Source organism: Dipodomys merriami, unplaced genomic scaffold (assembly GCF_024711535.1).
Source record: "Dipodomys merriami isolate MVZ:Mamm:240054 unplaced genomic scaffold, mDipMer1.0.p SCAF_1, whole genome shotgun sequence".
Lineage (NCBI taxonomy): Eukaryota > Metazoa > Chordata > Mammalia > Rodentia > Heteromyidae > Dipodomys > Dipodomys merriami.
The window spans coordinates 91059042-91198614 of NW_027202270.1; the positions used below are offsets into that span (position 1 = coordinate 91059042).

At 46.4% G+C, this 139573-nt stretch overlaps 6 protein-coding genes across 19 annotated transcripts; 1 reads left to right on the plus strand and 5 right to left on the minus strand.

Annotated features, from left to right (window-relative positions):
• Window positions 1-9367: 9367 nt before the first annotated feature.
• On the minus strand, window positions 9368-15479 carry Psmb5 (proteasome 20S subunit beta 5). Its single transcript, XM_070025018.1, has 3 exons — window positions 15259-15479; window positions 13407-13713; window positions 9368-9856 (listed from the first exon to the last, which is right to left on the minus strand). The coding sequence occupies exons 1-3, from the start codon at window positions 15454-15456 to the stop codon at window positions 9570-9572; spliced, it is 792 nt and encodes a 263-aa protein (XP_069881119.1). The 5' UTR covers window positions 15457-15479; the 3' UTR covers window positions 9368-9569.
• Psmb11 (proteasome subunit beta 11) lies at window positions 15476-22675 on the plus strand. The gene is made up of 2 exons (XM_070025015.1): window positions 15476-15634; window positions 21376-22675. The coding sequence occupies exons 1-2, from the start codon at window positions 15490-15492 to the stop codon at window positions 22239-22241; spliced, it is 1011 nt and encodes a 336-aa protein (XP_069881116.1). The 5' UTR covers window positions 15476-15489; the 3' UTR covers window positions 22242-22675.
• Window positions 22676-26446: 3771 nt separating this feature from the next.
• Window positions 26447-36622, minus strand: Cdh24 (cadherin 24). 2 transcript variants are annotated; one of them, XM_070025041.1, is made up of 13 exons: window positions 36542-36622; window positions 34747-35070; window positions 34263-34443; window positions 33967-34086; window positions 33724-33891; window positions 33379-33566; window positions 32691-32944; window positions 31764-31900; window positions 29083-29204; window positions 28890-29001; window positions 28437-28685; window positions 26756-27749; window positions 26447-26667 (listed from the first exon to the last, which is right to left on the minus strand). In XM_070025041.1, the coding sequence occupies exons 2-12, from the start codon at window positions 34945-34947 to the stop codon at window positions 27250-27252; spliced, it is 2232 nt and encodes a 743-aa protein (XP_069881142.1). In that variant the 5' UTR covers window positions 34948-35070; window positions 36542-36622; the 3' UTR covers window positions 26447-26667; window positions 26756-27249. The 2 variants fall into 2 exon arrangements, with proteins under 2 accessions (XP_069881142.1, XP_069881132.1); XM_070025031.1 differs by having other exon boundaries at window positions 34263-34557.
• Window positions 36623-37543: 921 nt separating this feature from the next.
• Window positions 37544-88087, minus strand: Acin1 (apoptotic chromatin condensation inducer 1). 13 transcript variants are annotated; one of them, XM_070025079.1, is made up of 19 exons: window positions 87710-88087; window positions 86286-86351; window positions 80774-80885; window positions 80246-80365; window positions 64805-64893; window positions 62238-63485; window positions 61581-61796; window positions 60669-60784; window positions 49737-49875; window positions 46317-46359; window positions 44518-44648; window positions 44268-44384; window positions 43674-43815; window positions 43195-43340; window positions 41875-41982; window positions 41641-41748; window positions 41086-41410; window positions 40902-41002; window positions 37544-38491 (listed from the first exon to the last, which is right to left on the minus strand). In XM_070025079.1, exons 1-19 carry the CDS (start codon window positions 87887-87889, stop codon window positions 38159-38161), a joined length of 3840 nt encoding a protein of 1279 aa, XP_069881180.1. In that variant the 5' UTR covers window positions 87890-88087; the 3' UTR covers window positions 37544-38158. The 13 variants fall into 13 exon arrangements, with proteins under 13 accessions (XP_069881180.1, XP_069881164.1, XP_069881171.1 ...); XM_070025063.1 differs by having other exon boundaries at window positions 44268-44420; XM_070025070.1 differs by having other exon boundaries at window positions 44518-44651.
• Window positions 88088-95995: 7908 nt separating this feature from the next.
• On the minus strand, window positions 95996-104914 carry Cirop (ciliated left-right organizer metallopeptidase). The gene is made up of 14 exons (XM_070015409.1): window positions 104617-104914; window positions 103763-103856; window positions 103620-103671; window positions 102404-102547; window positions 100593-100718; window positions 100330-100414; window positions 100045-100190; window positions 99791-99962; window positions 99542-99611; window positions 99361-99457; window positions 98705-98977; window positions 97977-98200; window positions 96729-96908; window positions 95996-96170 (listed from the first exon to the last, which is right to left on the minus strand). Exons 1-14 carry the CDS (start codon window positions 104912-104914, stop codon window positions 95996-95998), a joined length of 2136 nt encoding a protein of 711 aa, XP_069871510.1.
• A 17079-nt stretch (window positions 104915-121993) lies between these two features.
• Cebpe (CCAAT enhancer binding protein epsilon) lies at window positions 121994-123275 on the minus strand. The gene is made up of 2 exons (XM_070042017.1): window positions 122766-123275; window positions 121994-122387 (listed from the first exon to the last, which is right to left on the minus strand). Exons 1-2 carry the CDS (start codon window positions 123273-123275, stop codon window positions 122052-122054), a joined length of 846 nt encoding a protein of 281 aa, XP_069898118.1. The 3' UTR covers window positions 121994-122051.
• Between the last annotated feature and the right edge of the window lie 16298 nt (window positions 123276-139573).

Genomic DNA, 139573 nt, shown 5'->3' on the forward strand with positions numbered 1-139573 from the left:
GAGCAAGGGAAGGGGTGACATTGTTAAAACACACATACACACACAACAACAACAACATACTCTTTACCTGACATATAACTGTAACCCCTGTGTATATCACCTTTATAGTAACAATAAAAACACAAATAAAAAAAATTATAATGGACATTACTAGGATAATTAGGAATTTGAATATGAGGATTTTGCCAGTCCTAGGGTTTGAACTCAGGGTCTGGGTACTGTCCCTAAACTTCTTTTGTTCAAGGCTAGCACTCTATCACTTAAGTCACAGCACCACTTCTCACATCTCCACTTCTGGTTTTCTGGTCGTTAATTGGTTTGTTTTTATTTTTGTTTTTGGGTCTGGTCGTGGGGCCTGAACTCTGGGCCTGGGCTCTGTCCCTCAGCTCTTCAGCTCAAGGATAGCACTCTACCACTTGAGCCACAGCGCCACTTCCGGCTTTTTTCTTTTTGCTTATGTGGTGCTGAGGAATCGAATCCAGGGCCTCAGGCATGCAAGGCAAGCACTCTACCACTAAGCCACCTTCCCAGCCCCTCCTCTTCTTTTTTTTTTTTTTTTGTCGGTCGTGGGGCTTGAACTCTGGGCCTGAGCGCTGTCCCTCAGCTCTTCAGCTCAAGGCGAGCGCTCTACCACTTGAGCTACAGCGCCACTTCCGGTTTTCTGGTGGTTTATTGGAGATAGGAGTCTCACGGTCTCTCCTGCCCGGGCTGGCTTTGAACCGCGATCCTCAGATCTCAGCCTCCTGAGTAGCTAGGATTACAGGCGTGAGCCACCAGCGCCCGGCTTTTTTTTTTTTTTTTTGGTTGGTTGTAAAGCTTGAACTCTACCACTTTGAGCCACATCTCCACTTCTGGTTTTCTGATCGTTAATTGGTTTTTTTTTATTTTTTTTATTTTTTTTATTTTTTTTTTTGTCGGTCGTGGGGCTTGAACTCTGGGCCTGGGCGCTGTCCCTCAGCTCTTCAGCTCAAGGCGAGCGCTCTACCACTTGAGCTACAGCGCCACTTCCGGTTTTCTGGTGGTTTATTGGAGATAGGAGTCTCACGGTCTCTCCTGCCCGGGCTGGCTTTGAACCGCGATCCTCAGATCTCAGCCTCCTGAGTAGCTAGGATTACAGGCGAGAGCCACCAGCGCCCGGCTGGTTTGTTTTTATTTTTGTTTTTGGGTCTGGTCGTGGGGCCTGAACTCTGGGCCTGGGCTCTGTCCCTCAGCTCTTCAGCTCAAGGCTAGCACTCTACCACTTGAGCCACAGCGCCACTTCCGGCTTTTTTCTTTTTGCTTATGTGGTGCTGAGGAATCGAACCCAGGGCCTCTGGCATGCAAGGCAAGCGCTCTACCACTAAGCCACCTTCCCAGCCCTCTGGTCGTTAATTGGAGTTAAGAGTCTCAGGGCATTTCCTGCTCGGCTGGCTTTGAACCATGATCCTCAGATCTGAGCCTCCTGAATAGTGAGGATTATAGGCAGGAGCCACCAGTGCCTGGTTTAATAGATGATTGGATATAGCACATGCCCAGGGCTATTTATTTACTTTTTTTTTTTTTGGTGGTATTGGAGTTTGACTCAGGGCCTTGAGTTTATTTGGCAGGTACTGTGCCTCTGAGTTGCTCCCCCAGCCCCCAAGACTGTTTAAATGAGATGGAGCACACGATTTAGCCTAGTCAAGGACAGTACTTGGGCCATTCACTTGAGGTTGGCCCACCTTTACACACCTGTATACTTTTTCTCTTTCAGAGTTACTTGGAATTGTGGGGCTTCTGTGAGGATCTATGAGTCAGGGTCTAGCTATATTGTCTGGACTTGTCTTGAATTGGTGGACTTGAGCAATTTCTTACTTTAGTGCTCAAATGCGGGTCTACAGGTAGGTGCCATTGCACCTAGCTCATGCTAGTCTAAATGCTTCATTGCTTTTTTTTTTTCAGTGCTGGTATTGGAGCTTGAACTCAGTGCCCAGCACTGTCCCTTAGCCTCTTCCCTTCTAGGCTGGCACTCTACTACTTGTCACAGATGAACTTCCAGCTTCTTCTTCACTGATTTTTTTTTTTTTTTTTTTTTTTTGGTCGTGGGGACTGTCCCTCAGCTCTTCAGCTACTTCCAGATTTTTCTGCTTGTGTGGTGTCGAGGAATCGAACCAAGGGCCTCATGCATGCCAGGCAGCACCGTACCACTGAGCCACCTTCCCAGCCCCTTGTTCATTGATTCGAAATAAAAATCTCTTGGATTTGTCTTCCTGGGCTAGCTTCAAAGCTCCATCTTCAGATCTCTTCAGTAGCTAGGACAATTGTGTGAGCCACCAGTGCCTGGCTTACTGCTATGAGTGCAAACTCAAGACTCAAGGGAGACATGCTGATGATAGTCCTTTCACAAACTGGTACTCAGAGAGGATTTCTTTCTTTTTTCTTTTTTCTTTTTTTCTGCCAGTCCTGAGGCTTGAACTCAGGACCTAGGCACTGTCCCTGAGCTTTTTTTCTTTTTTTCCTCTAGCATAGGGCTCTACCACTTGAGCCATAGTGCATCTGGCTTTTTCTGTTTATGTGGTACTCAGGAATCGAACCCAGGGCTTCGTGCATGCTAGGCAAGCATGCTATCACTAAACCACATTTCCAGCCCAGAGGACTTCTAATCAGACTATGAATCAGTGGGGAGATGTGGCTTGCACAGTGATGATGTTGAAACTAGGTTGGGAAAAGAGCTACCTTACAAAAGGTGTCAGAGGCTCATGTCTGTAATCCTATTCAGTAGGCAAAGGTTAGAAGGCTTTCAGCTCAAAGACAGCCTGGGAAGACAGACCAAAGAGACTATTTTATTTTATTTTGCCAGTCCTGGGCCTTGAACTCAGGGCCTGGGCACTGTCCCTGAGCTTCTTTTTGCTCAGGGCTAGCACTCTACCACTTGAGCCACAGCACCACTTCCAGCCTTTTCTGTGTATATAGTACTGGAAAATTGAACCCAGGCCTTCAAGCATGCTAGGCAAGCACTCTACCACTGAGCCACATTCCTAGTCCTCAGAGAGACTCTTAACTCCTATAAGCCACCAAAAAGCCAGAAGTGGTTTTATGGCTCAAGGGGAGCCATCAGCCTGGAGCATAAAGCTAAGGGACAGTTCTCAGGCTCTGCAGTCAAGTCCCTGTACCAACACTACACACAATCCTATTTAGACCCATTTATTTCCCCTTACCTAAAGTGAAAAGGAGGAAGAGGGCTGGGATGTAGCTCAGGGGCAAAGAACTTGCCTGGGGAGTGCTGGGTTCCATCTCTAGTATCAAAAAAGAAAACAAAAGAAGAAACAAACAAACAAACCAAACCAAAAAGGAGGACTTTGAGTTATATGCCTGTGATTAGCAGGCACATAGGCATGGAGAGAAAAGGCTCTTAGTGACCCTAAAAATCAAGCCATTCAAAGGTACTAGATCTGTGATTTGGACTCATTTACTCTCCTGCTCTGAGAGCAATTTCTGCTCTTCTGCCTTTGGATTAGCTGGGTTGAGAAGGCTAATAGCTCCAACTTTCTTTGCAACCTTGCATAAGTAGTGTAGACACTGGAGAGATCCTTGCAGAGTATAAGTGACTGTGACAGTACGGGGCCAACATACAGGGAGGCACGTGTTCATTATGTATGGCTGGAGAAATTATCTGTCTCCAGGGGGACATGTTTCACTGTGCATTAGCTTTGAGCCGCTTCCTTCCCCTGTCTTTGCCTACTCTTTCTACCACTGTCCTTCCCAGTCTCCTTTCCCACTCCCTGTCCCCCACTCTCCAGTCCAGTTCTGCCTGTCAATGTCTCCATCCATCTTCCTCTGTCACGTCCACATCTCCCTCTGCTGCTGTTGGTGAGCTGCTTTTCTGTTCCTGTCTCTCCTTGTCTCTGGTTCTCTCTAGCACCATTTCTCCCACTCCATCTGTGCTTTCCTCTGTGCTACCAGCTTTCTGGATACCCTGCAGCTAGTGATAACCTTTTCTTGCTACTTAAAGCCTATAAACACTACTTGGTTATTGTTTGGTTGTCATTTAACTTCTGTGGTGGAAAGTAGAAGGGTCTCGAGTTTATTTTTTATTTTTGGACCCCAGGCCTTGTATATGCTAAGCACTCTTTCTCTAACCGAACTACACTGCCAACCTATAAAGATGTTTTTTCTAAAGTTGAGAGAATAAAGGACTCGATGCTGGTGGCTCACGACTATAAACTTCACTACTTAGAAGGCTGAGATCTGAGGATCAAGGTTCAAAGCCAGCCCAGGCAGAAAGCCTTATGATACTTATCTCCAATAAAATAGCAGAAAGACACAAGTGAATTTGTGGCTCAAGTATAGCATGCCAGCCTTGAGTGAAAAAACTAAGGGACTGTGCCCAGGCCTGAGTTTTAAGCTCTATTACTGGCACACATGCATGTATACACACACACACACACACACACACACACACACACACACACACACACACACACATACACACACACGAATTAGAGACAATATGAAATTTGCCTGAAAAGAGGTAAGTAGACAGGGCTGGGAATGTGGCTTAGTGGTAGAGTGCTTACCTAGCATAAATGAAGCCCCGGGTTCAATTCCTCAGTACTACATAAAGAGAAAAAGCTGGAGGTAGAACTCTGGCTCAAGTGGTATAGTGTGCTAGGGTTGAGCAAAAGCAGTCAGAGACAGTGCCCAGGTCCAGAGTTCAAGCCCCAGGATTGGCAAAAAAAAAAAAAGGGGGGGGGATAAGTAGAGATAAACACCAGAAGAGGTGAACCTGTGGTATCTTATTCCCTTTGGAATAAGTCACATCTAGGGACAGCTTAGTCTGGACCATACATGGTTAAGTACCAAGTTAGGCTTGGCACTTCACTGAAAGGCAAACGCTTCTGGGAAAAGGAGTTCAGTTAAATAAACCCAAGTAGCTGACGTGGGTAGAATTTCTTCTGCCTGACCCATTAACAACTATGAAGGGGACATTTTAGGAATGTTTTTATTGAAATGCTTCAGTGGGGCATAGCCTCTGGAAGCCAGCACTTGGCTCTGAGGCCAGGCCTGGGGAGCACAAAGGGATGCAGACAGTTGGCTGACAAGGGAGGGGAGGAGAGGCCTGGGTCAGAAGAGGCAGCAAACACTGTCAGGGCAGTTCTCATTGCCATGTTTGCTCTTGCCTGCTGTAATTAAATCTTCCTCAATATGATTCTGGCTTCCTGAGGAAACTAGAATTTACAAAAACAAGAAATAAACAGAAATAGCAGAGCTGATTGGCTGAAATGTATCCTTGAAATCATAAAGCACTTGTGTGGTTAGATCACTGGTGCCAGTTTCAAAGCACTTAATCTGTTATAATGCAGGCAGGAGAGTTCTTCTAAGAAAACGAATAAGAGAAAATAAAGAAACCTACATTTACTCACAAAAATAGTCATGTGCTCTCCATTTGCCCCCAGCATCCTTGTTTGCTCCTAGCACAAGAAAATGGTCCTCTCAGAATTCCCTCCATTTTTCCAACTACCTTATTTTTAAAAATTCCATCCCTTAATTCCTTCCCACATAGAATCTATGGACCAGAATAAATCAGATGTTTTATTTCCCCTCCAAGGATGTGACCTTCTACTCCCCAAATGGCTTTGACAGTTTTCTCATTTGCCAGCTGAGGAGGATATCAAGAGACACTGACTTTGTGGTTTTGCCTAAAGAGGGAACACTCAGTAACTATTATGCTTCAGTCTTCTGATGTGCTTGAACTACCCTTCCTCCCCTCCACCATGCTCTCGCCTCCCTACCTCTTCACTTTTTTCTTGAACGTTCTGCTCACTCTGCAGGGCTTGGCAGCTCCTCAAGCCTGCTCTTACTCTTGCCTGGTGTAGGGATACTATAAGGCACATCTTTCTGCCTCCCACCCTACACAGTTCCTTGCTAGCAAGAGAGCGTTCTGGGCCTCTAGGAATACTCACTGTTTTTAACCTGATTAGTCCCCTCATCTACCCAGAGCCAGACTTTAGTGTCATTTAGCTATCTGTGGAGGGAAAAGAAATTGTCAGACATCACTTACAAAGCCCTGTCCTTTGGACACTTGGGAACCGCTGAGAGAAATGAATCTTTGAGCTATTTAAGGCAATTCCTTTTCCATCATCCTTTGTCAAGACAACTGTACTGGGAAATGAATCTGAAGGGAGTCTCTGAACTGGTACTCTCCACTCTACAGCATCCTCCCATCGCTACACAGCATCCATCATCCCCACACAAGCAGAGATGGATGACATTGCCAACTCCCTAGCAGTACCCAGCAGCTAGAAATCAAATGCACAGGGTGGATACCACTAGCTTAGATACTAGCAGTTTTTCCTTATCTCTGTTCTTTTTTTGGGGGAGGGGACAGGGCTGGTCCTCGGCTTGAACTCAGGGCTTGGGTGCTGTCCCTGACTCTTTGTGCTCAAGGCTAACTTTCTACCACTTGAGCCACAGTGCCACTTCTGGCTTTTTTGAGTACTTTATTGAAGATAAGGGTATCACAGGAACTTCTCTGCCTGTGCTTGCTTCAAACTGTGATCCTCAGATCTCAGCCTCCTGAGTAGCTAGGATTATAGGCATGGGCCATTGGTGTCCAGCTCATCTCTGTTCTTTCTTTCTAGAATATCTACCAAGAAATGGTCTCCTTCTTTAGAGTCTTGAATCCCAGACCGAGGAGGGCAGAGAACTTAGGACTGTAAGTTACGAATTTTCCTGAAATGATGCTGTTAGTACAGAGTTTAAACAGACCACTGCCCAATGCAAGGTGCTAAGACAGGTTCAGGGGAAGAGGTGGTGCTGTTTGATGCTCATTTCTTCTCCAGACCTAATTTTCTATTTAGGGAGAGACTAGGGAATCTGCTCTCAGGCATCATGTAAGGGAATTACAAGCTTTGACTTTTCTCACCACAAGGTTGTTTCCCAGGACAATGTTGAGGTTCTAAGAGCCAAACTCTGTGTGTGTGTGTGTGTGTGAGAGAGAGAGAGAGAGCGGGGAGGGGGGGAGGAGAGAGAGGAGAACCAAAAGTGTTGTGGAGCATGAAGCTCAATGGCTGATTCTCTGACCTTTAAACTCTAGCCTGGTTTAATTTCTTTCAGGTGTTGGAATTTCATTTTTAAAAAGGGGGAGGTTGTGGAGAGAGGCTGGGAATGTAGTTTATTGGTAGAGTGCTTGCCTAGCATGCATGAAGCCCTGGGTTTGATTTTTCAGTTAAGTTACTCATTAAAAAAAATTAAGCCATGGGCTGGGAAGGTGGCTCAGTGGTAGAGCGCTTGTCTTGCATGCATGAGGCCCTCGGTTCGATTCCTCAGCACTACATAAGCAGAAAGAAAAAAGGCTGGAAGTGGCGCTGTGGCTCAAGTGGTAGAGCGCTAGCCTTGAGCTGAAGAGCTGAGGGACAGCGCCCAGGCCCAGAGTTCAGGCCACACGACCGGACCAAAAAAAAAAAAAAAAATTAAGCCAGGCTTATGCCTGTAATCCTAGCTGCTCAAGAGGCTGAAATCTGAAGATTGTGGTTCAAAGCCAGTCCAGGCAGGAAAGTATGCAAGACTCTTACTTATCTCCAAATAACCACTCAGAAAACTGGAAGTGGCGCTGTGTGTGGCTCAAGTGGTAGAGCGCTCGCCTTGAGCTGAAGAGCTGAGGGACAGCGCCGCCCAGGTCCAGAGTTCAAGCCCCACGATGGACAAAAAAGAAAAAAAATTGTACAAGATAGGAGGATCATGAGTTCAAGCCCAGCCTGGGTGGCATAGCACAACTGTTTCAAAGAAAATACAAGGCCTATTTTTTTTTAAATACCAGTTCAGGGGCTTAAACTCAGGGCCTTGGCACTGTCTGAGCTTCTTTTGCTCAAGGCTAGCACTCCTCCACTTCCACCACTTGAGTCATAGTGCCACTTCCAGCCTTTTCTTATTATGTAGTACTGAGGCCTAATTTTGTTGTTATTGTTGGTTGTGGGGCCTGAATTCTGGGCCTGGGCAGTCCGTCAGCTCTTAGATCAAAGCTAGTGCTCTACCACTTGAGCCACAGCACCACTTCTGTTCTTTTCTGCTTATGTGGTGCTGAGGAATCAACACAGTGCATGCAAGGCAAGCACTCTTAGCACTGAGCCACCTTCCCAGCCCCTGAGGCCTAATTTTTAAAGATCTACAAACCATGTCATAAGTGAGAAGAGGCTGTAACATCTCACATATCGCATATGTTGATGGTAGTCTGTACAGGAGAAAGCTGAGACATAGCTCCTGCCTGTTTTAGCTGTAGAGTATATTTGGGTCCATGCTAGTGGACTCCAGGGGCTCCTGAGATACTTGTCAGCAAAATGAATCTCCTAAGGCACAAGAGTCATTTGTTTTCCAAACTCCTTTCTCCAATCTCACTAATTCCCAATTTCCCCCGAGTTTGACAAATGCAATTAACAAGCCTGGATCAGTTCTTGGTGGACAGCCTCATCAATCAATACAAAACTGCACCAGGATGAAGAGGAAGGAAGGAGGATGCAGCACAGGGGTGAAGAGGCCTTACTCCACCTAGTTGGAATGACTCCTCCTATTCCCTGTCTGAAAAAAATGACATTGTTCTCTCAACTACCACTCTCTTCTATCTAGCCAACTACATAAAAGGTGGTCTTACTTATGTTCTCCCCCATTTTTAGATTTCTCCTGCCAATACCCTGTACCCTGTCTTCTCTTTAACAGTAGCTTTTGCCATCTGCCACCACCACAGCTTGGGAACCCCCTCAAGTGCTGGGTGACAAATTGGCCCTCTTCCCACCCACACATTCCAGTGCCAATTCTGGACTGCTTCTTGCCCAGGATGCTACAAGACCACCTCTCCCAGCTTTGCCACACAGATAACCATGCTGGAAGACCAAAAGGAAAAGACCAAAAGGTCACCAGGGCTTTCACATTCACTATTCTGTTCTTTCCTGAGGTCTAAGCCTTCCCTTCCCCATGGGATTAACACTTCAGACTTATGCTGGCAGTTCAAGGCCAACCTGGGCTACATAGACACTATCTCCAAAAAACAAAATAAATTATGTGTATATTGCTGTCCCCTCTCCTCTGCTGAAGTCTGTCAACTTCCCTTCCCCCACAGCAGGCTGAGCTTTTTCCCCTGTAGCCTTTCTGGTACAGCCCTATGCATCTTTCCACCTCATCAACTTCTCATTTTTTTTTGCAAACGGAATTGGGAAATCTCTCCCTCCTCCCTGCCGTTCTCCTTCTCCTTTGTTACTAGCTTCATGAGTGGGATATTAATGTATTCACTAGACAACGTCTTCCCACTACTGTTTCCTGTAATTACAGTGCCTTTCCTCCCACTGTCCTAGCTTATTTGACTGCAAAGTGCTTGGAGGAGGGACAGCGTGGACAAAAGACACAAGACAGGCTGAGGTCGAGTACTGAGTGCTGTAATGGTAACATCCAAGAAAGTAAACAAACAGCGGCCTCTGTAGCAGCTCATTTATAACGGGTCACACCCAGTGATCAATGTTTCAGGGGTTTTATAAAAAGGTACAGATACAACTGTGGATTACTCTACTCTAGAAGGGATGTTATAACATTACCAATGACAGTCACCCCAAGAAATCCATCCTTCAGGGAGTAGATTTACTATACTTTTCATGTAAATCGGCTACATTGTCACTGGAGACTCGGATCCAGCCATCTTCCCGCACGTGGTAGAGATTGACTGAACCTCCTGAGTAGGCATCTCTGTAGGTGGCTTGGTAGATGGCTCGGCGGGCCAAATCATAGGCTGCTGCCACTTCCAAGTCATAGGAGTAGCCTCGATCCATAACTCCATAGGCGTATACAGAGCCAGAACCTACAGAAAAGGTAGCTCCAGAGATCCGGTTCCCTTCACTGTCCACGTAGTAGAGGCCTGAAAAGCAGGAACAAAAAAAAATCACCACTACACATCTTTTTTTGCTGATTGTGGGGATTGAACTCTGTGCTTGGCTGTTGTCCCTCAGCTCTTCAGCTCAAGGCAAGCACTCTACCACTTGAGCCACAGTGCTACTTCTGGTTTTCTGGTGGTTAACTGGAGATAAGTCTCACGGACTTTTCTGCCTGGGCTGGCTTTGAACCATAATTCTCAAATCTCAGCCTCCTGAGTAGCTAGAACTACTGGCGTGAACCCCTGGTGCCTGACTCACTACTCATCTTTCTTTTTTGGTCAGTCATTGGGCTTTAACTCTGGGCCCAGGTGCCACTTCCAGTTTTCTGGTGGTTTATTGGAGATAAGAGTCTCACAGACTTTCCTGCCTGGGCTGGCTTTGAACCACAATCCTCAGATCTCAGCCTCCTTTGTAGCTAGGATTACAGGCATGAGCCACCAGCACCAGGCTCACTACTTTTTTTTTTTTTTTTGCCCTTGTAGAGCCTGAACTCTGGGGCCTCAGCTCTTCAGCTCAAGGCTAGTGCTCTACCACCTGAGCCACAGCACCACTTCCAGCTTTTTCTGCTTATGTGGTGCTGAGGAATCAAACCCAGGGCCTCATGCATGCAAGGCAAGCATTCTACCACTGAGCCATCTTCCCAGCCCCATGTATTTCTTAATAGGAATACATTCTCAGAAATTTGTTGGTAGAAGGCAGATACTGGTGGCTCACACCTGTAATCAATGGTAGGCACACCAGTCATGCCAACATTTTGGTCAATGATAACTATATATCTTGTGAGATTATATCATGTAGTGAAATTGTAGTGGTTTTGGTTTATGTCATAAGCTAAGTATATACTGTGATAATTGCACTAAGATAAAGATCCCTGTTAAGGGCTGAGACTATGGCTTAGTGGTAGAGTGCTTGCCTAACATATATGAAGCCCTGGGTTCGATTCCCCAGTACCACATAAACAGAAAAAGCCAGAGTGCTGCTGTGGCTCAAGTGGAAGAGTGCTAGCCTTGAGCAAAAAGCTCAGGGAAGGTACCCAGGCACTGAGTTCAAGCCCCCCCAGGTCTGGCAAAAAAAAAAAAAAAAATCCCTATTAAGAACAAACATCTGTTTATTTATTTTTGTGCTGGTACTGGTAACTTGAACTCAGGGATTTGCACTCATGCTTAGGTTTTTCGATCAAGACTGGGACTCTATCACTTGAGCAAACAGCTCCATAGCTCGTTAACTGGAGATGGTTAAAAGTCTCACAGTCAGACATTGGTGACTCACACCTGTAATCCTAGCTACTCAGGAGGCTGAGATCTGAGGATCATGGCTCAAAGCCAGCCTGGGCAGAAAAGGCTTTGAGACTCTTATTGCTAATTAATCACTAGAAAATGGAAGTGGAGCTGTGGCTCAGTGGTAGAACACTAGCCTTGAGCATAAAAACTCAGAGACAGCACCCAGGTCCTGAGTTCAAGCCCCACTACTCAGCCAAAACAAAACAAAAAACCAAAACAACAAAAAAATCATGGACTTTCTTGCCTTGTCTGGCATCAAAGCGCAATTATCATATCTCAGCCTCCTGAGTGCTAAGATTCCAAGAGTATGCTTTTACACTCTCTTCTGTTTCTTCTCATAGTCATGTCTATTCTTTCTGATCAGTGTGGACAGAGGGACAAACATAGAGGCTGTTTTGGTAGTACAGGGAGGGGTTTGAGCTGAGGAAGATTACAAAGAAAATGATAGCTGCACTCCCAGCTACATGTGGCTTAGGAGAACTTGAAATGGTACTATGGTCATAGATTGAATATTTTAATCTTTCTTGTACTAAATGAGCATAAGACAATTTCTTTTATTTTTTCTTTAAAATTTATCGTTCTTGCCAGGTTCTCACGGTCTAGCCTAGACTGGCATGGAATTCCAGCCTCCTGGAATACAGAGGTGTAAAATCATACCTGGTTTCTTTTTAAATTTGTTGGTCATGGAGTTTGAACTCTGGGTCTGGGCGCTGTCCCTCAGCTCTTCAGCTCAAGGTGAGCGCTCTACCACTTGAGCCACAGCGCCACTTCCGGTTTTCTGGTGGTTTATTGGAGATAGGAGTCTCACAGTCTTTCCTGCCTGGGCTGGCTTTGAACCATGATCCTCAGATCTCAGCCTCCTGAGTAGCTAGGATTACAGGCGTGAGCCACCAGTGCCCGGCTCTCACACGACTTTTCTATCAGCATTGCCTAGAGTTTTTCTCTTAGCCAAATTAATTCTCAAATATAATTTCTAGGTCTTATCAGTTTATGGAGTAGAAAAATATGTAGGGCTGGGAATGTGGTTTAGTGGTAGAGTGCTTGCCTAGCATGCATGAAGCCCTGGTTTTGATTCCTTAGTACCACATAAACAGAAAAATCCAGAAGTGGTGCTATGGCTCAAGTGGCAGAGTGCTAGCTTTGAGTAAAAGGAGCTCTGGGACAGTGCCTGGCCCTTGGTCAAGCCCCAGGACTGGCAAAAAAAAAAAGGGGGGGGGGAGTATTATGTACAATATTTCACATTAGTTATTTTACATTTATTTACTTCTTTTATTTTGGGGTTTTATTATCTTTTTTTTTTTTTTTCCCATTGTGGGGACTAAACTCTGGGCCTGGGCACTGTAAGCGCTCTACCACTTGAGCCACAGCGCCACTTACGGCTTTTTCTGCTTATGTGGTGCTAAGGAATTAAACCCAGGGTCTCATGCATGTGAGGCAAGCACTCTACCGCTGAGCCACCTTTCCTTATCTTACTTTTAAGTGGTTTTTACAAAGGGATTTCAATTCAACATATCAGGTTATGAGTATAATGCATATTAATCAATGTTACCACTTCCATAATTTTCTCTTTAAATTTTGACAGAATTGGGGTTGGTACTCAGGACCTTGTGCTTGGTAGGCCACCATTCTACCACTTTAAGTGATGCTTCCAGCATTGCTTTTGCTGGGCATTTTGGAGATGGGGGGGGGAGGTCTATTGAACCTTTCTGCCTGGAATGGCCTTGAAACTTAATCCTCCAGATCTTAACCTTCACAGTAGCCAGGATTGTAGATGTGAGCCACTGGTACTTGGCTTACATGTATAATCTTACTCAACCAATGTTACAGCTCACCACTGAATGTGACATGAAGAAACAGGGACTAAAAATATAAGTAACCTGGTCAATTGACTAAGTCAGTCAATGACACAGCAGGTCTAACTTAATGCTCTTTATTACACTATAATCAATGCCTCCCTTGGACAAGAAGGGAAGGCTAAGAAACTAATTAGCACATCTTTTTTTTTTTGTCGTGAGACCTGGACTTTTGGCCAGGTCTTTAGCTCAAGGCTAGCACTCTACCACTTAAGCCACAGCGCCACTTCTGACTTTTACTGCTTATGTGGTGCTGTGGAATCAAACCCAGGGCTTCATACATGCAAGGCAAGCACTCTTCCACTGAGCCACCTTCCCAGCCCTAATTAGCACATCTTATATTAACTCAAAACCCCTCTTGGTATTGTTAACTCAAGGTCAAGGACTGTAGGACAACTCACCAGGACCTCTCTTATCCCAGCCACAGATCATGGTACCCATGGACAGCCCCATGCCTTTGTACTGATAGACCATGTTGGCAAGAAGCTTGGAGGCAGCTGCTACTGAAATGCGTTCCTTATTTCGAAGCTCATAGATTCGACACTGCCGGGCCAACAGCCGCTCCCAGAAGCTGCAATCCGCTGCACCCCCAGCCATGGTGCCCAGAAGGTAGGGATTGATCTCTATGACTTTCTTCACTGTCTGGGAAGCAATGTAAGCCCCTGCTGTGGCCCGGGAGTCAGCTGCAACAATGACTCCATGGCGAAACTGTTAAGATCAGAAAAAAAAAAACACAAAGCAGGCCCCATTAGACAACAAAAACATTCCCCTGATGTGTGTATATATTTAAATTTAATTTTTTTAATTTTTTAATTTTTGGTGGTGTCATGGAGTTTGAACTCAAGGCCTGGGCTCTGTCGGTGAGCTTTTTTGCTCAACAGTAGCTGTACCAATTGAGCACTTTTATTTTAGGCCCTTTTTTTTTTTGTCTGGGTTGGCCTCAAATTGTTATCCTCAGATCTCAGCCTTCTGACTTACTAGGATTATAGGCATGAGCCAACAGTGCCCAGCTTATTTATTTATTTATTTTTGGTGGTAGTACTGGGGTCTGGATGCTGTCCCTTAGCTTTTTCATGCAAGGCTTGTGCTCTACCACTTGACCCACAGCTCCACTTTTGGAGACTAGCACATCTCAGGACTTTTCTGCCTGGTCTGGCTTCGAACCTTGTGTTCAGCTCAAGTTTCCTGGGTAGCTAGGACAACAGGTGTGAACCACCAGCACCCAGCTTCCATGATGTTTCTTTTTTTTTTTTTTTGTCCGTCGTAGGGCTTGAACTCTGGTTCTGGGCTCTGTCCCTCAGCTCTTGAGCTCAAGGCAAGTGCTCTACCACTTGAGCCACAGTGCCACTTCCGGCTTTTTTCTTTTTGCTTATGTGGTGCTGAGGAATCGAACCCGGGGCCTCAGGCATGCAAGGCAAGCGCTCTACCACTGAGCCACCTTCCCAGCCCCTGTTCTTTTGTATTTTATCATACACATTTCCTTCACCTATTAATGTCATTTGGACTTCACCGCAATCCTCAGACTTGGGTATAACCAATATTACATCCTTTTGCTGTTGTTGTTTTTGTCGGTCGTGGGGCTTGAACTTGGGGCCTGGGCACTGTCCCTCAGCTCTTTTGCTCAAGGCTAGCACTCTACCACTTGAGCTACAGCACCACTTCCGGTTTTCTGGTTGTTAATTGGAGGTAAGGGTCTCACAGACTTTCCTGTCTGGGCGGGCTTAGAACCGCGATTCACAGATCTCAGCCCCTTGAGTAGCTAAGATTACAGGAGTCCAGCCACCGGCCAGGGATCCCAATTGTCTGGCTCTTATTACAATGGTCCCGGGACTTAACCCAGCCTCCCCCTATGGCCAGAGACTCAGTTATCCTTGTCCTGAGTGTACAAAACCTTTGGTGAATAGTGGCACTAGCCTCTAGCTACAGCTTCCTTGTTCTCGGTTAAGGACTCCCTGGATAGACGCGGCCTGGGGACGCCTGGGAATCTACCCGAACCGCCTCCGGATCCTACACGCACTCAGCGCAGCCCACCCCCCACCCTTCTCCAGGCAGCACGAAGGCCGAGGACTCCGGGACAATGAGTCAGCGAAGCCGCTAGGGCCGGGGCGAGAGGGCCGAGCCTTGCTGCCTGGGCTCAAGGCTCGGTGGTCGCGGCCACAGCACGCTGCCTTCCGCCTGGGAGGCCGGGCCGGGCCGGGCCGGGCCGGGCGCGAGCGCTCGCGGCTCAGCCGCGGGAGACGAGGAGATCCGCACCTTGAAGGCTAGCGTGGTGGTTCCATGAAGCATTTCGATTCGCGGCTCCTCTGGGACCCCCCAGCTAGGTGCAGCCAGGCTCAGCCCATCGCTGGGACTCCCCGGACCCAGGTTCACCAGATCTGCACGACCTCCAAGTCCAAAAAAGCCCTGCCGGTTCACCGGTAGCGGCCGCTCCAACACGCTGGCCAGCGCCATGTCTAAGAAGGGCAGGTGAAATAAACTCCCAGAATGCCAAGCAAAGAACTGCCGGGCAACGCCTCGCCGTCACAGCTTCACTTCCTATTAAATCTATTCCCACGGCACAGCCATTTTTACTCCTGGCAACCACTCCTCCCAAAACAAGAGCCAGACCAGAGAGGCCATTTTCACCGAGGTACGGGGGGCGGGGGCGAAGAGGGGGGGGCGTTGCTTGACTACATTACTTTTAACGCTAAAAGGCTGTGAACAGACATTTTGATTTTGGTTTTGAAAGCCGTACAGGATCAGATGAACTTAAGGACGGAATGGAAACGTCCTTGTTGAGTGAGGTGAGGTTGGCCATCTTTGGAAAGGGCGTGACTGGTTGAAAACTGGTTGGCCTCTCTTGGTTAGTGGTCTCCGCCCACTTTGGGGTCTAACCTAGAGTTTCTACAGCTCAGCTCCTAAAAAAACTGATGTTGCCTTTTTGGTTAAGGACATCCTTAATACTGAGAAATATAACTAATTTGAGGTCATTTTCCTGTGGTAGTCAAACCAAGCAGTTTGTGATTTAAAAAAAAAAGAAAGAAAAGAAAAGAAAATGTAGTTTTGGTTTGACGGCATTAGTGGCCTTACCCCAACCATTCCTGAACAGTAATCAATTTTTAGTATTCAGTAGTCTTTTCTTTTTGCCTCCACTTCCTAGTGGAAATTGTAAATGATGAATTGCTTAAAAGGCAAATAGAAGAATAAAGAAGGGCTGGCAAGGTGGTTTAAGTGGTAGAGTGCTAGCCTTGAGCAAAAGAAGCTCAGGCCCCAGGGCTGGTGGCTCACACCTGTATTCCTAGCTACTAAGGAGTCTGAGATCAAAGCCAGCCCGGGCAGGAAAGTCTCTGTGAGACTCTTTTTGTTGTTGTTGGTCTTGGGGCCTGAACTCGGCCTGGGTGCTGTCCCTCAGCTCTTCAGCTCAAGACTAGTGCTCTATCACTTGAGCCACAGCACCTCTTCTGGCCTTTTCTGTTTATGTGGTGCCAAGGATTCAAACCCAGGGCCTCATGCATGCAAGGCAAGCACTCTACCACTGAGCCACCTTCCCAGCCCTGTATTAGAAATTCTTATTTCCTTTCTCTCTTTTTTTTTTTTTGTGCCAGTCCTGGGATTTGTACTCAGGGCTTGGGCACTGCCCCTGAGTTTTTGTGCTCAAGGCTAGTGTTCTACCACTTTGAGCCACAGCACTATTTCCAGCTTTTTGCTAGATAATTGGAGATAAGAGTCTTACAGACTTGGGGCTAGGAAGGTGGCTCAGTGGTAGAGTGCTTGCCTTGCATGCATGAGGCCCTGGGTTTGATTCCTCAGCACCACATAAGCAAAAAGAAAAAAGCCAGAAGTGGTGCTGTGGCTCAAGTGGTAGAGTGCTAGCCTTGAGCTGAAGAGCTGAGGGACAGTGCCCAGGCCCAGAGTTCAGGCCCCATGACCGGACTCCCCCCTCTCCCCCCCCCCCCCAAAAAAAAAAAAAGAGTCTCACAGACTTTCCTGCTCAGGCTGGCTTTGAATTTTGATCCTCTAATCTCAGCCTCCTGAGTGGCTAGGATTGCAAGCTTTGAATTCTGCTGGGCTTCTGAATTCTTATCTGTTCTGGACGATTCCCAGCTGGTTCTACACAGGGAAGAAATGTTGTTGGATGACAGCTTGTACTTCCTGGTTTCTCCAGTCTTTCCATTTCACCTTACCCTTCATCTTACCCTGGCCCTCAGTAATAAGGACCACAGAAAAGTATGACTCCATAGCCCAATCGTTACAATATCTGAAGAATAAAGGTGTCTATTTCTTTGAATAAACCTATTCCCATAGTACTTTGAGCTGAGATGCTTAGTAAAACATACTGTTTATGGTGCTGAAAGTAGTTTTAGCTTGACACTCTGTCCTAATCTATCGTTTTCTAAATATTTGGCTGTCTGCCAGGGCCTACCAATCCCTCTCTGTACCACCCTGGTTGGTCTAAGACTTTTGATTCAGTGTTAGGAGGTGAGGGCCAGTTGTTTCTCCTGCAATGGAGTTACAAGCAAGCTTTCTTGCTATTATGCACTCTTGCACAGAATAGGGACCAGTAGAAAAGAGAGAAGTCCACTAGATCCTTTCAGCCATATCCTCTGGACTTTTTTTTTTTTAATGTATCAGTTGTGGAGCTTGAATTCAGGGAATGGGTGCTGTACCTGAGCTTTCACTCAAAGTTAGCACTCTACCCACTTGGAGCCACAGTGCCACTTATGTTTTTTTGATGGAGCTAAGAGTCTCACTGACTTTCTTGCTTGGACTTGCTTCAAATCACCATCCTCAGATCTCAGCCTCCTAAACCTGGCTTATTTGTTGAAATAGGGTTACCCTAACTTTTTCCCTAACCTAGCATCAAATCATGATCCTCTTGACCTTCTCCTTCTGACTTCTGAGTAGCTGGGATTATAGGCACGAGTAGTGTTCCTAGACTTTATTTTGTTGTTGTTGTTATATATTTCTGATTATAGAGAGACACAGAACTTAGCATACTTGCTCAGATATTTTTGCTCATGGCTGGCACTTTGCCACTTGAACCACACCTCCAGTTGTGGCTTGTTACTGGTTAGTTAGAGACAGGAGTCTCTCAGATTTATCTGCTGGAGCTGACCTGATCCTCAGATCTCATCCTCTTGAGTAGCTATGATTCAAAGCTACCAGCACTCACTTCTCTTTTTTTATTTATTTAACTCATTAATAATTAATTTTTGTGCCAGTCCTGTAGCTTGAACTAAGGCTTTGCCCACTGTCCCCGAGCTTTTTTGCTCAAGGCTAGTGCTATACTAGCCTTTTCAGTGGTTAATTAGAGCTAAGTGTCTTATGGACTTTCCTGTTTCGACTGACTTTGAACCTCAATCCTTAGGTCCCAGCCTCCTGAGTAGCTAGGATTACAGGTATGAGCCACCAGTGCATAGCTTCTTTTGTATTTATTTAGTTTTTATTTTAATTTTTTTTGTTGGTCCTGGGGCTTGAACTCTGAGCCTGGGCACTGTCCCTCAGCTCTTCAGCTCAAGGCTAGCGCTCTACCACTTGAGCCACAGCGCCACTTCCGGTTTTCTGGTGGTTTATTGGAGATGAGAGTCTCACCCACTTTGCTGCCCAGGCTGAGTTTGAACCGTGATACTCAGACCTCAGTCTCCTGCATAGCTAGGAATATAGGCATGAGCCACTGGCCCCTGGCTTCTTTTTTATTTTTGACAGGGTCTCACTATGTAGTCCAAGCTGGCCTCAAACTCTTTACCTTTCTGTCTCAGCCTCCTGAGTGCTGTTGTGTTGGGTTACAGGGGTTTTTTTTTTTTGTTTTTTTTTTTTTTGGGTCCGGTCATGAGGCCTGAACTCTGGGCCTGGGCGCTGTCCCTCAGCTCTTCAGCTGAAGGCTAGAACTCTACCACTTGAGCCACAGCGCCACTTCCAGCTTTTTGCTTTTTGCTTATGTGGTGCTGAGGAATCGAACCCAGGGCCTCATGCATGCAAGGCAAGCACTCTACCACTGAGCCGCCTTCCCAGCCCTGGGTTACAGGTTTAAACCATTGCATTCGCTACCCTCAGGACTTTTTTTTTTTTTTTTTTTTTTGGTAGTGCCAGGGTTTGGATGTATTAGGCAAGTGCTCTACCACTGAACTCTATTTCCAGCCAGGAATGCTCTTTTCTTTTCTTCTTCTTTCTTTCTCTATTTCTCTTTCTTTCTTGCTTGCTTGCTTGTGTGCTTGCTTGCTTTTCTTTCTTTCTTTTTTTTTGCCAGCCCTGGGGCTTGAACTCTGGGCCTGGGCACTGTCCCTGAGCTTCTTTTGCTCAAGGCTAGCACTCTACTGCTTGAGCCACAGCACCACTTCCAACTTTTTCTGAATATGTAGTACTGAGAAATTGAACCCAGGGCCTCATGCATGCTAGGCGAGCACTCTACCACTGAGCCACCTTCCAAGCCCCAGGAATGCCAGTTTTATGTGCTAACAGGACACCTTTATCCCCAAGGCAGAAGAGACTTCCATGTTTCACTTTCACTTTTCAGTAACCTGCCTCTCTGGAAGGTATTTGAGCCTCTTTCTCCTTTTCTCTTTTACAAAACTCTTATGTGAAAAAAAACAAAAACAAAAACCTGTTATGTAGGGGCTGGGAATGTGGCTTAGTGGAAGAGTACTTACCTTGCATGCATGAAGTCCTGGGTTTGGTTCCTCTGTACTACATAACACAGAACAAGCCGGAAGGGGTACTGTGGCTTAAGTGGTAGAGTGCTAGCCTTGAGCAAAAGAAGCTCATGGACAGTGCCCAGGCTCTGAGTTCAAGCCCCAGGACTGACAAAAAAAAAAAGACAAAATAAAGCTCGGTGCCAGTGGCTCATGCCTATAATCCTAATGACCCAGGAGGCTGAGATCTGAGTATCATAGTTCAAAGCCAGCCTGGGCAGGAAAGTCCATGATACTCTTATCTCCAGTTAACCACCAGAAAACCAGAAGTGGTGCTATGGGCTCAAGTGATAGAGTTCTAGTCTTGAGCTGAAGAGCTCAGGAACAGGGTCCAGGCCCAGAGTTCAAGCCCCAAGACCAACAACTATAACAAAAAAAATCAACTCATGTATTCTCTCTTTAGGCCATTTTATTTTTCTCCATCTTGCCCATGGATTCAAAGTATGAGTTGAGTCTCAGAATTGATGTCCTACTTCTTTTTTCTGAGGTTTTCTTTTCTTTTCTTTTCTTTTTTTTTTTTTTTTTTGGTCCAGTCATGGGGCCTGAACTCTGGGCCTGGGCGCTATCCCTCAGCTCTTCAGCTCAAGGCTAGCGCTCTACCACTTGAGCCACAGCACCACTTCCGGCTTTTTTCTTTTTGCTTATGTGGTGCTGAGGAATCGAACCCAGGGCCTCATGCATGCAAGGCAAGCACTCTACCACTGAGCCACCTTCCCAGCCCCTTGATGTCCTACTTCTGAAGTCAGTTTCTAAAGTCAAGATCTCTTGCCTCAGTGGTCCACAGCACTCTGTTTTACTTTATCAAATAGAATATCCTCCTTGCTGGGAGTTCTCTCAGGCCAGGGCAGGGCCTTAATGTGTGTGTGTGTGTGTGTGTGTGTGTGTGTGTGTGTGTGTGTGTGTGTGTGTGTGTGTGTGTGTGTGTGTGTGTGTGTGTGTGTGTGTGTGTGTGTGTGTGTGTATGTTCAGGTACTTAGGGCCTTGGCACTATCGCTTAGTTTTTTGCTCAAGGCTGGCACTCTACAATTTGAGCCACACCTCCACTTCCTGCTTTTTGGAGGTTGATTGGAGATAAAAGTCTCACCAACTTTCCTGTCCAGGGCTGCTGTCTTCAAACTGCACACCTGAGCTCAGCCTCCTCCAGGGTAGCTAGGATTATAGGAATGAGCTACCAGCACCTGGCTTTAATTTGTTTTTGCATGCTCATGTCCTTTAGAGAAAAAGCAAAAGAGACTCAGCCCTGCTGCTCCCTTTTCTTGTGCCCACTTGCCTTTGGAGCTTCCAACCCTCACCCCTCTTGGGGTCATTATAGGATGACTGACAGGAGACTCTGTGGGTGACTCTCAGATGGGTTACGGGAAGCAGAAGGTGAAGGTCTGACTGAAGGATGGCGTCGTCCCAGTGCTGGACACTCCATGGCCTGTCCTTTCCTCCCTCCACAGTACTCTGAGGAGGAGGGGCTGTCCCCATCAACACCAAAGCCTGTTTTGGAGTTGGGATAAATAGCTTGTATGCTTGCTTAAGGTTCTGGCTGTAGTCCAGCTTCTCTGTAGCGTCCCTCTTCCCCCACCTGCCTGACCCCAGCCTTCAAATCCCTGCCCTGCTTCTTCCAACCTTCACTCAGACTCAGGGATGGCTCTACAGGATGTGTGTAAATGGCAGGCCCCAGATACTAAGGAACTGTTCTTTCGTCTGCCCCCAGCTGGCAGCTGGGCTGTGCCCCGGGGCTGTGACCCTCAGACCTTCCTGCAGACCCAGGGCCCCAGCCTGGCCCACGGAACTACCACTCTGGCTTTCCGCTTCCGTCACGGTGTCATTGCTGCAGCTGACACGCGTTCCTCCTGTGGCAACTATGTGGCCTGTCCAGCCTCACTCAAGATCATCCCTGTGCACCGGCACCTCTTGGGGACCACTTCTGGCACCTCTGCTGATTGTGCTACCTGGTACCGGGTACTACAGCGGGAGCTGAGGCTTTGGGCACTGAGGGAAGGTCATCTGCCCAGTGTGGCCAGCGCAGCCAAGCTTTTGTCAGCCATGATGTCCCGCTACCGTGGGCTAGATCTGTGTGTGGCCACTGCCCTGTGTGGCTGGGACCGCTCTGGTCCTGCTCTTTTCTATGTATACAGCGATGGCACCTGCCTACAGGGGAACATCTTCTCTGTGGGCTCTGGGTCTCCCTATGCCTATGGTGTGCTGGACCGTAGCTACCACTATGATATGTCCATCCAGGAAGCCTATGCCCTGGCCTGCTGTGCTGTGGCCCGTGCCACCCACCGTGATGCCTATTCAGGGGGCTCTGTAGATCTTTTCCACGTGCGGGAGAGTGGCTGGGAGTATGTGTCACGCAGTGATGTGTGCACACTGTACACAGAGCTGCAGGAGCTCCCCGAGCCGGACCAGGAGCTCAAGGCTGAGGACCAGGAGCTAGAGGCTGAGGCCGAGGCCAGCCAGACCCATCTGGAACCTGCCACTCCCCCCAGGGCTGGAGAAAGTGGAGCACTGTTTTGGGGGCCCAGAGAGGAGACACCAGAAGATTCCAGGATGCCTGCAGAGACTGAGATACCATGACAGGACTTGGGAATCTCAAGCCCAGGAATGGATGGGAGGATAGGACAGTAGGGAGGTGCCCAGTGTAAGTAGCCCCACTGCACTGCCTCCAGCTCTTCTGGATTGCTTGCTTCATTTGTTCCATGCTCCCACCCTCTCTGTCTACCAGAGATGTGTGTTGATGGCTCTGTCCAACATGTTCCTATTGATGGCCAATGGGTTGCTCCAGTCTCCTTTTTTGCTCCAAGTTGACCTTCAGCCAACACTAGCCATGTGCCTAGTGCATACCAGATCCTGTTCTAGGTGCTAGACTCTTTGGCCATCCTCTTTTCTACTTTTCATCATCCCATCCCTAGCCTCTCTGTTCTTTCCTGTTTTGTCTTTGTGTATGTGTATATGTGTGTGTATGTGTGTGTGTGTGTGTGTGTGTGTGTGTGTGTTGTGTATGTGTGGGCACGTGCACCAATACTGAGGCTTAAACTCAGGGCCTGGTCCCTTAGCTTTTTTGCTCAAGGCCAACACTCTACTGCTTGAAATACACCTCTACTTCCTTCTTTTTTGGTGGTGTTTTCTCCCCCTTCCCCCGCCCCCAGTTGTGGGGCCTGAACTATGGACCAGGGCGCTATCCCTCAGCTCTTCAGCTCAAGGCTAACACTCTACTACTTGAGCCACAGTGCCCCTTCTGGCTTTTTCTGCTTATGTGATGCTGAGGAATAGAACCCAGGGCCTCTTTCATGCAATGCAAGCACTCTACTACTGAGCCACCTTCCCAGCCCCTGGTGGTTAATTGGTAATGAGTCTCACAACTTTTCCTGCCCAGGCTGGCTTCAAACCATGATCCTCTGATCTCAGACTCCTGAGTAGGATTCAGACAGGTGTGAGCTGAGCCACCAGTAACCAACTTGTTTTGGTCTTTATCTGTCTCAGAATCTTTGCCTTATATTCTCACTTGGCTTTTTTTTTTTTTTTTTTTTTTGCTCTGCTGTATGAGCCATTTCCAGCCTTTTGTTAGTTAATTGGAGATAAGAGTCACAGACTTTTCTGCCCAGGCAGGCTTTGATTTTCAGATCTCAGCCTCCTGATAGGTATAATTAGAGATGTGAGCCCTCCATGCCCAGCCTCCTCGTCACTTCTCACTTTGTTGAGGCAGGATAGCAAAGAAGGGAGCAGCCATTCTCAGAATGATACAGGGAGAGTACCCTGGTAGGCTTGGGGCCTAGTGCAGTGAAGAGAGTTCTTGGTGGTGATGAGCTTCCCTTCTCTGCCCTCCTCCTCTAGCATGACACAATGATGATAATGATGATACCTGTGCTCAATGCAGTTCTCATGACAGTCCTTTGAGCTCACATCACTGAAGAAGGCTCAGGGTATGACTTGCCCTATTTACACAATAGGTACAGTGATGGGGCTTACCTGTGGGCCTCCCTTTCCAGAGCTTGCACTACCTCTCCCAGGCTCAAGGCCCAGTCTTTTCTCTCTTTCCTTCTGGGAAGTAATGTGGAAGAATAGCTAGGTCAATGCCTGGCTGGTGGTCAGAGATGAATGAACTTAGAAAAACTCGAGGGTGGGCTGGGAAGGTGGCTCAGTGGTAGAGTGCTTGCCTTACATACATGAAGCCCTGGGTTCGATTCCTCAGCACCACATAAGCAGGAAAAAAAAAAGCCGGAAGTGGTGCTGTGGCTCAAGTGGTAGAGTGCTAGCCTTGAGCTGAAGAGCTGAGGGACAGCGCCCAGGCCCAGAGTTCAGGCCCCACGACTGGACCCCTCCCCCCCCCCAAAAAAAAACATTGCTCCAGGAAGAGCTGGCCAGATAGAGGAGGATTTCTAAACTCTACCATGGCCAGGCGCTGGTGGCTCACGCCTGTAATCCTAGCTACTCAGGAGGCTGAGATCTGAGGATCGCGGTTCAAAGCCAGCCCGGGCGAGACAGACCGTGAGACTCTTATCTCCAATAAACCACCAGAAAACCGGAAGTGGTGCTGTAGCTCAAGTGGTAGAGCGCTCGCCTTGAGCTGAAGAGCTGAGGGACAACGCCCAGGCCCAGAGTTCAAGCCCCACGACCGACAAAAAAAAAAAACAAAACTCTACCATGACCCTCTAGACTCAGGACAGGGGGAAGGAGAGTCAGGGAGCCCCATAAAAGAAATCAGGGGGGGATCTGGGACAGAAACAGGGAGCAGGGGGACAGAAGCACGGGGACCTGTGATGAGGAAAGGGAACATAGAAAATTGTCCAGGAGGGCTGGGAAGGTGGCTCAGTGGTAGAGCTCTTGCCTTGCAGGCATGAGGCCCTGGGTTCTATTCCTCAGCACCACATAAGCAGAAAAAGCCTGAAGTGGCACTGTGGCTCAAGTGGTAGAGCGCTGGCCTTGAGCTGAAGAGCTGAGGGACAGTTGCCAGGCCCAGAATTCAGGCCCCACGACCGACAAAAAAAAATTGTCCAGGACTAGCCTGCAAAGCAAGCTCAGGAGTCTGGCCATTGTCCTTTACAGCAACCACTTCCTCCTCCTTTTGCCAGTATTGCCAGCATTATTGTCTTCCTCCTCTTTCTTCTCCTCCTCCATCTTCCTCCTCTTCCTGCTGTACCTCCTCCTCCTCCTCCTTTTTTTCTCTTTTGCCAGTCCTGGCACTTGAACTCAGGGCCTGGGTACTGTCCCTGAGCTTCTGTTGCTCAAGGCTATCACTCTATCACTTGAGCCACAGCACAACTTCCAGCTTTTTGTTTATGTGGTACTGAAGAATCAAACCCAGGGATTCATGCATGCTAGGCAAGCTCTCTACCACTAAGCCACATTCCCAACCCCATAGCAAACTTTTTAATTCTTTGCCTACTTCCCAGTCTGGGGGCTGGGGATATTCCAGTAGCCATAAACCAGAGGTCAGGGAGCTTACGATGCCCTAGTCCTGAAGGAGCACATGAGGAAGATTTACAAGATTTACATGTTTGATTAACTCTGTCTGACCCATAGAGGGTACAGATTCCTGTCCACAGAGGTGGGTAGGCCTTCCATCTAGGTATAGGTCAGTGTGTATGGGTGGTGGTGGTGGTGGTGGTGGTGGTATCTGTGCATTTGAATGTGGTAATAAATATGCAGTTGTTATATGCAAGTATAAAAAAACAGACCAGAAAAGAGAAACTTTTGAATAGGAGGGTAACATGGCTTTGCCTGTCCTTTTGGTGAAATGTACCCCCCTCTTCCAGTAAAGTGGACCAGACAGTGAGTCTATTTCTTCATTGCTCCAATGATTCCTGAAGGTCTGATGCAGATATCAGGGGAAGATCAAAGGGGTAGAGATGACCTTCCTGCCTTGAATCGGAAGAACTTGTCCCCTCCGATGCCCTGCTTCCACTGCTGCCTTCTTAGTCTCTGAGGCCTTGTGGGGATAGACAGCCCCTTGGCCTGTCAGGGATCCAGGAGTCCAGCTTCAGCAGTCAGTAACAGCCCTGGAGGTGAGACTCCTTCCCCCAATCTAGGCATGAAAAGGCAGTTTTTCCTAGTTGTCAGCACATACGCTTAGCAAGAAGGGTTGTGAAGATGTGTCTTGACCCACCTACCCATGTCTTGAGAAGCTCTGCCTAGAGTAAGAGCCTGGGTCTTGTGCAGCTTCCCAGCAGGCCCCTTCTCTGCCTGAGGAAATGGGCATTGGGAGGAGGGGGTGGGTCCTGCAAGTCCCCTCTCAGCTGCTTCCCCAGATGAATTATTTGGCTTGTCTGCATCCTCTCCCTCCTTTCTGCTGCACAAGGACTAGGCAGGGAGGGAGAATTAAAGGCAGGCTGAGGTTCAGTGTGACTCTCACCCTTTCTCCATTGGCACTACAAGCTCAGGGAAGGCTGGCTTGCACCTCTCAGCTGTCTACCCACCCACATATTTTTTCCTAGACCGGAGCCTCCTCTTCTTGTTCTCATTCTTTTTCCTCACTAGCTCTTACTTGTATTCCTCCTGCCCACCTTTTCCTCTTGCCAATCTCTACACATGGACAGTCAATTCCATGGACAGTTTGAGACCACCAAGGAACCCAGAGAATTGCTCTCCAAATGGAATGACCCAAATCCAAAGAGAAGGAATGAGCAGGGAGATGGCTCAGGCCTTAGCTCTGTCCAGAAACCTGAATGCTGAAACAGAAGCAGGGCTCCAGCATTACAAAATAAAGTGTTTGTTTATTATGAAATTAGAGATGGAGGCCCCTCCCCTTCCTCCCTCTTTCCCCTTTCCCCAGCTGCCTCCCTTTTTCCCTCCCCCTTTTCCCTCTGGGGTCTGGGAAGCACACTAGACAATGCCTGGAGCTGGAATGCCCAGGGCAGGCTGACAGCTGGGCAGAGCTCCAGGGAGGCGGCCACGTGGGGGCTGGAGCTCTAGCCCTGGGAGGTGGGCTGGCTCCTTCCTTCTGCTGGGGGCCAGTGGAGCCAGGATGAGGCCATGAGTGATGGATGGAACCATGCGGGCAGGTCTGTAAGGACAGGAGAGCTGTGAGAGATGGGAGTGGGGGAGGAACTTCCTTCCACCCCTTCCTAAGCCAGCAGCCTAGGGTCACTGACCTGGGGCAGGGCGTCCCCTGCAGGAGGGTGGGCAGCAGTGGCTGGAAGTTTCTCTTGCGTTGGGGATGGAGTGGACAACAGAATAAAACTAAAAAGCAGTCACAGGGACCCAAAGAGGGGAGACGGAGGCAGGAAACAGACATGGAGCATGTGTGTGGGCAGGGGAGACAGAGTGTGAGAAGTTTAGAATCATAGAGACAAAAACAGTCACAGAGAGTCACAGTGACAGAACAGAGAGGTTCAAGGTCAGAGTCCCAAAACCCAGACCTGGACAGAAGGGAGAGTGTCACAGACAGACAGAAATCCCTGGAGAGACACACAGACCGACTTAGGAGTGGGGATAAGAGCAAGGGTGCCCAGGGGAAGGAAGGACACAGGGGCCAGGAGGAGGCCTTGGGCCCCTAGGTTGCCACCGATTTCCTGGACCCTGTGGGGCTCACTCAGAAGGCCTGGGCCAGCTGCCCCACTGCAGAGGGCAGGGCCAGGGCCAGCACTCAGGGGGCCGGGGGCTCTTTGGCCCCATAGAGCTCAGCCAGGGTGCGGAAGAGTGGGCCCCAGTCATCCAGCGGCTCCACAGGTCCTGGGGCCCCACCAGCCTCACTGCCAGAGCCCAGGGAGCTGAGCGAGCCGCAGGAGGAGCCTCGGCCCTCATAGCCGTACACCTGCACAGAGTCGTAGGGGGGCACACTGGGGTCCTCATCTGCCTCATGCAGCCGTAGAGCCAGGAGCTGGGCTACATCGGCAGGGCCGGGTGGCCTGGGCTGGCGTGGTGCCCGGGCCCTGGGCAGCACATCACGGCGCACTGGTGGGCCAGGAGGTGGTGGGGCAGCCCCATCTGGGTTCTGCAGGGCTGTGATATCAAAGGCCTCAGTGTCCTCTTCGCCGCCGCCCTCATCATCATAAGTGATGATGTTCTCTCGTACATCCTCTTCCTCCAGTACCATCAGTGCCTCCTGCTTCTGCCGCCGCAGGGCCACGAACAGCACCACCAGGGCTGCAAGGCAAAGCACACAGGCTGCTGAGCCGGCAGGGCAAGAATGGGGGGCTGAATGGCACAGGTATAAGGGGAGTCCAGGTGATCTAAGGTTGAAAGTCCAAGGATTGACATCTGGGGATATTGACTTGCTCTGAGACCACTGGGAATTTGCTTAAATTTCTCTGCTGGGTGCGTGTGCATGCACATGTGTGTGTGTGTGTCTGTGTGTGTGTGGGTGGGTGCGTGTCCTGGGATTGGAGCCCAGGGCCTGGGCACTGTCTTGAGCTTTTGGGTTCAAGGCTAGCACTCTACCTCTTTGTGCCACAGCTCCATTACTGGGTCTGTGGTGGTTGGAGACCACCAATCCTCAGATCTCAGCCTCCTGAGTAGCTAAGATTATAAGGGTGAGCCACCAGAACCTGGCTCTTTGATCTTCTTTTTACACTATATGTAAAACATATATCTCTCTGGGTTGTTGAAAAGACAAAATACCACAAGTGATATGCCTAACACCATATCGGCACAGAACAAGAATTAAATAGTTTTTATGGTTGTTACTGCCACAGATTACAAATCAGGGATATGAGGCCAAGGCATCAGGTGGTGGGAAAATCCAGGCATGCATGGCCACTTAAGCCCTAGATCCATTTCCCTCCCCCAGCAGGCCCATGTTCCACAACTGTGTCCCACTGTGGCCTGGCTCACCAAGCAGGGTGCCCACACAGGTGACAATGGCAAGCAGGGCACCAGTACTGAGACCGGTGGGTGAGAGCTGGGCTTCAGGCCGGCAGGATGCTACGGATCCATCAGGCCGGCAGCGGCACACGCTGACAGTCACTGTGGCAGTGCTGCTGAGGACTGGATGCCCCCAATCCCACAGTTCTATGGGTACAAGGTAGGGGGCTGGGCGAGGTGGAGCGGGGCGGGGGGGCAGCAGCAGGCTGGCAGAACCATCTGTAGGAAGGAGAAGTTGTTGGATTACATCTTAGGACATCTTCCTGGAAAGATTGGTCTAGCACATAGAGCCAGCTTCCCATGGGAAAACTGGAAAGTAAACCCATATCCTTCTGTTGGGACATGGGCTAGGCAGGCTGGGGTAGGGGTGGTGGAAAGGAGAGAAGGAAGACAGGCGTGGTATGGTTTTGGGAAGCTACCTACCTCGGTTGTCCCGGACTGTGAAGTTAGTGTCAGGACCCACAGGACCTTGAAGGGAGACTCGGCTACTGTTGCCAGCTTCATCTCTGTCCAGAGCCCGGATGACTTGAATCAACTGGGAGGAAGAAGCAATGCCTTGAATGTAGACTGCTAGAGGCCTTGGGGGCCAGCCTAGCCAGCTATTTCAGTTGCTCACCTGTCCAGGAGCTGCAGAATCACACACAAAGGTGTCATAAGGCTCAGCTAGCTGGGGCGCGTTGTCATTCTCATCCAGGGTCTGGATGGCCACTTGCACACGGGAGGCCTGTGCGGAGCTGTCTAAAGCCAGAACACCCACACATACACCACACACACACACACACACACACACACACACACACAATATAACACATTTTACCGGTCCCATAAAGTGCACATGCAACACATTGTAATGTGCAAGCAGCAAACCATGTGGTTATGTGAATGGAACAATGCCAAGTGGATGTGATAATCATGTAGTGCCCAAGATAAGCATAATATACAATATATGGGAATGCAGTACCCATGACACACCATGTACAATAACATACGCAAGGCACATGCAGCATGGGCATAAATGGTCAACAAGAGGATATATACAGGTATGTACAGACATCAACCATAAAATAGTCATATCATATAGCAAACATAAGAATGTTTAAAACAAGTGCAATGTACAGGTGTTTGATATGCTCCCCCCATGCAGGCAGAGCCCAGAAAATGCATTTTTATGCAAAGCCACGTATAGTATTGTCAGATGGACAGACAGACAAAACACACAGACATACATCATTAGAGATGAGGTCTAGAAAGCTGTAGTACAGAAATTTGTATTACTTAGAGTTGACCCTGGAGAGGGAAAAGCCACATGGTCTATGGGATACAGAGCTGAGGTCCCCTCTTTACCCCTTCTTCACCAGTATCCCACCTTGCTTCTCACTGTCCATACCATTCAAAAGAGGCACAGAGTGTGTATGCCCATCTCCTAGGCTGAGCCTCCCAATTCCTTAGGCAGGGGAGAGCTGGCTACCCTGGATGAAGGGGCTGAGGTCACAACCTGGGTGGGGAAGCTGTGGATTGCCTCACTGTAGGAGCTGGGCTAACTTGCAGACACTCCTTCACTGCAATAAAGGAAGAGTCCAGGGCTCAAAGCCAATGGTGGGAGGAGCAGGATTTGACAGGAAGTGAGAAGATAATTGGGACACACACACACACACACACACACACACATACACACACACACACACACCCCTACACATACCCACACATACCACAAAATCCTATGTATGTACACACATGCACACACACACACACACACACACACACACACACACAGAGAAATCTTCATGACTACAGACACACAGCACTGTCAAGTAGCACACATAGTTGCATAGTCAGAAACAAGCCAGGAACTGGTGGCTTATGCCTGTAATTCTAACTAGGAGGCTGAGATATGAGGATCACGGTTCAAAGCCAGCCTGGGGAAGGAAAGTCCATGAGACTCTTATCTCCAATTAACTACCAGAAAACTGGAAGTGGCACCATGGCTCAAGTGGTAGAGCACTAGCCTTGAGCTGAAGAGCTGAGGGACAGAACCCAGGCCCAGAGTTCAAACCCCACAACTGACCAAAAAAAAAAAAAAGAACCAAACTCACACACATATGGCTCCGACTTCAGACTCATGAGATGGAATGCCTCTACTACTTATTTTGCTGTGTGACCTTGGGCAAGTTAACTTCTCTTTGTCTGAGGTTCCTCATTTAAAAATGGGAGGCTGGGAATGTGGCTCAGTGGTAGAGTGCTTGCTTAGCATGAATGAAGCCCCAGGTTCGATTCCTCAGTACATATAAACAGAAAAGAGCCTGAAGTGGCATTGTGGCTCAAGTGGTAGAGTGCTAGCCTTAAGCCAAAGAAGCTCAGAGACAGTGCTCAGGCCCTGAGTTTAAGTCCCATGACAAGCAGAAAAAGCAAGCAAGCAAGCAAGCTGAAGTGATGACTAAAGGAGTTAATCCATTTTTGGTACCTAAAATAGTGCCTGGCCCACAATAAGTAACAAATTACTATTATCTGCCCATAAATACCCACATATATAAAGCATATATATATATATATATATATAAAGCATATATATATATATATATATACCCATCTAATCCCGCATATGCATAAATTAGAAATTTGATACACTCAATTGTAAACACATACCCAGTTATACACATCACTCACATTACTTTTCATACATACAGAATTGCACATATTCCGGACTACATATCTGCACGCACACATACACAGTTCTTCCTGCCATGTATAAACATGTACATGCAAGCCATTCTGATACACAGGTGAAGACAGCACAGGCATGAGTAGGAGGAAAGAAGGGAGGGAGGTTTCTCCATTTCCTCAGGCCAGGGGAGGTGAACGAGCTGCTGGTAATTTAGGAAGCACAAGAAGAGCTCCTATATGGAGCTGGGGGTCTCGGCAGGGCTTCTCTGAGAGGGGCTGCTGGCACATGCCAGCTCAGTTCCCAGGGTAGGTGCACAGCCCTTTTCTGGGCCCAGTTCTAACCTGAAGCAAAGAATGGAAGGGCAGGGCCTGCCAGCACACAGGTTGGGAGCTATGAGCCTCTCATTTTGTTTTGGACTGGGACAAGTCAGGTGAGAGGGCAGATCCAGGGTGAGGAAAATGCGCAGGCAGACTTACTGTGCCCTGCCTGGACCACCCTATGAGACAGGCCGCCTGCTTGATGACACATGGGGTGTGAGGGTGTGATGGCAGTCATGGCCCTCCTCCACCACACTCAGGGACAGTTGGCCCTCTGCCAGAAGAATGCTGCCTTCCCAGGGGGTGGGGACTCCTCACCCAGCTCTGTGGCCAGCACGGTGAGATTGTGCCAGACATGAGCCTCACGGTCAAGGGACACTGCTGTTCGGATGGTGCCATCTTCGGGCTCGATGGAGAAGCAACGCTCTGGATCTGAGTGAGGGAGGATGGAGTATCTGGGGAAGATAGGACCTGTGCTAGTACCTGATCTGGGAACGGCCATCCCTCCCTTCCTCTGGGCCTCCTGGCTCATGTGGGCAGAGGCCCCAGGGCCCCAGCTTCTTGAGCAGAGACTTCCCCATGCATCCAGAGCCATATTCAGGCTACAGTCCCCTCAAAGTGAACATATATTGGGGAGGACCTAGGATAGGGAGACCAAACTTCATGAGCGTGAGGGAAGATAGAGGAAAATAGAAGAGATAAACACTATCCATCTTTCAGACTTCTGGTTTCTGTTCTGGGCACCTATGGACCTGTGTTTCAGCCCTGTTCTGCCTTGGCCCAACTATGTGACCTTGGGGAAATCATTTGACCTCTGTTCTCAGGGCAGATAGGTCTAGATTCAAATCCCAGCTCTGCTATGTATTATGGGTAAATTACTTAACCACACACATTTTGCTACTAAAACAGCTGGAAATGCTGACATCTACTTCGCAGGGCCATTGTAAGAATAAAATGTGGAGTGGAAAAATGTGAAGCACTCAGTGATCAGTAGAGATCGACTTACCAAAGGAGGTATTTGCTGACACTGCCTCTCTAATGTACCCAGAGAATGGGTAGAGTTAGGTATCATTAGCCAGGCCCTCCAGGCCTCCCTAGGCACCCATGCCTGCAAACCAGTAAGCAGGTACAGGAAGGGAGACCTTTGCTGGGAGGCAGAATCGTAGCCAGATTAAGGAAGCACATCCTGGAAGCGTCTGTGCTCCTTTTGAGTCCCTGCCCTATCCAGCACATACCCCAGCTTACCTGATTGGGCTTGCCGGGGAGTCCAGGTCAATGGCTGAGATCTGGCCCACTAGGGTCCCAGGAGCTTTGTTCTCTGGCACCACCAGGTGGTAGGTGGCCTGAGTGAAGGCAGGTGGCTCTGGGGCATCCTGAACAGTCACACGCACAGAGGCTACATCCTTGAAGGGGCCTCGCCGAAGGTAGGCTGGGTCAATGAGTGTGTTGGTGGCTTCTACACGGAAGGAGTAGGAACGACGAGTCTCAAAGTCTAGGGGCTGTGGTGAGGGGAGACAAAGCAAGTGAGACATATGGAAGCCAGAGCAGGCCCAGCTCACAGTGGAAAGTCTCCTCCCCATGTGTGTCCAGTGCAGAGTGAAGGCAGGTAAGCAGCCCATTGCAGAGCTGGTAACTTTAGAGCCACCCCCAGCTCTATTATAGACTCATTAAATGACCTTGAATCAGTCCCGTTCCCTTTCCAGGCCTCAGGGTCTGGGTTAAGATAACCACAACCTCTAAACTCCAACATTGGAGTCCTGAGCATTTTAGGAGATCACTTAGAAATGTGCCCCTTGGGAGGGGCAGGAGATGGGTACAAATGAGTCTACAGGCATTTGTCCCCCATCCCCACCTTGTTGCAGGGGGATCAGATCCATGGCCTCCCACAGGCTAGGCAAGCCAGGTCTGCAGGTGTCCCCAGGTAGGAGCTAACCTTCCGGACAGTGAGGAGCCCATCTTGACCCTGGGAGTCTGTGCTGATGCTGAAGGCCTCTGACCCTTCCCCATCCAGGATGCTGTATGCCATGAGGGCATTGTCCCCCAGGTCTGGGTCCTGGGCCTGGAGCCGACCCACCAGGGTGCCAGGCCCAGCTGTCTCCACCACAGAGAACTGGTACAAGCCTTAGGAGAGGATTTAGGGAAAACATGTTCTTATAGAGGTCTCGGGATCTTCTCCCTACCCCCAACACTCCCTTCTCCTGGAATCTGGCTAGGGTTAGGGCTGGGGGGAGATGGATTCTCCAAGGCCAAGGGTCAAAGGAAAGCACAGCCTCCTTACTCTGAGGGAACTTTGGGGGGTTGTCGTTGACATCGCTGAGGGTGACTGTCACCGTAGTGCTGCCCGACAGCCCCCCCATGTGGCCGCCCATGTCCTTGGCCTGGATCACCACCAAGAACTCCTCCTGGGTCTCCCGGTCCATGTTGGGGATAGCTGTTCTTACCACTCCTGGGGAGAGACACTGGGTCAGGGAGTATGCACCCCTGAGGCTTGTCCCCTTAGGCTCTTTAGCTCTATCCTCACCAGTCTGGGGGTCCACAGAGAAGAAAGGCAGTCCATCCAGCACAGTGTACACCAGCTTTGCGCTGTTCCCATAGCTGGGGTCATCAGCATCATGAGCAGTCACCTGAATCACAGATGTCCCTGTGGGGGATCCCAGCACTCCCATTAAGCAGCAATAGGGACAGATGCAGAAGAACAGGTGGTGAAGGGGGCTCTGATGTGAGGGAGGCTGAATTAAAAAGGAGGCGGCTTCTGGGGGCAGACAGCAAAAGGGGAAGGAGGAGAAGGGGCCAGAAGAAAGCAAGCAGGGTGCTTACCGACGTTAGACATCTCGGGCACTGTGGCATGGTAAGGCCCAAGGGGGAACACGGGTGGATTGTCGTTGATGTCTTGCACTTTGATGATAAACTCTGATGGGGGCTCCAGAGGCCGGTTGGAAGCTCGGTCCACAGCTTGAGCCAGGAGCACATATTGTGCCTTCTCCTCACGGTCTAGGCTCTTGGTCACATGGATATTGCCTGTGGCCTCGTCAATCACAAATACAGTGCCTGCCCCCTCCCCGGTCAGCAGGTACTTGGTGCGGCCCTCACCCCGGTCAACATCTGAGTGCAGCTGTAGGAGTCAGGGAAAAATAGTAGAGGGCTCCAAGTACAGGGGATAAAGGGTTAGAGAGTCTAGATTTAGGGGTGGAGCATTAGGAGTCCCAAGGCCCAAGGTCATTGCAGAAGTAATGAAGTTGCAGGACAGGGCTGGGCCTGACCAGAGTAGTTAAGAGTAGACATGGGAGGGGCTGATCCTTACCTTGCCAATAAGGACGGGCTCTGGACCAGCATATTCTTCAATGACAAAGAACTGGTTCCAGACCCAGCTCCTTCGGGTCCGTAGCAGTGTAGGGCCTGGGCGCCCCCGGAACCCTGCCCAGGCCTGGACTGGGGCTGCCAGACGCCCCATGCAGCCCCAGCCACCCAGCCAAGCCAGCAGGAGCCTCATGAGGCCCCACATCTTTGGATTCCAGCCAGGGCTCTTTCACTGGCCCTAGGTGCTGAGGCTGGGCTGGATCTGGTGGCCCATGAGCTGGCTGGGGTAGAGAGGCAGGTATGGTGGGGCTACCCCATGGATCTGCACCTGTGGGACAGGTTGCTGCTCAGGGTCAAGGAAATCCTAAACCCTACCAAAGACCTACCACCCCACTGCCCAGAACCCGGACTAAGGCAGTGTAGACAGTTTAGTCCATCTCTCCACCCAGACTCTGCCTATATTCACCTCCAGCCCTCTAAGCTGATAAATCCCAGGGCAGTCAACTCGAGTACAGAAGCTGAGATGGAGAACAGGAGAGGCGATGATGCTAGGAGGGCCGGGAATCCCAAATCTCTCCTGTCCTCCCACCTTGGGCTGGTCGCCAGGGAACTGAAGGAGGGGCTAACAGCAAGGGCTCAAGCTCAAGAGGTTGGGATTCATAGAGGTCTGGCCTTAGGTGTCTAGGTCAGGCTAAGATATGAGAAAGCACAGCCTAAGATAGGTTGAGAGCCGATGAAAGTCCCTCTCCTATGGGGAATCCCACTTCTCTCCAGCCACACTGCCAGCTGCAGTCCTTAAGGGGCATGAGTTGGGGCTAGAGCTAAAAGAAGGGACAGGGTTGTCCGCAGGAAAAAGAGACTTGTGAGGGGGTGAAATGGAGGCTGACCCAGAGGCCAGAGACAGCACTAGCACTGGAGCTGGGCCAAAACCCAGGGATTATCCAGTGTAGACAGAGTAGACTGGATGAAACAGAACAGCAAAAGACAGAACAGGCAGCAACAGTGAAGGTAAAGAAATCAGGGAGGCAGACTGGGTATGTGGAAGGCAGAGAAGAGTCCTATAGGTACAAATGGGGGTCAGAGGGGCTTGGGGGGGGGCAGATAGGGCCTTGGGAACTTCATTCCGGGCAGAGAGCAGCCAGGAGCAGGCAAAGTAGGGAGGGGCTGCGGGAAGGGAGTGTGGGGGGGAGAGAGAGAGAGATGGAGAGGCCCCTCCTCTGCTCTCTTCCTGGGGAGACCCTTCAGGTAGCTGTCGCTTGTGCCCCTCCTCCCCCAGAGCGGATCCACACCTGACAGTCCCTTTGCTCCCTCCCAGGGAAGACAGGCCAGGGGGAGGCTGGGGAAAAGAGAGGGAGGCGGGACGAGGAGGGGAGACAGAAGGGAACAGAGGAGTGGGCAAGAGGATAGCGGGAAGGGAAAGGAAAGGAAGGCGATAGGAAAAGGAAAGGAGTGTGGGGAAGGAAAGGAGAGCGGGAAAGGGAAAAGAGAGAAAAGGGGGGAAAGGTAGAGGAAGGAAAAGGCAAAGAGACAGAAGAGATAGGAAGAGACAGGACAAGATTGAGAAGGAAGGGCTGGGAAGAGGCAAGGGGCAGAGAAGGCAAACAGGCAGAGAGCAGGGAGAATCGAGGAACCCGAGAGAGGTGTGCGAGAAGGGAAAGAGGTAGAGCGCGGGAGAACGGGGCTGCCGGCAGCGGCTCGCAGCCACGGAGCGCACCGCTCCGAAGACGCCCGCACGCTGCGGGCCCCCTGACGCCCCTGCAAGGATCCCCGACCCTCGGCTCCCGGGCAGGCGCTCTTACCTGGCACGGCCGAGGGGCCCAGGACGGCCGAGAGCACCCCAGCCCGCTCCCGCCGCCAGCTCCCCGGGCGCAGCCCAGAGCGGATGGAGCGGGCGCCGCGGCTCCGCTGCAGGTCTGAGCGGCCCCGGCGAGAACAAGGGAGCGAGACGGAGGGGGCGGGGGAAGAGGCTCCGCCTGCGGAGGAGCGAGCGGCCCCGCGCCGCGCCGCGCGGGAGAGGAGAGCCCAGCCTCCGACCCTCCCCGGCCAGCCGGGGCCGCGCGGCGGGGGCGGGGGCGGCGCCTGGCGCCCGCCCCCTCGGCGTTCCGGGGCTGCTGGGCGCATACAGATGCGGCGCCCTTCTGGCCAGGCCCGGCCCGCGGCGGGGCACTCGGGCCGAGGACGCCCAAGCCATTGGAAAGGAGCCGGCCGAATGGACGCACCCCAGAGACGCAAGGCGGCCGCACCTCGCGGGCCCTGGGTGAAGGGCGAGCGCGCAGCGGGGTGGGGAATAGCCCACTGCGGAGACCAGGCGCCGAACCGGCTTTTGATACTGGTGTGGGCCAGGGCCAGGCGGCACTTTGGGAACCCGCGCACAGCACGGCAGCTGCTCGGCTGGGGGGCGCTTGGGGATGGAAGGAGGGTCCAGGGAGCCCGCGGGTCTGACCCAGGAACGAGTCAGGGACAGGGACGACGGCGGCTGGAGGGCGGAACCTTTTGGGGGAAGCTCATTTGCAGGGACCAAGAGCAAGGGGACACTGCCCTCTGGCGGCTGACTTGGGAAGCACCTCGAAGGTGGTGAGCAGGTGACCAAAAAGCCCAAGCATGCGTGGGACCCAAGCCGACCTTCTTGTCTGCTGGGGAGAGGGGAGGAAGACACAGAAGTGGCACGCGCCATTTCTCCTCCAGCCCCCAGGGTGAAGAACAGCCTTGGACTGATAGAGCCAGGGCTGGTCCACAGCGGTGCATGAAATGCCAAGGCTTCCCATATCAACCCTCCCCAAGGAAAGCCACTCAAATACTAGTTAAAACTAAGTCAGATTTTATTTTATTTTTCCATAGACCACATCATTTAATAATAAAAAAAATAAAAATAAAAATTGAACAAAAGGAAAAGGTGGATATAAAGTGGAACCAGTGGGCAAGAGGCAAAAGCTGCAGGGTAGAGACTGGGAACTGCAGGGGCCCCGGGACTCAGGAGGAGACTGATTCAGCTCATAGGTGACCCAGTCCTGGCCCCAGCTGTTCCCAAGAGGCTATGAGTACCCAAGGGAGGCATTGAGCATGATGGAGGGAAAAGGAGAGGTCTGGGACACGTGGCTGTTCTCCACTTCGGGCCAAACATCTCCCTCCATAACCTAGCTCTTCCCTCTCAGAATTAATGGGAAATGAGAAGCAGAAGGCTAAACCCGGAGTTAGGTTAAGGAGGATGTGTGTGTATGTGTTTGTACAGATGGCCACTGCTCCATCTGGTGTGTAGAAGCAAGTGGCAGTCATACTTCAGCACTGGGCAATGGTGTGAAAGTTTCAGACCCTTGGTTCCAGGGTGGTGGTGATTGTACCTTATCCCTCTGTGGCCTTAACCCCCCTCCCCCCGGGGCAGAGTGGCTGGTACCTGCAGCTCTCTAGTGTTTTCCCAGCTAGCGGCGCCCGCCGCGGTCTCGAACAGGTGTGCTTCGACTCCGGCTTCTGCTGTGGCGCTTGGTTTCTCTGCGATCCCTCTCTCTCTCCCTGCCTCGTTCCCGGTCTCTTTCCCTATCCCGATCTCGGTCTCCCCGGTCGCGCTCCCTGTCTCTTTCTCGCTCCCTGTCCCTTTCCCGGCTGTGCTCGCGCCGTTTCTCCCGTTCTAGTTGTCGGTTCCGTTCCCGCTCAGCTTCCTTCTCCCGCTCCTTTTGCTCTTCCTCCTCTTGTTCCTTCCGCCGCTTCTCCCGCTCCTTGGCACGTTCAGCGCGCTCCGCTTCCTTCTGAACAATCTAGCCAGGAAGGAAGAGTAGAGAAGCAGCACTGCAGACCTGTTCATATTTTAGCCATTGGTCCCCCTTGCCTGGGCCTTGTACTCCTAGCTCAGCTCTACTGTTCAGCAGGAAGGGGAGGGGAGGAACCTGGAACTATACTTGTTTTAAAGTACTTGTTATCCAAGACAGGTATTGACACCATCTGTGCCCAACCTCTGTATTCCCCTAATTTCTATCACCCTATATGTAAACAAATCTCTGTTACTGCGGCTTGAATTCGGACTGGCATTTTTTTTTTAAATTGCTAATTGCTTGGGGCTCTACAGCTTGACTCATGCCTTCAGCCCTGCTCTTTGCTGATTATTTTGGAGATGGAATCTAGCAAACTTCTCTGCCTGTGCTGAATTGGAACCAAAATCAAGTCTCCTTCTCCTGAGTAGCTAAGATTACAGATATAATCTTAGCTACTCAGAAGGTGTGATCTGGCACCTTGCTTTATCTCATTCCTCTTGAATGGTATAAGCCTAAAAATTTCCAAAGGCCAATCACCAAAGAAATTAAAGGTAAGCCGGACACCGGTGGCTCACACCTGTAATCCTAGCTACTCAGGAGGCTGAGATCTGAGGATCACGGTTCAAAGCCAGCCCAGGCAGGAAAGTCTGTCTGTGAGACTTATCTCCAATAAACGACCAGAAAACCAGAAGTGGCGCTGTGGCTCAAGTAGTAGAGTGCTTGCCTTGAGCTGAAAAACTGAGGGACAGTGCTCAGAGGCCCAGAGTTCAAGCCCCACAACCAAAAAACAAAACAAACAAAAAAACCCCACTAAAGGTAAAAAAGCAAAATTTCTAGGAAAAAAACACAGAAACCAAAGTTTATAAAACATGAATTTCTCAATTAATTGAAATCAAGTTCTAAGAAGCTTGGTGACTTGTGAAATGATAACCCCTTGGTACATCTTAGTATTAACAATAAAATTATATTAAAAAAAAAAAACAACAAGGGGCTGGGAATATGGTTAGTGATAGAATGCTTGCTTAGGATTCATAAAACCCTTGGTTCAATTCCTCAGTACTACATAAACAGAAAAAGCTGGTGGTGGCACTGTGGCTCAAGTGGCGGAACTCCAACCTTGAGCAAAAGCAGCTCAGGGACAGTGCCCAGGCCTGAGTTCAAGCCCTAGGACTGGCAAAACAAACAAGCAACAACAACAAAAAATACAAGCTGCTACTTAGCCAGGTGCTGGTGGGTGACTCTTTTTTTTTGGGGGTCCGGTCATGGGACCTGAACTCTGGGCCTGGGTGCTGTCCCTCAGCTCTTCAGCTCAAGGCTAGCACTTCCACTTGAGCCACAGCGCCATGTCCGGCTTTTTTCTTTTTGTTTATGTGGTGCTGAGGAATCGAACCCAGGGCCTCATGCATGCAAGGCAAGCGCTCTACCACTGAGCCACCTTCCCAGCCCATGGTGGGTCACTCAACTGCTCAAGAAGCTGAGATCTAAGCTGGGTGCCTGTGGCTCTTACCTGTAACCCTAGCTACTCAGGAGGCTGAGATCTGAGGATCGCAGTTCAAAGCCAGCCCGGGCAGCAAAGTCCGTGAGACTCATCTCCAATAAACCACTCAGAAAACAGGAAGTGGTGCTGTGGCTCAAGTGGTAGAGCGTTCGCTTTGAGCTGAAGAGGGACAGCACCCAGGCCCAGAGTTCAAGCCCCACGACAAAAAAAAAAAAAAAAAAAAAAGCTGAGATCTGAGTATTAGAATTTGAAACCATCCCGGGTAGGAAGGTTTGGTGATTTTTTTTGGTCAGTCATGGGGCCTGAATTTGGCCTGGGCGCTGTCTCTGAGCTCTTTTTGCTCTACCACTTTGAGCCACAAAGCCACTTCTGTCTGGCTTTTTGAGTAGTTAATTGGAGACTAAGAGTCTCTCAGGGACTTTCCTGCCCAGGCTGGCTTCAAACTGAGATCCTCACATCTCAGCATCTTAAGTAGCTAGGATTACAGGCATGAGCCACTGTTGCCTGACCTGGTAAGACTCTCATCTCCAATTAGCCACAAAAAGTCTCAAGTGGAGCTGGGCTTAAATGGCAGAGTACTAGCCTTGAACTCAGGGCCTGGGCGCTCCTCCTGGGCTCTTTTGCTCAAGGCTAGTACTCTTACCACTTTCAGCCAGTGTCACTTCTGGTTTTCTGGTGGTTAATTGGAGATAATAGTCTCATGAACTTTCCTGTCCATGCTGTCTTTGAAGCACAATCCTCAAATCTCAGCTTCCACCAGTGCCTGGCCAACTCTGCTTCTTGATGCTTAGTTTCTTTCCTTATTATCTGAAGCTAACATCTGGACCACCTCAGTCTCAATAACCGCCCACCCCCATCTTCCCCACTCTCCTGACAGCCTTGCTTTACCACTGAGCAGGCCCAAAGGAGAGTACATACCTGGCTGTCAGTCAATGGGAGCCAATAGATGCAAGGAGCTGCCTTAGTCTTACGGAAAAGGTCATCCAGTAACTTAGCAGGTGGCTCTTCCTGGGTTTTCTCTGAGGTGAGAAAGTGAATCAGATTCCATGCACCACCCTCTGACTCATCCCATTTGGGTCTCTGTGCCCCCATAGCTAACTACCTTTTTTCTCACTCTTCTTTTCTTTAGATTTTGCACGTTCCTTGCGGCGGCGGTCACGGGACCGTGATCTGGACCGAGGCCCTTCTCGAACTTTGTCCCGATCCCATTCACGCTCTGATCGAGTTCGCTCTCGCCGCTCCATTTCCCGTTCCCGCTCTGCCCACTGTTCTCGCACAGCTCGCTCTTGCTCCCGCTGCTCTGCCCGCGGATGGGGTGGTGGCTGGACTGGGGGTGGTGGTGGTGGGTGCAGGGGTCGTGGCATACCCTGTTCCTCAGCCTTTGTTTCAGAGGGACGGTCCACCAAGAGGCCCCGGTGATAATCCAGCTGCAGGCAGAGGGGACAAGGACAGTGTCAGGTAGGAGATGATGACATTCCCACTGAAGGAACCTAGGTACCAGATGCACAGATGCTTTAAGGCACCACAATTCCAATGAAAGGAACCAAAAGGGAAGAAAAGATGCAAGAACAGAACTTGGATGACTACAGATTTGGCTAAGATATCAGGTGGAATATACAGAATATGGCTTCCTTGTCTCTTCCCTCCGGTTTCTTACCTCATCTTGCTCAGCATAGTCAGCACAAAGGAATTTGGGATTGGACTGGGGCCATTTGACCCCATGTAGAGCTGTGCGGGTGGCAACGGCTTCCTCTACAGTTGAATACTAAGTGGAAGGAGAAGGCAGAGAGGTATAGTGTATCTTCAGCCCTCTAACACCCTTAAATCTGCCCCCACTGATCATAAAAGGAAATATGTGCCACAACCTATAGAATCAGTTTCATCCTCTTACCGTTACAAAGCAATGAGATTTGATCTTGTCAATCCAGAAGGCCTCTTCCACCAAGGTTCCTGTACGTCCTAACAACTCCTTCAGTTGGCCTAAAGTGAAGGGACGAACCTGCCAATGAAAATGGACTTTCAAGATCTTGAAGAAGGTAAGGACAGTCACAAATCCAGCCTTTTTAAGATTTTGTTACAGATGTAGCTAGTTTGCCTGAGGTCATAGAGATTAGGACATTATGTGTATAATCTTTTTTTTTTTTTTTTTTGGGAGTCCAGTCGTGGGGCCTGAACTCTGGGCCTGGGCACTCTCCCTCAGCTCTTCAGCTCAAGGCTAGCACTCTACCACTGAGCCACCTTCCCAGACCCTGTATATAATTTTTAAAACACCATGCAAGCAGGGCACAAATGGCTCATGCCACTTGCTACTCAGGAGGCTGAGATCTGGGGGCAGATCTGGGCAGGAAGAGCCATGAAACTCTTATCTTCAATAAACTACCAGAAAACCTGAATTGGCGCTGTGGCTCAAGTGGTAGAGCGCTAGCCTTGAGCTGAAGAGCACAGGGACAGCGCCCAGGCCCAGAGTTCAGGGCCCATGATCCACACACACACACACACACTAAAAACCCCAAACCAAAAAACACCATGCAAGTAGTCTCCCTGCCTTCCCCCGCCATTTTCAAAATGAGAAAATAAGCTAAGCAATTCACTCAAAATCAGCAAGTGAGAAAATGGTAGATCTAGGAGTTGAGCTTCAGAAGCATGACTTATGTGTGCGTGCATGCTTGCACATTCGCTAGTACCAATGCTTGAATGCTAAGCCTGAATGTTGTCCTTAGCTTTTTTGCTTGGGCTGAAGAGCCACAGCTCTTCCAGCTTTTCTTGTGGTTATCTGGATATAGGGAAGTCCCTTGGATTTTTCTGTCCAGGCTGGCTTCGAATTGAAATCCTGATACCAGCATCCCTGAGTAAGGATTATAGGCATGAGTCACTGGCACCCAGCCTAAATCTCAATTGTTTAAAAATAGATAAATAAATAAAAATTAAAAAAAAAATCAAAACTAAACTGGATCTGGGGCTTGAACTCAAGGCTTGGGCACTGTCCCTGAGTTTTTAGTGCTCTACCTCTTGAGCCACAGCTCCATTTCTGGCCTTTTGTTGTTAACTGAAGGTAAGTCTCATGGACTTTCCTGCCCTGGCTGGCTTTGAACATGTTCCTCAGATTACAGCCTCCTGTGAAGCTAGGATTATAGACATGAGACACCAGCAGCTGGCCAAAGCTCAATTCTATACGTTTAAGAAGTCTGGAATCTGAGAAGCAATGACTTACCAAATTGGAGATATGGACAATATTACTGATCTTGCCCCTGGGCGGGGAGGGCACCTGGGCAGTTCGGACTGGGTCATCGATTGTAATGGAAACTCCAGACTTCTGCTGGCTAATGGACCGCCGAGTTAAGGTATCTCCTAAAGTGACTACCAAAGAAAGCACATGACCAGTTTTCAGTAAAGCAATAGGATTCTCCTATAAATTCTCTACCAAGCAGCCACTCTTTATGAAGTCTGAGTATCCATAAAGGGCAAACTACAATGCTTGTCTATACTCAATTATGGAGAAGCAGAGATTACAGATTCAACTCTAGCTTCAGTAGCTTAGTACTGAGGAGGAGGAGGAAGAGATAATGTATAAAGTTAAGAAAAAAAAGAAAAAGAAAAAGAAACTGAAATACAAGGTAGAAAGCACAAAGCAAAAGAAGTCCAAATGGAGTGCTCTGGGAATTCTTGGAGCTGTGCTGACATTTCACCTACCTTTTTTCACTTCATGTTCTACAGGTGGGGGCAAAGCCATCTCTACCGACACCTGGGGAGGTACAGGAGGTTCTGCTTCAGGCTCCTTCTCTTCTTCCTCTTCTTCCCTTTGTCCATTCTCCTGGCCCTCTGCAGGTACTACCTATAGATCGATCAGGTAACAGAGGGTCTGTCAAATACCACTCTAGCATATTCTCTCCAGCCCCTTGTTCACCTCCACCATATTCCACACATCATCAGTGTCCTAATTTGTTGTAAGGAAAACAAGGGAGGAGTCAACTATTTTTTTTTTAACTTTTTTTTTTTGATGAAACAGTAAATACTAGGTTTTGTGAGCCTGTTCAAACTTCTGATTTCTAGTACTCCATCTCCTAAGTGGCCACACAGAAGAGAGCAAACAGATGTAGCTGTATTACAATAAAACTTTATTGACAACACGCAACAGGTGGATTTGGTACTATGATCCAGGAAGTACCAATTAACCCAACCCTCTGTACTAGTTCTCTTCTGGAATTTTACCTTACTTAGCTCCTCAGCTGCCTACTTTGTGCCCAATGCCTCCTCTCCCCTGGTGCTGGGGTACAGAAGCTTTACCTGAGTGACCGTCCGGCATATTTTCAGTCCCTTGTCATGGGTCCCATCGTCGCCATTACGCTCCGTTTCATCCTCAGAGATGCGAGAGTCATCAGCATGAAGATCCACAACAGCCTCCTGCCCCGCCAGGGGTTTGATGTCGGGGATGAGGCTCTGGGACACAGATACCCCCCACCCCGTTACACTGGGCCCATGTCTACTCCCACCTCAACATGTCTTACCCTCCCTTTCCTGGCTCCTTCCACCTCACCTTGAGTGATTCAGTGGTGATACTGATGGAGGGTTTCTTCTGGGTAGTGGCTGTGCTGGCTCCCCAACGTCGCTTTCGACCAGGCTGGCCCCCCTCTGTGTCACTGTTTCCAGCTGGTACTCCCTTGGTAGCTGCTGTCCCCAAGACATAGGATTCAACAATTAGATGGTCTCAGACCCTGTACTGGTTCATACCACACCCACAGGTCATCTTTGGGAGCGGTTTCAATAAAATATAACTTAGGGAAATAGTATTTGGGGGCAGGGAAACCATAGCCTTAGAGTGAACAACAAAGGGATGGAGTGGCTTTCTGACAGATGGAAACTATGTCTCTAAAGGCAAAAAAGGGAGGGGTAACCAGTCTGATGAGCAGTTTACATTTAAGTGGTAGGTAGAAATAGCTGAAGTAGGGGGCAAAGTCTAAGAAACCTGGGACTGCAGACAAAACAAGATGACTATGTGATATCATAAACATCTATCATGCTTTTACAATCTAGAATTCCTGACAGGGAAAATGTTCGAGGTACATTCCTTTTCATTTTCTTAGATATCTTCTTAGAATTATAAACTGTTGGGCATGATGGTGCTCACCTGTATCTCAGCTACTTGAGAGACGGAGGCAGAGGACCTCCAGTTCAAGGTCAGCCTACCTCAAAATCAAAAGAGACTGGGGCATGACTAAAATGGCAGAATATTTACCTAACAACATGTCCAAAGTCCTGGGTTTAATTCCCATTATTGCCAAGAAGATACCCCACAAGTTGGTAAACAAATCAAAAATTGGTTAAAAAAAATACATGAGCTGGGTGCTGGTGGTTCACGCCTATAATCCTAGCTACTCAGGAGGCTGAGATCTGAGAATTGTGGTTCAAAGCCAGCCCTGGCAGGAACGTCCACAAGACTCTTATTTCCAATAAACTACTCAGAAAACGAGAAGTGACATTGTGGCTCAAGTGGTAGAATGCTAGTTGAGCTGGAGCTGAGGGCCAGTGCCCAAACGCAGAGTTCAAGCCCCATGACTGACCAAAAAAAAAAAAAAAAATTCCTCTACAAACCAAGCATGGTAGCACACTAATTAATTGTAACTACTTGAAAGAAGAGGCAGGAACATCACCTGGGTAAGGCCCATAAGGGCTACACAGTGAAACAACTGTCTTAAAAGTAACGTGCACGTGTGTGTGTGTTCATGTGTGCTAATACTGGGACTTGAGCTCAGTTTGCCACTCATGTTTAGTGCTCTATCATTTGAACCACACCTTGACTTCTAGCTTCTTGCTGGCTACCTGGAGATAAGAATCTCGAGACTGGGCTGGGAAGGTGGCTCAGTGGTAAAGCGCTTGCCTTGCATGCCAGAGGCCCTGGGTTCAATTCCTCAGCACCACATAAGCAAAAAGAAAAAAGCCAGAAGTGGTGCTGTGGCTCAAGTGGAAGAGCGCTAGCCTTGAGCTGAAGAGCTGAGGGACAGTGCCCAGGCCCAGAGTTCAGGCTCCACAACCGGACCCAAAAAAAAGAAAAAAAAAAAAAAAAAGAATCTCGAGACTTGGCTGCATGAACCTCGATTCTCAGAGCCTAGCCTCCAGGGTGGCTAGTGTATCAGTTTTCAGTCACCAGAGCCCAGCAAGTTTTTAAATTTAAAAATGGAACCATACATATGCTGGGAAGGTGAGTACTTGCTAGGTAGAGGGGGTTAAAAGGAAGACTCAAGAAGAGCCAAGGAGAAAATGGGACTTCATTTTTCTATGAGTACTGACTTTTTATGGCATCCCTAACCTTTACTGGGGATTCAGGGCTAGACTTACAGACAACGGAGATCTTCCTCTTGAATGATTTGGGCAGCAAACTCTGTATAGAGAAGATAAGGGGGAGAGGGGAAGAGAAAGAGAGACACCCCACAGAGAGGGGGGGGAGGAGGTTAAATGGGGCAGTCTTCAAAGAGGCTCTAAGACACACAGAAAGACAGAGAAAGAAACACAGAGACCAAAACAGAAGCGGCAAACGGCCAAAACGAAGCAGAATCAATGCAAGTTAGAGGAATAAAATAAAACCAAACATCATAGCAGGGAAAAGTCATTTACTCCATATTACATCTGTGTATTAGCTTAACCAGAAATAAGCTGGAAGAGGAAGGGGCCTTCCAGTCCTTTGAGGATGTTGATCATGCCTTCTTCTGCTTCTAGAGATGAAGACACAGTCTGACAGGCTGTACCCAGAACTGAGTTATCTAGTTCTCCTAAGTCCTTGCTAATCCAAGGAAAACAGGAGGAAATAAGAAAAATCACCTCTGGGATGGCAACTTCACCAAGATAACCCCTCTTCTCAACACCTAGCCCAACAGCCACTGACAATACAATGGCTTTGGGATGCCTGGACAACCCCAGCCCTAATTTTTAGGGCTGTATCACTCATTAGAGATGAGGTTCTTGAGTAAGTGCTAACAAGGAGAATTTTAAAGTGTCTTTGGGAAGGGAAGGTTTTATGAAGGTTGTGTCCAAGAGCTTATTTCTTCTTCAACCAGGGCTCAAGCCTTAGGGGCTCTGCCAAGGATCAGAAGTCAGCTATGGGCAAGTCTCCCGCCCCCTCAACACTCAGTGTAAAGACTACGGACAGATCAAAACAGAAGGAAGACAGAAAAGGGAACAGAACATTTTTTAGATTTAGGTGCTTATTTCTGGAAAAACTAAGACCATTCTACCACCCTTCTAAAGGACAGAGCAGAACCCTCTTAATGAAATCTCTTTTCCCATCCACCCCCAGCCCCGTTTGTGTCGTCTAACCAAGTCTCCTTGGTCTCTGTTAAGGGCCAGCCTGACCCCTAGCTGGGCCACTCTTGATGGGTAAGTTAGTGAGGAAAAAAAAAAAGGAAAAAAAAGAAAAAAAAAGAAGATCAATTAAAATAGGAGAAACATGAACCAAATAAATAAATCCAACAAAGAAATCAGAAACAAAAGATAAAGGAAAAAAATAAATATTTAAATAAAAGAAGAAGAAAATAAAGAAGAAAATAAACTAGGAATATGACAAATGTTCCAGGTACCATCTCACACCTGGGATCTTCAGTTCAGCCAATCGCACCTCACTGTGTACTGTATCTAGTCAACCGCCGGTCCAATCAGAATGAGCCCTCCCTGCTAGGCGCTGTGCAATTGGTGGGGGGTTGGGTTGGCAAAAAAGGTGGGCGCACGGCGTGGTAGTCGGCACGGCACTGCCAGAGTCCTCCCAGGGGCGCAGGGGGGGCGGGAGGGAAACGTGTGGGGGGACGCTGCCCAGTTTCCATGATGTCAAGACAGTTCACTGGCGGTGGCCAGGCTCAGCGAGGGATAGAGGGGGGATAAGGGGCAGAAACATCAGTCCTGGCCCTGTAGGGGCATCATCTTGCAGTCCCTGATGAGATGGCCTGAGAGTAGCAGGAAGGGTTCTTGCCTTTTATCATGAAGAGGCAGGCAAGACCCTGTGTCCACCAGTGGCAAGCTGCAGCAATAACACCACCCAATATTTGGAATCCAGGTGATGACTCCAGAGTCCCTTTTTCCTCTGCCTGTAACTGGGGTGGGGGGTCCTCTCACCAAGTGGGATCATGGAGCCTCTGATGAAGGTAGCCTGGGGATAGTAGGTGAATATCCCCAGGACCTGGCACACATTCGGCAGCAAGGTCAGAAAACGTTTCTTCTGAGCTGTGGGTGGCATCTCCTCAGGGACTCCAGCTGAGACAGTGGTTCCAGTCAGGTGGATGAAGGAGCCCCTGCCTCCAGGGATGGAGGAGAAGTTGGAGCAACCAACATGCTGCCCTTCACCATGGACAACAGGGACCAAAGGAAAGTCCATCTGATGAGCAAGTGGTGATACATGGGTTGGGCTGTCATCAGCATTACATCCCTGGGGCACAGACCCTAGACTCCTCTGGAGGGCTCCTAGTCGTCACAGCTTAAGCCGAGGGCCCCATCAGTATTTTACAGCATGGCACTGTGATCACAAACATTGACTCTTTAGGTTTCTTGATCCCTAGATGGGGATCTCAACAGTCTGTAGCAAACAAGGCAACTCACAGTCCTCAATAGGGTAAGGGCATATGGACAGGCGCCCCAGCACTGGCATGAGCTCTTCTTGGGGTGTCCCAAGTAGGGAGATGATGCAAGTCCACCCCTTTCCAAATGCTTTTGTTTTCTCAATACAAGTCTCTCCAGAACAGTGCTCTTCTTGGCCTCCTGATGTAAGCAAGACAGGGAGGCAAAGGGGGCCCATCACATGAGCCCATATACATGCCCCCCTCTGGCCAAGACAACTGGATAGCAGACTTGGCTCTGATTGGGCAGCTCAGTAGCAGCAAGTGGGTCCAGAGGAAGAGGCGGCATCAGCGATTGGCCAGTTGGGCAGGGTTATATTTTACGGGCGGATTACCGTACATGAGGTACTTGGACAAAGTTTTACGGGGAAGAAGGACCTTGTAATAAATAATATTCTGCACATCAAATCACTTTCACCGGCCCCCACCCCCACAACACACACCAGAGAAAGGCTACACACACAACATTCCCCTCCCACCCTGTTTTTCTACTCCCAACCCATCTAATTCTATTACTTAGAGAGGTAGGAAGATTTCGCTGGCTCTGGTGTGGGGAGCCCCTGAATTGGGTACAGGACACAAGATAATACATATGCAAAAAAAAAAAAGAAAAGAAAAAGGCAAAGTAGAAGGTCACAGACATAGAAAAGGGGCCCTTTGGACTTGCCAGTTTGCTGTGGTCTAACAAGTTACTTCTTTTGTCATGAGACCACTGGGGGGCAGATGAGGAACAAAAATTCCTCAGCATGGTTGAGCTAGCTAGTAAGAACCACCAAAGCCCACTAGATGGCGTTGAGCTCTAATGGCTTTTAAAAAGGAGGGAAAGCTCAAGGAGTTATCACAGGAGAAGCTTCCAAAGATAGCAGGAAAGCTGACCCATTAACAGACTTTTCAGTTAGCCACAAACTTTTAGGGATCTGGACTGCACTATTTGTCCTTTCCTGCACTACAGGAAAAGAAACGTCCAAGAGCCCCGTGCCCATCACCAGGGGTCTCCCTTGCTAAACCAGCGAATTCTCCCTTGGTCCTATCCTGATCCAGGGCCCTGCCTCATCCCCTAAGTTATCCCACTGTGTAAGAGGGGACCACCAGAATGGTCTACTCTTCCCCCTAGGTCCACTTCTGTCCACCCACCCCAGCAGGTGGTGTGGCTATTTACCTCTTTCTTCTCATCTTCAGCACTGCTCTCTGGGCGGTCATCATTGCTGACTTGGTCTGCAATAGGCACAGGAGGCTCTGGAACCTCATTTTCAGGTCTATTTTCACTTGTGTCCATGGTCACTTCCTCCTTCTCCTCACTGTCAGGATGGGAAGAGGTTGGAAGGGAAGGGCAGGAAAGAAGCAGGGGAAGAGAGAGTAAGATATTAGCTTTTGGGCCATGAAACACCCATGCCTCATCACTTGGGTGGGGTGGGGATAGATGCTTTTCAGATTAGCCTACAAACAATGCTGCCACAGGAAAAGTGGGAAACCATTTTCCTTAGGGGGGAAAAAAGCACGGATTACAGCAATCCTATCCACCCACCACCCAGATGGGATAAAGCTATTAAGTGTGGGGCTAGGATTCCATCTGTTCTTAGGCAGTATCTCATCAGAGTACTCTTACAGGAAGGAAATAAGAAATAAACGCTCTTTTCTGAAAAGTTCCTCAAAATTGGCTGATATGCTTAAAACCCTGGGTCTTCTCATTCCCTGGCCACGAGCACCTAGACCTTGCATGACAAACTAAGGGAAGCATGATTCATTAAAAAAGTGAGGACAAAAATGGCTGTGGCAAGTAAGTGGACCTTGTTTGTGCCTCATCAACAGCTTAATAAGAGCTTGCTGACCCACGGGATCTGGAGATACCAGTAACAGAAAAAATGGGGAATGGGTGAGGATTCCAAGAGGAGTGGGGCTGGTAAGAGCTCAAACTTCAACTTCAACTAGGTTCCTCTTCTCTAAAAGGAAAGTCTAAAACTGCAGAAGAGCACCTACAGACAAACAGTTTCCACTCCCTCATTCCAACGTCCATGAGACAGCAGGCCTCCCAGTCAGGACACCCCCCAACACCAAACCCACCCTCCATTCTTACACTGTTTAGTACCCATTTCAGGCAAAGAACCCCAGAGATTCACTTCAGATAAACTATCTTCCCACCTTCATTTTCTGGCTTGATTCCTAACTTCTAACCTCACTCCTAGCACAAATACTAACCAAAAATATCAAATCAAGATGATCAGGGACCCAATGTCAAGAAAAAGGAAAGAAACCAAAGCTTCCCCAGGGTGATAACCACCACCAGAAAATTCAGCATTCCCAACAGGCTGTCTGACACTCAGAGGTCAGACCAGCCTCCCCAGCTAGGGCAGTCAGGAAGAGATGCACGGGTTGAGGGGGGAGGGGAAAGTCGGGACTGTGCCCCCAGCTAACAGGCCCCCACAGAAACAAGCGATTCAACAGCTTCAATCCGGGAGAAAAAAAGGCTTATCAAAAACAAAAACAAAATCTCAAGGCATATTCCCCAAACAGAGAGGGCAAGTGGGGCCAATTAGAAATCGGCAGGAAGGACAAAGGGGGAAAGCAGAATGACTGAAAACAAACTAAAATGAAAGACAGAATGAAAGCCATGAGGAAGATAAGGAAGATGAGGTGAGCTAGAGAGGTAGGGAAAGGGGAAATGTGAAGCTCTCACCCTTCTTTGCTTTCTGATAACATGATTTTTTTTCTCCCCCTGGAAGTGCTGTTTATCCCTTTCTGGAATGGAAGAAATAACAAAAACCAAACAAAAAAATCCTAAAAAATTTCAAAAAACAAAACCAAAATAAAATAAACCACCTTCCTGGACCCAAGATCCCACCACCTCCTCCCAGCCACCCGATCCAGAGAGAAAATCAAGATGTAGCAACCCGGGATCCAAAAAAATGGTAATGGAAGGGGAGGTGGTGGTGGAGCGGGGAGGCTAAAATAGATCTGGCTTTTAAGAGATAAGCGTTAAGTCCTCACGGCAAACCCCGAGTTCGGCTGGATTGGTCTCTCTGGAGGAGGAGGAGGAAGAGGGCCAGGCTGCTGGTAGTAGCTGGCTCTATTGTACTGGCGGAGCGGCAGCAATCAGCCGGAGACATGCAGGGGAGCCATCTTGCCACTTACCCAGCAGCCCGTGTGTGCGGTTGGGGGAGGGCCCTGCTGCAGCAGGGGAGGGGAAATAAAAGAAGGAGGGAGCTGAGTGAGCAAGGTTCTTATCCTCCGGCAGGCCACTGGGAGTCGGCTGCTGGCTCAAGAGGCTTGGCCTTTTTCCTTCTTTTCTCAGATTACAAGAGCTACCTGGGCCTATCTCCACAAGGCCCCAGGGGCTTCCTCCCCATCTACCCAGAGGGCAAGGGAGCAGGGCTGGGTGGAGAGGACAAAAAAAGTTATAGCTGCAGCACTGGACCAAGACTCCAGGAGGAAGGGAAACAGTGGAATTAGGAGTGAAAATGATTAAAAGAAGAAAGAAAGCTAAAGTTGAAAAATGATTAAATACAAAGTCACCAACCCACCTACAGAATGGCTATTTTTTTTTTTAAATTTGCCCACCACCCTCTAGGCAGAATATTGAAACCGGATATGCTCAAGGTGGGGAGGTGGAAGAGAGCTGGTTACTGTCCAATCACTGTGGATAACCACGTGCTGAAACTACCACACTACTCCAACCAGTTGCTTTCTCAGGAATAGAGGTGGGAAGTGGAGAACTGAGAGAGTTCCTTTTGAAGTATTAGTAAGAGAGGTTGGATTACTGAAGCAATTGTTAACTTTGTTTTGTAGATTTAATAAGATGATTTCTGCCCCAGGGTACCTTGCAGGGTGAAAGGAAAATGATTACCAGGGCTCAGAGACTAAGTACATAGAAGGAGCTTGAAGGTCACTTCTTGGAGAGTTCAAGGTGAGAGCTTAGAAGCAGGTAAGATGCTAGAGGTTAAGAACAATTACTTGGGGCAAGGGGTACATCAATTGGGCAGAGGGACTGGAACTAAGCAAAAAAAAATTTAATTATGGGGGCTGGGAAGGTGGCTCAGTGGTAGAGAGCTTGCCTTGCATGCCTGAGGCCCTGGGTTCGATTCCTCAGCACCACATAAGCAAAAAGAAAAAAGCCAGAAGTGGCGCTGTGGCTCAAGTGGTAGAGTGTTAGCCTTGAGCTGAAGAGCTCAGGGACAGCGCCCAGGCCCAAGGTTCAGGCCCCACGACTGGACCAAAAAAAAAAAAAAATTAATTATGGGCATCTTCATAGGACCAAATGTGAAGTGGGAAATTTAAAAATGTACAGACTCTGGGCCTGTGGCTCATGCTTATAATCCTGGCTACCCAGGAGGCAGAGATCTGAGGATCAAGGATCCAAGCCAGCCTTGGGGGAACACTCCCATATCCAATTAAAGGGGGTACAGAGATGGAGCTGTGGTTCAAGTGGTAGAGTGCTAGCCTTGAGCAAAAAAGCTCAGTTATAAAATCCTGAGTTGAAGGCCCAGGACTGGTGCACGTGCGCGCACATACACGCACACATGCATCACCAGTAATACTCAAAATGATTATTTGCTGACTTCAACAGTGCTCTTTTTATATTCTAATGGCAAGCAGAAGGTTAATGCAAGACAAACTTCGGTGATCTTAAGTCAGAAAGGTTAGTTATGTCACTTTTTAACTCTAGAGCTTTTTGTCAGGAATGAAATTCTCTCTGCTGCTTAAAATCCTCAACTCACATGCCAAATGCATGGTACCTTGGCCATATTTATGTGCTATATAAAAAAATTCCCTCATATAGTGGTCTTTACTTGCTCAGAATGAGTGCTGGTGGCTCACATCTATAACCCTAGCCACTTCAAGAGGCTGAGATCTGAGATCAGAGCCAATTCAGGAAGACATTTATACCCAATTAACTAGCAAAAAGCTGGGAAGTGAAGGTATAGATCTAGAGGCATGGTTCAAATGGTAGAGAGACAGCTGTGAATGAAGAAGCCAAACAAGAGCTGAAGGCCATCAGTTCATGCCTCAATACTGGCACACAAAAAAAAAAGAAAAAAGAAAAAAGAAAAATAAAAAAAGGACTGGGAATGTGGCTTTACCACATGAAGCCCTGGGTTCGATTTCTCAGTACCACATAAACAGAAAAAGCTGGATGTGGCTTTGTGGCTCAAGTGGTAGAGTGCTAGTGGTAGAGTGCTAAAAAGAAGCTCAGGGACAGTGTCCAGGCCCTGAGTTCAAGCCTCAGGACTGGCAGAAAAAAAAAAAGAGGAAGAAGAAGGGAGAAGGAAGAAGAAGAAGAGAACTCAGGACCTAGATGGGCTAAGATCCAGCTTAATCTTAGTCCTGGTCTCCAAGGTTTTTTTTATAGGCTAAGTTCCTGGTCCTCTCTGTATATCTGTAATGAAGGGATAATAACAAATATTGAGTTCATAAAATAGTATAGTAAATTACAGTATGGCTTGGCTGACACTTTCAAGTAAAGGGAAGGATATGGTAACATATACAGCTGACACCAGTGGTTCATGCCTGTAATCCTAGATCCTGAGGAAGCAAGTATGTGCAGGAAAGTCCATGAGACTCTTATCTTCAGTTAGCCATCAAAAAGCCAGAAGTGGAACTGTGGCTCAAATAGTAGAATGCCAACCTTGAGTGAAAAAGCTAAGGATGAGCTGGGCGCTGGGCGCTCACGCCTGTAACCCTAGCTACTCAGGAGGCTGAGATCTGAGGATCGCAGTTCAAAGCCAGCTCGGGCAGGAAAGTCCATGAGACTCTTATCTCCAATATAAACCAAGAGAAAACTGGAAGTGGCACTGTAGCTCAAGTGGTAGAGTGCTAGCCTTGAGCTGAAGAGCTCAGGGACAGTGCCCAGAACCAGAGTTCAAGCTCCATGACCACCACCACCAACAACAACAACAAAAATTAAGCGACAGTGCCCAGGCCCTGAGTTCAATGCCAATCCCCTTAGTAGGACATTGCCTCATGTGATAACACTTCTGAAGTAGTTTTTTTGTTTTGTATTCAGGTTTAAACTAGGCAGGTGCTTTCTCATTTGAGCAATGTCATCAGCTCTGTAGTTTTCTTTTTGACTTAAAGAGCAAATTGCTTTCTCTGATGCCCAATTACTTAGTGCCTGGCATGACAAAATTTTTGGCAATGGTCATATCACTCTGTATAATAACCACTAGTTTACTTGCCCCCGCCCCCGGAGTTCCTCAAAGTTAGGAACAGCATCCCTGGCCCTTAACCCAGAGGAAACAAAAAGAAATGCTCTGTAATTTCAGAATTAGGGAGTCATGATGGGTACAAAGTGGATACTTATTAAATGCTTGCTGACCTAAAAGTTTTCTTGAAAACATTTTAAAATAGAATTCCCCACAAAATATTACCCCACAGAAAACATTACCTTTGAACACTATCAAATAGGCCAGGTGCTGGTGGTTTGGCCATTAATCCTACCTACTCTGGAGACTGAGATCTGAGGATTGTGGTTCAAAGATGATCCAGGTAGGAAAGTCCATGAGAATCTTATCTCCTATTAACCACCAGAAAACCAGAAGTAGCTCTGTGGTTCAAAGTGGTAGAGTACTAGCTTAGAGCAGAAAAAGCTCTGGGACAGCACCCATGTCCTGAGTTCAAGTCCCACAACCAAAAAACCAAAATAACAACAAAACACCCTGAAATAAAAGTTTCCTACCCATCCATTGTCCTAAAATACTTTCAGCTGCTAAAATGCCTCTTACTGGCATTCTGACTTACATGGAGGAAGATTTTTCTGTTATTAGAAATTTTACCTCCCTTTTTTCAAAAATATGGATTTTTACCATTTTTTCCTTTGGCTTTTTAAAGACATAAGTTTGTGCCTTCTACTTTCTTACTATGACAGTTTTTGTGGAACCCAAGAATTTCCAAGACTTTTCTTTTCTAAATAAATAATCTTTGAAATTGTCACATCCTTTTAAGACTACATAGTTCCCTCTCTTCTCTCCCTTATTTAGGTTCTTGCACAAATGTTCCTGATTATCTTCAGTCTGAAACTATATGGGACCCAGAGTGGGGATAGCTATCCACAATTAAATAGCACAAAAAATGTGTGTAGCTCAGAACAAAGGATAGAACTGCCTGAATATTATATCACATTGTAGTACATATATTAAGCAGGTGCCGGTGACTCACATCTGTAATCCTAGCTGATCTGAGGATCACAGTTCAAAGCCAGCCTGGGCAGGAAAGGCTGTGAAATTCTTATCTCCAATTAACCACCAGAAAACTGGAAGTGGCACTGTGGCTCAAAGTGGTAGAGTGTAGCCTTGAGCTCAGGGACAGCTCCCAGGCCCCTGTATTCAAGCCCCACAAGGGACAAAACAAAACAAAATAGTAACTATGTGAATATGAATAAGATTCAGAGAAAATTAATGAAAAAATCATATAGGCATATGTTTGTCTTCTAATTATTAAAGAAAAAGTCATGTGAAACTAAGAACCTATTATGAAAATTTAGTAAGATTACTGTGGGAGAGGGAGAGCTAGCCTTGAGCTGAAGAGCTGAGGGACAGCGCCCAGGCCCAGAGGTTCAAGCCCCATGACCAACAAAAAAAAATTTAAAAAATAAAAAATAAATAAATTTAAAAAAAATATATATATATATACTTTTCCCCCCTTCCCTCCCTCCTCCCCCATGTTCTTTTTGAAACGAGGTCTTGTATTTTATTCAGGCTGTTCTAGAACATGTTATGTAGTCCAGGCTTGCTTTGACCAAAATCTTCCAGCCTTGGTCTGCAGAGTGCTGAGATCACAGCCATGCCCCATCATGCCCAGGTTCTCTGTTCTTTAATGTAAAGAAAGTACTATTATTTTTGCTGTATGAGGACATTTTTGTTATATCCATAGCAGGCAGAAGACTAAATTCTGGAATAAGGCTTAACAGAAATAGGACTGAGGGCTCACATACCCCTGGAAAAATGAAAAGACACACCTTACCTCATAAATTTAGAATTCCTCAGGCACAATCACAGTCAGAAGATGTTTAACCAAGTACAGCAAAAAAAAAAAAAGTCAAGCAATGTCTTAAATAAGTGGTGAGAGGTTCTTTAGGTAAAGTCTAACTGTCCCCCACCCACACACATACTTTATTAGTTTTTAGTCATGTGCCTTATTGAGACAGAAATCCAAGGTTAAACCCAAAAAGGTCTTTTCCAGTGAGTATTGTTGATCCCATTAAAAAAAATTTCCCAGGGCTCTGGAAGACTGCCAGATTGAACACTAGCTAGCCCTCTGGAGAGGCAAAAGACTAGAGAAGTGTTATGAACCAGATGAACTGTAGGTAAGCTTCTCAAAGAGTTTACAAAATCCAATGCCAGAGTAGTTCATGGGTTTAGGCTTTGGGACATATTTTTGTTAGGTTGTTGGAACATACTGCAAGGCAGAAGGAAAATGGGATGAGGGATATGTGTCAACTATGCCTGAGTGCACACTGCATTTCTAGCCTACAGGCTGCTCAAACGCATTTTGCCTAGACAACAATGGACAATCTCAGTAGTTGCCTAAGGTACTACTTACCTATTGCTTTGTCAGAACCAATGTGACTAGGTTATCTCAGTCATAAAATGAAAGTCAAAACCACATTCACCTGGAGAGAAAAAACTCTTAAGCTTCATTTGCCCTAGACCTAAATGGAAAAGACTAGAAATAAAAGGCACTTAAAAAAAATGGAAGAGCTGGGTGCTGGTGGCTCATGCCTGTAACCCTAGCTACTCAGGATGCTGAGATCTGAAGATCACAGTTCAAAGCCCAGGCAGGAAAGTCTGTGAGACTCTTATCTCCAAATAACCACCAGAAAGCTGGACGTGGCTCTACGGGTCAAGTGGTGGATACTAGACTTGAGCTGAAGAACTCAAGGACAGCGCCCAGGCCCAGAGTTCAAGCCCTACAACCAACAAAAATAAACAAACAAATAAATGAAACAGTATAGAAAGCCTTTCTGTTGCTCAGAGAATTTTATACTCAAGAGAATTTTAAAGCTTTCAAATAGCTTTTCAGATTACTTGCTTCTCGTGAAGTGTAAGAAGCAGCTCTTCAGGCCCAATTAGTTACAGGTTGCTAATATCTACTTTGAAACTGCCAGTGTACAAAGGTCATGCTGTACCTTCGTGGAACAGGGGATGGGTAACAGTTATTATGTCTGTTTGAATATGCATATGAAAGGGACGGTTGTCACCCATTTCCTTATTGATGATTTCCTTATGGTTCCAGCTGTAGCTGGAAATTCTGAATACTTTGCAGAATCTGCCAAGTTTTACATTTAATGGTCCTAGAAGCAAAACCCCTTTCCAAAAGTTAATGTATCTTAAAATGCAAAAATAAAAACTGAAAAAAAAAAAGGTGAACTTTTGGTTTCAAACCAAAAATGTAACAGCCAAAAGATGGCAGCAGAGGCAAGATTATGAGAAGATAGCACAAACAATAGAAACAATTTTCCCAAGGTATAAGCTATGTTAAAGAGTTCAAAGCTATCATTAAAATGATAAGAAAGAGTTAATAAACCATGTCACCTGCCCACCACCCTCCAAAATTCAGAGTTAAAAGACTGGCCAGGCACAGGTGGCTCATGCCTATAATCCTAGCTACTCAGGAGGCTCAGATTTGAGGATCACAGTGGTAACGCAGCCAGGGCAGAAAAGTCTGTGAGATTCTTATCTCCAATAAGGTACTCAGAAAAAGCTAGAAGTGCACTGTAGCTAAAGTGGTAGAACACTAATTAGCCGTCCTGAGTTCAAGCCCTAGAATCAGAAAGAGAGAGAGAGAGAGAGAGAGAGAGAGAGAGAGAGAGAGAGAGAGAGAGAGAGAGAGAGAGAGAGAGAGAGAGACTGAAGCTCTCAGTAGAATGTAAGTATCAGGTTATTACATACAGAGAAACATGTAGTATTAATGTTAAAACATGACAAGTATAGAACAACTTTTCTGCCTACATAGGGCATTCTACAAAGCAGTTCAGAATCCTTAATGTTTAAACTTCATTTTTAAAAAAAGTTTAATTTCCATGAAACTTTGAAGCCAAGAATTTTGGTTCAATTACCACTTTTCTCTTTTTCCTTCCTTCCTTTTATTTTTTTTTTGGGGGGGGGGGTTTGGCTTTAATATCCGAGAGCTGACCTCAAACACTTGATTTCCTGTGTCAGCCTTTCCTTCCTGAGATTAAGACATATACTGCCACACCTGGCTTCGTTCAACTGCTTCTTAATTCATAATAGTAATTTCAGAATAATGAATGGCACATCAGTTACAAATTTAACTTGATATAAGAACATTTCTTGCTGGGTACCAGTGGCTCATGCCTATAATCCTAGCTACTCAAAAGGCTGAGATCTAAGGATCATTGTTGAAGCCAGCCTGGGCAGAAAAACCCATAAGACTCTTATCTCCAATAAACTACCCAAAAAAGCTGGAAGTGGAACTGTGGCTCACATACTAGGGTGCTATCCTTGAGCCAAAGAAGCTCAGGGATAGCTTCAGGACTAGAAAAAAAAATCCTTAGGATTTAAGGATTAAAAGCATCTATTAACACACACCCCCTCCCCCTGCCCTGCTCTCTGCCAGTCCTGGGGCTTGAACTCAGGGCCTGGGCCCTGTCTCGAGGCTCTTTGTCCTCAAGGCTAGTGTTCTACCACTTGAGCTATATCACCACTCACAGACTTTTCTGTTTATGTGGTACTAAGGAATCAAACCGAGGGCTTCATGCATGCTAGGCAAGCACTCTACCACCAAGCCACATTCCCAGCCTTCTATTAACTTTTAAGATCAAAGGATCTTAGGCACTCAAATAAAAACTTGCTAAGATATTCATATTTGCTGTACTTTGTGCTTAAAGGATAGACTGTGATTAATGACAGACTATGTAATCAAGGAAAATAAATAAAAATAAAAAAACAGTACCCACCTGTGCTACTCTCTTTACACCTTCAATATTCTCTATTAAACTGTGCCAAGTGTGGCAGCACTTGCCTGTAATCCTAGCACTGGGGAGGCTGAAGCAGGAGGATTAAAGTTTGAGGCCAGTCTGGAGTACATAGTGAGATCCTGCTTTAAGAAAGCCAAAGTCACTGGGTACTGGTGGCTGACACCTGTAATCTTAGCTATTCAGAGGAAACTGAGATCTAAGAATCACTTTTGAAGCCAGCTTATCTCCAATAAACTACCAAAAAGCTGGAAGTGGAGCTGTGGCTAGTAGAGCACTATCCTTAAGCAAAAAAAATGCTCAGCAACAGTACCTAGGCCCTGAGTTCAAGCCCCAGAATTGGCATTTAAAAACAAAAACAAAAACAAAACCAACCCACTAGGCACTGGTGGCTCATGCCTGTAATCCTGGCTACTCAAGAGGCTAAGATCTGAGGATCGCAGTTCAAAGCCAGCCTGGGCAGCAAAGTTCATGAGGCTCTTATCTCCAATCAACCACCAGAAAACTGGAAGCTTTGGACACTGTGGCTCAAGTGCTATAATGCTAGCCTTAAGCGGAAGAGCTTGGGGACAGCGCCCAGTCTCAGAGTTCAAGACCCACAACCGATCAAAAAAAAAAAAAAAACAAAACAATAAAAAAAATATATAAAATAAAAAATAAAGAGTATGGTTCACTGGTAAGGAGGGCCTGCCTAGCAAGTGTGAGGGCTCGAGTTCAAAACCTAGCACCACAGAGAAAACCAGAGACAAAAGACAGGTATAACCAGTGACTATGAATGAAAGACTGAGTTAGATTTCTTAATTCCCTTACACTGTCTTGAGCAGAAAAGCAGAAGCCTTGTTTGCTTGTTCCTTAAAGGAGCTGAGTATTTTGGCCAGATGATCCCAAATGTTTTTGGCAGTAATAGCATGCTTGTTAGGCAAGCATTCTACCACTTGAGACACTTTTCTAGCTCCTTCTGATCAGAGCTTTTCAGACTACCTTAAGGATTTCTGGAGGCAACTCCACCATAGTAACTGAATTTTAGCTTTTGTTCAGGTAAATCTCTCCCTTCCTGTTTTAAAAGGACAGTAGGGCTGTCCTTTTAAAACCAAACATAGAGAGCAAAGAACTGTCCCACACTCTTAGTTACTTGTCATATCCCAGTTGAGATGTATCACTTACACAGCCTGATGAATCCTTTCTGATTCTGGTACATTAGAGGTCTGAGTCTCTGAGGTTTGAGGCTGGGTGGCAGCTGGTGGCTCTGCCTCTTCAGCTTCACACTTCTTTGGGCTCCTCTGTTAGAAGACAGGAAAAACAAACATAACAAAGGGGTTAAATCTGCTTGGTTCACTTTTTTCAACTTGGATCTGGAAAAGGGCAAGGAAGGACATATATAATACCGGGTTCACAAATAGCCCTTTGTTATTTCATTTTTTTTTGGGGGGGGGGTCCAGTTGTGGGGCCTGAACTCTGGGCCTGGGCTCTGTCCCTCAGCTCTTTAGCTCAAGGCTAGCGCTCTACCACTTGAGCCACAGAGCCACTTCCAGGTTTTTTCTTTTTGCTTATGTGGTGCTGAGGAATCAAACCCAGGGCCCCAGGCATGCAAGGCAAGCACTCTACCACTGAGCCACCTTCCCAGCCCATTATTTCATTCTTGAATGTTAACTTAAAGATAAGTAACATTCTATGTCAACAATCATTTTTAGATTTTGGGGAGCTCTACCACTCATCTAGACCCTTAGCCCTGAAAATTCTAGAGGGAAGGAGAAAAGGGTTCCTTTTAGACAGAGATAAAAGAGAAAAGGGTTGATGAATGAGAACCCTGCAGCTCAGTCGTATGTCCACATGGGACTTGGAAATGAGTAAGATAGATTAACGAACACCCCACCCCCTCATTATTTCTGGAGCCTTGTCTGACTAATTTTTCCACTTTATAATTCATACAGATGCTCTAGGTATGGGGGCACAGGCCTGTAATCCTGTGTTTTGGGGGGGGGCTGTCTCAAAAACAAAACAAAGTAACAGCAAAGCAAATGCAAGAATCAGTCTCAATACTGCATACCCCATTTCGGAGAGGTCACAATAGCCTACCTGCTCAGACTGTAATCTCTGGGTCATATGTTTTTCAGCTGGTTCAGGCTGGCTCATACGCCTCATTAAGATAGAGGATGAGGAGGTGGAGGGCCTCTCCTTTGGTTCAAAAATCTGCAGCTGTGGCACTGGTGGAGCTGCAATCTCTTGAACAGAAGAGGGATCTTTGGTTTCAGTATAGCTGGTGTTGTCCCTGGAGACTCCAGGGCTCAGAGACTGAAGAAATAGAAAACAAAGAAAATTACTTTATTTGGTGTCTACTGGATATATGTATGTAGGAATACATGTTTACTAATCTGTGCTGACCTAATTTATCTTTCTGATTTTCCATTTATTCCTATTTAAGTTAATGATCTTCTTGACTGCTTATTCAACAAATTTATTAAGTTCTAGCTATGTGCTGGATACTAAGATACATAAATACACGTCCAATCCCTTGAGAAATTTCTAATTAGTAGAGGAGATAAAGTAATGCAATCAACATTCTTTGAAAGCAAAGAGACTCAGAATGAAAAAGAACCTCAATTAGTTATCAATGCATTGACTAACAGGGGGAAAGGTAATCAGTGAACTGGAAACTTAAAGGTTTAATTATGACAGGCTACTCTGAGGGTGAAAAACACTGAAGATGGAACATGCAGACTCTCTCATGCTTACTTTTCTGCTGCTGCTTGATGCTGAACGGGATCGGGAACGGGACCTGGACTCTGATGTTGACCTTGAGCCTGTCTTAAGTCTACCATGAGGGTTGGTCTGAACTCCTGTCTGGGATACTTCTCTCTGCTTGGATTGTGGAGATGAGTGAGAGCCTGAACTGTCAGGAGAGCGCGATCTGGATCTAGAACTGGAGGATGAAGAGGAGGAAGACCGGCTAGACGATGATTCGGCTGACTGCTTCAATCTGTGGCTTGGGAAAAGAGTATGAGAAACCCTTATGCTCTCCTTCTGTTCCAAAGACTGCTGCTGCAGAGACTCTGCAGTGATCTCTTTGGCCGGTGCTAATTCCTCCACTGTTAGAGGGAGTGGCTGAGCAGATTTTTCTGACTCAGTTTTAAGAAACTTCTGGGCTGAGTATTCAGCCGGTATGCTTTTCTGAACTAGAGGCAAGACACTATCTTCTGACACTTTCTCTGCTAGAGATTCTACTTTGGTGTCTGCAGGTTTTGACAAAGGAGACATGCCTCCTACCAACTGGACAGTATGCTGAGATATCAATAACTCTCTGCTCTCAGTGTCTGTATTAGGAGGAGATAACTGAATGAGAACTGGGGGTGCTGGGCCTTCCATGGGCTCAGTGTCTTCCCCACTCTGGAGTTGTACATGAGGTGGTGGAGAAGATGCTTCCTTGGTAAGTAAAGGTGGTGGAGTCTCCTCTTCACTGGCTGTTTGCTCTGGCTGTAGCACAACAGGGACCTTCTCTAGATCCTCAGTCAGTTGAGGAGGGGAAGGAGATTGGGATTTCTCTTCCAAGCCCTGTGAAGATTTCATTTCTCTTTTATCCTCCTCAAGGGGAGGAGCCATTTGCACTTCTTTCTCTTGCTGCTGTCTGGCCAGATGACTTCTTCTAGCTTCTTCCTGAGATCTTGTAACTCGCCCTCCTCTCTCCAAACCCTCCTGCTGTTCTTGGGATCTTATGTTAGGATTCTCATCCATCATTTCCTCTCGTTTTTCTCTGGGCTTCTCTTTCTCTCCTTCTTCAAACTGTTTCAGAACTGGTGCCTCCCTAGATTTTTGTCCCTCATCATCTTCCTCCTCCTCTTCATCATCATCTTCCTCCTCCTCCTCTTCTTCATCCTCTCTTTTCAAATTTCTATCTGCCCTGACTCTCAGATTTCTAGAAGGTGTTTCTTGATCCTCTTCTTCTTCAGCAGCCTGGCTACACTCAGAGAGTTTAGCTGCCCTTGCCTGAAAAAAACAAACAACAGTTCTAAATATATTTGCTCATAATCAACACAGAAAAACTATCTTACAATATAACCTCTAGGAAGGAAAAATTCAATGATACTTTCAGCAACACAAAAACAGGTGTGACAGCAGATAAAATCACCACAAGTATTATGAACTCTTTAGAATCAAAATAGTAACCAATGGACTACAATAATAAAGTTCCTTCTAGTTCATTTTTCCATCTTTTAAGTTTTAAAAAACAAATATGGCTGAGTACCAATGGCTCATACTTATAGCAAGAGCTACTCAGGAGGCTGAGATATGAAGATCCAAGCCACTCCAAGCAAGAAATTACGTAAGATTTTTCATCTCTAACCACACTCTAAACACACACACACACACACACACACACACACACACACACGCACGCACGCACGCACGCACGCACGCACGCACGCACGCCAAAAGTGGAGCTGTGGCTCAAGTGGTAGAGCAAAAAAAGCTCAGGGACAGCATCGCCATGAGTTCAAGCCCCAGAACTTGCACACAAAAAATAAATACACACATAAGTAAAACTGAATAGAACAAGTAGAAAGCAGAAAAGAAATAACTACTAATATTTAACATGATTAATTGCATCATACGGGTGTATTTCTTTATGTGTGTGGTGCTGCTCTGAACTGAGGAACTTGTGCTTACAGGCCCTCTACCACTTAAGCCATACCCCAGCCCTTATTGTTTTCACTCTTTTTTTAAAAATTGGGTCTAGCTTTTCACCATCCCAACCCAACTTTTTACCTGTTGAGAGGGGGTGAGGGTATTTTGCAAACCTTATGCCCAGGCAGGCTTCAAATCATAATCCTCCTGATCTCATCCTCCTAAGCAGCTAGGATTACATGTGTGAGCCACACAGGTGTTCAGCAGTTCCAAAATTTTAATAGCTAATTATGCTATATCTTGTCTAATAATCCTGTCTAAAATATAAAGCAGTTTTCTACCTTTCACCTGCAGGTCTTGTGCATGTGTTGTATTGTGTTTGAGCTCAGGACCTCAAAACTCTTGTAGACCTTCTTAACTTATTTTACTATTTGAGTCCCACCTCTACTTCTGCCTTTCTGTTGGTTAGAAGTAAGTCTCTATCCAATTTGTCTGCCTGGGTAAGCTCCTGAGTAAGCTACCAGTACCCAGCCACAAACAACACAACACTAGAAATATGACAAAGAACAAAAAGATGAACACATGGAAATGTAGAATTATTACTAAAATAGTCTGAGAAAGAAGGGAAAGTAATACTAAAGCACAGCTCAAAAAGGTGAGTTTTAGGAGGTATGAGTTACCTGTCTGACCCTGGAAGATCGTCTTTCTCCTTTCCTTGGTTTCTCATCATCAGATTCACCTTTCTCTTCAGAAAAAGAGGAGCTGTTTCCTATCAAGTGAAAGAAAATCAAATCACATTCATGATATAAATACTCCTTTACAACTTCTAAAAATCCAACTATTCATAGCACATGGCTGCTCAGTATGGATTTTTTTTTAATCAGTGATGGGGCTGGAACTCAGGCTTGGATGCTATCCCTGACCCTTTTCTGCTTCAGGCTAGTGTTCTACCATAGCTCCACCTCCAGTTTTCTGGTTGTTAATTGGAGATCAGACTCTTAGAGGCTTTCCTGCCAAGGTTGGCTTTGAACCACAATCCTTAGCTCTCAGCCTCCTGGGTAGCTAGGATTACAGGTGTGATCCTGGCTTTCAGGATGTATTTTTATAAATTTCTTAGGCTTTCTGTGCTAAACACTATAAAAAGCATGAGAGTCAGGGAATTACTCACATTCCTTGTAGTGTATGTTGACTAATTCCAACACCTAATTCATTATTATAAAAAATAACTCAAGGGGCTGGGAAGGTGGCTCAGTGGTAGAATGCTTGCCTTGCATGCCTGAGGCCCTGGGTTCAATTCCTCAGAATCACATAAACAGAAAAAGCTGGAAGTGGTGCTGTGGCTCAAGTGGTAGAACACTAGCCTTGAGCTGAAGAGCTGAGGGACAGTGCCCAGGCCCAGAGTTCAAGCTCCACAACCGATAAAAAAATAACAATAAAATAATAGAGACTTCAATATAGCAGGGATATACAAATACAATGTGAACTTATTTCTATAATATTTTGTTAATTTGAACAACAGCTCAAGACTTCACTTTGTTCTGTGTTCATTTTTTTAATTACCCTATTGCTACTATTTACAAGTTTTGTTTTTTTTTCTTTGAACTGTATCCCTCAGATCTCAGCCTCCTGAATAGCTAGGACTACAGGTACAAAGGACCAGCACCTGGCTATATATTTTTTTTTCCAGGGCTAGTCCTGGGCTTGAACTTGCCTGAGCTTTTTTTGCTCAAGGATAGTGCTCTACCTCTTTCAGCTAACTGGAGGTATGTCTCACAAGCTTTCCTGTCACTGCTGGCTTCAAACCACAGTCCTTAGAACTCAGCCTCTTGAGTAGGTAGGACTACAGGTGTGAACAACAGGCACCTGGCTTATTTGCCAGTTTTTTTTTTTGTTGTTTGTTTCGTTGTTTTTGTTTTTTTGTTTTGTTGGTCGTGGGGCTTGAACTCTGGGTCTGGGCACTGTCCCTCAACTTTTCAGCTCAAGGCTAGCGCTCTACTACCACTTGGACCACAGCACCACTTCTGGTTTTCTGGTGGTTAACTGGAGGTTAAGAGTCTGATGGACTTTCCTGTCCGGGCTGGCTTTGAACCACGATCTTCAGATCTCAGCCTCCTTAGTAGCTAGGATTACAGGCGTGAGCCACTAGTACCCCACTTATTTGCCAGTTTTTAACAGAGCATAAAGGGTTTAAATAATGTACAAACTCATATTCTACATTAACAATATTTAAACCAGTGTAAATAAAGTTCTAATAGATCTCTTATTTCTACATCTCAAGAATCGCTATAATGACATGCCCTTTGCTTCTAAAGCAACCAAAAACAAAACAAGAAGAACTTGAAAACTACACAAATTTTGAAAAAGTTTCCTCCACATTACTTAACAAGATATCTGAAGATATGCCATTTATATCTGGGTAAGGAAATAAAGAGGTTTTTTTTTTTGGGTCCGGTCATGGGGCCTCAACTCTGGGCCTGGGCACTGTCCCTCAGCTCTTCAGCTCAAGGCTAGCACTCTACCACTTGAGCCACAGCGCCACTTCCGGCTTTTTTCTTTTTGCTTATGTGGTGCTGAGGAATCGAACCCAGGGCTTCAGGCATGCAAGGCAAACACACTACCACTGAGCCACCATCCCAGCCTGGAAATAAAGACTTATGTATGTACAAGATCTATGATTATAATACATTGTAGTAGTCCAGACTTTTGCAAACATCTGAACATATCTTTAAGACATTAGTATAGTGGCTGTAATAAGTATTTCAAAACTCAGTGCCCTAGAAAAGGTTAAATTATAAAGTAAGACCAAAATAAGATATTTCATCTTCTATGAATTTTAGGCAAAGATCACTTTAAATATTAGAGAAAGAAGCCAATTTATTTTAATTTCAACACAAACCATGCTGGGCCTACTGGTATATGACTATAATCCCAGCACTTGGCAAACTGTTAAACTACAACTTCGGCTCAATCCCAGCACTGGAAGCACAAAAAAGATCTTGACTACATAGTCAACCTGAGATACACAGCCAAGACCTTGCCTGAAAAAGAAAAAAGAGTGGATAAGTAGCTGCCTAGCAGATACAAAGTTCTGGGTTCAATCTCCAGCACAGTGTTTATGTATGCATAAATAAATAAGGAAAAAGGTAGCTGGGAGCTGGTGGCTCATTCAGGATGTGGAGATCTGCCAGCCTAGGAAGACAAATTGCAGACTTATCTCTAATTAACCAACTAAGAGCCAGAAGTGGCAGTGGCTAGCTACAGGAGGCTGAGATCTGAGGATTGTGATTTAAAGCCAGCCTGGGCACAAAAGTCCAGAAGACTTATCTCCAGAAACAGAGCTGTGGCTCAAGTAGCAGTGTCAATCTTGAGCAAAAAAGCTAAAAGACAGTGCCCAGGCCCAGAGTTCAAGCCCTAGTGCTTAAAACCCTCTTGAACCTGTGCTCCCTCCTCCCCCCAAAAAAAGTTATGAACAAGAGAGAGATAATATGTGAGAGATAATATGTCAAGTCATGTAAAAATTTTGAGTTGGGGCTGGGAAGGTGGCTCAATGGTAGAGTGCTTGCCTTGCATGCCTGAGGCCCTGGGTTCGATTCCTCAGCACCACATAAGCAAAAAGAAAAAAAGCCGGAAGTGGCACTGTGGCTCAAGGGGTAGAGCGCTAGCCTTGAGCTGAAGAACTGAGGGACAGCGCCCAGGCCCAGAGTTCAGGCCCCATGACCGGACCCAAAAAAAAAAAAAATTTGAGTTGCAACTTTGAAATTTAGGTATATGTAAGTTTAACAGCCCGATCCTACACCTGTTATAAACTGTGTACTGTTGTACGATAGTGTTGTTTTATTATTTGTACTGATACTGGGGCTTGAACTAAGGGTGTTATTCCTTAGCTTTTATGCTCATCTGGCACACTACCATTTAAGCCCCAATTCCACTTCCAGCTTTTGGTGGTTAATAGGAGATAAGAATTTTTTACTCAGATTAGATTCCAACTTCAGTCTTTAGAGCTCAGCCTCCTGAGTAGCTAGGGTTACAGGTATGAGGCACCAGTGCTTGGCTATAATGTTGTTTTATTTTATTTATTTTTATGTATGCCAGTCCAGGGACTTGAACTCAGGGCTTTGGTACTCTCCCTGAGCTTTTCTGCTCTGAGGGTATGGCTCTACCACTTGAGCCACAGTTCCATTTCCAGTTTTCTGATGATTAGAGATAAATTTCTCAGGGATTTTTCCTGCCTGGGAAGCCTTCAAATTTCAATCCTCTGAGGCTGGGAATGTGGCTAGCAAAAAATTAAACAAATTTCAATCCTCTGAGCTCAGCCTTCTGAGTACTCAGTGAGGATTATAGGTGTGATCAAACAGCACCCAGATGTATAGGGTTATTTTTGATACAGTGAAACTTCAGTGATAAAGTTCTGGATGATTATTCCTCTAAAACCAAGAGCAAAAGTAAAAGAGATTTGGGAAAATAGGGAGAACTACTTAGAAAGTTTTAGTCATTACTGCTTTGCTAAAAGAAAAAAAGAAAACTGGAAGGGAACTTTAGATATTAAAAAAATGAGGGCTAGAGGCCTGGTTCAAGTTGTATGGTAGCAAATGTGAAAGGAGAAAGAGTAATAGTGTAAAATATAAAGGGGTGAACAATCTCTAACTCCTTGGAAGGAGATGTCATATGGACAAGTTTCAGGGAAACATGTTTTTTATTACAGAAACATGGCCCCGAAGTATCTTATAACAGATTTTATTAACCCATATAGAGCTGGGTACTTCAGCTAAGTGTAGAGCTAGGCTAATAAATGTATTTCAGGAACTGAAAGACAAATCGATTTCAAAGAGTCTAAAGCCAGAGAAAGGAAAAGGTGGTAACTAGATAGGAAAGAATGTATTAAAATGAACTCAGGCTGGGCACTGGTGAATCATAACTGTAATACTAGTTAGCTACTCAGGAGCCTGATCTGTGGTTTAAAGACAGTCTAGGCAGACAAATCTGACAATCTCCAATTAACTGGCAAAAAGCCAGAAGTAGAGGTGTGGTAGAGTGCCAGCTTTGAGTGAAAAAAGTTGAAAGCTTAGTGGGAAGCCCTAAGCTCAAACCAATGTTTTTCTTTTTTTGGTCAGTTGTGGCATCTCAACTCTTGGCCTGGGGCGCTGTCCCTCAGCTCTTCAGCTCAAGGCTAGCACTCTACTACTTGAGCCACAGTGCCACTTCTGGCTTTTTCTGTTTATGTAGTTCTGAGGAATTGAACCCAGGGCCTAGAGTTGGGTTTTTTTGAGACAGGAAATTGCTATAAACCTCAGACTGCCCTTGAACTCTCAGTCTTCCTGCTTTAGTCTCCTGAATGATGTGCTAGGACTTGAGTACTGTGCTAAGATTTGGACTACAGTAAGCCTGCATTATTCACAGATTGTATTACATGTAGTTTTGACCAAGCATAGTCAAAAATCATAAAAAAAAAATTTCAAAAAGGAAACTTAGACGGCCACTGGTGGCTCATGCCTATAATCCTAGCTACTCAGGAGGCTGAGATCTGAGGATCACAGTTCAAAGCCAACCTGGGCAGTAAAGTCCATGAGACTCATCTCCAATTAACCACCAAAAAACCAAAAGTGGTGCTATGGCTCAAGTGGTAGAGCGCTAGCCTTGAGCTGAAGAGCTGAGGGACAGTGTCCAGGCCCTGAGTTCAAGCCCCACAGCCAACAACAACAACAACAAAAAAGAAACTTTTAAATTCCCATGTGTTCATTATGCTGCTCAGTTGATTCAAAAGGCTCTCAAATCTTACATTGTTGTTAGTTTTGTTTAAATAGTTGTGGTTTTCCTGCCCTCAGTTTTGTGAAAATATGTCTCTTAACAAGCAAATGGAAGCCAGGCACCAGCAGCTCACTCCTGTAATCCTAGCTACTCAGGAGGCTGAGATCAGAAGATCTGGTTTGAAGCCAGACTGAGCAGGTAAGCCAGTGAGACTCATCTCCAATTAATTAGCCACCAGAAAACCAGAAGTGGAGCTGTGGCTCAAAATGGTAGAGTGCTAGCCTAAAGCACAAAAGCTCAGGGACAGGGGCTGGGAAGGTGGCTCACAGTGCTTGCCTTGCATGCATGAGGCCCTGGGTTTGATTCCTCAGCACCACATAAACAGAAAAGGCCAGAAGTGGCAGCGTGGCTCAAGTGGTAGAGCGCTAGCCTTGAGCTGAAGAGCTCAGGGACAGTGCCCAGGCCTAGAGTTCAAGCCCCACAACTGACAAAAAAAAAAAAAGCTCAGGGGCAGTGCCTATGCCCCTCAAGTTAAAGCCCTATGACTATGTGTGTGAGGGGGAAAGCTGGCCTTTTAACTATAACCCCTCTGTACATCAACTTTATAATAACAATAAAAACAAAAAAATGCTAGACTCAAGTGAGAGTAGATAAGAGCATACAAACTGAGCAAAACAGCTGTGCAATAAGTGAGCTGTTCAAACTGAGTAATTTTCTGTTGAAAGTCAATAGTCTTTGGCAGAAGTTGGGTGGTAATATGGGAAAAGTGAATCAGGCAATATAGTACTAAATTCTATGCCTCTTGAGCATTCACAGTTTTCCTAACTGCAATCTTTTTTTTTGGTCGATCGTGGGGCCTTAACTCAAGGCTAGCACTCTACCACTTAAAGCCATAGCACCACTTCTGGCTTTTTCTGCTTATGTGGTGCTAAGGATCGAACCCAAGGCCTCATGCATGCAAAGCAAGCACTCTACCACTGAGCCACCTTCCCAGCCCCCTAACTGCAATCTTCTTGGAATCATACTCCTGGGTATCAAGAGTCTACTGTAGAGAAATGTGCCACTTCTCTAACTTTAAAAGTAGTTTTTCCTTATCATTATGATCTTCTCTCTCCTCCCTTCTATTTCATTTATTTATTTAGGCGGTACTGGCGCTTAAACTTGGGGCCTCCCATTTGTGCCCTACCTGAAAATTAAGTTTCTTCATCCCAGAAAACAAATATCTGGGCAAGATTTGTAGGATACAAATAAAGCAAGTAGAAATTGTGGCCAAAGAGTAACTGTAGATAGAATGAGTAGCAGCAGTTAAGAAGCCTGGCAGAGGGCTGGGAAGATGACTCAAGTGGTAGAGCGTTAGCCTTGAGCTGAAGAGCTGAGGGACAGTTCCCAGGCCCGAGTTCAGGCCCCATGAACGGACCCCCCCACCCCAAAAAAAAGAAACCTGGTGGAGAGAGGATAGGGAAGAATATATATCTATATCTATATCTATCTATCTATCTATCTATCTATCTATCTATCTATCTATCTATCTATCTATATATATATATAGAGAGAGAGAGAGAGAGAGAGAGAGAGAGAGCGCGCGTGTGCGCGCGCGCCAGTCCTGGGACTTAAATTCTTGAGCCTGGCCACTGTCCCTGAGCTTTTTGCTCAAGGCTAGCACTGTACCCCTAGAGCCACAGCACCACTTCTGGCTTTTTCTGAGTAGTTTATTGGAGTTAAGAGGCTCATGAACTTTCCTGCCCATGCTACTTTGAACCGTGATCCTCAAATCTCAGCCTTCGAGCCTGGCTATCTATCTATCTATCTATCTATCTATCTATCTATCTATCTATCTATCTATCTATCTATCTTCAATAGAATTCGCTAGTTTAACATCTCTCTAGAATCAACATCTAGATTTAATATAAAAGGAATAAAAGAATAAAGGTTACACACTTTGTAAGGCAAAGTTTGGCTAAGACCACTGTAATTATACTGTTCCTTTTTTTTTGGTGCCAGTCCAAGGGCTTGAACTCATGGCCTAGGTGCTATCTGCTTGCTTTTTTGCTCAAGGCTAGTACTCTACCACTAAACCACAGCTCCTCTTCCAGATTTTTTTTTTTTTTTTGGCAGTAGGTAGTAGGGCTTGTAATCAGGGCCTGGGCTCTGTCTCTGGGCTCTATTATTCAAGGCTAGCACTCTACCACTTTGAGCCACAGAGCCACTTCCACATTTCTGGTTGTTAACTGGAGATTAGAGTCTCAAGTACTTTCCTGCCTGTGCTGGTTTTGAGCCACTAGTGGCTCAAAATCTGGAAGTGGAAGTGCCTGGCCACTTCCAGATTTTTTTTGGGAGGGGAGAATGGGGGAGGGGTGTTTGTTATTTGGAGTAAGTTTCATGGATTTTGCTGCAATCCTTCAATCTCAGTCTCCTGAGTAGTTAGGATTATAGGTATGAGTCATCGGCACCCAGCTTAATAGTACCTTTCTTAAGTAATCAATAATCTGGAAAAAAGAAAAAAACTAATAGGAAAAGAACCAATGTTCTATATATCAATGTATACATTTTAAAATATTTTTGTATTTTCCTTGTGCTTTTTGCAAAGTCTAAAAAGAATGTATACGCATAGTCATAATGTAGATGGGAATCCCAACAACTTCTAACTAAGGGAATGGATATTGACTCCTAACACCTTATAAAAATCTGAAGAGGGGCTGGGAAGGTGGCTCAGTGGTAGAGTGCTTGCCTTGCATGCATGAGGCCCTGGGTTCGATTCCTCAGCACCACATAAGCAAAAAGAAAAAAGCCAGAAGTGGCGCCATGGCTCAAGTGGTAGAGCGCTAGCCTTGAGCTGAAGAGCTGAGGGACAGCGCCCAGGCCCAGAGTTCAGGCCCCACGACCGGACCAAAAAAAAAAAAAAAAATCTGAAGAAATCTAAGAGGAAAGCTGATCTCCAGTGGCCTTTCTCTTCCTAGCTACTAAGGCTGAAATCTGAGAATGGATGTTTAAAGCCAGGGGGCAGACAGACCCAAGAGACTCTTTTTTCCAACTAACCAGCAAAAAAAAAGCTAGAAGGGAGCTGGGCGCCAGTCCTAGGTTTCAGGAAAGTTGAGATCTGAGGAAAGCAGTTCAAAGCCAGCCTGCTGCAGGAAAGTCCATGAGATTCTTATCGCCAATTAACCACCAAGAAAGGAAAAAAAGAAGTATAAAAAAGTAAACAAACAGGGAAAGGAGCAAAAACAGAAAAAAAGTTTAGGGATAGTGTCCAAGGACCTGAATTTCAAGCTCCAGGATACACACACACTAGAAAACAAACAAAAAACATACCTAGAAGTGGAGGTGTAGCTAGAATGCCAGCTTGAGTGTAAAAGCTAACCTAGATTGGTAAAGTCCTGAGTTAAAGCCCAAGTACCAGAACCCCCCCCCAAAAAAAAAATCAAGAGGAGAAGTTAAGGAGAATTTTATAATTCTAATTTATAATGTCGGAATTTATTTATATACAGCATAAAAGAAATCCTAATAGGGGCTGAGAATGTGGCTTAGTAGAGTGCTTACAAAGCATGCATGAAGCCCTGGGTTTGATTCCTCAGTACCACATATACAGAGAAAGCCAGAAATGGAGCTGTGGCTCCATGTGGTAGAGTGCTAGCCTTGAGCAAAAAGCTCAGGGACAGAGCCCAGATCCTGAGTTAAAGCCCCAGGACTGGCAAAAAAGGAGAGAGAGGGAGAGAGGGAGAGGGAGAGAGAGAGAGAGAGGGAGAGGGAGAGGAGAGAGAGAGAGAGAGAGAGAGAGAGAGAGAGAGAGAGAGAGAGAGAGAGAGAGAGAGAGATCCTAATAAAATATAAACAAAAAACTACTGTTTCACTTAGTCATTCTGTGTGTGTGTGTGCGTGCGTGCGTGCGTGCGTGCGCACGCCTGTCCTGGGACATTCAGGCCCTAGGCTTTTTTTTTTTTTTTTTGGTCAGTCGTGGGGCTTGAACTCTGGACCTGGGCGCTGTCCTTCAGCTCTTCAGCTCAAGGTGAGTGCTCTACCACTTGAGCTACAGCCACTTCCGGTTTTCTGGTGGTTTATTGGAGATAGGAGTCTCACGGTCTCTCCTGCCAGGGCTGGCTTTGAACCACGATCCTCAGATCTCAGCCTCCTGAGTAGCTAGGATTACAGGCGTGAGCCACCAGTGCCCGGCTAGGCTTTTTTTTTTACTTAAAGACTCAGCTCCATCTTGGGCTTTTTGGTGGTTAACTGGGGATGAGAGTCCTAAAGACATTCCTGCCTGGCTGGATTCCAACCTTATCTTCAGATCTTAACCTCCGAATAGTTAGGCTAGCAAGTATAAGCCACCAGTGTCCAGCTTTAGTCAGTCATTCTTAAATTGAATTTATTCAACATGACCACACACACATTGTGTGTGTGTGTGTGTGTGTGTGTGTGTGTGTGTGTGTGTGTGTGTGTGTGTGTGTGTGTGTGTGTGTGTGTGTGTGTGTGTGTGTGTGTGTGTGTGTGTGTGTGTGTGTGTGTGTGTGTGTGTGTGTGTGTGTGTGTGTGTGTGTGTGTTGACTGTGGAGTCTCAGGACTCACATTCCCTGAAATTCTTGGGACTGGGGCACAGAAATCCCTATTTTTAAACACATACACACACACATACACGCACGCACGCCCAAAACAGCAACAAAAACACCCTCCAAAACCTCAAGTGTTATAATTAGCAAAATATATTACCAGAGGCTTTTAAAAATCTTTTTCTTTTGGGGGATGGGGCCGGATACTGGTGGCTCACACCTGTAATCCTAGCTACAAGGGAGGCTGAGGATCCTGGTTCAAAGCCAGCCTGGGCAGGAAAGTCTGTGAAACTCTTTATCTCCAATAAACCACCAGAAAATCAGAAGTGGTTGTGGCTCAAGTGGTAGAGCAATTGCCTTGAACTGAAGAAGTCAGGGACAGCACCCAAGCCCAGAGTTCAAGTCCCATGGCAGACAAACAAAAAAACCCACCACTCTTTTTTCTTTTTTGTCAGTCATGAGGCTAGAAAACTCAGGCCTAGGTACTGTCCCTGGGCTTCTTTTACTCAAGGCTAGCATTCTACCACTTGAGCCTCAGTGCCACTTCCAGCTTTTTCTGTTTATGTGGTACTGAGGAATCCAACCCAGGGTTTCATGCATGGTAGGCAAGCACTCCACCACTAAGCTACATTCCCAGCCCCTCCCTGAGCTCTTTTGCTCAAGGCAGCACTTTTCCACTTTGAACCACAGTGCCACTTCCAGTTTTTCAGTAGTTAATTGGAGATAAGAGTCTCACAGGGACTTTTCTGCCAGACTGGGTTCAAACTGTCATACTTAGATCTCAACCTCCTGAGTGGCTAGGATTACGGGTATGAGCCACTAGCACCTAGCTCCTTTAAACAACGAGAGGAGGGGGGAAAAAGCAGGACTGAATGTAAAAAGAACAAACTGAAAACTATCCAGATGTTCTGTACCTGAAAGATCAGGGGGTAAACATCAGGAATTAATGATGATTCATTCAAGTAAGTATTGTTAGAGCTCCAAAATACCACCCTTAAAACTTGACAAATTTAGCCTGGTGCCAGTGGCTCACGCCTATAATCCTAGTTACTCAGGAAGCTGAGATCTGAGGATCACGGTTCAAAGCCAACCCGGGCAGGAAAGTCCAAGAGACTCTTACCTCCAATAAACCATCAAAAAACTGGAAGTGGCGCTGTAGCTCAAGTGGTAAAGCATTAGCCTTGATCTGAAGAGCTCAGGGACAGCACCCAGGCCCAGAGTTCAAGCCCCACAACTGGGGGGGAAAATGACAAATTTTGTACAATATCTTTTTGTTTCTTTCTACTGTTGGGGATCAAACCCAAAGCCTAGAAGATTTTAGGTAGGCAGGTACTCTACTACTAAGCTGCACCTCTAGTCCTATATTTTAACTTAATTATTTTTGTTGATTGTAGGGCTTGACCTTAGGGCCTAGGCACTGTCCCTGAACTTTTTTTTCTCAAGGCTAGCACTCTCCCATTTTAAGCTGCAGCTCTACTTCTGATTTTCAGGTGGCTAAATGGAGATAAGAGCCTCATGGACTTTCCTGCTCGTGCTGACTTCAAACTGAAATCCTCAGAGATCTCAGCCTCTTGAGTAGCTAGTATTACAAGCTTGAGTCACCAATGCCCAGCCATATTTTAGTTTTTTGAAATGAGAACCACTAAGCTGCTTCACTTCCCTTGAATTTGCAATCCTCTTGCCTTAGCGTCAGTAGTTTCAAGAGGCAGTTTTAGGTCTACACCATGCCTGGCTGGTAAGATTCATATTAAAGCCAAGGTAAGAGGTAGTAAAATTTATGACATAAAATATACTGAGAAGCACTGAAGGCCACCTGTTATCCTGTACTCTTAAATTTGCTACATTCATATTTTCCAATTTATTTCTTACCTCTTTGTTCATACTTCTGAATATATTTTCATGGACCAATTAAAGCCATAAGCACTAAAGAGACTGGTTTCCACAGCTCTTTTTTTTTGGTTGTTTTTTTTGCTGGTCCTAGAGCTTTAATTCAGGGGCTGGGTTCTGTCCCTGAGCATTTTTTTTTCTTTTTCTCTTTCTCAGGGCTGGGAAGGTGGCTCAGTGGTAGAGTGCTTGCCTTGCATGCATGAGGCCCTGGGTTCAATTCCTCAGCACCACATAAGCAGAAAAAGCCGGAAGTGGCACTGTGGCTCAAGTGGTAGAGCGCTAGCCTTGAGTTGAAGAGCTGAGGGGCAGCGCCCAGGCCCAGAGTTCAAGCCCCACAACCCACAAAAAAAAAAAAAAAAAAAAAAAAAAAAAAAAAAAAAAAAGAGTGCTAGCCTTGAGCTGAAGAGCTGAGGGACAGCGCCCAGACCCAGAGTTCAGGCCCACGACCGGCAAAAAAAAAAAAAAAAAAAAAAAAAAAAAAAGCCAGTGCTCTACCACCTGAGCCACAGCTCCACTTTTGGCTTTTTGATGGTTAACTACAGGTAAAGAACTCCACAGATATTCCTGCCTGGGTGGGCTGGCTTTGAATCACTATCCTCAGATCTCAGCCTCCTATATGGCTAAGATTACAGGTGTGAGCTACCAGCACCTGGGTTAATCTTCACTTTTGAAACCTATTTCTCTTCAGAATCCATTCCTCATTTTCACTTTAAGTTATATCTAGAAAGTCTTTCTTTTTATTAAAAAAAAAAAAAGGAGTCTTTATCAAATCATGGTCCTTGTTAAGTTCTTAGTATAATTTTCAAGTCTGAGTATGGTGTCTCTTGCTTATAATCCATTACTCTAGGAAGTGTAGAGCAGGAGAACTTTAGTTCAAAGATAGCCTCGGCAAAGAGTTAGGGAAATTCCCCCTCAACAAATAAGACAGGCCTGGTGGTGGACATCTGTAATCCCAGGTAGGAACGAGGCAAAGAAAGAACCACTGCAGTCCAAGACCAGTCCCAATCTTCCATCCAAAACAAGACCAAAAGCCTGGGGTATACTGAAGGGGTAGAACATCTGCTTAGCAAGCATAAGGCCCTGAGTTCAAACACCAAAACTGAAGAATTTTCAATAGTTTCCTCATTATCTATAAAATTAAAAAAAGCTCATACTTGCGGTCTTGGCATTTAAACCCCTCTGTAATATTATCACTATAATATTAGCCTATTCTTGAATATGAGGATTTTACTGTGGTGCTATCAGTTTGCCTTTCTTTCAAAAATATTGTATCTATTTCTATCTATATGCCTTTGTTCCTTTCTAAAAATATTGTCTTGTGTACTCTGTTAATTTAAATACTGTATCTAAGGCTCATCTCAAATCTTACTCCTGGGCTGGGAAGTTGGCACAGTGGTAGAGTGCTTGCCTCACATACATGAGGCCCTGGGTTTGATTTCTCAGTACCACGTAAGCAGAAAAAAACAAGTGGCACTATGGCTCAAGTGGTAGAGTGCTAGCCTTGAGCTGAAGAGCTTAGGGACAGTGCCCAGGCTTAGAGTTTAGGCCCCACAGCTGACAAAAAAAAAAAAAAAAAAAACTCCTTTGCCATGAGGCATTTTCTGGTCAAGATGTTTTATTCTTCTGAATTCCTACAGTGACAGGGCATAGTGACACATACCCATAATGCCAGCACTTGGGAGAAGTAGGAGGATCTCAATGCCATCTGGGCTACATACCAAGACTGGGCCTCTGAATACAAACCTATGTATTACATGTGTGTCTATGTTACTTATGTTGCATACTATCTTCTACTGTTAGTTTTATGTTGGATCATTCTCTCCTCAATAGACTTTAACAATTCCCATATACTCTAGGCACAGAGACAAGTTTTCAATAGTTTGTTGACTTTTAAGAAAAAACACTGTCCATTTATAAAAGTCATTTCTCACTAGGTGCTAGCGGTTCTCGCCTATAATCCTAGCTATTCAGGAGGCTGAGATCTGAGGATCATGGCTTGAAGCTAGTCCAGGCAGAGAAGTCTGTGAAAGAGTCTCAACTCCAACTAACCATCAAACATCTGGAAGTTGAGCTATGGCTCAAGTGGTAGAATGCCAACCTTGAGCCAAGAAAAAGCTAGAGGACAGTGCATAAGCCCTCAATTCAAGCTCCAGTTTCAGCAAACACACATACATGTGCACACACACTAAGAACTTTCTCCTGCATTTTTTGTTTTTTGTTTTTTTTTTGGGGGGGGGTCCGGTCATGGGGCCTGAACTCTGGGCCTGGGCACTGTCCCTCAGCTCTTCAGCTCAAGGCTAGCGCTCTACCACTTGAGCCACAGCACCACTTCCGGCTTTTTTCTTTTTGCTTATGTGGTGCTGAGGAATCGAACCCAGGGCCTCATGCATACAAGGCAAGCGCTCTACCACTGAGCCACCTTCCCAGCCCATCTCCTGCATTTTGGCTTTATAATCAAGGAAATAAGCACCATCAGTAAAGCAGATCAATTGAGTGTCTACTACATTCACATTTAGGCAAAAAAGGGTTCATGAAGAAACTTAATTCCAAAGTGTCATTAGTACTATATTAAAAAAAGTTCCCAGGGAACTGGGAAGGTGGCTCAGTGGTAGAGCGCTTGCCTTGCATGCCTGAGGCCCTGGGTTCGATTCCTCAGCACCACATAAGCAAAAAGAAAAAAGCCGGAAGTGGCGCTATGGCTCAAATGGTAGAGCGCTCACCTTGAGCTGAAGAGCTGAGGGACAGTGCCCAGGCCCAGAGTTCAGGCCCCACGACCGGACCCCCAAAAAAAAAAAAAAAAGTTCCCAGGACTGGAAACATAGTTCATATATTAGGCAAATGTTTGCCTATCATGAGACCCTAGTAAAGAAACAAACAAACAACAGTACTACCACTAAAAGTCTCCTTCAAGGACAAAAACTAGGCTCAAGAAAACTAGGCACTGAATAAATCAGAACCTTAAAACTACACTTAAAGGTCCCTCTATTTTTTCTAACTTTCAGGAAATTTCCCTCTCACCATTAAATATCTCCCAAAATTCTATTCTAACATAGGAATTATATAAAATGTTTTGAAATTTCCTAACATTTCAAAAGGCATTTCAAAAGGTCCCTCTGTATTTAACAGAGGGACCTTTACCCACCAGTGATTACTAATGATTCGAAGTACTTACTACATTACATCTACATACTGTTCATTGTCTTCTATACATGTTCTCCTGAAAAAGTATACTGGCACAGACAGTTCCCAAAAACCAAAGACTGTATTTACAATGTTTTACATGGATACTATGTTATTTATATGTGTATATATATATATGTATATACACATTCATTATGTTTATGCTATGTAATATATACTATGCCAAATAACTATAATGTGAAAAAAAATGAACTCTGCCTTTACCAATCCCATATACTAGGTTAGAGCTCACTATAATACACTCACACAATACTCTGCATTGCCCTTAATAAGAATTTAACAGTTGCGTAGTTATTTGTAGAATGTCCACTTTTGCAACCAACTGTAAGTTTTCCTAGGGCAGATTTGTCTTTTTCTCTCATGTATTTATTCCTGGTGCCCAGTTCATTCATGTGATATATATATAAACTGCATCAGATGCTCAATTTCAGATATATAAACTTCATCATATGCTTGATTTTGGAGGTTAACTGGATATACAACACATTATAACAGGAAGGTTAAAGGGATGGAAATTGTTGCTAAATTCGGAGTACAAGACTGGAGGTATAAATAAGAAGAAAAATACCACCTTGTGAAAGACTTCAAAAAGGACATAATTTCCCTAAAAAACAGGTATCAAATATCAATGCCACAGAACTTTCCTGGGACTTTCATGGAGGATTAGCATGAAAGGAGGTATAACTACCTCCCCCCACCAACTACGCAGGATTGCCAAGGCAGCGCAGTGGGGAGGGAGATACGTACTGGGCGAATGTCTGCTGAGCTCCAGCTCTGGTCTCTCCAGGCTGCTCTGAAAGTCAGGAGGCAGCAGGGAAGCCACTCCCTCAGGCTGGATCATCTCGTCCTCCGACTCAGCTGAAGCTTCTGCAAAGCACAGATTGGGTCGGGGCAGGGAGGGAGTGAAGGGCTCAGCATATGGGAATATGTAGAGGAGTGAGGGATATCAAAGTCATAGATACAGAGATGTATACTAAAAAGAGCACTGTACATAAGGAAGAAACACTAGAATTAAGCTCTACTTCATGTAAACAGTAGCTTACATTACTTAACAACTCTTCCTTTTGGCAGGAATTGTTTTCTATTAGAACAGTGAAATTAAATGTCCCTTTCATTGACAAAGGTAAACATTAACTCATTTGGCTCCATAAAATACCAGCGCAAATGAGCAGCAGTCTCACCCTGGCTTAATCCTGAAATTGCCTAGTTAGACCTATCTACTTGGTAACAAGGATAAAATTGAAAAACTTGTTAGAAATGACAATCTGGGCTTACCTTCAAGTTCTGCAGCTTCTCGAGCTTCACGTTCTAGACGCTGCCTAAGTAGCTCTTGCTGCTTTTCCAGATACTGCTTTATGAAACTGTTCTTACTCATTTCTTCCCCAATCTGTATAGAGGAAAAGAAGAAAGAAAATCTAGGAATACAAATCAAGAAAATTTCATGGAGCAAAGAACCCCAAGAAAAATAAGCCCTTGGAAGACCCCCCCCCTTTTTTTTGGTTGGTTGTGGGGCTTGAACTCGGCTTGAGTTCTGTCCATGAGCTCTTCAGCTCAAGGCTAGCACTCTACCACCTGAGCCAAAGCACCACTTCCAATTTTCTGGTAGTTAATTGGAGATAGTCTCACAGACTTTCCTGGCTGGCTAGCTTTGATCCATGATCCTTAGATCTCAGCTTCCTGAGTAGCTAGAATTACAGATGTGAGCCACTGGTACCTGGCTGGAAGACCCTTTTTTTTTGGCCAGTTGTGGGGCCTGAACTCTGGGCCTGGGCACTGTCCCTCAAATCTTCAGCTCAAGGCTAGTGCTCTACCACTTGAGCCACTGTGCCACTTCCAGCTTTTTCTGCTTATGTGGTGCTGAGGAATCGAACCCAGGGCCTCATGCATGCAAGGCAAGCACTCTACCACTGAGCTACCTTCCCAGCCCTGGAAGACCCTTTTCTAAGCTACTCCTATAAAGACCAGAATAAGGACTGGGAAGGTGGCTCAGTGGTAGAGTGCTTGCCTAGCATGCATGAGGCCCTGGGTTCAATTCCTCAACACCACAGAAACAGAAAAGGCCTGGAGTGGTACTTTGGCTCCAGCGGTAGAGCGCTAGCCTTGAACTGAAGAGCTGAAGGACAGCACCCAGTCCCAGAGTTCAGGTACCATGATGGGCAAAACACACACACACACACACACACACACACACACACACACACACACACACACACACACACACACACACACACACACACACACACACACACACACACACACACACACACACACACACACACACACACACACACACACACACACACACACACACCCAGAATAAATAAACTGAGTGGCAAATAATGGCAAAAAAAAAAAAAAGCAACTATGTTGAGTTTTTTTTTTTTTTTTTTAAGTTTTAGCAAAAATTTATTCTAGTGCAACAAGTTTAAAGTAGGGAGAACAGGAAAAAGAGAAACATTTCCTATTCCCCATGCAGGAAATGGGAGTTAAAAACTCCTACTTTAGGGGCTGGGAAGGTGGCTCAGTGGTAGAGCACTTGCCTTGCATGCCTGAGGCCCTGGGTTCGATCACCACATAAGCAAAAAGAATTGAAGCCAGAAGTGGCGCTGTGGCTCAAGTGGTAAAGCACTAGCCTTGAGCTGAAGAGCTGAGGGACAGCGCCCAGGCCCAGAGTTCAGGCCCCATGACCGGACCCCAAGAAAAAAAAGAACCAGTATTAGCACCCTTCATCACACCCCTTCCCCCCCCCAAAAAAAAACCAAAAAACTTGAAACTATGCCTGTTTTGGGATATGGAATGATATCAAACCCAGAGCCTCAGGCATGTTGGGCATGCATGCTTAACTGAGCTACATTCTCCAATTTGAATTATGCCTTTTAATTTAGAGTTTTAGACAATCTACAAAATTAGCAGCATCAAAAGTGAGAAGGGAAAAAAAGAACTAATCCCTCCAAAATACCAATTCTGAAAACACCTTGTAAAACAACTCCAAAAAGCCTAAAATGAAAAAAAAATATGAAATCAAGAGATGAAAAGGTATTCTCATGTAACAGTTATAACTCCATTTCCACACTATTATAAACTAATTAATCACCATCAACAACAACAACAAAAACTCTTATTATTTTCTTGGGGTAAAAGGACATCCTGGACCAAGCACCTTGGCTCACGCCTGTAATCCTAGCTACTTAGGAGGCTGAGATCTGAGGATCCAGGTTCAAAACCAGCCTGGGCAGGAAACTCAGTGAGACTCTTAACGCCAATAAATCATTCAGAAAACCAGAAGTGGAGCTGTGGCTCAAGTGGTAGAGCACTAGCCTTGAGCTGAAGAGCTGAGGGACAGCACCCAGGCCCAGAGTTCAAAGCCCACTACCAACAAAGAAAAAAAAAGGAAAAAAAAAGACAACCTTGGTATAAATTTAAAGCCTTGGGACTTATCTCTTTGCATTTCTTTTCTTTCTTTTTTTTTTTTGGGGGGCGGAAGGGGGGTCCGGTCATGGGGCCTGAACTCTGGGCGTGGGCCCTGTCCCTCAGCTCTTCAGCTCAAGGCTAGCACTCTACCACTTTCGTGGGGTCTGAACTCTGGGTGTGGGCCCTGTCCCACTCTTCAGCTCAAGGCTAGCACTCTACCACTTGAGCCACAGCGCCACTTCCGGCTTTTTTCTTATGTGGTGCTGAGGAATCAAACCCAGGGCCTCGAGCATGCAAGGCAAGTGCTCTATCACTGAGCCACCTTCCCAGCCCTCTCTTTACATTTTTTTCTGTAAGGCAATTTCCATGTGATTCTTCTGTTTTTTTAGCATTCTCTTCAAAAGTTCTCCTTGTTAAGTCTATGAGAACTCCAGAGAAAACACAACCATACAAACTCTGTCTCACATAAAATTGAATACTTTGTGTTAGTAGTTATACTCCCTAAGCACAGTAAATGTTTATTTTAACCTAAAGTAAAAATGAAATGAGTATCTCCTTATTCAACAGATACCAGGTGCACATACCAGAGAACGTTTGGTGTAAAAATTCTTTTTTTTTTTTTGGTCAGTCATGGGCCTTGAACTCTAGGCCTGGGCATTGTCCCTCAGCTCTTCAGCTCAAGACTAGCATTCTACCACTTGAGCCACAGTGCCACTTCCAGTTTTCTAGTGGTTTATTGGAGATCAGAGTCTCATGGCCTTTCCAGCCCGGGCTGGCTTTGAACCATGATCCTCAAATCTCAGCCTCCTGAGTAGCTATGATTACAGGCTTGAGCCTCCAGCGCCTGGCTTGTAAAAGTTCTTTTAATAAAAGTAGACCTTCATCCAAGGACCTGAGATGAAGCCCCAGGAGTGACCAATGTATAGATATATACATTGCTATAATATACATATATATGTGAGAAAAATCTGTATATTATTAAATTATATGTACTATATTACTACCAATTTTTGGTTATTAAATTATTCCTTCATTTATTTAAATATCATGGTTGCACACTTAAAAAGTATTAATTAAAAATGAGGGCTGGGAAGGTGGCTCAGTGGTAGAGCGCTTGCCTTGCATGCCTGAGGCCCTGGGTTCGATTCCTCAGCACCACGTAAGCAAAAAGAAAAACGCCGGAAGTGGCGCTGTGGCTCAAGTTGTAGAACTCTAGCCTTGAGCTGAAGAGCTGAGGAACAGTGCCCAGGCCCAGAGTTCAGGCCCCACGACCGGATCCCCCCCCCCAAAAAAAGTAGATCTTCAAAGACCAAAATCAGTAATCAAAAGGAATACAATTGTAACGACTATTTCATGCAGTTTTTTTTTTTTGGGTGGGGGTGGGGGTGGGGAGGAGATGAGTTGGGGGAGGGGCTGTCCTGTGGCTTGAACTCAGGGCCTGGTGCTGTCCCTGAGCCCCTTTGTGCTCAAGGCTAGCATTCTACCATTTGAGCCACAGCATCACTTCTGGCTTTTTCTAAGTAGTTTACTGTAGATAAGAGTTTCTTGGGGCTGGGAAGGTGCTCAGTGGTAGAGCGCTTGCCTTGCATGCATGAGGCCCTGGGTTCGATTCCTCAGCACCACATAAGCAAAAAGAAAAAAGCCGGAAGTGGCGCTGTAGCTCAAGTGGTAGAGTGCTAGCCTTGAGCTGAAGAGCTGAGGGACAGTGCCCAGGCCCAGAGTTCAGGCCCCACGACTGGACCCCCCCCCCAAAAAAAAGAGAGTCTCTTACCTGGGCTGGCTTTGATCCTCAGATCCTCCTGAGTAGCTAGGATTACAGGCATGAGCCACTGGTGTCCAGCTTGCTTGTTACTTAGCCTCTGGGTAATGGCTAGATTAGGATACCTGTCGCTTAATGAGGTGGTAACAAGGTACTAGGAAAGCTTTCTTGTTTTCCACAGTATCCTGGGACTTCAGCTGTATACCACTGTGCTAACAAAGACTGAGATTTTTTCCTTTATGTGTGGCACATTATAATGAAGGGATTTTTGAAGGCTGAAAGGAACCTTACCATATGAAGTCTAAGAATGTTTATTATTAACTATAGAAAAAATTATTCAAAATAAGTCTTATGCAGAAACCAATTATAGAAGGCACATAAAATTATATCTAATCAAACATAAGCATGGAATATGAATTTGGCTGTCTTTAGAATAAAGTACCTTTCCTAGGAAACTCTTTAAAGCAGCTCCACGAAAGCTCAGTACAGCAGTTATAAAACTATGAATTTTGGGCTGTGCCAGGTGGCTCACACCAATAACCCTAACTACTTAGGAAGCTGAGATCTGATAACTGCAGTCTGAAGCCAACACATGCTGATAAATCTAGGAGACTATCTCCAATTAACCTGCAAAAAACTGGAAAATGTTAAATTTCTTGTCCTAAGAATTATTAAGAATTACTGCATATGGGTAAGCAATCAATTCCAGAAGTAGTGGATGATTTATAAATGATTGAATATCATAGAAAATCTATGCCAGTAAGAGTTTTTCTTTCCCCCTACTCCCAGTACACTGGGGCTTTGAACTCAGGGCTATTTCACTCAAGGCACGTGCTCTACCATTTGAGCCTCAGTTCTACTTCTGGCTTTTTGATGGTTAACTGTAGATAAGTCTCATGAACTTTCCTGCTCAAGCTGGCTTTGAACCTTTTACCTTCAAATTTCAACTTCCTGAATAGTTAGAATTACAGGTGTGAGCCAACTGCACCTGGCCAAACGTATTTTTCTACACTGCCCTATTCATAGCCTACTTTTATCTATGTTGAAAGATACCAACTACTTTTCCCAAATCAATAGCAAGTAAATGACATCAGATTCCTGTACCATACTTAAGCAGAGCCACATCTTTTGCTATACTCAGCTTCAAGAGTCAGAAATTCACTAACAGGCTGGGTGCTGGTAGCTCAGGCCTGTAATACTAGCTACAGGAGGCTGAAATCTAAGGATCAAAGCTCGAAGCCAGCTTGAGCAGGAAACTTGATGAGACTCTATCTACAGTTAACCACCAAAAAGCTGGAAGTGGAGCTGTAGCTTAAGAAGTAGTGCACTAGCCTTGAGGACCAACACACACACACACACACACACACACACCACTAATAACAAGCCTTCACACACACACACACACACACACACACACACACACACCACTAATAACAAGCCTTTGTGTAAAACTATGCTTGATAAGACTTCAACTATCCTAGTATGAGAATACTGCCAACCAAAGACACTTAGAAAAATGTGGGCAAGGAATTAAGCATCAACTTTGTTAACACCAAGTCATTCCAGGTATTTGTATCTCTAAACAGCCCACTAAATCTAAGAAACCTTCTTTCTTACCTGGGAATTTGGCTGGAATGCAGCATGGGGTGTCGAATGTTTCTGTAAATTTTCTAGCATTAGAGCCTGGTATAGAGAAGGGCAAAAGTCAGAAACCAGGAAGAAAAAAAAAATCTCCACCCCTCCTACCACCTCTTCATTAAATTGGATGACTTTAAATACACACTTAAACCATTTTACAGAGTCCCCAAATCCCTTAACTAATACTGTTCTCATTCATCTTCACAAGACCCTTAACGGTAACCATGGTTACTGCTCCTAAATGTACAAATGTAAAACACAGCCACACAGAGAACCAGTGACCTGACTATTTCATAAAATCTGAGACAGTGACAGAATCTGTACTTCAACCCCTATTATCTTTTGCAATTTTGACTGGAGCCCTTTCTAAATCTGTACAGGAAGCATAATCACTTCAAGAACTCCAACGAGCCCTAAATACATGAAACTTTGGGTCTGACTGAATTACTTGTTTAGTTACCCAGGACTACACTACTAGAGTGAGCTTATATATCATTTTTAGCAGAGCAACACCTTGATTTATCGAAGTTATAAAAAATTTCAAAGAAAAATGACCAACGACCCTGTAAACTGTGGACTGGCCCAATCCGTACACGCCCACACAAAACTGTCAGTTTATCTACAAGCAACGGTCTGCCAGCTCAACTCTAGACCCAGTTTTGCCCTAAACAATACTCTCTGCCACATATCCTAACGAACCCTAATGAAAACCAAGACATTTTCATCTTCCCTCCATTCACACCAAACCTAAACACTCCTTATGACAAGTCCACCTCATCTAACTCGAACCGATTCAAAATCGCCAACATAAACCAGCACCCTGCCTCATCCTTCCCACCAATCTTTTCCCCAAACCAAATTCCCTACAAATTACACACCTCTCCCCCAAGTCCTTCAATCAAGACTTCTCTTCATCTCACCTCCTAATCTAACAGACATTTTTGCCCCACCCCAACTATATTCCCGCAGGTACAGATACCAACCGCGTCCCACTCCTCAGCCCAACCGTACCCCAACTCCAACCTAGCCTAACTAACTCGTCCCCCTCAGGCCAGCGACTCCAGGGGTTGTAGTGGGATTTAACTCCTTCTGCAGCGCATGCGCCGAAACCACAGACACAAACAAGGAGGGGGTGGGGGAAGGAGGAAGGAGCTTAAGACACTCCGGGAGAGTAGCGCGCACCCTCCCATTTTAGGCTCGCGCTGCTGCCGTTAGGGCGGGAACGGGTGCGATCTCAGTTCCTGCGCGAGCCGCACCAACTACCGAGCGCGCGGGACCGCAGGCTCGCGCTGGCGGCCTGAGAGGGCTCGCGCCAAGCCCGGACACTGCGCCTGCGCCGCGGCGGAGACTCGTCTCTACCGGGTCCGCTCCCCTCCGACACCCCAGCGACGCCGACTCCTCACCCCTTTGAGCCGCTTGACCAGGGCACTCTTCTGCCCGCTCTTGGCTAGGCCTCGCTGCTCCAGGGCGGCCTTCAGGTCGGTCACCCGCAGCGCCTGAAGAGGCTTCCCGTCCAGAGTCACCTCCTCCAGCTCCGCCATCTTGCGTGAGGTACTCGGGTCCGTCCCGACGGCTTCGGGCATCTTCGGGAACTTCCGTCAACGCCCCGCGAATGTGCAGCGCTGACCCCGCCCACTGCCATAGTCTACCCCTCGATTACCACTCAGAGCCTCCCGGGTTCCTCCGAGGCCGCTCGGGCGTCCCCGCCTCCACGTCGGCACCAATCGGGGTCGGTGCGTCTGCCCTGCGCCTCCCCCGCCCTCCCCGTGCTTCCGGGCTCGGCCATCTTCGTCCCTGTCGAGTCTGGGACTCGAGTGTACTCGGAAGGGTCGCCTCCGGCTTCACGCTACTCGGAGGTGTTCGGCTGTCTCCGGAGCGGGCGCTGGGGCGCCTGGGTGTTTGGGGCCCCGTCCGAGGCCGGAAGTGCGTGGGCAGCCCGGCTGGCCCTGTGCAGGGTTTTCAGGAAACATGGAAGCGGCGGCTGTAGTTGGAATTGAAGGACTTTTGTGGTGATCCCCCGGGTGCCCTCTGAGAGGAAAGGGGAGGTAAGAAGGGAAGAAGTTCCTCCTTGGGCCAGGCCTGACTCAGTGTTGGCGAGCTACCTTCGCAGGGCCCAGGCCTGCTAAAGGCCGCCGGCTTCTTTAACCAAAACCGCCGCGGTGCCCTATCTTTCGAATCTTCGCCATTCCATCTAAGGAATACATTGCACTTAGGGGACATGGAAATAAGAGGCTCGTGGTGAGGCTTCCAAAATGGGCAAAAGTCAGCCTCGTGTTTTTCCATTCAGAAAAAAAAAAATGAACTAACTGATTGATGACCCTGAACTTGAGTACCGTGGAAAGCCATGCGGAAAGTTTCCCTTTCCCTGGAATGAGAGAATAAAGTTCCTTCTGGAGGAACTGCTTTCTGTTAGCATCGCACTGAGCATGGCAACCACTTTAAACCATTCTGATATTTAGGAGTTACCTTTTTTGTCGCTACTAATCTTCCAGCTTGCAAAAGAAAAAGCACAAACAATAATGTAGGTCATAGACAAATGGTCTAAGTTTCTCATTAAAAGAATCAGTAGGACTGAAAACGACTCAAGGCAAACTTGCCTGACTTTTTATTTGCATTCATGACACAAAAATCCATAGCAGCGCACCAATGGGTATTAAACAAAACACACTTAGTAGATTCTTCCGAAGCCAACGAACAAGCTGACTTATTTCATAGCCTTTTTGTTTTTGGTTTTTTTGGTCGTGGACTTTTCTGCTCCAGGCTACGTTCTACCACTTTGAGCCAGAGCTCCACTTCTCGTTTTGGGGTGGTTAATTGGAGGTAAGAATCTCATAGACTTTGCTGCCCAGGCTGGCTTCGAACAGAGATCCTCAGATCTCAACCTCCTGAGTACAGGCATGAGCCAACAGCTTCCTGCTTTATTTGTTACTTAACCCTACTCTTTTAGTATTTTCTGGTGTTTTACAAAAATAAGCGAATTATATGAAATTACTGACATTGTAGAGGCTTTATACACAGTTGCAGAAAAAATTTTTAAATCATATATGGTTATTTTTTTCTTCCCTTGGTAATGGCTCTGGAGCAATGATCATTTAGGCCCTGACCAGTTGCATGTCCCTGATTTTTATAAAAGTATGCTTTTGAGAAGTTATGTTGGGTCAACATTATTGTTTTTTTTTCTTAACCCAACCTGGAACATAGGAGGAGAGAGACAACAAGCAAGAAATAATATGTTGTTATTACTTTGATTTGTTTTGTGTCAGGGCCTCTCTATATTTTCCAGGCTGGCCTTATATGATTTTTTTTTTTTTCCCTCTGGTCCTGGAGCTTGAAATTAAGGCCTGGGCACTGTCCTTGGGTCTCTCTATACTCAAGGCTAACACTCTACCACTTGAGCCACAGCACCACTTCTGGCTTTTTCTGTTTATATGGGACTGAGGAATCGAACCCAGGGCTTCATGCATGCTAGGCAAGCATTCTACCACTAAGCTACATTTCTAGCCTGCTTAATTGACTATTTTTAAGTTTTACATAGAAGAATAGTGTAGCGGCATTGGGTGTGATGGTACATGCCTGTTTTATTTGGAGCCCTAGCACTTTGGAGAATGAAGCAGGAATATCCTGAGTTTGATGCCATAGTGGACTACATTGTGAGTTTGAGCCAGCCTGGGTTATAGAGTGAGACCTTGTCTCAAAAAAAAAAAAAACAACAAAAGGGCTGGGAAGGTAGCTCAGTGGTAGAGCGCTTGCCTTGCATGCATGAGGCCCTGGGTTTGATTCCTCAGCACCACATAAGCAAAAAGAAAAAAGCCAGAAGTGGTGCTGTGGCTCAAGTGGTAGAGGACTAGCCTTGAGCTGAAGAGCTGAGGGACAGCGCCCAGGCCCAGAGTTCAGGCCCTATGACTGGACCCAAAACAAACAAACAAACACCACACACACAAAAACCAGGCTGGGAATGTTTCTCAGTGGTAAAGTGCTTGTCTAGCATACATGAAGCCCTGGGTTCGATTCTTCAATACGACATATACAGAAAAAAAAAAAGTGGTGCTTTGATTCGAGTGGTAGAGCACTTGCCTTGAGCTAAAGAGCTCAAGGATAGCTCCCAGGCCCAGAGTTCAAGCCCCACAACCACCAAAAATAAAGGATCTCATTGTGTTGAATACAGTGGCTTGCACCTGTAATCCCCATATTTAGGTGGCTGAACTTTAAGTTGGAGAACAATCTGGTCTGGTCTACGTAGCAAAGTTCTATCTCAAAAAAACAAAACAAAGGCTGGGAATGTGGCTTAGTGGTAGAATGCTTGCCTAGTATGCATGAAGCCCTAAGTTTGATTCCTCAGTACCACATACACAGAAAAAGCCAGAAGTGGTGCTATGGATCAAGTGGTAGAGTATTAGCCTTGAGCAAAATAAGCTCCGGGACAGTGCGCAGGCCCTGAGTTCAAGCCCTAAGACTGACCAAAAGAAAAGGGGGCCCAGGGGATTGGGGTTTGGTGCCAGTGACTCACACCTGTAATCCTAGCTACTCAGGAAGCTGAGGTCTGAGGATCGTGGTTCAAAATCAGCCTGGGCAGGAAAGTCTGTCACACTCTTATCTCCAGCTAACCACCAGGAAACCAGAAGTGGCTCTGTGGCTCAAGTGGTAGAGTGCTAGCCTTTTTTTTTTATTGTGAAAATACTGTACAGAGGGGTTACATGGGCAAGATAATGAGTACATTTTTTATCAAGCATTGTGGCCTCCTCCTTTGTTTCCCCTTCCCATCCTTCCCCCCGCCCCCCCACCCAATTCTCCCCGCTTCTTCCCCTCCCCCCCCCCCCCCCGCCCTGCACAAAAGTTGTAAAGTTTGTTTTCTACAAGAATGCTAGCCTTGAGCTGAAGAGCTGAGCTACAGTGTCCAGGACCAGAGTTCAAGCCTCACAACTGACAAAAAAAAAGTTTGGGGTGTAACTGACCGAAGTTATTTAAAGTGCCTTCCTAGCAAGCTCAAGACGGGTTCAAATCCCAATACTGCCAAAATAAAAAGTATCAAATAGTAAGCCAGGTGCCAGTGGTCAAAGCCAGCCTAGTTAGAAAAGTCCCCAATACTCCACCCCCCAAATAATCAGCAGAAGGGAGGTGGAGTTGTGGCTGAAGTGGTAGAGCATCAGCCCTGAGCAAAAAAAAAAGCTAAGCAAGAGCACAGGCCCTGAATTCAAGCCCCACTACTGGCACAAAATAGCAAAAAAAAATTGGACTGGAGGTGTGGTTCAAGTGATGGAGCTTGAGTCATGAGTAATCAAGCCAAAGGAATATGAGACCTTGAACTGAAACCCTAGTATCACCAATGATAATAGTAATAGGATCCTATTTTCCTATGAACTGAATTGAACAGTAGTTTTTTCTGTAGATGCAGACTGGGTGCCATAAGATTAACTGTTGCTAGGAAAAGGTGTTTTGGTCACTATCCAGAAAGTAACAGTAATTTTATGTTTCAGGATGCCACTGGAATCATCTTCCTCTTCACTGCCACAATCCTTGCCTTCTCCATTACCCTCAGTACCAGACAGTATTACCAACTCCTCCCCTCCTCCAATGTCTTATATCACTTCCCAGGAGATGAAGTGTATTCTTCACTGGTTTGCCACTTGGTCTGCTCCCCAGCGTGAACGTTTTCTACAGGACATGGTAGCTAAAGCAGTGCCAGGAAAATTACAGCCCCTGCTGGATAGTCTGGAGCAGCTTAGTGTATCTGGGGCAAATCGACCACCTTGTATCTTTGAATGTCAGCTACGTCTCTGGGATCAGTGGTTTCGAGGTTGGGCTGAGGAGGAACGCAATGAGTTTGTCCGGCAGCTAGAAGTTAGTGAACCAGATTTTGTGGCAAAGTTTTACCACGCAGTGGCTGCTACAGCTGGAAAGGACTGATAGATATTCAGATGAAAGAAGATACCATAGCTAATGGAGCCAAGGCCATAACTCTACAGTGAACCTCTGTTCAGATTTGCCATTTGAAGATTCTGGGGTGGTATCCAGTGAACTGACTGAACTTGCTGATAAGCACAGACATGCTTATTTCAATGTTACCAGTTTATCAACTGGACTTTTAATGGAAATATTATTTGTTTAAGCAAATCCAGATCATAACAATCTTCTAGTTTGCTTTCCAAGTGATGCCAAACCTCAAGAATTCAATGACTTTCACAGCTATAACCAAAAAGTACCTACTGTTAATAACTAGTCTATGGTCCATAATGAGAATAAAGTAAAAAAAAAAAAAATCTCCCTTCAGCAACAGGAAAGAAGGAAAAAAAAGGTATTTTTCTAGTTTAGCTGTATTCAGATGGTTTTTTGTTGTTGTTGTTTTGTTTTTTGTCGGTTGTAGGGCTTGAACTCTTGGCCTGGGTGCTGTCCATCAGCTCTCCTGCTCAAGGCTAACACTCTACCAGAGCACCACTTCCAGTTTTCTGAGTGGTTTATTGGAGATAAGAGTCTCACAGATGTTCTTGCCTGGACTAGCTTTGAACCAGGATCCTCAGATCTCAGCCTCCTGAGTAGCTAGGATTACTGGCACCTGACTCAGATGGCTGGTTTTATACTCTCTTTATCAGACACTAGCATAATTATGTCACTTGCCAACCAATGGATTTGGGTTTTTTTTGTTTTTTGGTCGGTCGTGGGGCTTGAACTCTGGGCCCGAGCACTGTCCCTCAGCTCTTCAGCTCAAGGCTAGTGCTCTACCATTTGAGCTACAGCACCACTTCCAGTTTTCTGTCGATTTATTGGAGCTAAGAGTTTCAGGGCCTTTCTTGCCCGGGCTGGCTTTGAACCGAGATCTTCAGATCTCAGCCTCCTGAGTAGCTAGGATTATAGGCATGAGCCATGGACACTCAGCTCAACCAGTGGATTTCTTAGTGATAATTTGAAAAATTATAGAAAATCAGTGGGGATAGGAGGGAAAAACTAAGAGAGCCAGGGAAGGGGCAACATTGTCCAAAAAGAAATGTATACCTAACATCTAATTGTAACCTCTCTGAACATAACCTGTATAACAGTAAAACAATTTAAAAAGAAAAATCATGGAAAATCAGGAGAGGGAGATAATTAGTTCCTATCTTCTATGCTCTTTGATTCACAATAGCAATGCAAAAAAGTAAAAATATCTGATAGCAATGACCTGAAGTATATGTAATACCCTTGATGTTGGTAGCAGATGTTCCTATTCTGTTCCTGTTCTAAAACAGTATAAAAGTGACACTTTACAATTTAGGCAGTTTTTTTAATATCAAAATAAAGAATGGATCTTTATAACCATAAGGCTACTTTTTTCATTGCAAAACTAGTATGAAGTTGATTCATGGAAAAGAGGCAGTCTAAAGAAAGTAGAACTTTAGTGTACCTAAGATATTTTTCATCTAGTTATCTCTCTCTTTTTTTTTAATCGGTTGTGGGGCCTGAACTCTGGGCCTAAGTGCTGTCCCTCAGCTATTCATCTCAAGGCTAGCACTCTATACCACTTGAGTCACAGCGCCATTTCCGGCTTTTTCTGTTTATGTGGTACTAAGGAATCGAACCCAAAGCCTCATGCATGCAAGGTAAGCACTCTCCCACTGAGCTACCTTCCCATCCTCAAACCTTTACTCTTGAAAGGATTTTCAGATTATCAGTCACAAAAGCAAAAAGCTGTAAGAGAAAAGGAGACAGGAGGGGAATTAGTTCAGTATAAGCTTAAGAAGTGAGGCTCCCTGAGGCTGAGGAATTGCTGGCCCAGTGCTTCTTAGCTCAGCAGACCACAAGTTGAAAAAGATACCTTATCCTACCTACTTTTCCTAATTATGGATTTCTGAAAAAAGATGGAACATGTTAATGTGTGACACATATTACTTCAATATATTTACATTTTAGCTTTAAATTTTCTTGAATCAATGGTATATTTTATAATCTCTTTAAGTTGAAAATATTGCTACATGATCCATTGTATAACTAACATAAACTTGATGTTTTTATTTATGAAATACTCTCCAAAAAAATTAAAGTTTTTCTCATTAGATCTAAGAGCTAAGAAATGGTGTTTTCGAAGGAAAAGTGAATTTTGCTTTTAGCTTCTTTTTAAGATGTAACATTTTTATTTTGTCATTTGTGACAATGGAAAAGTATATACAAAAATATTCTGGGAGAGGGCTGGGAAGGTGGCTCAGTGGTAGAGCGCTTGCCTTGCATGCCTGAGGCCCTGGGTTCGATTCCTCAGCACCACATAAGCAAAAAAAAAAGAAAAAAAAAGCCGGAAGTGGCGCTGTGGCTCAAGTGGTATCGTGCTAGCCTTGAGCTGAAGAGCTGAGGGATAGCGCCCAGGCCCAGAGTTCAGGCCCCACGACCCCACGACCCCCCCCCCCCCCAAAAGAAAAAAAAAATATTCTGGGAGAGGGCTGGGAAGTTGGCTCAGTGTTAGAGCACTTGCCTTGCATGCCTGAGGCCCTGGGTTCAATTCCTCAGCACCACATAAGCAAAAAAACAAAGGCGGAAGTGGCGCTGTGACTCAAGTGGTAAAGCGCTAGCCTTGAGCTGAATTGCTGAGGGACAGTGCCCAGGCCCAGAGTTCAGGCCCCACGACCGGACCCCCCAAAAAAAAATATTCTGAGAGATGGGCTGGGAAGATGGCTCAGTGGTAGAGTGCTTGCCTTGCACGCATGAGGCTCTGGGTTTGATTCCTCAGCACCACGTATGCAGAAAAAGCCCGAAGTGGTGTGGCTCAAGTGGTAGAACACTAGTCTTGAGCTGAAGAGCTGAGGGACAGCACCCAGGCCCAGAGTTCAGGCTTCACAACCAATACACACAAACAAATATTCTGGTAGAGCTTTTTCCTTGTTACTTTTAAATCACTGAACTACTTGCAAGATTTCTAGATTGTTACATTAGCTTTTTTGTCTATCAGCATTAATTTTATGTAATGTAGATATAACAATGTGTTGGTGCTTTGGTGTGGTGGTACTGCATTTGAGTACTCTATCATTCCAGCATTACAGAGGCTGAGGCTGGAGCATTGCTAGTTCTTGGGCAGTCTAGGTTACATAACAAAAATCCACCTTAACTAAAAAACTAAAACTAAAAACATATAGAAGATTAAGAAGTGGAAACTAAGTGATTTTTTTTTAACTGCAGAATTTAATGGACTGTGCCAATATTGTAGGAAGGTTAGCAAAATATTTTGTCTTCTACCTACTTTCCCCTGTACTGGTTTGGTTTGCTGCCTTCATACATACTAATCAGTTTGTATCACTGTGTACTGTGAAATTTTATATGACGATATTTGAATGAAAATCTACCATATTATTTTATAAAGTATGTCAATAAACTGAAAAAAATAATTCTCAGGCACTGGTGGCTCACACCTATAATCCTAGCTAATCAGGAGGCTGAGATCTGAGGATCATGGTGCAAAGCCTGCCTGGGCAAAAAAGTCTCATACTCTTTATCTCCAAATAACCATTCTGGCTTAAAGTGGTAGAGGGCTAGCTTTGAGTGAAAGCTCAGGCTGTAAATTCAAGCCCCACAACCAATGAGGAAAAAAAAAATCATTCTCAATCTTCATGTTCTGGATAACACTGCAATTTTTTTTTAATTGTAAAGTTGATCTACAGAGGGGTTACAGTTTCATAAGTAGGGTAATGCGTACATTTAGCACTGCAGTTCTTTTATTATTCTAGTTGGACTCCTCAGTCCATGTTTGTTTGGTGATGGCAAGGGGCAAATGGTCCCACCTGAAGAGCAGCTCGTTTCTGATAGACCATAGTACCCAGAATACCCACCAGAATTACCAATGGTAGACAGAGTCCCAAGGACAGCAATATGTGATTCATAGGTAGGTTATGATCCAAGGAAACCAGCAACCTAGAAATAGAGAAGGACTGTTTAGGCTGGATTAATCCCTAGGCTTAGGAGGTGAAGGTCTTTACAGTTTTCATGCTTTATCCAAGCATTAGGCTAACCAGGAAATCGGAGAATACAGAACTGGACAGTAGGAATAAGCCCAAGATCCAAGTCCTATCTGGTGCTCTCCAGAGGATGAGAACTAGAAGATTGTAGTTTGCACCCAGTTCAGGTACCGAAATCTGTAAGACTTCATCTCCAAAATAACCAACAAAAAGCAGGTCTGGAGATATAGTACAAGTGGTAGAATGCCAGCTAAGTGAACAAGCAGGTCAAGACCCTGAATTCAATCCCTGGTACCCCCCGCCTGACCCAAAATAAGACTGGGATACATTAGTACTAGGAATAGGGAAATCCATTTTTATGTGTGGAGAAGGTGTCAGTAATGAACTTAGAGATCTTTGTTTCCTTAGATGGATAACCATGTATAGGACAATAGACTCGAGTGTGTGCTTAGCAGATGAATTTCAAACATCTTGATCCCAGGGATTAAAAAAAATGTTTGGAATATTATTTTACTTGCTGTATTTTGTGGTATAGCTGGCTTCTCCATGATATACTTCAAGAGGCTCCTTCTGGAGAGTCAGGGTCAGGGCATTGTATACCACAGCAGCTGAAGGTCCTTGGCAACCAGGGAACTTCCACATATGCACAGTGAAGACCAAACTAGTGGTGACTGATGGGTTGTGGAAATAGCACCTAAGTGGACATTAGATCTCTTAAGGATGACATTTAGCTAATGAAACTAGTATAGGCTTAGGAGTGGGGTCTGCAGAGGAGTTATGAAGTAAAGGACTTAAGAGTTCTTTGAGCTGGGCACTGGTGGCTCACTCCTGTAATCCTAGCTATTCAGGAGGCTAAGAGCTGAGGATCACGGTTCAAAGCCAACCCAGTCACAAAAGTCCATAAGACTCTCCAAAAACACCACTCAGAAAACAGGAAGTGGCACAGTGGCTCAAGTATAGAGCGCTAGCCTTGAGCTGAAGAGCTGAGGGACAGTATTCAGGCCGAGAGTTCAAGCCCCATGACCGACAAAAAAAAGTTCTCTGTAGCCCATTGTATACTCAGCTTCATGCCTGTGATCCTAGCTACTCAGGAGGCAGTCTAAGGATCGCGGTTCAAAGCCAACTGAGGCAGGAAAGTCCATGAGACTTATCTCCAGTTAACAAGTAAAAAATAAAATGGATCTGGAGTTATGGCTGATGTAGCTCAGGCCTTGAACTAAAAAGCTAAGCATGGCGGGCTGGGAAGGTGGCTTAGTGGCAGAGTGCTTGTCTTGCATGCATGAGGCCATGGGTTCGATTCCTCAGCACCACATAAGCAGAAAAGGCTGGAAGTAGTGCTGTGGTTCAAGTGGTAGAGTGCTAACCTTGAGCTGAAGAGCTGAGGGACAGCCCCTAGGCCCAGAGTTCAGGCCCATGACCAACCAAAAAAAAAAAAAAAAAAAGGCTAAGCATGGTCTGGGAATGTGGCTTAGTGATAGAGTGCTTGCCTAGCATGCATGAAGCCCTGGGTTTGATTCCTTGGTACCACATAAACAGAAAAGGCCAGAAGTGGCACTGTGGCTCAAGTGATAGAGTACTAGTCTTGAGCTAAAGAAGCTCAAGGACAGTGTCCAGGCCTTGAGTTCAAGTGCCAGGACTGGCAAAAAAAAAAAAAAAAAAAAGCTAAGCATGAGCTCAGTAATGAACCTGGGCTACAGTACTGGCAAAATAATAATAATAATAATCCCACAAAACAACACCTCAGCCTGACCTGTCCCTTTACCTGTCAGCACTGCTTTTGTTCACGAGAGCCTGTAGTACTGTTTCAGCCAGTTCTTCTCTCTGTTCCTTCTCCAATGAGTGGCCTGGAGGCCCAGCTAATCCTAAAGACAGCTGGAATAGCAGGTCTTGGGTTGCAAGACTCACAGGTGAAATAACTGCATTTGCGTCTTCATTCTGACACAGCCTGCCTTGGGGACAGTAGAGAAGACCATAGTACCCAGGCACCTGCAACAAAACACATAGCAGGGTATAGCTACAGCCTCTATTACCTGCTCAGGCCTTTCTTCTAAGGAAACTATATACTTCAGATATTTGAAGTACTAAAAAAAAAAAAGAACAATATAATACGTTACACAGGGGCAAGGGTGTAGTTCAGTGATAGAGTGGTGGCCTAGCATATGCAGTGCCTTGGGTTTGATTCCCCAGCACTGAAAAAAAAAATGGTATTTTCCAACTTTATGTGTATGTGTGTGCCAATACTTGAGCTTGAATTCAGGGCCTGGATGCTATACCTTAGTTTTTTTACTCAAGGCTGGGGCTATACCACTTGAGCCACATCTCTACTTCTGGCTTTTTGGTGGATAATTAGATGTGAGTCTCATAGACTTCCCTGCATGGGATGGCTTTGAACCATGATCCTGAGATCTCAGTCTCCTGAATAGCTAGGATTATAGGCATGAAACAATTTCTTTTTGCTAGCATACCCTAACGATTCCTCTTGAACCTCACCTGAATAGCCTTTCCTGGAAGGCATGGAACCCATGGTGATCCCTCCACTTGCACTTTGTACTCTCCTTTCTGTGTGCATTGATGTAAGTAGCATCGGCCAGTGAGCTCTGCTTGCTTGAGATGTGGGACCTGAGAGGGATGGCTGGTTTCATCCCCAGGGAACAGCTGTGAAGTGAGGTTGGCAAGGAAGCAACGACTCTGGGAATGGTAGATCTCCCCATGTGGATTCTCAGCCCCAGCTGGAGGACCATTTTCTTTCTTCCAGCATTCACTCTGCATTGCAGGGTAGAAAGCAGAATAGTGTTGTCTTGATACCTAGAAGTAATTCCCGAGGGGGGTGGGGGTGTGTGTGTGTGGGAGGGCAGGGATGGTAAGGGGAAACAAAGGAGGAGGCAACAATGCTTGATAAGAAATGTACTTATTACCTTGCTCATGTAATTGTAATCTCTGTACGGTATTTTCACAATTAAAATAAAATTATTTAAAAAAATAATAATTCCCAGCCTGGCACTGGGAGTTCACACCTGTAAGTCCAGCTACTCAGGAGAAAGAGAACTAGAAGATCACAGTTCAAAGAACTGGAGGTATGGCTCACACCATAAGTAAGCAGGCCAAGCAAGAGCAACCTGAGTTTCATTGTCCCTTAGTCTACTCACCCTATTGGCAAGGGGTTTGTACATGTGGCAGCCTTCCAGCATGGGGTCTGAGGAACAGATTCCCTTGTCCAAGTGCAGGTAGTGGCAACCGAGCCCGCTAGATGGAAGGGATAGTAGAGTGCCACTAAGATCACTGACAGTTGTACAATCCCCCAATCATTCAGTTCAGCCACATACATACCCGCCAGTACAGAAGAAATCTGAGGAGTTAGTCCCACATGTGGTCACTAGGCCAAATTCTAGGCCAGATCCTGCTTGAGAGATAAGAAAAGGAAGATCCTTCAACAAATAAAAGCCAAGACATCATCCCTCAACACTATGCTTACAGCCTGAAATCCACCTTTAGACCAGATAATCCTTTCTAACCTATGCCATTCATGACCAATCTTGGGTCGTGAGTACTGCTCTTCAGATTGCCCTTACTTCTCACCCTGGCCCCACAACAGCTTCTCGGCAGCACTGTGGTTGACCTGATACCAGCCTGAATCTTGGAAGGCAGAAAGAGTGATTGGGTCAAGTTGAGTGCGTTGGGCACCATCAAAAGTAGCAGCCATGATAGAACCCTGGAAGAGTCTGGCCTCCCAGTGTGAGGACAAAGGACCCTGCTGAGGAGAGAGAAAAGAGCTGGTTGCTATTTGGCAACACTTTCTTTCTTCTATCACTCCAAGGTGTTATCATTCTCACCTCTTCTTCCAAGGGAGCGCCCAGAGAAACCCCTAGCACTCCCAAATGTTTGGCCAGGCTATGGCTAACGGTTGGGGTGGTAAGAAGCAGCTGTCCCTGCTTATCTTGTCTTGTCACCTGTTGCCTTGTAGAACAATTCTCTTTAACTGAGTACAGAAAGGGAGGAAGGCAATTATAAGGAGAGGAAAATGTAGAAAGCAGAATGGGAACAAATGAGTTCAGGAGGTAGTCAATTTCTTCCTGTTAACATTGTGGGAAATCCTTCCCCTCTTTCCTCCCATTTACCACTGAGTCCTGAAGGGCACTCCCGCCATTTCTGGAAGAGCTGTCCAGAGAAACCCAGAGCATGGAGCAGTTCATGTAGTGTAGCCTAAGGAAAGATGAGTGCCAAGTGAGGAGGGCTGGATACATGAGATTCTGGAGTCCTTTTGCCCAGTCATCTCCTAGAACTTGTTCCCTCCTCAGTTCTTCCACTTCACAGGAAGCTGAATGGCCTGCCACATGACCACCACCTGTCTGCTTCTCCCAATTCATTGTGCAGCAGTCACCATGACGATGTCACCGTGGCTGAGGCTGGGGCTGGTGAGGTGTTTGGCACAGTAGATAATGGTACCAGCAAGGGGCCTGTCTTCTGAGTCCAGTTGACAACAGGCAGCATAGGCTATGACAGAAGGCTGCAAATGGGCAAGGAACAGATGAGTTAGAAAGAGATAACCTAAATAGGAGAAATATTCCTGAAAATAGAGGGCCCAGGTGCCCTGCAAAGCTCTATGGAGTAGAACCAAGTGATGGCTTGGGGAGCCCCAGCACCTTTCAATTTATTTATTTTTCTTTATGATGAAACTGGAACTTGAACTCAGAGCTGCAAGCTCTTGCTTAGCTTTTTCTGCTCAAGGGTAGTGATCTATCATTTGAACAATACTTCCACTTATGGCTTGTTGCTGGTTAATTGAAGACTCTCTTGGATTTGTTTGCCCAGGCTAGCTTCAAACCTTGATCTTCAACTCTCAGCTTCATGAGTAGCTAGGGTTAGAGGCCTGAACAACCAGTTCCTGGCTTTTTTTTTTTTTTTTTTTTTTTTATGTCAGTACTAGGTCTTAAACTTAGGGCCTTGTGCTTCCCATTGACATTTTTAGCTCAGGGCTGCTGTGGAATGAACCACACCTCTAAATCTATCTTCATTCAATTTAGGTTTATCCATATGCCCCAAGTTGCCCCCAAAGAAGCACAATTTAACAAAAGCTGTCCTCTCCTCAATAAAGACTACTTCCCCTCCCAAGATATAGGATTAAGAGATCCGAGTACCAGTGGGTCCTGATTATATTAGCTACTCTGGAGGAAGTTCAAAGCTAACCAGGACAGACAAATCTGAGAGACTCTTAAATTTGTCCAACTAACCAGCAAAAAGCCAGAACTAGATATGTGGCTTGAGTGGTAGAGCACCAATCTTAAACAGAAAAGGCTAAGCAAGCTGGGTGCTGGTGGCCCAGGTTTATAATCCTAGCTACTCAGGAGGGGGAGATCTGAGGATAAAGGATGAAAGTCAGCCCAGGCAAGAAAGTCCATGAGAATCTTATCTCCAATTAACCACCAGAAAACTGGAAGTGGAGCTGTGGCACAAAGTGGTAGAACACTAGCTTTGAGCAAAAAAGCTCAGGGACAGCACCCCAGGCCAGAATGACAAAAGAAAAGAAAGAGATGGGGCTGGGAAGGTGGCTCAGTGGTAGAGCACTTGCCTTGCATGCCTGAGGCCCTGGGTTCGATTCCTCAGCACAACATAAGCAAAAAGAAATAAGCCGGAATTGACACTGTGGCTCAAGTGGTAGAGCACTAGCCTTGAGCTGAAATGCTGAGGGACAGCGCCCAGGCCCAGAGTTCAGGCCCCACAAGTGGACCCAAAAAAAGAAAAGAAAAGAGAGACAGAGACAGAGAGACAGAAAGAAAGAAGGCTGGGAAGGTAACTTAGTGGTAGTATGCTTGTCTCACAAGCATGAGGCCCTGAGTTCAATTCCTCAGCACCACATAAATAGAAAAAGCTGGAAGTGGCGCTATGGCTCAAATGATAAGAGTGCTAGCCTTGAGCTGAAGAGCTGAGGGATAGCACCCAGGCCTAGAGTTCAGCCCCACAACCAACCAAAAAAAAAAAAAAAAAAAAGGGAAGGAAGGAAGGAAGGTAGAAAGCTATCCAACACAACAACCAAGGCTCTAAATTCAATCCCAGGAGTAGCCCATTTATGTGCACATATGCACACCCATGCGCACACGCACGCACGCACACACACACACACACACACACACACACACACACACACACACACCACTAAGAGAGCAGAGAAAGCAGATTTGGTTGCAACCTCACCTTTTGGTGGCACTTGGAAGTGTGACCAACCCGCATATACAGGAGAAAATCAGCATTTTGGACCCCAGGCCCGTCTTGCTGGATTAATTGCGGGGGACCATGCTCTGGCCACAAGGCATAACCACGGAGATGGGCATCAGGTATCTGGCAGGGAGTAGAATGTAGCATGTAGCTTAGTGGATGGATGGGGACAATGGGAAACTGGGTACAAGAAGCAAAGGAGAATGAACATCTTTGGTCTGTCTTAGTGATATCCAGGCAGCTAATTAGAAAGCAGAATCTGCCTTCTGCCACCCATGCCTCTGCTTTAACCTATTTTGGAAAGTGGGGATAGAGAAAGATTAAGCAGGACTGGGAATGTGGCTTTGTGGTAGAGTGCTTGCCTAGCATGCATGAAGCCCTGGGTTCGATTCCTCAGTACCACATAAACAGAAAAAGCCAGAAGTGGCTCTGTGGCTCAAGTGGTAGAGTGCTAGCCTTGAGCAAAAGAATCTCAGGGACAGCGCGCAGGCCCTGAGTTCAAGCCCCAGAACTAAGAGAAAAAGAGAGGGAGGGAGAGGGAGAGAGAGAGAATGAGAGTAAGGAAGCTGGGCACTGGTGGCTTAAGCCTGTAAACCTAACTGCTTGGGAAGCTTAGATCTTTGATCTGAGGATCATGCTTCGAAGACAGTCTGAGCAGGTAAGTCTGAGACTCTTGTTTCTAATTAAAGTGCAGATGGGCTGGGGAGGTGGCTCAGTGGTAGAGAGCTTGCCTTGCATGCCTGAGGCCCTGGGTTCGATTCCTCAGCACCACATAAGCAAAAAGAAAAAAAGCCAGAAGTGGCGCTGTAGCTCAAGTGGTAGAGCGCTAGCCTTGAGTTGAAGAGCTGAGGGACCAGCGCCCAGGCCCAGAGTTCAGGCCCCACAACCGGACCCAAAAAAAAAAAAAAAAAAAAAAAAAAAAAAGTGCAGAACACCAGAACTGGAACTGTGACTCAAGTAGTAGAGAGCAGCCTTGAGTGAAAAAGCTAAGGGATGGTGACTAAGCCCTGAGTTCAAGCTCCAGTTCTAGCACAAAGCAAATCCAAACACATAACCCAAGAAAGACTAAGAAATCCATATTACTTGTGAAGTATATAGAGTAATTCGAACACTGAAAATTCTAATACTGAAGGTTTGGGGGAGGTCTAACTAGTTAGAGATCTTCATATCCTTAAGATTGGAAAGCTGGTCTTACCTTTGCCCCCAAGCAATTCTCTCCTTTGTATCCTGGGTTCAGAAGGCTGCACCTGCCAACAATGAATATCTGTGAACAATCCAGCTCAAACATTTTTTATTATCCCCAAAGAAATGTATACATTCTCAAGGACACAAACTCACCTGTGGTAATTTGGAGTATCTGGGTCTCCCCAGACAGAATGGCAGTATTTTGCAGGGTCTCGACTCAAAAGCAAGGGTCCTTGCACTGGAAGGACTTCACAAAATAAGAGGACAATTTTGGGAGAATGACGGAAGGGGTGACATTGATCAAGATGCACTGTATTTATAACTGATTTGTGTATTGAAACCCCTTTATAAAACTACTTAAAGATAATTTCAAAAATTAAAGACAACAGGGCACAGGTGGCTCACGCCTGTAATCCTAGCTACTCAGGAAGCTGAGATCTGAGGATCGGGGTTCAAAGCCAGCCTGGGCAGGAAAGTCTGTAAGACTCTTATCTCCAATAAACTGCTAGAAAGCCAGAAGTGGCACTGTGGCTCAAGCAGTAGAGCGCTCGCCTTGAGCTGAAGAATGCAAGGACAGCACCCAAGCCCAGAGTTCAAGCCCCACGACCGACCCCGCTCAAAAAAATTAAACACAGTTTTTTTAAAGGAGGATAATTTCACTTCAAATCTCTACATTCCGTTCCTTTTTGTTTTTTTTCCTGCTGGTCCTGAGGTTTTGAACTCAGGGCCTAGTCACTGTCCCTGAGCTTTTGTGCTCAAGGCTAGCACTCTACCACTTGAGCCATAGCTCCACTTTGATTTTTTGTTAACTAATTGGAGATGGATTATCACAGGCTTTCCTGCCCGTGCTGGCTTCAAACTGTGATCTTTAGATGTCAGCTTCCTAAGTAGCTAGGATTACAGGCTTGAGCCATGGGTACCCAGCGAAGTTTCTTTTTTGTGCTATTATTTTCCCTTAGACCCCTCTGCCCCACAGCCCTCCTGATGCCTCTTGCCCCTCACCTCACCTGCTAGGATGCCCTGGATTCGCTGAGTGGCTTCTTTCACTGCGGCCAGGGCTTGGGATTTCCCTCTTCTCATCTCATCTCCCTCAGGATCCCAAGTTCCATCTGATATGGGGTCTCCCATATCGTAGATTTGGATTCTGAGAGGTTGAGGATCATGGGAGCCAGGGACAGGGAGGGAAGAGGAGCGGAAGTCTGTGGGCAGTTGGGAGGGAGGAGGCCTGAGAAGGCTCACAGACTTTTGGATCTCATCATGTACACATCTGCTCACGGCCACCCCAAGAAAGAGCAGCAGCAGCATCTTCTGCTACCGTCGTTTTTCACAGCCTGCCCTGGACCATATCTTCAATCCTCCTTTTCCCCGGCTCATTTATTTCAATCTTTCCTCTATCCTCTCTGTTCACATCCCCTTCACCACTCTTGCTTGTTTTCTCAAGATTTAAGTGTTACTGACTAAATCTACAGTTCCTGCCAGGTGGTAGGATAGCACACTGGCCAAAGCCATCCTCTTACTGTGGGGGAGGGGAGAGAAGCCAGAGGTGGAGCCCTGGGAAGGAGAGTATGATCCTGGAGCCTCAGCCTCTCCAAGGAGCTGGTCTTTCCACAATAAGACTCTCTCTTAGGGCTGGGAAGGTGGCTCAGTGGTAGAGCTCTTGCCTTGCATGCATAAGGCCCTGGGTTCGATTCCTCAGTACCACATAAGCAAAAAGAAAAAAGCCAAAGTGGTGCTGTGGCTCAAGTGGTAGAGCACTAGCTTTCAGCTAAAGAGCTGAGGGACAGCGCCCAGGACCTCCCCCTCCCCCCCAAAAAAGAGACTCATCCTCATCTAGCCTACATCCTAATTCTCCTGCCTTTTTGAATAGAAAAACCTTAAAACTCCCCAGAATTAAAAACAACAAGAAGTCCAGTACCAGTGGCTCACACCTGTAATCCTAGCTACTCAGGAAGCTGCAATCTGAGGATCAGGATTGAGATTCAAAGACAGCCTGGGCAAGAAAGTCTGTGAGATTCTTATCTCCATTTAGCCACCCAAAAGCCAGAAGTGGGGCTATAGCTCTAGTGGTAAAGTGATAGCCTTGAGCAAAAAAGCTCAGTTACAGCTTTAAGCCTCAGGACTGGCACCAAACAAAAAGGTGGCTAGCTGGGGCTGGTAGCATATGCCTATAATCTCAACATTAGGGAAGAAGCTAAGGCAGGAAGATGGACAACTCAAAGCAATCCTAGGCTACATATTGAGATCTTGTGTCAAAAAAAAAAAAAATTGGTGGCAATGTAAGAGAGGGAGGAGATTGTTGTTGTTTTATTATTATTTTTTTTGTTGGTCATGGGGCTTGAACTCTGGGCTTGGGCTCTTCCGCTCAAGGCAAGTGCTCTATCACTTGAGCCACAGAGCCACTTCTGGTTTTCTGAGTGGTTTATTGGAGATAAGAGTCTCATGGAGTTTCCTGCCCAGGCTGGCTTTGAACTGCGATCCTCAGATCTCAGCCTCCTGAGTATCTAGGATTACAGGCATGAGCCACTGACACCCGGCTTTGCTTTTTTTTTTTTTTTTTTTTTTTTTTTTTGATACCAGTACTAGGGCTTGAGCTTAGGTGCATGATCTTTTAGCTTTTTCCACTTCTAGCTTTTTGCTCTTTGATTAGTGGTAAGAGTCTCACAGAGTTACAGCCTCAGGTGGCTTTAAACTACAACCTTCAGATTGAGATCTGAGCCAGCTGAGTAGCTAGGATTACAGGTGTTAGCCACCAGCGCCCTGGCAAGGGGTATTTTGATTCATGCAGAATGCCTGTCTGCTTCCTTAGAAATGAGCAGAAGGGCTTCTGCACTTTACTGGCCCCAGGGTCAGAACTGTCTGTCCTCTAATTAAATTCCGAGGTTTTCAGGCATCTCCTCTTCTGTGTGGGCTCCCAGTGGGTGGACAAGAACTTGTTATTCCCTGACAAGGCCTATGTGAGGCCTTAGGTATGTAAGACTCATAGAGCTCACTTACAGTACTAGGAAGAGAAAATAAACTCTAAGAAATGGACATTAATAGATGTTCAAAGATGTTTTTAGGAACTGGTAGAGTGCTTTTTTGTTTTCTTTGCTCACACTGTGTTTTCACATCCTGTTTCCCCTGTTTGGAACCCCCCTCTTCCCTCCCTAGGGAGCCTTTCTTAACATCTCCTGCCCAAATTCCACACCCAGAATTCCCCCAGAGGAGGGGACCACCTCAAAGGAGGGCCCTGTCCTCCCAGCTCCTAACAGCACATCCTCTCAACTGTAAGTGTTGGCTTAGAGTCCTGCCTTCCCCACCCAAACTCCTTGAAACACTCCTGCTTCCTGTTGGTCTTTCCCACAGCCCATTGGGTCTGGTTTTCAATGAGTGGATGAAGACATAATCCTAACCCCGTTACTGAAGTTTTTTTTACAGCCAGGATTTCCTCCACCACCTCCAAATCATAATCTTCCGGTCTCAGCCTCTTGAGTGCTGGGGTTACAGAAGTGTGCCACTATTGTTGGCTCTTTATGCCTTTAATGTAAGATGACATGTCTTAAGGTAACAGAGCTACTTAGTGACAAGGACTAGAGATTTTTAAATTCTGATGAATTATCAGGGAGGCTAAGTTTCATACTTTCACATATCAGAACTGTGTCTCAAACTGTTGGTCACAAGAGACACCCAAACACTGGAGCCAAAGCTACTCTTCCACCTTCTATTTATGTCATTTGGACCAACTGCCTCAGTTTTTCTGTCTGTAAAACAGGAATGATTGTTGTGACAAACAAGTGAATGTTTGACAAGCACTAAGAATAGTGTCTAGCTCATGGTAAATATGAAGTCAAGGAAAGAATATATAATATACAAGCTGGGAGTATAGGTCAGATATTGAACACTTGCCTAACAAAAGCAAGATCCTGCTTTTAATCTCTAACACAGAAAGAAAGAAAGAAAGAAAGAGGAAGGAAGAACGAGAAAAGGAAAAGAAAGGAAAAAAGAAAGAAGGAAGGAAGATGAAGGAAGGAAAAAAAGCTAGGTGTGGTGGTTACATGCCTATAATCTCAGCACTCAGGAGGTTGAAACAGTGTGATATCAAGGTAGGGCACCAGTGGCTCATGCCTCTAATTCTAACTACTCAGGAAGCTGAGATCTGAAGATTGTGGTTTTAAGGAAGTTCTGGCAGAAAATCTGTGAAACTCTTATCTCCAATTAACTAACCTCTCCCCCCAAAAAACCAGAGTGGAGCTGTGGTATCAGCCCTGAGCACAAAAGCTAAGGGACAGCTCCCAGGCCCTGAGTTCAAGCCCTGAACAAAAATAAAATAAGGGGCTGGGAATGGGCCTCAGTGGTAGAGTGCTTGCCTAGCATTCATGAAGCCCTAGGTTCAATTCTTCAGTACCACATAAACAGAAAAAAACCAGAAGTGGTGCTATGGCTCAAGTGGTACAGTGCTAGCCTTGAGCAAAAGAAGCTCAGGGACAGTGCCCAGGCCCTGAGTTCAAGCCCCAGGACTGACAAAATAAAATAAGTGAGTTTGAAGCTATTTTGCACTACATAGAGTCTGTCAAAAAAGACTATATCAAAAAAAGGGAGGGCTGGGAAGGTGGCTCAGTGGTAGAGTGCTTGCCTTGCATGCATGAGGCCCTAGGTTTGATTCCTCAGTACCACATAAGCAGAAAAAGCTGGAAGTGGCGCTGTGACTCAAGTAGTAGGGTGCTAGCCTTGAGCTGAAGAGCTGAGGGACAGCACCCAGGCCGAGTTCAGGCCCTACGACTGGCAAAAAAAAAAAAGGAAAGGAATGTAACTGTAACCCTTCTGTACAGCATCTTTACAATAAAATAAATTTTTTTTTTAAAAAGGAAAAAGGGAAAGGAGGAGAAGGAGCAGCAGCAACAGCAGCACAACCATCTATAATCCTAGCTACTCAGAAGCCTGAGATTTTAGGATTGTGGTTTAAAGCCAGCCCTAGCAGGAAAGTCTATGAGACACTTATCTCCCAAAACCAGCAAAAAGCCAGAAGTGGAGCTGTGGCTCAACTGTAGAGTACTAGTTTTGAAGAAAAAAGCCAAGGAAGAACACATGTCCCTTGAGTTCATGCTACCAGGACCAGTATGTGCACACATGCACACTCTCACACATGTGCACATAAAAGAGCATAAAAGAATTTCTCTTTAGGTGATTTCTTGTTCTTTCTCTAAGGCAGATATAGTGTTCTCTGAGTTTCTGAAGCCCTTTTCCCTGAGAAAGATGGTTAGGATTGTGTGGTAGTCCATTGTTTGTGGCCCTAGCCTGCAGCCACTCCTAGTGCTTTGCTGCTCCCTTGTGGCCAGGCAAAGAGAGGGTGTGGCTTGCCAGAGTAGGGGCTGTTCACACCAGTGAGTGGGTGGCACTTGAACTGCATTAGCTGAAGCAGCACAATGACACCTCATTTTCCTTCCACAAGCCTTTAGGTAGGTTCTGTGAAGCACTTCCCAGGAGGTATAAGTCAATTATTGCAAATTTGTTGACTTACTCTCAGTCTCTACCCATATAGGAGAAGCCTAAAAGAAATACAACTTGCACAACTGAGCACTGGTGGCTCATGCCTGTAATCCTAGCTACTCAGAAGGCTGAGATCTGAGCACTGAGGTTTGAAGACACACCAAGCAGCAAAGTCCGTGAGACTCTTATCTCCAATTATCCATCCCAAAACCGGAAGTGGAGCTGTAGCCTAAAGTGGTAGAGCACTAGCTTGGAGTGAAAAAGCGTCCAGTCCCAGAGTTCAAGCCTCATGACAGAAGAAGAAGAAGGAGAAGAAGAAGGGGAGGAGCTGACGCCCAGAGTTCAGGCCCCACGACCAACAAAAAATAAAAAAGAGAGAGAGAAGAAAGAAAGAAAGGAAGAGAAAGGAAGGAAAGAGAGAGATAAAGGAAGAAAGACCTTGTATTTACTCTCCTGGACTATCTGTTTCCTGCCTTTGCACGCTTTCTGCTCTTTCTTTTCTTTTTTTCCTCCCTCTTCATCTTTTCCAAGTCATCTGCACATTGAGATTACACCCTCCCCTCCCACCCCCCATGCTCTCATTTGGCTTTTCCCCTCAAGGCTGGTGCTCTATTGCTTGAGCCACACCTCCACGTCCATTTTTTGCTGGTTAATTGGAGATTGAAACCTGGGTAGGTTTCAAACTGGAATCATCAGATTTCAGCCTCCTGAGTAGCTAGGATTACAGGCATGAGCCACTGGCACGCAGCATTCTCTTTTGGTTTTTTTGAGACAAGGCTTTGCTATGTAGACTAACCTTGAATTTACGGCCCTCCTGCCTCTGCCTTCTGAATGCTGGGATTATAAACATCTGTCACCATGCATAGTTCACATATTTGAGGTAGGACTTGTCATTCTGATTTTTTGGGGAGGGGGGGGTGGGGATGGGAAAGGTGGTAGAAGCAGCATCCTAGCATGTAACCAAATCTGGCCTGGGGCTCGTGATCCTCCTATCACTCCTTCCCCAGTGCCTGAATTATAGGCATGTACCCCTACAACTGACTCTATCTTAACATTTTATTGTGTATGTTTATTTTCCTACCAGACTTCAGGCAGGAGCCAAGTTTTAATTCATCTCTGCTTGCTTGAAAACATACGAAATAGCTATGAAGGGAAAGTGGAGGTGAGAGGATGAAGATGGGGAGAGAGCAAGGAGATGAGAATGAGCTAAGAATAAGAAGCATTAACAGAGTTGGGAGTTGGTGGCTCATGCCTATAATCCTAGCTACTCCAAAGGCTAAGGATCTCATTTGTAAGGCTAACGTTTAATTTAAAATTTTTTTTTTTGATCAGTCGTGGGGCTTGAACTCTGGGCTTGAGCGCTGTGCCTGTGCTCTTCAGTTTGAGGTGAGCGCGCTACCACTTGAGCCACAGCACCACTTCCAGTTTTCTGGTGGTTAATTGGAGATTAGACTCTCACAGACTTCCCTGCCCCGGCTGGCTTTGAACTGCAATCCTCAGATCTCAGCGTCCTGGGTAGCCAGGATTACAGGCGTGAGCCACCGGCGCCCGGCTAAGGTTTAATTTGTAAGACTCTAATCTCCAATTAACCAGCAAAAAACCAGAAGTGGAGACGTGACTCAAGTGATGCAGCACAAGCTTAAATGAAAAAGTCAAATGAGAACTTGAGGCCCTAAGTTCAAGTCCCATGACTGGCGCAATTTTTTTTTTTTTTTTTTTGGTCCAGTTGTGGGGCCTGAACTCTGGGCCTGGGTGTTGTCCCTGTGCTCTTCAGCTCAATGCTAGCACTCTACCACTTGAGCCACAGTGGCGCAATTTTTTAAAAAAAATCACTTTAAGGGCTGGGAAGGTGGCTCAGTGGAAGAGTGCTTACCTTGCATGCATGAGGCCCTGGGTTCAATTCCTTAGCACCACATAAGCAGAAAAGCCGGATGTGTCGCTATGGCTCAAGAGGGAGAGCACTTGAGCTGAAGAACTGAGGGACAGTGCCCAGGCCCAGAGTTCAGGTACCATGACTGACTAAAATAATAATAATAATAATAAAATCACTTTACTGGGAGAATGATAGAAGGGGTGACGTTGAACAAGATTCATTGTGCTTGTAAACTGACATACTAAATTGAAATCTTGTGTGGGGAATGTGGCTTAGTGATAGAGTGCTTACCTAGCATGCATGAAGCCCTGGGTTCGATTCCTCAGCACCACATACACAGCAAAGAAGTGGTACTGTGGCTCAAGTGGTAGAGCTTTGAGCACAGAGAAGCTCAGGAACAGAGCCCAGGCCCTGAGTTCAAGCCCCAGGACAGGAATAAAATAAAATAAAATAAATAGAAATCCCTCTGTACAACTAACTCAAAGATAATTTTAAAAAGAATCACACTACCAAGCACTCTCCATGCCCTGACACTGTTCTAAGTACTTCATATTGAAGTAATTATTCTGACAACCATAGAGGTGGGTATTGTTCATTACCATTCTGATTTTAGAATTTAGGCACAGCACAATTAAACAATGTGGGTAAGTGGTAAATGGCAGTGTAGGATTTCAACCCACATAGGCTCCTGGAAGCCCAAGCACCATTGCTTCTCAAGAGAAGTATAGAGAAAGGAGGGAAAATATTGTTGCGGAGAGAGAATGAGAACTAGGAGAGAAATGAGGGGAAGGGGAAAATGGAGTGACAAGGAAAAAAAATAAGGATTACTGCAAAGCTGGGTGCTTGTGGCTCACACCTGTAATCCTAGCTACTCAGGAGGCTGAGATCTAAGGATTATAGTCCAAAGATACCCCCAGCAGGAAAGTCCCAGGGACTCTTATCTCCAATTAACCAAAAAATCAGAAGTAGAGCTGTGGCTCAAATGGTAGATCGATAGCTCAGGAACAGCATCCAGGCCTTGAGTTCAAGCCCCAATATGGGCACAGATACACAGACTCAGAGAGAGAGAGAGAGAGAGAGAGAGAGAGAGAGAGAGAGAGAGAGAGAGAGAGAGAGAGAGAGAGAGAGAGAGAGAGAGAGAGAGAGAGAGAGAGAGAGAGAATAAGAGAGATGGACACTGTTCTCTCTGTCCCTGTAATCTTACCTTGTCTAGAAGGTACCATAAATTTAATCATCAGCTTGGAATCTCTGTGCACATGCATGATGGTACTAGGGCTTCAACTCAAGGCCTGAATGCAGTTCCTGAGCTTTTTTGCTCAAAGTTAGTGATCACCATTTGAGACACAACTCCACTTTTTTTTTTTTGGGGGGGGGGGTCCAGTTGTGGGGCCTGAACTCTGGGCCTGGGCACTGTCCCTCAGCTCTTCAGCTAAAGGCTAGCGTTCTACCACTTGAGCCACAGCAACACTTCTGGCTTTTTTCTTTTTGCTTATATGGTGCTGAGGAATCGAACCCAGGGCCTCATGCATGCAAGGCAAACGTCCACTTTTGTTTTTTTGCTTGTTAACTGGAGATCAGAGTGTCTCTTGGACTTTCCTGACTGGGCTGGCTTTGAACCACAATCCTCAGATCTCAGCTTCCTGAGTAGCTAGGATTACAGGTGTGAGCCACTGGCTCCTGGCTTATTTTTTCCTTCTAAGGGAGGCAAAGAGGGGTCAAAAGGGAAAGAGAAAGGGTGAAAAAAATGCAATCTTGCTCTTCAGTATACACAATGTGGAAAATAGCCTGTGTAACTGTGGGCAGGGGATAGGAAGGGGAAACTGGAGAAAGCAAAGGAAGGGGTGACATTGTCCAAAGAAAAAAGAAAGTCATTAGCTGAGTTATGAAATGGTAATTGCTCTGTACAACGCAACAATCAATAACAATTTATCTATATAACAATTCTATCTATCTATCTATCTATCTATCTATCTATCTATCTATCTATCTATCTATCTATCTATCTATCTATAGCTGGGTACAGATAGCTCACTCCTCCCATCCTAGCCACTCACTGAGATCTGCAGAAGAAAAGTCTGCAGGACTGCAACCCTTCATCTCCAGCCAAAAACTGGCCTGGAAGCATGGCTTAGGTATTAGAGCACATGCTGTGAGTGAACATGCAAGCCAAGCAAACATGAGGCCCTGAGTTCAAGACCTGATACTGGCACAAGAAAAAAAAAAGAAGGCCAGGAAGATGGTATAGAGATAGGCAATAGAAGAAGGAAAAAAGAGATTGATGAGAAACTGGGAGGTGTGTGGAACAGGATGGGGGTAAGTAGCACAGTTGCTGCAAGTGGTGGACTCACCTCCTGCAGTCCTGTTCCACCCTGTCCCTGTCTCTAACATTCTCCATTCCACTCTTACAAGCCAGTCCCAGGGACATATTCAGTCTTATCATCACCAGAAACAGCAACACCTACGAAATAACTGAATCAAACATCCCCCCTTTCTGATATGATCTCCTTTCCTTATGGTTTGTTTGCTAAGTTGGTTCACTGCATCTGTTAGACTAACTCAATGGGGAACCTCAACCCGTCCGATGTTTCTGTCTCTTCTTATCTGTCTTAGGGTCCTGGCTCACTGCTGCAACCCTTCTTTCCTAAATGTTCTCAACTCTGCTTCCCTATCTCCTTTAGGTTCCACTTCCCTGGTTAAAAAAATCAAGCATAAATGGACCCATATTTGTCTGAACTTGTTCCTGAGCAGTGAAGGAAAGCCAGTGAAGGAAATCATCTGAACATGGATGCTGAAGGCCCAGCAACAGATTCAATTGCATTCTTCCAAAGTCAGAAATCTCAACAACCAGTTCCATCTTCAACTGGGACTTTATACTTCTAAGCCTTCAGCCTCCACCCTAGCTCAGTACCTCTCCCCACCTTCCTTTTTCTTTAATTTTTTATTGTTATTATAAAGGTAATGTACAAAGGGGTTACAGTTACATAAATCAGGTAATGAGTGTATTTCTTTTTATTTTATAATTATTTTTATTTTGTTGGTGTTGGGGCACTGTCCCTGAGCTTTTTTGCTCAAGGCTAGCACTGTACTACTTTGAGCCACAGTGCCACTTCCAGTTTTCTGGTGGTTAAGTGGAGATAAGAATCTCATGATGGGGCTGGGAAGATGGCTCAGTGGCATAGCACTTGCCTTGCATGCATGAGGCCCTGGGTTTGATTCCTCAGCACCACATAAGCAAAAAGAAAAAAAAAGCCGGAAGTGGCGCTGTGGCTCAAGTGGTAGAGCACTAGCCTTGAGCTGAAATGCTGAGGGACAGTGCCCAGGCCCAGAGTTCAGGCCCCACAACCAGACCAAAAAAAAAAAAAAAGAAGAATCTCATTACTTTCCTGCTGAGGCTGGCTTTGAACCATTATCCTCAGATCTCAGCCTTCTAAGTAGCTAGGATTATAGGCATGAGCCACCAGCACCCAGCAATAATTCATTCCTTTTTGGACAATGTCACTCCTTCCCTCACTCTCTTCTTTCTGTGCTGGTACCAGGACTTGAACTCAAGGTGTAATACTGTCCCTCAGCTTTTTTGATCAAGGCTAGCTCTCTATCACATGAGCCATCGTTCCACTTCTGGTTGTTTTTTTGTTTTGTTTTTGTTTTTTTTGTCCCTGCGCTTTTTTTGTTCAAGTCTAGTGCTCTACTGCTTGAGCCACAGCTCTGCTTCTGGCTTCTGGCTTTTTTGCTGGTTAATTGAAGATTAAGAGTCTCACAAACCTTCTTGCCCAGGCTGGCTTCAAATTGCAATCCTTAGATCTCAGCCTCCTGAGTAGTTAGGATCACAGACCTAAGCCACTAGTGCCTGGCCAGTTGCCTCTTTTTTTAAAAAAATGTTTTGCCAGCCTTGGGGCTTGAACTTTGGGGCTGGGTGCTATCCAGCTTGAGCTCTCCACCTCAAGGCTAGCACTCTACCACTTGAGCCACAGTGCTACTTCCAGCTTTTTCTGTTTATGATGTGGTACTGAGGAATTGAACTCAGGGCTTCATGCATGCTAAGCAAGCACTCTACCACCGAACCACATTCCCAGCACCTCTTTTTTTCCTCCCAAAGTGAAAATAAGAGTCACAAGACAGGAGCAGCCTCAGTCAGGCACAAACATTTATATTGGTGTCCATTATCATTTATTCCCTTTCTTGCTAAAAGCTCTTGGAAGCTCAGTATTCCCTCCCCCCCTAAATTACTGAAGGAAGCTTTAGCCTCATCCCCCCTAAATTACTGAAGGAAGCTTTACCTCACCCTCTCTGCCTCTATCTGGATCTCCTTTCCCTGTTCAGTCTAAGGTGTCCAACCTTCAACTCCAGTCTCTGATAGTAAGTAAAGAAAATCCTCCGGCTGGGAAGGTGGCTCAGTGGTAGAGTGTTTGCCTTGCATACATGAGGCTCTGGGTTCAATTCCTCAGTACCACATATACAGAAAAAGCCAGAAGTGGCGCTGTGGCTCAAGTGGTAGAGCGCTAGCTTTGAGCTGAAGAGCTCAGGGACAGTGACCAGGTCCAGAGTTCAGGCCCCACAACTGATGAAAAAAAAAGAAAGAAAGAAAGAAAGAAAGAAAAGAATAGAAAATCTTCTATTCAATGCTGAGAATCCGGCTTTTGCCAGGCAAATCCTACTCACCTCTTAGATATCTCTCTTAAAGGAGTCTTTCCCAGCCCTCACATTTAAATCAGATACCCTCATTAATATCCATCATTAACATGTTATTTCTGTGCAAGAAATGGTGGTATACACTTGTAATCCCAGCACTTGGACGCTAAGGCTGGATCACAGGTTCAAGATCAATCTGGGCTACATAGTCAGACCTAATCTCAAAATAAACAATGTCTATTATCAGTCACTCTTCATTTTTGTCACATAGCATAACATCTAGATTTATGCATTTGCTTGTGTTATTGTTTTTCTGTCACCATGAGTCATCTATAAACTCCACAAGGACAGGGACTACTTACTTGACAGAGACTACTTACTTATCTTGTAGCTCCTCCAAGTGCTTCTTCCAGATTAACTGTTTAATATTGTGTGTGTGTGTGTGTGTGTGTGTGTGTGTGTGTTCTGGTCTTAGGGCTTGAACTCAAGGCTTGGGTACTGTCCCTGGGTTTTTTTGCTCAAAGCTAGTTGTCTGAGACTTGAGCCACAGCTCTACTACTTCCAGCTTTTTAGTAGTTAATTGAAGATAAAAGTCTCTTGGACTTTCCTGCCCTGGCTGGCTTTGAACTGTGATCCTCAGAACTCAGCCTCCTGAGTAGCTAGGATTACAGGCAAGAGGCACTGACACACTCCTAATACTTATTAAAAAGTTAAATGAATGAATAAATGAATGGTGGGAGAGAGGTGAGGATGACAGTGGGGAGAATGCTTGGAGATAGAGGAGAGGATGAGGATGAAGATAGGTTACAAAGGTGTGGCTAGGAATGCAGAGATGAGGGGAATACCAGAAAGCAGGATCCTTGCCTGGCCTGAGTAAGCCTTGCAGACAACTTAGTGGCCTCCGGCCCACAAGGCTGGGAGGTTTCAAGGCAGGGCTGGTGGGCAGGCTGGACTTTATCTTGGAGTGCAGCTCTAGTGAGCCTCAGATGGTGACAGAGCTGGAGCTAGCAGGGGTTTTGCAAACTGTCCCGATTACAGCAGGCCAGCAGTCTGTGGGACAGGCGGGTGGGGCCTGAGCTTATCTCCCAAGTACAGTTCTAACCTCAGATGGTGACAAAGAGGGAGCTAGCAGACATTTTGCAAACCATCCTGATTGCAGCAGGGTTAGATGGCCTGGCCAGGGGGTGATGGTGCCAGTAGGAGTGGGGGGAGGGAACCGTATTTGAACAGAGGCTGCAGGGTAAAGCTTAGTTTTGGGGGTACAAGATATGTCCACTCTATGTATGCCTTGCCTTTTACCTACAGCAGGACTCTGACTATTGGTAAATGAGAAGTGAGAGGCTAGAGCTCTGCGTAGGTCTTTCCTCATAAAAAATGCCTTCCTTTTGGCAGCTGCTAAAACTGTAGTCACAGGCCAGGGCCATTTTGATGCAAACACCCACCCTGTCTCCCCATTGGTTTTTCTGAGGCTGGACAGGCTTTCTTGTTTCTGGAAGCAGCTGGCAGAGGCTCCTAGGAGTCCTGTCCACTCTCAGTTTCGAGGAGGGCTCTGCCTGCTAGAGTAAGGTTGAGGAGAGAGAGTGCTAGGGGAATTCATAGGCTCTCATCTCTGCTGTCTCTTATACCTCCTTTCCAGAGTCCTATCACCGGCATGGAGCGGGAGGTAAAGAGGCCCCTTTCCACCACAACCCCAACCGGGATCTTGCAACACCGGGATGGTGGCCTTGGGGGCACAGGCATGTGGCAATCTATGTGCTTGACAGGGAGGTGTGCACCCTGCAAAGGGGGGGCGGGCAGCTTTCACAAGCCACCACACTGTGGCTGGCTGACCTTGGCAGTCTCACCTTGGACAACGTCTTCCCTCTTTTCCATAGCTCCCCCAACCTTTTTTCTTCTGAAAGCTTTCTTGTGGCCTCATACCCTGTCCACTCTCTCTTGTCCCGGTCCCTAGTTCTGTTAAGAAGTAAAAGTGGGTCCCCTAGCAGTTTCTAAAGCAAAAGCAATGTGTATAAATTGTTTGGGATCTTGATTTGAGTGATTTGTATGGTGTGTGTGTGTGTGTGTATCTGTGTGTATCTGTGTCTGTGTGTGTACGTCCATACTTGTGCACATGTATGTCATATTGATGCTTGAACTTGGGACCTGTACACTATACCTTAGCTTTTTTGCTCAAGGCTGGTGCTCAACTACTTTTTTTTTTTTTTTTTGCCAGTCCTGGGGCTTGAACTCAGGGCTTGGGCACTGGCTCTGAGCTTCTTTTGCTCACAGCTAGTGCTTTACCACTTAAGCTACAATACCACTTCTGGCTTTTTTTTTTTTTTAATGTGGTACTGAGGAATCGAACCCAGGGCTTCATGCCTGCTAGGCAAGCACTCTATCACTAAACCACATTCCCAGCCTGTGCTCTACTACTTGAGCTACAGCTTTTGCATTTGCTTTTCCCTCTGTTAAGATTTGACCCAATGACACATTAGCCTTTGAACATTTTCAGGTTTCAACTTAAACGTCACTCCTCTGAGAGGTCTTTCTTTTTTTATTTCTATCAGTCCTGAAGCTTGAACTTGGGGCCTAGGTGCTGTCCCTCAGCTTCTTTTGCTCAAGGCAAGTGCTCTACCACTTGAACCACAGCTCCACTTCCAGCTTTTTTTGAGTAAGTTATTGGAGATAAGAGTTTCATGGCCTTACCTGCATGAGCTGGCTTTAAACCACAATCCTTGGATGTCAGCCTCCTGACTAGCTAGGATTACAGGCATGAGCCACCAGAACCTGGTACACACATTTGTTTATTGCCTTTTTCTTCCTCCCCCATCAGCTGAGAATTTGTCTTCTTCACAGAAAAGTTATTTACTATAAGCTGTTTTCACCAAGACCAGTTGAAGCAAAATTGAAAGCCTCTTTAGACTCTGAGCCATTCGGCTGGCAGTAATCCCCCTGAGATGGAATCTGTCAGAAAGGATTGTGGTGTACTCTACTGCTCCATGTCACTTCTAGCTGGCTTTTCAGCTTTGGTGCCAATCAGAAGGGTTCTACCAGGCACCCACCCTGAGGAGTGACAGGTGGGTGAGAGGCTGGGAGGAAACACAATTCAGAGCTATGGGAAGTTTGGGTTGAGGCTGAGGCAACCCAGGTCCCACCATCCATGCCTTGAAAAGAAGTCAAGGTAGTGGTCTTGAGCTGAGAGGAGGAAATCCGGAGGTTGAGTCACTTGCCGAGTTCTGTGCAACCCCCTTATGCAACCCATCCTCTGGACTGAAGGGAAGGTGCTAGGATTCTCCCAGGTGTCATAGAGACAGGCTCCTCCCTCTCCCAAATTCAGGCAGCTTCCACTTACAGGTTCTGGTTTACAAACCCAAATCAGATCTGCGGCTGAGTTCTAGCTGAGGGAGAGTTGGTGCACATGGATGCCTGAGATATAGGAAGGTTGTACCATAGGAGTCTAGAGAGGAGGGAAACAGAGACAAACAGAGGACTGGGATGGCCCAGATACAAGTCTCTCCCTCCAGAGAGTTTTCCTCCCTCCCTCCCTCTTCCCTCCTTTCTTTCCTTCCTTCCTTCCTTCCTTTCTTCTCCCCCCCCTCTGTCTGTCTGTCTCTCTCTTTCTTTCTTTCCTTCCCAGTCCTAGGGCTTGAACTTGGGCCTGGGAACTGTCCCTGAGCTTCTTTTGCTCAAAGCTAGCACTCTGCCACTTGAGCCATAGCACCACTTTAGCTTTCTCTGTTTATGAGGAATGGAACCTAGGACTTCATGCATGCTAGGCAAGCACTCTAATACTAAGCCACATTCCCATACTCCTCTTCCTTATTCCTCCCTCCCTCCCTCCCTCTCTTCCTTCCTTCCTTCCTTCCTTCCTGTCTTTCTTTCTTTCTCTCCTTTTCACCTTCTGTTCCTTTTTATTTTTTTTTTAATTTAAAAATTGTTATTATAAAAGTGATGTAGAAAGGGGTTACAGTTATATAAGTCAGGTAAAGAGTACATTTTTAGCCGGACGCCGGTGGCTCACTTCTGTAATCCTGTTAAGGAGGTTGAGATCTGAGAATCATGGTTCAAAGCCAGCCCAGGCAGAAAAGTCCATGAGACTCTTATCTCCAATTAACCACTAGAAAACTAGAAGTGGCGCTGTGGCTCAAGTGGTAGAGCGCTTGCCTTGAGCTGAAGACCACAAGGATAGTGCCCAAGCCCAGAGTTCAAGCCTCATGACCGACCAAAAAAAAAAAAAAAAAGGAAAAAGAGTACATTTCTTTTTGGACAATGTTGCCCCTTCTCTCACTTTTTTTTTTTTTGGTTGGTCATGGGGATTGAACTCTGAGCCTGGATGCTGTCCCTCAGCTCTTCAGCTCAAGGCATTTGAGCCACAGAGCCACTTCCAGTTTTCTGGTGGTTAATTGGAGATAAGAGTCTCACAGGGAATTACCTACCTGGACTGGCTTTGAACTTTGATCATCAGATCTCAGCCACCTGTGTAGCTAGGATTATAGGTGTGAGCCACTGGCGCCTGGCCCAGACTGCCTTTGAACTTCACTCCTCAGATTTCAGCCTCGTAGGTACCTAGGAGCTAGGATTTACAGTCATGAGCCACTGGCTCTTGGCTACATGATTACTTCTTCTTTTTTTTTTTTTTTTTTTGGTTGGTCGTGGGGGCCTTGAACTCTGGGCTTGGGCACTGTCCCTGTGCTCTACAGCTCAAGGCGAGCACTCTACCACTTGAACCACAGTGCTACTTCCGGTTTTCTAGTGGATTATTGGAGATAAGAGTCTCATGGAAAAAAAAAAAAGAATCTCATGGACATTCCTGCCCAGGGTGGCTTTGAACCATGATCCTCAGATCTCAGCCTCCTGAGTAGCTAGGATTACAAGCATGAGCCACCGGCGCCCGGCTCATGATTACTTTTGACTGTAGTTCATGTACCTCATCCACACTGTAAAACTTTGGGGTGTGAGGGAGTTGAACACAGAGGAGAAAGATAAGTGCTGAGTGCTGAGGCAGCAAGGGACCGAATGAGCTTCAGGAGATGGCTCTCAGCCCCTCTGGCCCTCCCTGCTTTATCTATAAGATGTGGCTCGCACTATCTTGCTTGTGTGAAGGCAAAGCTCACCAGAGAATTTCTTGAGGTCTCTCTCAGTACCTCTTGAGGTCTGTGATTTTTACGGAGCTCATTTTGATTCTGAATAAATCTCTTTCCCTCTCAGAGAGCTCAGTTTCCTCAACTGCCAAAGGAGGAATTCAGATGAGATCTCTGAGCTCCCCTCAAGTCTAGCAAAATTTGAATTGACAAACACTCGTGTTTACTTTGTGCCATTCAGATGAGGAAACTGAGGCAGGCACTGAAGGGAGAAGTAACTGGCTGAAGGTCATCCAGATAGTAAACAGCAGAAAATAACCTCTGTTTTGAGGCACTCAATTACTGCTCTAATCTGTCTCCTAGGCTGCTGTATGAAAAAGGAAATGCTTTGGACATGGGATTTCACAGGCACAGACAGCTCTCCTCCCTCTCCTCCTCCTCCCTCTCCTCCTCCTCCTCCTGCTCCCTTCTCCTTTTCTTTCCTTCTCCTCCTCTTCTCCCCTCCTCCAACCTCCTCCTCCTTTTCTTCCTCCTTCTCTTCCCTCCTGTTGACAGTATTTTCACATACAAATCAGATCTTCCGGCTTGGCCCAACCAATCCCTCCTCTAGACACCCAGATTGTCAGGGTGGGTAATCAGAGGCTTGGGAGGAAGGATGAAGATGGCAGTGGATGGGTGAGTCTGGTAGTATGAGATTGTGGAACCGGTCAGAAGGACCACAAATGCACAGCAGAGCCGTCAGATCTTTCCCTTGGTCACTGGGGGCAGGAGCTGCCTGACTTTAAAGTGAGAGAGCAGCTGGGGTGGGCATTCCTGGCCAGGGAGACATGGTAAGTGATGTTGGGATGGCCTTAAAAGCCTCAAGGATCTGTCAGGAGAGCATCTAGAGGTTGTTCCAGGCCCTATGTGTGTAGTGGGGGTGGGAAGCCTGCCTCAGCTTACAGGGTGGGAGAACAAGGAGGTGAGAAGAGCAGACTGTGTGCTGATGCTGTGTTTTGTGTTGTATTGTGGGAAAGCTGTGGACAGCATGTCTGTGTGTAGCAGTAGATCTGTGTTTCTACATATGTAGAAACATACATAGACCAAACCACATGCGTTCTCTGCCCTCAGGGTTGGTTCCTTATACCAATACACACACACACACACACACACACACACACACACACACACACACACACACACACACACACACACACACACACACACACACACAGAGTGAACAGCCGCAGCACCAAGTCACAGTGCAATTTATTCAGCCACAGAATCAGTATGGGTCCTGCAGTCCTTAGCCACCAGCTTCCATTGTCCATGGCCTTTGTCTTTGGGCTCAGCCTGTGAAGGGTTCTAGCACCCGAATAGAGATAGTTCCCCAAGGTCAGCCCACTTGTCTGGTGCCCACCGTCTGCCAGCAGGCTCAGCTGCAGCCCCCCACACCCTTGATGAGGTTGGCAGCCTCAGGGATCTGGCGGAAGAGGTTGCGGAGAGTGTCCAGCTCCTGGGTGAGCTGCTCCACGCGGCTACGCAGGCGCTCATTCTCCGCCATGTATTCCAGCACCTTCTGCTGTGTCTCTAGGATGCGCCTCTTGGCCTTGTCCCGACTTTTGCGCACAGCGATGTTGTTGCGCTCGCGTCGCAGCCGGTACTCAAGACTGTCCTTGTTGACTGTCTTCTTGCCCTTATGTGAGGGACCCGCTGGGGATGGCGCTTTGAGGAGCGGGCTGCAGGGGGGCGCAGCTGTAGCTAGAGGGGCCTGGGGGAGAGGACACAGAGGGGCCGAGTTTCACCAGGCATTTCCTTTCCCAGGAGCAAAGGGCAGACAAACAAGAAGGGGTATGGTGGGCAGCCAGGAAGCTGGGTGAGGTCTTGAGATGAGGCAGGTGGGCCAGCTTGCCATAGTGTCTCCAGAAGTTCAGGGAGAAGAGAATTTTACAGAGAAGGAAAGGGAGTTCTTAATCTGGTAAGGACTTCTGGGTGGGTCAGTAGCACAAAAACAACACCAAACTTAGACTCCTTCATGTCAACGAAGAGCTCAAAGCCCCCCGCCCCCACTCCAGCCTTGTTCCAGCTTCCCAGGTGTGTGTGTGTGTGTGTGTGTCAGGGGGAGGGGGGGGAACTGAGTTGTTCTTACCTTAAGGACACGCAGGGGCTGGCCAGGTGCTCCCAGGGCAGGAGGTAGGTGCATGGACGTCTGGCCACAGTGTGCCACTTGGTACTGCAGGGGATTGTAGCCCCCTCGGCTGGCCCCTCGGCTGCCCTCTGGTCCACGGGGTTCCTCCTTCACAGCCACAGCTCTGGGGTCGTAGCTTCCAGGGCTGCTGTAGACGCCAGATCCCAACGCCTTCCTGTCTGGCCCGAAGGTGTGTGGAGGGTAGGCGAAGGATCTTGGGTCAGGCGGCAGGTAATGGGGGAAGGCAGGGGTTCCAGGGCCTTTAAGGCCTCGGGCCTCCTGTGCTGGCTTCATGGCAAAGAGATCAGAGAGTAACTGCTCCTCCCCAGATTCGATGTAGGCGGAGAGGTCGATGGAGGCCTCATGCTCACACATGTCACCCAGTTCTCCAGGCCCAGCTCGGGCTACTGAGAACTCAAGTGGCTGCTGGACACCCCGGGGCTCGCAGTCATAGTAGGTCCCATGGGACATGCTGGCCCGCCCCCTTGGCTCTCCGCCCCTGTGCTTTACTCTTGGGGCACCCCTTGGGATGCTTCGCTTGCCCTTGCTCTATCTCCCCCTGCCCTAGATCTGCCCTAGATCTGCCCTCTCTGCTCTTCTCTGTCACCCACTCCTGTGTGGCTTCTCTCCTCCCTCCCCTGTTCTGCTTCCCTTTCCTTCCTCTGCAGTCAATGCCTCTCTTCTCTTCCCTTTTGCCCCCTCCCCCCGTGTGACTCAGGGAGGGGCAGGGCACACCCCAGAAGGAGGGATGGCAAGGCCTTCTAGAAAGGGGGCCCTGAGTCTACTTAGCAGTTGAGGGTACTCTTTGGAGAGACCTCTCATCGAGGGTTCTGGAGATATCCAGGAGCTGCTGTTTTGGAGAGAATGCCTCTTTTCCCTGCAGAGTTCAGGGGAGTCCAAACCCCTGCAGAGAACAACACCTCATCCTGAATGGCCCTCTCCCTCCAACTTCCAAAAAGTTCTGTGCAGAATAAGGGGCCAAGTGAGAGTGTATAAAGCCCTCCTCCAGTGCTGACCCCCAAAGTGGCCCCCAACTCCTCCCTCAACCAGCCTTCCTCTTGGTCCCTCATGCTGAGCTCCACCCCTAACCAGTTCCTTCTGTAGCTCCACCTCCTGGAACATTCTCCCTGGTACGGACCAAGGGGGATTGTTTGAGGGGGTTAGAACAGAGTGCTAGATTCTAGAAACAAGCCTACCCAGTCTATGCTCATTTGCTGGGTTTTTCAGCATAGGGTCTGTGCAGAAGCATGAATGCCAACATTTCCAGACCAGGCTACCTCTAACTTGGCACAATCCCTTGGCTTCCTAGCCATGGCTGAAGTGCTTTTTTAGGATTTGGTCCCTGTAGCCCCAAATCTAGACTGGTTGTTGCCCCAGAATCAGCAGCCATGCTCTTCTAGTGGTTTCAGTGCCTGTCTTCCAGCTACCCTGCACGGCGGGAGGCTCAGGCTGGCACTCCCTACACACACACATATGAGCCTGACGCTCTGCCTCTCACTTCCTGTGCCCTGTGCTGCAGGCTCAGGAGCTCATTGCAACGCAGTTTGCTGTCTTTCCTTTTGCATGGCCATTCTCTGACCTCCAGTGTGTGTCTCTTGGGTCCACTTCCTCTTGTAGGTTTGAGAAGCCTTCTCTTTTGTCATCACCTCTTCCTGGAGCTCTGTTTCAGGGTCTCCAGGAGAAACTCATGGCTTCTCGGACTTGTACTGCGCCCTCCCCCCCATCCCCACCCCTACTCCTTACCCCCACCCCCATGCTCAAGTTCAAGTTCCCTTTTCTCTTTCCTTTGGGAACACCTGGCCCTTTCTCTTAGAGGCAACTGCTATGATCCTCCTTTACCTGTCAAACTTCAAATGGGGATGCAGTTCAGGTGAAAAGAAAAAGACACACAAATATAGATGTTCCTGGCTCTTTTGAATTGCTCTCTCTCTCTCTCTCTCTCTCTCTCTCTCTCTCTCTCTCTCTCTCTCTCTCTCTCTCTCTCTCTCTCTCTCTCTCTCTCTCTATCCTGAGGCTTGAACTCAGGGTCTAGGCACTGACTCTGAGCTTCTTTTGCTCAAGGCTACTACTTTACCACTTGAGCCACAGCACCACTTCCAGCTTTTTCTGTGTATGTGGTACTGAGGAATCGAATCCAGGGCTTCATGCATGCTAGGCAAGCACTCTACCACTAAGCCATATTCCCAGTCTCCCCAAAAGTTTAAGAACCTTTTTTTTCTGGTTCTGGAGTACTGTCCCTGAGCTTCTTTTGCTCAAGGCTAGCACTTGAGCTATAGCACCACTCAACATATCCGTTTATAAGTAAAATAATTGTGTGTGTGCACGCACAGGCATGCTTGCCGCGCTTGAACTATAGCTTGAACTCAGGGTCTGGGCATTATAAACTTTTCCACTCAATGCTGATGCACTACCTCTTGAGTCACAGCTCTGTTTCTGATTTTTTGTTGGTCATGGCCCTGAACTCAGGGCCTAGGCGCTGTCCCTGAGCTTTTTTGCTCAAGGCTAGCACTCTACCACTTTGAGCTACAACACCACTTCTAGTTTTTTGGTGGTTAACTGGAGATAGTCTCATGGACTTTCCTGCCATGAATGGCTTTGAACTACAGTCCTCAGATCTAAGCTTCCTGGATAGCTGGGATTATAAGCCTGAGTCACTGGCACCTGGCCAATATAATGAATCTTGATCAATGTCACCCTTTCCTTTTCTTTTCTTTCCTTTTGTGCTGATACCAGGGCTCTAATCCAGGACTTGGATGCTGTCCCTTTGTCATTTCACTCAAGGCTGGCACTCTACAACTTGGACTCTACTTCTGGCTTTTTGGTGGTTAATTGGAGATAAGAATCTCATGGAGGAGCTGTGAAGGTAGCTTTGTGGTAGAGTGCTTGCCTAGCATGAATGACATGAAGCCCTGGGTTCGATTCCTCAGTACCACATAAGGAGAAAAAGCCGGAAGTGGCATTGTGGCTCAAGTGGTAGAGTGCTAGCCTTGAGCAAAAGAAGCTCAGGGACAGTGCGCAGGTCCTGAGTTCAAACCCCAGGATTGGCAAAAAAAAAAAAAAAAAAAATCTCATGGATTTTGCTGCCCCAGTTGGCTTTGAACCACAATCCTCAGTATCAGCCTCCTAAGTAGCTTGGATAACAGACATGAGACACTACCATCTGCCTCTTCTCCCTCTCCTCTCCTCTCCTGTTCTCTCCTCTTCCTTCCTCTCTTCTTGTCTTTCTCATTCTCTTTCTCTTCTTTCTTTGAGATAGGGTCTTGCTACATAGCCTAGGGTGGCCTGGGACTCAAGATTCTTCTGCTTTATCCTCCTGAATGATTGGATTACAGGTGTCAAATATCATGCCTTTGTCAAATATCATGGGCTCCTTTATTACCAACAAATGATGTGTGATTCCTATGGGGTCTAGAAATATTGATAAGTTTGGTACACCAAGGACCAAGGCACTGTGAGGAACCTCAGCAGAGGGAAAACATAGATGGGATACACATGCCACTGAACACTCAGATAAAAAGTAAAATAGTGGTAGAGTGTTTGCCTCGCATGCATCAAGCCCTGGGTTTGATTCTTCAGTACCCCATATACAGAAAAAGCCAGAAATGGTGCTGTGGCTCAAGTAGTAGAGTGGTAGCCTTGAGCAAAAGAAGCTCAGGGACAGTGCCCAGGCCCTGAGTTCAAACCCCAGGACTGGCAAAAAAAAAAAAAAAAAGAAAAGAAAAGTAAAAACATAGCCGAGCATTGGTGCCTCAATGCCTGTAATCCTAGTTACACAGGGGCTGAGATGTGAGGTTCAAAGCTAGTAGGGCAGAAAACTCTGTAAACATCTATAATTAAACAGCATAAAGGTAGAGAGGAGCTGTGATTCAAGTGGTAGGGAGGTAGCCTTGAGTAAAAAAGCTAAAGCTACGTGCCCAGGCCCTGAATTGAAGCCCCAGTACTGGCGTGTGCACACATACATGCACACACACATTTATATATACATACACAAGACAATTATGTCCTCATTACCACATAAAGAAAAACAGTGGGAGCCAGGCTCCAGTGGCTCACGCCTGTAATCCTAGCTACTCTGGAGGCTGAGATCTGAGGATCATGGTTCAAAGCCAGCCCCAGCAAGAAAGTCTGTGAGACTCTTGTCTCCAATAAACCAATAGAAAACTGGAAGTGGCGCTGTGGCTCAAGTGGTAGAACCCTAGCTTTGAGCTGAAGAGCTGAGGGATAGTGTCTAGGTTCAAAGTTCAAGCCCCACAACTGACACTAAAAGGAAGAAAAGAAGGAGGAGGAGGAGGAGGTGGAGGAGGAGGAGGAGGAGGAGGAAATTGTGTAAAGTTTTAGGCGAGAAAAGAACCACACAGAGAAGAATAAAAGATTGACAGGAAAGTTTATTGGTGTACGCTCCCGGGTGAACTCCCTGGTTGGGATCAGAGAGGTCCCACTGAGTGTAGTTGTAGCAGAGCTTTTTTTTTTTTTGGTTGTGGGGCCTGGGCGCTGTCCCTCAGCTCTTCAGTTCAAGGCTAGAGCTCTACCACTTTAGCCACAGCGACACCTCTGGCTTTTTCTGCTTATGTGGTGCTCAGGAATTGAACCCAGTGCCTCATGCATGTAAGGCAAGCACTCTACCACTGAGCCACCTTCCCAGCCCTAGCAGAGCTTTTATAGGCAGGGTAAAAGCAGCACTTGTAGTGAGCGGGGGACTTGTGCCACATAGCTTGTTTTGCCAGTTTGAGCGGTCTTGGGCCAGTGCAGTTGAAGAATGGTTGACTCAGATGGTGTTTTTGATGGAGATGTGGTCTTTCTCGGCAGCAGACTGTTTTCCCCTCACGGCTACTTCCTCCAGCAACCTGACAAATTGGTGCTGTGGCTTCAGTGGTAGAGTGCTAGCCTTGAGCAAAAGAAGCTCAGGGACAGTGTCCAGGCCCTGAGTTCAAGCCCCAGGACTGGAAAAAAAAAAAAAAAAAAAAGGACAATTATAACTTGTCTACAAGTCAGGCAAGTTCTCCTTATTATCTTCCCTATCCCCACCCCACTCCTATCCAAGTGCTCTCTGGTCACAACTTGAAGTATGGCCAGCTATGCTTTCTCTAAAAATCCCTGACATGAGATCAGCATCTATCCCAGAGACAGGTCTCAGGAAATAGAAGAGTTTATCTTTCCATTTCAGAGGACCCTGTGCCACTAGGTAAACCAAGGGACTCCAGTGTGGTGACAGTGCTCCCATTGACCACTAGGTGGCAATGTTGGTTCTCAAATTCTGCATTTTGTTAATTTCTGTAGTTTGGAATCAGGTAATCAGCAGAGGGCAGCCACTCTCAACTCTGGCCCAACTGCTGTGTATCAGGAAACAGGAATAGGAAACAAGGCCAGGCCTGGGGGACTTACAGCTAGGTTACTGGGAGGGTGGGCAAGACTCTGAGCTAGGGCCTTGTTGCAGAAATTCTGTTCCTTGTCAACTTCAAAATAATGGCTGGCTAGGTTGGGAAGGTGGCTCAGTGGTACAGTGCTTGCCTTGCATGCATGAGGCCCAGGATTCCATTCCTCAGCACCACATAAGGAGAAAAAGCTGGAAGTGGCGCTGTGGCTCAAGTGGTAGAGCACTGGCCTTGAGCTGAAGAGCTGAGGGACAGTGCCCAGGCCCAGAGAGTTCAGGTCCCAATACTGACCAAAAAAAAAAAAAAAAAAAAAAGGCTGGCCTTATATTGTCTGATAAATCATAACTTATAAATCACTTCGATAAATATTATTTTATATGATCAGAGGCATGTGGGCATTGTGCCTTTGTGTTCCTCTGCTGAGAGTAACCTCCTTTGGTCTCACTGTGTGTGAATGAATGTCTGGCGTCCTGTATAATCTATCATGCCCTGGTGTAAATTATGCCTTTTTAATCATTGGGACATTCACTTTCCCATACTCACCATTTTGCTGTGAGTTAAAATAGGAAAGAATGTAATACAATTATTATTAGTAGTAGTAGTACCGTTTCTGGGACTTGAGCTCAGAGCTCTTTCACTCAAGGCTGGTGCTCTCTTGCTGGAACCACAGTTCCACTTTGGGTCTTTTGGTGGTTAATTGGACATTCGAGTCTCATTTGCTTTTTTTCCTGGGCTGGCTTCAAAGTTTGATTCTCACATCTTAGCCTCCTGAGTAGCTAGGGTTAAAGGCATAAGCCACAGATGTTTGACAAGCAGACGGTATTTTTTTTTTTTCTTTCTGGTCGTGGGGCCTGAACTCTGGGTTTGGGCGATGTTCCTCAGCTCTTTAGCCCAAGTCTAGCGCTGTACCATTAGAGCCACAGCACCACTTCCAGCTTTTTCTGCTTTATGTGGTGCTGAGGCATTCAACCCAGGGCCTCATGCCTGCAAGTCAAGCACACTACCACTGAGCCACCTGTCCAGCCCAGAGAAAATATATATATATATATATATTTTTTTTTTTTTGGGTCCGGTCGTGGGGCCTGAACTCTGGGCCTGGGCGCTGTCCCTCAACTCTTCAGCTCAAGGCTAGTGCTCTACCACTTGAGCCATAGTGCCACTTCCGGCTTTTTTCTTTTTGCTTATGTGGTGCTGAGGAATCGAACCCAGGGTCTCATGCATGCAAGGCAAGCGCTCTACCACTGAGCCACCTTCCCAGCCCCAGAAAATATTTTTTTTTATTAATTAATTAATTTATTTATTTATTGTTGGTGGTGGGGCTTGAACTCTGGGCTTGGGCGCTGTCCCTCAGCTCTTCAGCTCAAGGCTAGCGCTCTACCACTTGAGCCACAGCGCCACTTCCGGCTTTTTTCTTTTTGCTTATGTAGTGTTGAGGAATCAAACCCAGGGTCTCATGCATGCAAGGCAAGCGCTCTACCACTGAGCCACCTTCCCAGCCCCATGACTTTCTTTTCTTACCCTTCCTCTCTTCATCTACTGTTGTCATGTCAAGTTCTAACTTCCTGGTATTCATTTTGTTAGACTATTAGTTGTTCCAAGGATTTAGACCATTGGAATTCTCCCCTGCATAGACCATACATTAGTTCATACTTATGTGTATGCAGGTAGTTTGTGTGTGTGTGTGTTTGCTAGTCCTGGGGTTTGAACTCAGGGCCTGGGCAGTGTTCCTGAGCTTCTTTTGCTCAAGGCTAGCACTCTACCATTTGAGCCACAGTGCCACTTCTAGCTTTTTCTGTTTATGTGGTACTGAGGAATCCAACCTAGGGCTTCATGCATGCTAGGCAAGCACTCTACCACTAAGCTACATTCCCAGCCCAGATAGTATTTTTTAAAATATAATTTTATTGTTATTAAGATTCATACAAAGGGGTTACCATTTCATAAGTCAGGATATGAGTATATTTCTTTTTGGGAGAGGAGGAAATGTTACTCATCCTTTGTTTGCTGATGGTATTTTTTTTTTTTTTTTTTGGTCAGATATGGGGCTTGAACTCGGGGCTTTGGCCCTGTCCCTGAACCTTTTCCACTCAAGACTAGCATTTTGAGCCAAGTACCACTTCAGGTTTTCTGGTGGTTAATTGGAGATGAGAGTCTCACAGACTTCCCTGCCCAGGTACAGACAGTATTTTTGTTGTTGTTGTTGGTTGTGGGGCCTGAACTCTGGGCCTGGGCTCTGTCCCTCAGCTCTTTAGCTCAAGGCTAGCGCTCTACCACTTGAGTCACAGTACCACTTCCGGCGTTTTCTGTGTATATGGTGCTGAGGAATTGAACCCAGGGCTTCATGCATGCAAGGCAAGCGCTCTACCACTGAGCCACCTTCCCAGTTTGCAAATAGTATTATTAATCCTAACTTTATCAACAAGAAAAATAAGGTTGAGAGGTCTAGCTGCCTTGCTGGCCTCACAAAGGCCATGGCTTTGTTCTCAAAAAGACACAGGGCTGAGGGGATGGGGGTGGGGGTGCTGTGTGACTCAGCAATTCACTCTCAGCCAGCATCAGCAGAAGCAAATTGGGTGCTGCTGGAGGAAGCAGGGAGATGTACAAACACAGCCAGCAGGAAATGAGAAAGCTGGCAGCTTGGGTCATTGAGATAAGTGGTTGGGGTCCCTGTTTTTCTGGAAGGTGCTGATGCTGCCTGCCCATTGACATCAGTGTTTCCTAGCAACTGAAGATTTGGTGGGCAGCTGGTGCTCTGGGTGTCAGGGGAGGAGGAGAGCTGGGGGTGGGGGGGCGGAGGATGAGAGGAGAGCACTAACCAGGGTAACCAGGGCCTTGGGGGGTGAGGGTTCCTTGATGCTCAGGAAGGGAAAGAAGACTTCCCCATGCAGCAGGATCATTTTGTTGTTGTTGTTGTTGTTGCATGGCTGTTGCCACTTGTTTAGATAATGAAACAATGAATGTATATTGTATTAGTGACTTGGTGACCTTCAAACATCAGCTCCCTGTGAACCAGGCTTCCTCAAAGGGAAGTGGCTGAACATAGCTGGGAAGTGTCAGAGAGATCTAAGGTAAAATCTGGCTCCTGTCACCTACTATCATCTGTGTGTGTGTGTGTGTGTGTGTGTGTGTGTGTGTGTGTGTGTGTGTACACACTAGTAGGGCTTATGAACTGTTCCTTAGCTTTTTCACTCAAGGCTGGAACTCTACCACTTAAGCCCCCTATTCCTTTTCTGGCTAGTTCATTGGCGATAGGAGACTCAAAGATTTTTCTGCCCCAGCTGGCTTTAAATTATGATCCTCATGTCTCATCCTCCTGAGTAGCTAGAGTCACTGGTGCTCAGCCAAGTCACTGATTATCTGGATGACCTTGGGCAAGCTGCTTAATCTTACCTGGAAATTGGCAGTAGTAATGCCTCCTCCAGAGGACTGTTTAAACTTAGAAAAAAAAATAATGTATGTGAAACCATTGGTCTTAGGAGATGTGGAGTACAGGTCCTCTTCTTCTGTCGATGAAAGATTGACTCCTGCTTTATTCCCCCAGGTCAAGCAAGACATCAGGTGCACAGAAACAGGCTTGACCACATGCCTGTCTGCAGGCAGATCATTCCAATCTAAGCCTTGCCAAGGACACAGCCCTTGGCCCCCAGGAGACCATAGGCCCTCACCCCAGGTGGAGCATTCCACAGTGGGCCTGCCCAAGGACATCACCCTGGGTCTGAAGAGACCATAGCCAATTTTTTTTATTGTTTATTTTCTACTTCCTTATTAAGCCCTATATAAGTTAATCCCTGGGGCTGGGAAGGTGGCTCAGTGGTAGAGTGCTTGCCTTGCATGCCTGAGGCCCTGGGTTCAATTCCTCAGTACCATATAAGCAGGAAAAGCTGGAAGTGGTGCTGTGGCTCAAGTAGTAGAGCACTAGCCTTGAGCTGAAGAACTGAGGGACAGTGCCCAGGCCCAGAGTTCAGGCCCTACAACTGGCAAAAATTAATTAATTAATTAAATAATAATAATAAAAATAAGCGCTATATAATTGGGTCCCTGGCACAACCTCCAAACCTACAGGAAGGTCTGTGCCCCTCACTGGTAATAAACAGTACTGGACTGATGACGATTGAATCCAGCTTATTCCTTTTCTGTTCTCCTCCATTTTCCTAACAGTCTCACCTCTCTGTGCTATTCTATCTTTATCTCCAAAGTACTTCTGATGTTTTGTTTTTTTTTTTTTTTTTTTTTTTTTTGTCGGTCGTGGGGCTTGAACTCTGGGCCTGGGCGCTGTCCCTCAGCTCTTCAGCTCAAGGCGAGCGCTCTACCACTTGAGCTACAGCGCCACTTCCGGTTTTCTGGTGGTTTATTGGAGATAGGAGTCTCACAGTCTCTCCTGCCCGGGCTGGCTTTGAACCGCGATCCTCAGATCTCAGCCTCCTGTGTAGCTAGGATTACAGGCGTGAGCCACCAGCGCCCGGCTACTTCTGATGTTTTGTATGGCATGTCAATTTGACAAGCTTTCTTTTCCCCCCAGTTCTGAGGCTTAAACTCAAGAGCCTTGTCCTTTCTCAGCTGACACTATACCACTTGAGCCACACCTCAGCTCAGTTTTTTGCTGGTTATTTTAGAAATAAAATCTCTCAGACTTTCTGTCTAGGCTGGCTTTGAACCATGTTCCTTTGATCTCATTCTCCTGAGTAGCTAGGATTACAGGAGTGAGCCACTAGTGCCTGGATCTCTCCCTTTCTCTCTCTCTCTCTCTCTCTCTCTCTCTCTCTCTCTCTCTCTCTCTCTCTCTCTCTCTCTCTCTCTCTCTCTCTCTCTCTCTCTCTCTCTCTCTCTCACTTCCAGACCTGGGGCTTGAACTTGGGGCACTGTCCTTTAGATTTTTTGCTCAAGGCTAGCACTCTACCACTTGAGCCAAAGTTCCATTTTCTGCTTTTTTCCTTCTTGTTCTGGTAGTTAATTGGAGATAAAAGTCTCATGGACTTTCCTGCCTGGGCTGACTTCGAACCACAATCCTCAGATCTCAGCCTCCTGAGTTGCTAGGATTGCAGGCGTGAACCACTGGTGACTGGCATGCCTGGCTCATGAGAAGCAAGTTGGAGTATCTAGCTGCCAGATATTGTCTAGGCTGTGAGACACAGGGGATACATTGTTCCAACATGGAACAGCAGACAGAGAGGCCATCAGGGTATTCTTGGGTTTACCCCCTCCTCTGGTAAGCTATTTGCTCTTTGAGGGTAGGATCAGATCCTTCTTTTGAAATCACTTAAATTATGATGATCGTATTTCCTGAATTAAAATTAAGAACAGGAGGCAGACACTGGTGGCTCATGCTTGTAATCCTAGCTATTCGGGAGGCTAAGATCTGAGGATCATGGTTCAAAGCCAGGCGAGCAGGAAAGATACTCTTATCTCCAATTCACTAGCAAAAAGCCAGAAGTGGAGATATAGCTCAAGTGGTAAAGTACTAGCCTTGAGTAAAAAAGCTAAAGTACAGTGATCAAGCCCAGAGTTCAAGTCCCAGTACTGGCACAAAAGAAAAGGACAGGAGAATTGCTGTATTTGAATACTCTCATGGGGACTAAAAAAAAAAATAGAGTCTTTGTTGACTAGGGCAATTCAGTAAACAGATTTGCAATTTCTAAAATATATAGCAAAGTCCTTGGACACAATATTTGAAGATTTGTATGAGACAATGTTGAAATATGGATCCTGGATGCCCTCTTGGAATCTTGATATAAGTTAACAGAAGATAGGGACTTTCTGAGAACTCTAGAGGTGATAGAAGACACTCTTTGGATTGCAAATATGTCATGAGTTGTAGGAAACTGGTGCTTCCTCTAGGTAATTGGGGTCCTGATTGTTCCCCTGGATAGGTTGCTCTGCCTATGTATAACACTTTTGTTAGAGTTAAGTATCTCCACCTAGTTTTCTCTGTCTACGCATAACCCCTTTATTAGGAATAAATATGTTCACTCTTTTTATGTATAACCCCTTTATTAGGGATAAGTATCCTCATTTAGCTTCTTTTGTCTTATGTATGACACTTTTGTTAAGGCTGTTAAAGCTTGGTCTCCACCCCAAGCTGTGTTCTTGTCTTTAAAAGTTATGTGCTAGCTCTGTTCTTGGCAGTTGGTCTTTGAGACAGGAGTCCACCATGTAGTCACTGGCCATTTCAATAAAGAGTCCAGATTTGACTTCTTAAATTGTGGCATCTCTGTACCTGGCTAATCGGATTCCCATATAATAAAATGAATAAATAAGTACATAAGCAGCTATGATTTCAGTGACTTCCTATAGGTTCCTGGATTCTCTAAGGTCAGACTATCTGAAATTCTTAACATTTAAATGACTGACAGGGTGAACAAATGTAGCAGTGGTATTCACTAGACACTATGCTGGAAATGAACTATACAGGGCTGGGAATGTGGCTTAGTGGTAGAGTATTTGCCAAGCATGCATGAAGCCAGCCCTAGATTTGATTCCTCAGTACGACATATATACAGAAAAAGCCAGAAGTGGTGCTGTGGCTCAAGTGCTAGAGTTCTAGCCTTGATATAAAGACGCTCAGGGACAGTGCCCAGATCCTGAGTTCAAACCCCAGGACTGGCAAAAAAAAAAAAAAGAACTATACAACTTGTGGCTGAGGATGGGAAGGAAAAACTGGGAGAAAGTGGGGGAAGGGTGACATTTTCCAAAAAGAAATGTACTCTTTACCTGACTTATGTGATTGTAACCCTCTATATATCAGCGTTATAATAATTTTTTTTTAAGTGACTGGCAAGAGTTAAGACAGGGAAAAGGGCCAGGTTAAAAATAAATGCTTGTTGCTCAGGAGGAGACTCATATCTGGCCATTTGACCAGGTTGAAAAGATCAGCAGATGTCATTTTACAGACAAAGGGTAGGGGCTTCCAGGACCTAGTGTCTCTATGGAGTGAGAGGAGTCCAGGAAAGGCCTGGACACAGAATGGATCTGGGGCAGGTTAGGAAAGGTAGATGAGTTGAAGATGAGGGGTTTATGCCTGTAATCCTAGTTACTCAAGAGGCTGAGATCTGAGGATTATGGTTCAAAGCCAACCTGGGCCGAAGAATCCGTGAGATGGTGTGTGTGTGTGTGTGTGTGTGTGTGTGTGTGTGTGTGTGTGTGTGTGTGTGTGTGTGTGTGTGTGTATGTGTGTGTGTGTGTGTGTGTGTGTGTGTGTGTGTGTGTGTGTGTGTGTGTGTGTGTGTGTGTGTGTGTGTGTGTGTGTGTTGGTTTTTGGGCTTGAACTCAGGGCTTAGACAATGTCCTTGAGTTTCTTTGGTTAAGGCTAGCCCTCTACCACTTGAGCCATAGCTCTGTTTCCAGCTCTTTTGATAGTTAATTGGACACAAATGTCTCATAGACTTTCCTTCCCCAGTTGACTTCAAATGGAGAGCCTCAGATCTCAGCTTCCTGAGTAGCTAGGATTACAGGCATGAACAACCTGTGCCCAGCCCCTTGAAACCTTTTTTTTTTTTTTTTGTCGGGGCTTGAACTCCGGGCCTGGGTGCTGCTCCTGAGCTTTTCAGCTCAAAGCAAGTGCTCTACCACTTGAGCCATAGTGCCACTTCTGATTTTCTGGTGGTTTATTGGAGATAAGAATTTCATGGGATGGGCTGGGAAGGTGGCTCAGTGGTAGAGCGCTTGCCTTGCATGCATGAGGCACTATGTTCCATTCCTCAGCACCACACAAGCAGAAAAAAAAGCCAGAAGTGGCACTATGGCTCAAGTGGTAAAGCACTAGCCTTTAGGTGAAGAGCTGAGGAACAGCGCCCAGGCCCAGAGTTCAGGCCCCACAACCGGACCCCCCCCCAAAAAAAAAGCTTGGGGCTGGGAAGGTGGCTCAGTGGTAAAGCTCTTGTCTAGCATGCATGAGGCCCTGGGTTCAATTATTCAGCACCACATAAACAAAAAGAAAAAAGCTGGAAGTGGTGCTGTGGCTCAAGTGGTAGAACGCTAGCCTTGAGCTGAAGAACTGAGGAACAGCGCCCAGGCCCAGAGTTCAGGCCCACAACTAGACCAAAAAAAAAAAAAAAATAATAATAATTTCATGGGGGCTGGGAAGGTAGCTTAGTTGTATAGTGCTTGCCTCGCATGCATGAGGCCCTGGGTTCCATTCCTCAGCACCACATAAACAGAAAAGGCCGGAAGAGGCACTATGGCTCAAGTGGTAGAACACTAGCCTTGAGCTGAAGAGCTGAGGGACAGGACTCAGGCCTAGAGTTCAAGCCCCAGGAACGACAAAAAAAAAAAGACTTTCATGCCTGTGTTGGCTTCAAACCTCAATCCTCAAATCTCAGCCTCCTGAGTAGCTAGGATTACTGGCCCCGTGAGACTTTTATCTCTATTTAATCAGCTAAGAACTAAAATATGGATACTGGGTCTAAGTAACACCATCTTGTCCTCACTGCCATCTTGGTGTCCAAATAGATGATGGGGACTTTTTGCCCAGTTCTAACAATTCTAGAGGTGATAGAGGTCAATCTGTGAACTGCAGATGTGTCAAGGGTTGTTTAGCTCCAGGAAAGTCTTGCTCCAAGGAATTCTTGCCCTAAGCCTCTGATTGTTCCACCCAGCTTGTTTTGCTTCTGTAAACACAGTTTTTTTGGGGGGTAGGGGAGGGTCTGGTCGTGGGGCCTGAACTCTGGGCCTGGGCGCTGTCCCTCAGCTCTTCAGCTCAAGATTAGTGCTTTACCACTTGAGCCACAGTGCCACTTCCAGCTTTATTTTTTTCTGCTTAGGTGGTGCTGAGGAATCGAACCCAGGGCCTCATGCATGCGAGGCAAGCGCTCTACCACTGAGCCACCTTCCCAGGCCCCTGTAAACACACTTTTGATAGGTTTAGTTCCTCATACCAGTCAAGTCATTTTTTTTTTTTTTCTCCATGAAGCTTGGACTCTGGGCATGGGCTCTGTCCCTCAGCTCTTCAGCTCAAGGTGAGCTCTCTACCACTTGAGCCACAGCGCCACTTCTGCTTTTCTGGTGGTTTATTGGAGATAAGAGTCTCATGGACTTTCCTGCCCAGGCTGGCTTTGAACCTCTATCCTCAGATCTCAGCCTCCTGAGTAGCTAGGATTACAGGCGTGAGCCACTAGCGCCAAGCCAGTCATGTCGTTTTTGCCTAAAGAAGCTTCCTATTAACTGCATTAGAGGCTGCAAATTCTTTTGAGACATGAGTCTGCTCGCAGTTGCCAACTATGTAATAAAGAAAACTTGACCTCTCAAAGTGTGGCTTCTCTGTGATCTCGCTGATGGAATTCCTGTATAACACAACTAGAAGTAGATCTGTGACTCAAGTGGAAGAATGTCAGTCTTGAGTAAAAAAGCTTAGTGAGAGTGCAAAGCCCTGAGTTTCAGTTCCAGGACTGGCACTTAAAGAAAAGATGTGTGTGGTGGTGGGGTGGGGGAGGCTGGGCTGGGAATATGGCTTAGCATGCATGAAAGCCCTGGGTTCAATTCCTCTGTACCACATAAACAGAAAAAGGTGGAAGTGGCACTGTGGTTCAAGTGGTAGAGTGCTAGCCTTGAGCAAAAGAAGCTCAGGGACAGTGTCTAGGCCCTGAGTTCAAGCCCCAGGACTGGCAAAAAAAGAAAAGATGGATGTGAAGCTTGGTAAACAGCTTCTTGCACTAGGCTGGCTTCTGCCCTTCAGGAGCAATCTAATATTAGATGGAGAAATTGAGATTAGGTCCCACCACACCTCCTCCAGAAGTGCTAAACAGGTGAAGTGACTTGCCAAAGGACACCCAGCTGTTTGGTGGTTGGCTTGGGCCTAGGAGTCAAGTTTATCTGGCATCCTGGCTCCATGCCCCTGTGGATGGCAAGTGTCCTGGCTGCCTGGAAGTATGACAGCCCCAGTAGGGGTGTTGAGGCCAGGTCAGGACTCTGAGTGGAGTGTCCAACCTGGCTATGTCCTCAGTGTCCCAGAGGGTGAGGGGTGATGTCTTACCCTCCTCCCAGGCTCTAGGTCTATCAGCAGAGCTGGCTCTGGAACGGTGCCCCCTCCGGACAGACTGCTGGGAAGACTGGCCTAAAATTGAGGCTGAAGCAAGGACTGGATCTAGTTTCATCAGCTTCCTCTTGCAGTTAACCCCAAACACTAGGAAGTACTTAGCCTACCTTCTTTTTCTCCCTTTCCTTAGTCATAATCTAATCACCCTCTCAGACAGTTCTTCCTGGCTGAACCTCCCAGCAAGCTCTTTGGATGATCTAGATTTTTTTTGTTTCAGTACTGAGGCTTGAACTCAGGGCCTTGACATTGTCCCAGAGCTATTTTGCTTCAGGCTAGCACTCTACCACTTCATCCACAGTTCTACTTCCAGCTTTTTTTGGTGGTTAATTGGTGTTAGGAGTCTCAGGGGCTTTTCCTGCTTAGGCTGGCTTTGAACCATGATCCTCAGCTCTCAACTCAGCACCTTGTGGATGCTTTAGTCTTTAGACTCAGCCCTACCCATTCAGCTGAGCACAGTAAGCCTTTGTACCAGGCCTTGGGGGCACTACCCTTGCCTCTGCCTGAGCTGACTTTGATGCTGTCCCCTTACCATCTTGAGAAATGATTGGCTTTCTTCCGGGACAGTTTGTAAGCTTTCAGGGTAGTATACCAGAGCTTAATAATTCCCCCTCCCCCCCCCCCTCCTCCTCCACCTCCTCCTCCTCTTCCTTCTTCTTCTTCTTCCTCTGTCACAGGGCTTTGGTCCTGGGCACTGTCCCTGAGTGATTTTACTCAAGGCTTGCACTCTACCACTTTGAGCTACAGCTCTACTTCTGGTTTTCTGATGGTTAATTGGGAGATAGAGTCTCACAGAAGCCAGGTGCAGGTGGCTCATACCTGTAATCCTAGCTACTCAGGAGACTGAGATCTGAGGATCATGGTTCAAAGCCTCAGGAGACTGAGATCTGAGGATCATGGTTCAAAGCCAGCCTGGGCAGGAAAGTCGTGAGACTCATCTCCAATAAAACCACCAGAGCAGCTGGGAAGGTAGCTCAGTGGTAGAGTGCTTGCCTTGCATGCATGAAGCCCTGGGTTCGATTACCCAGCACCACATAAGCAAAAAGAAAAAAAGCCGGAAGTGGCGCCGTGGCTCAAGTGATAGAGCACTAGCCTTGAGCTGAAGAGCTGAGGGACAGTGCCCATGCCCAGAGTTCAGGCCCCATGACCAGACCCAAGAAAATAAAAATAAAAATAAAACCACCAGAAACCTGGAGTGGTAGAGTGCTCACCTTGAGCTGAAGAGCTAAGGGACAGCGCCCAGGCCCAGAGTTCAAGCCCCTTGACTGACCAAAAAAAAAAAAAAAGTTTCACAGACTTCTCATGCTAGCTTTGAACTATGATCCTCAGATCTCAGCCTCCTGAGTAGCTAGGATTATAGGCATGAGCTACCA

Excerpts from the sequence above, each read along its gene's own strand:
- Psmb11 (XM_070025015.1), top strand. The coding sequence starts at position 15,490 with ATGCCAAGCAAAGAACTGCCGGGCAACGCCTCGCCGTCACAGCTTCAC. Across the intron at positions 15,635-21,375 it reads GAGAGGCCATTTTCACCGAG|CTGGCAGCTGGGCTGTGCCC; the intron begins GTACGGGGGGCG and ends GTCTGCCCCCAG.
- Cirop (XM_070015409.1), bottom strand. The coding sequence starts at position 104,914 with ATGCTGCTGCTGCTCTTTCTTGGGGTGGCCGTGAGCAGATGTGTACAT. Across the intron at positions 102,548-103,619 it reads AGAATTGCTTGGGGGCAAAG|ATACCTGATGCCCATCTCCG; the intron begins GTAAGACCAGCT and ends ACTCCCTGCCAG. Across the intron at positions 99,458-99,541 it reads GATTTCTTCTGTACTGGCGG|CGGGCTCGGTTGCCACTACC; the intron begins GTATGTATGTGG and ends CCTTCCATCTAG.
- Cdh24 (XM_070025031.1), bottom strand. The coding sequence starts at position 34,947 with ATGTGGGGCCTCATGAGGCTCCTGCTGGCTTGGCTGGGTGGCTGGGGC. Across the intron at positions 34,558-34,746 it reads AGCCCGTCCTTATTGGCAAG|CTGCACTCAGATGTTGACCG; the intron begins GTAAGGATCAGC and ends TGACTCCTACAG. Across the intron at positions 27,750-28,436 it reads CTGTGTGGGCACCCTGCTTG|CCCTGGTGGTGCTGTTCGTG; the intron begins GTGAGCCAGGCC and ends TTTGCCTTGCAG.
- Cebpe (XM_070042017.1), bottom strand. The coding sequence starts at position 123,275 with ATGTCCCATGGGACCTACTATGACTGCGAGCCCCGGGGTGTCCAGCAG. Across the intron at positions 122,388-122,765 it reads AGCCCCTGCGTGTCCTTAAG|GCCCCTCTAGCTACAGCTGC; the intron begins GTAAGAACAACT and ends CCTCTCCCCCAG.
- Acin1 (XM_070025053.1), bottom strand. The coding sequence starts at position 87,889 with ATGCCCGAAGCCGTCGGGACGGACCCGAGTACCTCACGCAAGATGGCG. Across the intron at positions 61,797-62,237 it reads CATCAAGCAGCAGCAGAAAA|TCTCTGAGCCCTGGAGTCTC; the intron begins GTAAGCATGAGA and ends CTATTTCTTCAG. Across the intron at positions 46,360-49,736 it reads CTGAAGATGAGAAGAAAGAG|AGTTTGCTGCCCAAATCATT; the intron begins GTAAATAGCCAC and ends TTCTCTATACAG.
- Psmb5 (XM_070025018.1), bottom strand. The coding sequence starts at position 15,456 with ATGGCGCTGGCCAGCGTGTTGGAGCGGCCGCTACCGGTGAACCGGCAG. Across the intron at positions 13,714-15,258 it reads CCACCACGCTAGCCTTCAAG|TTTCGCCATGGAGTCATTGT; the intron begins GTGCGGATCTCC and ends TGATCTTAACAG. Across the intron at positions 9,857-13,406 it reads CTGGGATAAGAGAGGTCCTG|GCCTCTACTACGTGGACAGT; the intron begins GTGAGTTGTCCT and ends CCTGCTTTTCAG.